Raw genomic sequence first — 144179 nt, 5'->3', positions numbered from 1 at the left:
AGTTTCTTAAGGGGAATAGAGTATAACACTTCGCGTTTTAGAGCTTATGTATACGTACTACTTGTGTTTGTCTTATGCTTGTGGATGTTTGGTTATCGTTACGGGGTGGCGAACTTTGGGACGAAGTTCTTTTTAAGGAGGGAAGAATGTAATACCTTTCAAATTTTCAAATTTGTTTTATTTTTCAAAATTCAAACTTCGGGGACGAAGTTTCTTTTAAGAGGGGAAGAATGTAATACTCCTAATATTTTGGTTATTTTCTTTAGGCTTATTTTATTATTTTATTCTATTTTATTTTATTTATATTATTTTACTATTTTATTTGGAAAAGAATTGAAGCCGGAGTAATATCGGATCAAATAAAGCTCGAGCCCAACTTATGTCTTTTATAAATAATCACTAGCTATCTAATATTTATATCAACCCTAATTCTAATACTAGAGAAACTCATATTATTCCATTCAAAGGTGCCGTCAAACACTCCCACCTTAATTTCTCTGAGCCTACTATATTATTGATGGTAATAGATGATCACCGTGAATGATTATCAAACGTAATGCCCAATTTCCATGATTTCATTATATATAAACCTTGCTATGTTGGTCTATCAAGTTACCCATCGTTGGCTTCGAGGCGCTTTCAATCACACGTGGAGCTTTAGCCTATTCTTTTCCTTTGATTTGTTTTTGCCTAAATTATTATCATCCCATCCTCGAGTCAGCCATGTGCCATGTGCATTATTTTGCGGGTTAAGGTAACATGATTCTACCGATCCTAATACTCTTACTATTATTCGGGGTTGTATGAAATATGTGCTAACTGCTTTTCATATTTGAAATTATATAGTGATTGTTCTTTTCATACTTGATGGTAGTTACTGTTATAATATATGAATTAATACTACAATAGTATAATAATTTCGCTTCGTCAAGTTAATGGTTGTGAGATGGGCTTCGTTTATTTGAGGGTTTGTACTTGTTTATGGCCACGGAAGTTAGAGCTTGTGGAAATTCGGATTTAGAGCAACGAGAGTGTCTATGCTTAAAACGTAAACAAGCTTGGAGGTGGCAATGTATACGTTGCCTATACGAGAGTAACAGGATGATTGATGACAATTAGCTGTATGATTAAAGGAGCTTTTAGTTGCAAGTTGTCCCATTATTTGGCCAAAGTGATAGGATACAGAAGTAATCAATGATTTATATATGGTATAAAGGATTATCTTGATATTATCTTGATATTCGGCATTGTACATTACCACCAGTATTTGTACCCCCTATTGTGTTTTTATTATCGTTTTCTTTGACCTTGACTCGTGGGTGAGTAGCTTAGAGCCTTGTACTCGAACGGTTGAACACGGTTCATTATTGGACCTTTGACAATATCGATATTGAAATTGAGATTGGTTACTGGTATTGAGTTATGAGTTATGGGGCCTTTGAGCCGAGTTATTTTTACGGTCCAGTGCGACCATGGTTATTGAGTTATATTGAGTTTGAAATCGATATTTAGAGATGGGTTTTGAGTCGGGTTTGTTAAAATGGAAAAGCTGCTATATCGGGAAAGTTTCCATTTAAGAAAACTTTCCATTTAAAGAAGTTTCTATTTTTAGTAACTTTCTATTTTGGGAACGGGAATAGTTTAAGTAATTGTTTATCATTTATTTATCTTTCAGAAGGCGAATTTGTTGTGGAATATTACTGAGCACCCGACTATTTGACTGCATAACGATGCGAGGTAGGGAATACACTGATTGAGTTCTTACGATTATAAAGAGTTGGCATGTTCGGTGATTATATGACATATCTTATTATCTTATTTATCTTGTTGAGCATTATTGTTTCATACGTTTCATACATTGCATTTGCATCGGAGATGGAGTTGGAGGAGATGAGATTATTGCGATTAAGGCCCGGGCGGGTTCTCGCAGACTTGCCCGGTGTCCTCGCCATTTAGCCGGTATATCGACGACGGTCGATTGATATAGTCTGCCCGGGGATCGGTATGGTGGGCGTTCGGGGATGTGTGTGATGGAGTTGAGATTGGAGGATCATATCATTGCATTCTTTATTATATCGTATTACCTACTCAACCTCGCGGTGGACCCTGTGTATTCGTGTACGCCTGTGATGATCCATTTACTGGGGAGCAGATTGACAGGTTGTTGAGACATATGGAGCTGGCAGGGAGAGAGCATGGATCACCTGACTTAGAGCTAGCCCACTTTTATTTCAGTTTAGCTATCAGACTTTATTTTCAGTTTTGGGACATGTTCCATTTGAGTTGTAAACATTTATAACTTTCAATTTAAATTTATTTTTCCTTTGTTATCTCTTTGCCTCGGGTTTCCGAGATGGTAACACCCTTCTTTATCTGAGGAGTCCTAGTCCAGGCCCTTAAATAAATGGTGGTGTTACAAAGTGGTATCAGAGCGAACGATCCTCAGGCCTAAAAATAAATGAACAAAAATAATGAACATAGGAAGAGTCAAATAAAGTGAACCCAGGCTAGTAACTGTTAGGAGCCCCCATGATTGGAATGAGTTAGGGGCCCCCTTAAACCAAGCCACTGGCCCTTTCGGTCTAACTGGTAACCCTTGAGTGATGCGAGAGAGTGGGTAGTAACAAAATAAAGGATCGACCTTGCCTATATTATACTAACGAGTTTTGCGGGGAGCGGAATGAGGTAAGTAATGATGTGATACATGGTTAAAGATGTGCAATGAAAGAATATGGTTGATATTGGCATGCTGACTTATTTGAATAATTGAGTGATATTTTAGTGTATGGATGACATGAGTTGTGAATTATGAATTATATGATGATATGCATGCGGCTTTTTCGATCCCGAACCCTTAGGTAGAGATATAATATAATGATATGTTTAATGAGTTGATCATAGAGGCACCATAAGCTATAGCTACCTAAGAGGTTAGATGTAGGAGGGATATGACCATGATTGACTGGAATGGTTAGTAGAGCCAACCAGGCTATGTTGTTACAGGATGAAGAATCAAGTTAAGTCCTAGGTGTAAAGCTAGTAGACCGAAACGGGTGTCGTGTCCGTTGATAATTGTTTTGCTGTTATTCTAAGTGTGTATATACTTCTTGTTGAATGTCTTATTCTTTGCAAGAGTTTACTGTTTTGCTTACTAGGCAAATGTGATCGAATTTTGAGATTTATGATTGTTATTATTTTACTAATTGCCTTAGCAATCCACGTCTAGTGGTATGTGGAATGTGTTGCCCTAAGCCATGAATGTTATATAGTTGTGTGTTGAAAATTTCATGCCAATTTTTATGTCTAATTATGTACATTTAATTTAGTTATAAGGTTAGTATTCAATAAGTGACACCTTAGTGATTTCTAGGGTATATTTTCGTATTTAAATAAGTTGTGATTGTTACGATGAGAAACTAATGCATTGTCTATACATACATGATTATTGAGTTATTTAGTTGATTTTATTTTCGGTTTCGCAATCTTTACCGTTTTCTAGATGGCAATTACATGTATATGGTGCAACGTGATTTCTATGCCTCAAATGATATGTAACATGTGTTGGAGGAAGAATGGTTGTGTGATAATGTGAAGTAATTTAAAGGAACCAAAAATTTTAATAAATTCCAGAACGTTACCTTGTTTGTACAGGCTGCCATTTAAAATGTGTTCTCTATATGATGGTGAAAATTTTATGTGTGATAAAATTCTGATTTAGCTTTTCAATGCTTTTAGTTTCATGCTAATATGAATTATATTTTGAGAGAAATAAATATTTTAGTTGACAAAGGGTCGATTGTTATTCTTGCACAGATTCTGTTTCGACCCATGGTTTTGAAAAAGAAACCATTTAAAACTTGTTTATTTTTTATGTATAATTCTAACTCCACTGTTTAGAATATTCATTCACGTTTTCAAAATGATAAGCCACGTAAAATCTTAACGAGTCGTTATTTAATAGTGATTTTTGCAAGTTGCCCAATTTTCTGTCTAATTGCTTTAAAGTTTTTGTTCCGACCAATTGAGTTGTAAAATTTGTTATAAATAAATTCCTTAAGCTTTGCAATTGATTCTCTTTCCTATGATTAGTTAATTCATTATATTTCCTAAAAACGATAATAGCTCGCAAAATAGCTAAGCGGTTATTTAATTATGAATTTTGAAAGTTGTTGCATGATGTTTGATTATTGAAATTGTAAGTTATGTGAGTTTCATATAAAAGTTTAATCAAATATGAATTATGTGATGTAACCATGTAATACTCTGATATGAATTCTGTAGCATGAATGGTAGGCATATGATATAAGTATGAACCTTGTTATATGATAATATAATCTTATTTGTTTCGATGAGTTTTATGTAAAGTAGTCTCAATTATACAAACGCTATTACATTGCTTGAATTTTGCCTAGTGTCTTTCTCTAAACCTGATTTGCAGAAATATGGATTTTACTTCTATGATATGATTTCTTGATATGAAATATTTTAATTCGTCAAGTATGAACTATGAGTTAGTTGATTGTCTACATTGATGTAAATGTGTTAATTTGGTGTCAAAGCATCCAAGTGTTTGTTACCTTGATTTTGTGTAATGCGTAGCATGAAATTGACAAGTGTGTTTTGTTGCTTGAAAAGTCGGATGCTAGTTGCCAGTATAGAGTAATTAGCTTATCAAATGATTTGTGTCTATTGTTTCAGTAATCTTCTTGAACATTGGATGTGGAATTTTATAATGGGGTTACGGGGACGTAACCATGTTTTAAGGAGGATAGGATTGTAAAATCTTGATGGTTTACGATCTGTCTAAGTGGTATGTTATGATTGGCTGACTGAGAATTGACCATGCATGGAGTCTGCTGTTTTAATTTGTTATTATTCGGTCAATGTTGTGGTTCTTTAAGTGCCACATACTTCTGTCGTATGTTCAACTTTGGGGACAAAGTTTCTTAAGGGGAATAGAGTATAACACTTCGCGTTTTAGAGCTTATGTATACGTACTACTTGTGTTTGTCTTATGCTTGTGGATGTTTGGTTATCGTTACGGGGTGGCGAACTTTGGGACGAAGTTCTTTTTAAGGAGGGAAGAATGTAATACCTTTCAAATTTTCAAATTTGTTTTATTTTTCAAAATTCAAACTTCGGGGACGAAGTTTCTTTTAAGAGGGGAAGAATGTAATACTCCTAATATTTTGGTTATTTTCTTTAGGCTTATTTTATTATTTTATTCTATTTTATTTTATTTATATTATTTTACTATTTTATTTGGAAAAGAATTGAAGCCGGAGTAATATCGGATCAAATAAAGCTCGAGCCCAACTTATGTCTTTTATAAATAATCACTAGCTATCTAATATTTATATCAACCCTAATTCTAATACTAGAGAAACTCATATTATTCCATTCAAAGGTGCCGTCAAACACTCCCACCTTAATTTCTCTGAGCCTACTATATTATTGATGGTAATAGATGATCACCGTGAATGATTATCAAACGTAATGCCCAATTTCCATGATTTCATTATATATAAACCTTGCTATGTTGGCCTATCAAGTTACCCATCGTTGGCTTCGAGGCGCTTTCAATCACACGTGGAGCTTTAGCCTATTCTTTTCCTTTGATTTGTTTTTGCCTAAATTATTATCATCCCATCCTCGAGTCAGCCATGTGCCATGTGCATTATTTTGCGGGTTAAGATAACATGATTCTACCGATCCTAATACTCTTACTATTATTCGGGGTTGTATGAAATATGTGCTAACTGCTTTTCATATTTGAAATTATATGGTGATTGTTCTTTTCATACTTGATGGTAGTTACTGTTATAATATATGAATTAATACTACAATAGTATAATAATTTCGCTTCGTCAAGTTAATGGTTGTGAGATGGGCTTCGTTTATTTGAGGATTTGTACTTGTTTATGGCCACGGAAGTTAGAGCTTGTGGAAATTCGGATTTAGAGCAACGAGAGTGTCTATGCTTAAAACGTAAACAAGCTTGGAGGTGGCAATGTATACGTTGCCTATACGAGAGTAACAGGATGATTGATGACAATTAGCTGTATGATTAAAGGAGCTTTTAGTTGCAAGTTGTCCCATTATTTGGCCAAAGTGATAGGATACAGAAGTAATCAATGATTTATATATGGTATAAAGGATTATCTTGATATTATCTTGATATTCGGCATTGTACATTACCACCAGTATTTGTACCCCCTATTGTGTTTTTATTATCGTTTTCTTTGACCTTGACTCGTGGGTGAGTAGCTTAGAGCCTTGTACTCGAAGTGTTGAACACGGTTCATTATTGGACCTTTGACAATATCGATATTGAAATTGAGATTGGTTACTGGTATTGAGTTATGAGTTATGGGGCCTTTGAGCCGAGTTATTTTTACGGTCCAGTGCGACCATGGTTATTGAGTTATATTGAGTTTGAAATCGATATTTAGAGATGGGTTTTGAGTCGGGTTTGTTAAAATGGAAAAACTGCTATATCGGGAAAGTTTCCATTTAAGAAAACTTTCCAATTAAAGAAGTTTCTATTTTTAGTAACTTTCTATTTTGGGAAAGGGAATAGTTTAAGTAATTGTTTATCATTTATTTATCTTTCAGAGGGCGAATTTGTTGTGGAATATTACTGAGCACCCGACTATTTGACTGTAGTACTGAGGTAGGGGAATACACTGATTGATTTATTACGATTATAAAGAGTTGGCATGTTCGGTGATTATATGACATATCTGATTATCTTATTTATCTTGTTGAGCATTATTGTTTCATACGTTTCATACATTGCATGGAGTTGGAGGAGATGAGATTATTGCGATTAAGGCCCAGGCGGGTTCTGCAGGACTTGCCCTGGTGTCCTCAGCTACGAGCTGGTATATCGACGACGGTCGATTGATATAGTCTGCCGGGGATCGATATGGCTGGGCGTTCCGGGGATGTATGTGATGGAGTTGAGATTGGAGGATCATATCATTGCATTCTTTATTATATCGTATTACCTACTCAACCTCGCGGTTGACCCTGTGTATTCGTGTACGCCTGTGATGATCCATTTACTGGGGAGCAGATTGACAGGTTGTTGAGACATATGGAGCTGGCAGGGAGAGAGCATGGATCACCTGACTTCGAGCTAGCCCACTTTTATTTCAGTTTAGCTATCAGACTTTATTTTCAGTTTTGGGACATGTTCCATTTGAGTTGTAAATATTTATAACTTTCAATTTAAAGTACTGTTTATTTTTCCTTTGTTATCTACTGCCTCGGGTTTCCGAGATGGTAACACCCTTCTTTATCTGAGGAGTCCTAGTCCAGGCCCTTAAATAAATGGGGGTGTTACACGCATAGTAATCTTGAATGCATAATCGAAGTCTCATGATGCTAGTAACGGAAGTATTGAGGATGGATGGGAACGGATGTGGTAACACATGTGTGATCATGTGGTGGATTTGACGCGGTATATGCGTGGCATGATGTTCGGAAATGGGAATGTTGATCATGGTTGAGTCACATAACGACTAATTTTGCATTATTGGATTAGTTTATGGAGCCCGCATATTCGTGATTGATGTGCATGCATGTAAGTGTGTGAGATTTAACGTGATATATATATGTAATAATAATCGAGTTATACCCTCTGATAGATATGTATTCATATAACCAGCATGAGTTGGGAGTTATTATAGGATTAGAGTTTTGAACCGTGGGCTGCACCTTGTGCTTTGACATTTGAGAGGCTCGTCGAGTAGGATTAGATTGATGGAATTATGATTATATGAGATTTGATTACGGATTTGCAATAAGTAAGAAAGAGTGATGAACCCGGAACATAGTCATTTGTGGAATTTGGTAACGAGCATATGAGAGCACATTATGAAGTTTCAAAGTTGAACTTCGGGACGAAGTTCTCTTTTAGGGGGAGTGAATGTAATAATTTGGAAATTAAGGAAAGAAATAGTATGACACGTAAAGAAGTAATGAGAATTGAGCAAAGAACTTTGGGATGAGTATGATAAACATGTGTGGTTAATAAGAGTGATGATGAAAATAAGAATCTTGACAAAACTTACGATAGAGTAAAGGACAGCGGTAATGGTGAGAGAGTACTTGAGAATCGATAATGAGACGTAAGGAAAGCTTGAGGAATAATTGTGAAAAGAGAGAGTGAGGCGAACTTCGGGGACGAAGTTCATTTTAAGGAGGGGGAGATTGTAATACCTGGATATTTTGGGACCTGGAAAAGAACCGTGGGATGCGTGATAAGACCTTGTGCTATACGAGAAGCCACTCGGGAGTGAATTATGACTATAAAGGGGACCAAGTATAACTTATACTAGACTTAGTGGAGTTGTTATAACGTCTGCCTATAGAAGAGTCATCTTAAAATTGTCATATCTTGAGATATAAACTTGGTATTAATGTGATTCTAATAGGAGGTAATAGCTTGTTCTCTTACGATTCCAACGGTAGGTCACACACCCAAAATGACCAAGGAACGAGTGAGATATGACTTTTTTACGAAAACTGGTCATTGCTGAGAACTGCGTTGCAATCGACCGAGTGAGGGTCACTCAATCGAGTGGACTCGGCACTCGACCGAGTGAGTGACACTCCACCGAGTGAGTGACACTCCACCGATTGGACTCGCCACTCGATAGAGTGGCGCTAAATCAAAACACAGGATAAGGAAATCTTATCCCCTTATCCTCATTCATTCTATCTTCTTCTTTCTCACTTCAAATGCTCTCCCTTCTCTCTAAAACCTCCATAAACACTCTTATATGGGATTCAAGCTTGCTTTCATGGATTTTTCATCCTTTTCCTTCCTTCCTCAACATTTGTAAGTTAAGATCCACCCTTCTTAATTAGTTTAAACCCTAATTTTTGGGTGGTTTTGTGCTGGGTAATTAATTAGTAATTAGTATATGTAATATGGGTAATTAGTGAGTGATATTAAGGGATTTTTTGGTGTATAATAGTGTAGGATGTAATTATGATAGTATTACATGATTTGTATAGGATTAAGACGGTCTTGCGAGATGGAAGCATATGGGATTCGAGTTGCTTGTGATAAATGCTAAAAGGTAGGTTTATCCTACTCGGTTTCAATATCTTGTGTGCATATTTATGTGTCTTGCATCATCATTTTTATGTATGAGTCGATTGGGATAACATGTTGGTATTTGAGAAAGTTTTATCCATGATATATTGGGATTGAGTTCATGATAAGTCATATAATTGGTGTTGTGTTGCATTTTCCATGGATAGTCATTGTTGTGTTGTGTTGGAGATCATTGTCGGTGTTACTTTGTTATTGAGGAGACATGACACGGTTGGGAGACCGTCTTACGCTTGAGTCGCCTCTTGGAGCTACGCACTCTAAGAGGGATGTGAACATTAATGGCTTAAGTTACGGAGGGACTCGTGTGGTTGAGACACAACGTCTGGCAGGAGATCCGGTTGGCTTCCGAACCTGGTACGTCTGGGCGTGTTCCGGTACCAGTGTGGTTGTTGGTATGTCTGGGCGTGTCCCGGTACCATGGTGGTTGTTGATAGTACCTCATTCATATTATAGGCATATTGCATATTTACCTATCATGTTGTGTTGCATGAGTAATTATTGAAACTGACGTGTTGTGTGTCTGTGTAATTGTCACCTATTTCCGGGGTGGCCTGTGTCGATCCATATGATATTTCCAATCATATGGGGAGCAGGTTAAGTACAGTTTGTTTTGGTGTCACGCGGGAGACGGGACGAGCTTCAGGCTTCGAGTCGAGCCGGCATGAGATAGTATTCTGAAGAAGAGTATATTAGTTATGAGTTGTGTCATTTATTTCATTTATTCATTTATGGTTATGTAATCCACTAAATAATTTATTTATATTAATTGTTTCTTATTTGCAACTCCGATTTTACCGCCTCGGAAAACCGAGATGGTAACATCTCCCAATTACCTTGGCCGGGTAAGAAGGGGTGTTACAAAATATAATAATAATATTAATAATAATTGTGATATAATAATAGTAATAATATTAATATTAATAACTATAACTATAACTATAACTATAACTATAACTATAATAATAATAATAATAATAATAATAATAATAATAATAATAATAATAATAATAATAATAATAATAATAATAATAATAATAATAATAATAATAATAATAATAATAATAATAATAATAATAATAATAATAATAATAATAATAATAATAATAATAATAATAATAATAATAATAATAATAATAATAATAATAATAATAATAATAATAATAATAATAATAATAATAATAATAATAATTGATGCGGTGTCTTTTATATGATGTTTTACATCCTATTTTACACGCATTTCAGAGCTCATTCATGTAGTTTATGCTACATTTCTCCCTATTTCCGTCTACTTTCGTGTTTTTGTACTTTATTGTAGAAATGTGAAGAATCCAGCGAAAATCAAGCTAAATCCATCCCCGAGTATGCTGCATTGCATTTTGACGTGAAGTATCCACTTAAGGAACGAGCTTGGTGCGCATTTCAAGGCCCAAAAGACAAATCCACGAGATTATAAAAGTCATAGCAGCTCAGCGATCGATCGACCGCTACCATCGATCGATCGACCAACATGCGGTTCGAAGCTATCAGACATCGAAGATCGTTGATCGACCACTACCATTAGTCGATCGACCAATCTGCTATCCCAGACGAGAATTAAAAGACCGAGGAAGCGCAAGCCCATTATGTTTAGGTTTTGATAATAAGTTATTACGTATGTTGGCTATATAACGTAACCTAGAACATCAGAATAAGTATTCAGTTTTGATTCCGGATCTTCCCTAAGTTTTTACACAGTAATATTTAGTTTTATAATTAGGGTTTGGAATATTGATTAGCATTGGAATTTTCATTCTTATTCTCAATCGTTCCTCTGCAATCTCGGTATTCTTCTGCCTTATTTCGATTTATCCTTATTTCATTGTTAGTATAGAATTGCTAGTTAGTATCCAAAGCCAATTATCGTTTATCGCTATTTGTTATTTGAATACTTCAAGCATGAATTCATTAGTTCATATTGTTATTGTTGTTTTAATCAGTACCATGAGTAGCTAGATTAATTGTGCTAGGATGTAGGCGAATTATAGCGTAGGCGGCGTAGTATTGTTTTGAACTGAATTCGCGTGTCGATCGATCGACCGCCATACCGGTCGATCGACTGACCACGTGAGGTTACCTTTCGTTTTAATTGATTTTAAAGTTGTATTTAACGAATCGAATGCATGCGACCAGTTAGATGCTTGTTTTATAACTGACCCATTAGATCGAAAGATAGGAACAGTTGTTAGACCACCGATTAAAATGACTAAACTGTGCTGAGATCGAAAGATAGGTATAGTTTAGACCGTTAGTCACTTTTCAGGACGAGAGTCAGTATTAGTGATATTAGGGACTTATAGCGAGATCGAAAGATGCTATCTATTAAGAGTGGACCGAGAGGACCTCTTGTTTTTCCGCCTCACATGTGTTTGATTCAGACCGACTTAGTATGCTGCCGCCGAAGCTATAATGAACCGACCATCCTAGTACCCCCCTCTTTATCTGTTTAATCCGTCTTTTTAGTTTATTGTCTTTATTTACTCTTAGCTATAGACCAATTCAATTCAACCCCTACACTCGTTACCTTAGACTAGAATTAGACAGCTAGAAATTACGTCTGCCTCCTTGTGGTTCGACCCAGTTACCACTAGCCTAGGTTAGTCTTAATAGGAAATTATAAATCTTATTTTTGGTACTCACAACGACGGGTATCAAATTTTGGCGCCGTTGCCGGGGAGGCAATTGTTCTAATTTTTAGCTGTTTTTATTCAGTCTTTCTTTAGTTTAAGGGACTTCCGTTCCTTAAACTTTTCTTATATTCTTTTTGTAGTTTCCTCTTATGCGCAGGTCACAGGGTTGTGAACTAGTACCATTAAATCTTGAGATCGAGAAATCCTTGCGCGAGTTGAGACGATCACAAAGGGTATTACCGACAGAGGAAGAGCTGAGTACTCTGTCAAGCTACTACGAGAACGCTCTGTTCGAAGGAGATCCACCTACATCTCCTGCCTCTACTTCTTCAGCTGAGACAGTTACTTCTCCAGAAATCCCAGTCATGGCTGAAGAAGCAACCATTGCTAGTCACTCAGAACCTACAGCTGCGAATCTCTACAAAGGATTCGAACTACCTGGGGAGGCGAGAAAATTTGAGCCAAAGCCTTCCTACATTAACCTGGTTGAGAGAAACCAGTTCGGGGGAGCTGCAAATGAAGATGCAGCCAAGCACATGGAGATTTTTATTGATTATTGTTGCTCTATACCCCCGCCGGGCGGTGTAACCCAAGATCAGATCAAGGAGACCATGTTCATTTTCTCTCTTCGTGACGCTGCAAGAGAGTGGTATAGAGATCTGGACCGAGACGCCCATGGGATCACCGACTGGAATTCCTTAGCCCTGGCATTCTACAAAAAGTACTTCTCTGCCTCGAAGACGAATGCCATTAGAGCTCAGATCACGAGCTTTAAACAAGGGCCAGACGAGAATTTTCATGAAGCATGGGTCCGTTTCAAGAAACAAAGTGCGAACCATAACGCACCATGGGTTCGAAAAATGGAGCTTGTGCAGTCAGTTCTATAATGGATCGTATGACGATCGAGGGCCATATTGGATCTTGCAGCCAATGGCCGATTTCTTGAGAACATGAGAGAGACCAAGGGGTGGAAGATCATCGATGATTTGGCCACTCATAAGGCCGAATATGGGAATTCGAGAGGAAACCGGAGGAGAGTCGAATCTTCCTCTGTTCTTTGCACTAGAAGCCCTCACTGCAAGGTTTGACAAATATGAATTAGGAGGAGCTTCTAAAGGTGGGATGTACCAAGTAAATGTTTGTTTGAGACGGTCCTTTCGCCTCGTAGAAGATGTGGATCCGAGGGGCATGTCTCGCAGAATTGTCCAGATCCTTTCGAGTCTTGTCCGCCTTTCAACACTATAGGCAGACAAACACGTACTATGAGCCGAATGTCCACCCCAAGTTGAGGTGGAGTAGCCAGAATGTCCTAAATCCGACTCAACCTCCACAACAGCAGCAGCAACAAGCTTATGTGCCCCCTCATCATAAGCAACAACAATACCAAAAGCCTCCTGTGTGCGCAGCAAAGCAACAACAATCCCATGGTTCGATTTTCTTTGAGTTTAAGAACTTATTTTTGAAGGAGTCCCAAGCTAGAGAGGCCTAGGGATGAAGCTACTAGAGAGCCAAATTGCTCAATTGGCTAGTAAGAGTACCACTCGAGCTCCCGGACACTTACCCACTCAAACTGACCAGAAAGAGACCCTGAATGACATTACTTTGAGGAGTGGTTCTACCCTGGAGGGGCCTGCTATGGTCGAGGATGCCCCTGAAAAGAATGAGGCAAAACCGAGTCAAAACAAAGTCAGAACGAATAATTCAAAGAAAAAGGCGTCTACGGTATATCGATCGATCGATCGATATACCCGTCGATCGACCGATATGCGAGTTACAGGAGCTTTGGAATCGTACATCTCGGTCGATCGGACGAGAAAGGCGGTCGATCGATCGAGACCCTGCGATATTGAGAAATTTCGTCCTTCAATGCCCGATAATTTGAGAGACCATTTGTTCCGGGGTTCGACAACTCCGAAAGTGTTGGGAAAGACCCGAGTCTTTGATGGGTCCGTCCCGATTCGAAGTTCGACCCAATGTCGGTCAATGGCTCACATTTAAGACGGTGCGAGGAGGGTTCAAGCTTCAATAAGGAGAAGGAGGTGGACTTTCAGCCTAAGTCCACGGATGTCGGCATGCGAGACTTAGAAGAGAGGGCTAAGGTACTTCTCTCAGCCCCATATCCAGAGCGACTAGTGCCGACAAAGGAACAGATATCTTTCAATAAATTTGAAAAGGTTATTCGTAGTTTGAATGTACAAGTTCCTTTCCTTGAGTTGGTCAATCAGGTGCCTGCCTACACTAAATTCATGAAACAACTCCTGTCTAAGAAAAAGTCACTTGAAAATGTGCATACTGTCGCGTTAACCAAAGAGTCATGCTCTTATTTGTCTCATACTGCACCCCATAAGCTAGAGGGCCCGGGTAGCTTTTCTGTTCCTTGCAATATAGGTACCTTCTCTATTGAGAAGGCATTATGTGACTTAGGAGCTAGTATAAGCGTCATGCCTTTGAGTCTAGCTAGGAAGCTCAAATTGACTAGGTTCGCAGTGATGATATGACAAGATGGATGGTGACCGATCTGCGGTCCGGCCAAGAGGAGTCTTGGAGGACATCCTGTCCAAATAGGGAAGTTTTTCTTCCCCGTCGACTTCGTGGTACTTGACATGCCTGAGGATGCCCATATTCCCATTATTTTGGGTAGGCCATTTCTGCACACTGCTGGTGCAGTCATAGATGTCGTTCTAGGAACATTGACTTTTAAAGTGGGCAAGCATTCTATTGTTTTTGCCCAACCATCTAAGAAAAAGGACCCCATGTGGCCTGTGACTTGTAATACGGTTTCTGACAAGAAATCGTACTTTGTGCTTCCTAATTTACCTATCTCTATTCCTGTTGTAACCCCTCCGCCCCAGATTGGGAGCAAATTGGAGGAAGATTTGTCTATTTCTGATATTGCAGGAGCTGGTTTGGGGAAGGAAGAACTGCAAGTCACTCCAGCCGCAAAGAAGCCAATTGTTTCACGAGGAGGTCTTGGTTGCCTTAGCTATGCCACTAATGAGGAAGTTGATGACGAGCCGGTCAAGGCAAGGGAGTCCGACTTGGACTGTGATGAGCAAGAAGAGGTCATTGACTGGGGAGATGATGAAAGTGTTGATCCGTTGAGCCATACGGACGTGGAGGCTAGGAAGGGTGCAGCTGATATGATAAGCACCGTTGAGGCTACCTCTAGTAGCCAGAAGCCGACGAAGTGGGCCATTTCGTGGCCGTTCTTGATCAACTACTAGTTGATCACATGTTTTCCAAACATTTTATTTGCTTTTGTTAGACACTTTTTATTGCTTTTGTGTGCGCGAAACTTCGCATTTTATTTTGCTTGCTTAGGATTCTAAACGTTTGAGACTTTGCTTTGGGTTTTTGCGCAATTTTGGGCGCGTATTATTGTGCATTTGCAGGTTTTTAGACCTCTTTAGCTCAAGTAATTGAGCAAATACGAAGAAATAAGGAGTACAAGCGATATTTTGATCGATCGACGGCTACATTGGTCGATCGGCGAGTTGCACTTTCCGGGAGCTCTGTTTCGACACATTGGTCGATCGACCAAGGACGCGTCAGACTGTTCACGACCTCTCCCCTGCTGTGTTTGGTCGATATGCGGACTTAAGGGAGTTTTCTACTCCACTTTACTTTCCGTCAAATTATTTATTTCTTCTAATTTTCTCATTTGTGCACATATTTACCGCTTCCAAATTGTCTTCTCGATTTTATGCGTGGGTTTTATTTGTCTTTCAGGTACTTATTGGTAACACTGCTGACTACTGAAACCTCCTAGCTCACGCTGGTTTGGGGAGGTTTCCTTTTTGCTGCGCTTAAAGTTTTGTAAGCTCCCGATTTTCACTTCATGTCTTATTTACTTCTTTTTCCCGCAAATTCCCATTTCTCTTTTATTTCATTACATGATTTTGCACAATGGGGACATTGTGTGATTTGGTTTGGGGAAGGGTTTTGCGTCGCATATCATTTGCTTGCATTCACGTTTACATTTTGTTTTGCATTGCTTTTTCATTTCATATATATATACGAAAAAATTCAAAAAAAAAATTGAATAATTTCAAAAAAATTCAATAAAATGCACGTTTATTTACGTTTATTTTAGCATATAGGTCGAGTCGGAACGGTAGTATTTCAAGGATGATATTGCATTTGCACCTGTTTTGCCTAAGCCTTGCTTGTTTAACATGTTATTAGTAGAATCGTAAATGCATACCCACGAGTTTTCGTTAATTATTTTTGTACTTGGAGACTTGACTTTGAAAATTGGCAAACTACATCATATTTCTGAGATTTAGAGCCTATAACTGGTGACATCTATGACCAGTTATTTAGGAATGTGAGTAGTACTCCTTATAAGACATGGCATATCAATGTGCATAAATATGAACTTAATCTGCTTAATACCTGTGTGCATTCGGTTTGTGGTTTGTTGACACATGTGGTAGAGGTTTCCCTTTTCTCGTTTCACCCATAAGCTCCACACCGCCAAAAATATCCTTTTTGTCCCATTTACTACATCCTACACTTAGCCTGCCTTGGTCAAGCTAGTAGTTTAGTTTTTGGGATTGTTACTTAGTTTTTGGTAGTAGATGCTCTTATTGAGATTTAGTTGGGAAAAGGAAGGAAAGAAAAAATAGAAAACAAAACAAAAGAAAAAGAAAAAAATGATTCAAAAAGAAAGAGAAAAAGAGGTTATGTACTGTTCGTGCAGTCGATCGACTGCCCCTTTTGGTCGATCGACTGAGGTTCGAGAAAAAGAGAAAGAATCAATTCGCATAATTCAAAATCCTTATCTTTTGGCGATTTTTGCTCCCATGTATTATTCATATTTTATGGGGAGTTAGTTGATTACTTTTATACCTCGAGATTATGAGATTTGTGCTTGCTATAGCACCGTTCCATTTGTTTTTGAGCAAGAAGTTGGATGTTGCCATATGGTTCCGTTTCGGTACTAGCTTGATCACCTGTACCTCCACTTTTCCATAAATGTTTTGCCTCTTCTTACCCATACCTCACATATCCACATATATACCTCGGCATGTGTCATGGTCTCTTGTTGGTTGGAATGCGTATGTACGGTTGTAGAGATTATTTTCATATTAGACTGCAGGCATGTTCTTATAGGTCGTAGTTAGGTGAGTGTCACTACAAATGAATTCTTTCTATCTTTACATTATTCACCTGTGCTTATTTGAGTGATTTGAGCGACCCATGAGAGTCCAATTTGATAAGTCTCTACAGTTGACGGTTCAGTAGTTTTAACGACTCCATAACTCACTTGCATGATTCATTTGCTAGTTGATTGTTGGTTGTGCATTAAATTGGTTTAGGCTTTACATGTTGCATTTCGCTCTGAGATTGAACTCGTTCCATTAGATCGAGTCTAGTTCTTGCTTGGGGACAAGCAAGGGTTTGGTTTGGGGAAGTTTAATGCGTGTTTTTTATAGATGTTTTACATCCCATTTTACACGCATTTCAGAGCTCATTCATGTAGTTTATGCTACATTTCTCCCTATTTCCGTCTACTTTCGTTTTTTTGTACTTTATTGCAGAAATGTGAAGAATCCGGGAAATCAAGCTAAATCCATCCCCGAGTATCTTTGCATTGCATTTTGACGTGAAGTATCCACTTAAGGAATGAGCTTGGCGCGCATTTCAAGGCCCAAAAGACAAATCCACGAGATTATAAAAGTCAAGTAGCAGCTCAAGCAGTCGATCGACCGCTACCATCAGTCGATCGACCAACATGCGGGTTCCAGAAGCTACTGTACACTGAAGATCAGTCGATCGACCACTACCATCAGTCGATCGACCAATCTTCTATCTCAGACGAGAATTAAAAGACCGAGGAAGCGCAAGCCCATTATGTTTAGGTTTTGATACTAAGTTGTTACGTATGTTGGCTATATAATGTAACCTAGAACATCAGAATAAGTATTCAGTTTTGATTCCGGATCTTCCCTAAGTTTTTACACAGTAATATTTAGTTTTATAATTAGGGTTTGGAATATTGATTAGCATTGGAATTTTCGTTCTTATTCTCAATCGTTCCTCTGCAATCTCGGTATTCTTCTTCCTTATTTCGATTTATCCTTATTTCATTGTTAGTATAGAATTGCTAGTTAGTATCCAAAGCAAATTATCATTTATCGCTATTTGTTAGTTGAATACTTCAAGCATGAATTCATTAGTTCATATTGTTATTGTTGTTTTAATCAGTACCATGAGTAGCTAGATTAATTGTGCTAGGATGTAGGCGAATTATAGCGTAGGCGGCGTAGTATTGTTTTGGACTGAATTCGCGTGTCAGTCGATCGACCGCCATACCTGGTCGGTCGACTGACCACGTGAGGTTACCTTTCGTTTTAATTGATTTTAATGTTGTATTTAACGAATCGAATGCATGCGACCAGTTAGATGCTTGTTTTATTATTGACCCATTAGATCGAAAGATAGGGACAGTTGTTAGACCACCAATTAAAATGACTAAACTGTGCTGAAATCGAAAGATAGGTATAGTTTAGACCGTTAGTCACTTTTCAAGACGAGAGTCAGTATTAGTGATATTAGGGACTTATAGCGAGATCGAAAGATGCTATCTGTTAAGAGTGGACCGAGAGGACCTCTTGTTTTTCCGCCTCACATGTGTTTGATTCAGACCGACTTAGTATCTTTGCCGAAGCTATAATGAACCGACCATCCTAGTACCCCCCTCTTTATCTGTTTAATCCGTCTTTTTAGTTTATTGTCTTTATTTACTCTTAGCTATAGACCAATTCAACTCAACCCCTAAACTCGTTACCTTAGACTAGAATTAGACAGCTAGAAATTACGTCTGCCTCCTTGTGGTTCGACCCTATTACCACTAGCCTAGGTTAGTCTTAATAGGAAATTATAAATCTTATTTTTGGTACTCACAACGACGGGTATCAATAATAATAATAATAATAACAACAACAACAACAACAACAACAACAACAACAACAACAACAACAACAACAACAACAACAACAACAACAACAACAACAACAACAACAACAACAACAACAACAACAACAACAACAACAACAACAACAACAACAACAACAACAACAACAACAACAACAACAACAACAACAACAACAACAACAACAACAACAACAACAACAACAACAACAACAACAACAACAACAACAACAACAACAACAACAACAACAACAACAACAACAAGAATAATAATGATAATGATAATGATAATGATAATAATAATAATAATAATAACGATAATAATTATAATAATAATAATAATAATAATAATAATAATAATAATAATAATAATAATAATAATAATAATAATAATAATAATAATAATAATAACGATAATAATGATAATAATAATAACGATAATAATGATAATAATAATAACGATAATAATAACGATAACAATAACAACAATAATAACAATAATAACAATAATAATAATAATAATAATAATAATAATAATAATAATAATAATAATAATAATAATAATAATAATAATAATAATAATAATAATAATAATAATAATAATAATAATAATAATAATAATAATAATAATAATAATAATAATAATAATAATAATAACAACGATTGGTTACGTGCGGTTCCTATCTCGGGGTTGGGTCAGACTATGAACGAGAGGACTTACCGTAGTGTGCTGGGGTATCGTCTGGGTGTTCGGTTATTCACGGTGATGCGTGTCTTTTATATGATGTTTTACACCTCATTTTACACGCATTTCAGAGCTCATTTATGTAGATTATGCTACTATTCTCCCTATTTCCGTCTACTTTCGTGTTTTTGTACATTATTGCGAAAATGTGAAGAATCCATGAAATCAAGCTAAACTGGCCCCGAGTACCTTGCATTGCATTTGACGTGAAGTATTTACTCAAGGAACGAGCTTGGTGCGCATTTCGAGGCCTGAAAGACAATTTTATGAAGAATTAGAAGCAACTACCAGCTAAAGTGGTCGATCGACTGACCTCTGTGGTCGATCGACCAGAGCACGATATACAGGAGCCACTGTTCAGTTCAGACCAGTCGATCGACCGGTCCCAGTGGTCGATCGACCAAACCGTGATGTTGGCGTGAATAAAAAGATCGAGAATTAAGAAGCCCATGGTGTATTAGGTTTAGGAATAAGTGTTACATTATATTCGCAGACCAGTCGATCGACCGGTCCCAGTGGTCGATCGACCAAACCGTGATGCTGGCGTGAATAAAAAGATCGAGAATTAAGAAGCCCATGGTGTATTAGGTTTAGGAATAAGTGTTACGTTATATTCCTATATAACGTAACCTGACACTTTTCAGTTTTTATCAAGTTTTTTATCATCAAATTTATTAGGTTCTATATTGGGTTTAGTTTTTAGGGCATAATTGTTCGAATACAATTTACGTTCGTTCTTGCTTTTCGGATTCTTCCTTTCTCTGCAATTCCATTCGGTATTTCTCTATTCCAATTTCAGTTTACTGCTTTATTTCGTTCGTAGTTTAGAATTGTTAGAGTAGTTTCCCAAAAGCCAATTTATCGTCTCATGTTAATTGCTTGTTTCGTTAGTTTAATCATGCATTCAGTATCTTTATTCATTAATTTCATTGTTGTTTTCATAATAGTTATGAGTAGCTAAATACCATGTGCTAGGATGTAGGAAATCTGTAGAAGTAGGCGGCATTAGAATAGTAGACCCGAATCGCGCCTTGGTCGATCGACCGGCTACGTGAGATCACCTTCATTTTAATTAATTAAATTGCTATGTTTGACGAATCGAGTGCACGCGACTAGTTGAATGCCTAGGATTTGACCGACCCAATAAAGATCGAAAGATGGGGAAGGGAGATAGCCTACCTAATTCAGACGACTAAATTAATAAGATCGAGAGATGCGTTAATTTAGCTTTTTTAGTCACTTTTCAGGACGAAAGTTAGTATTAGTGATATTAGGGACCTGTAGCGAGATCGAAAGATGCTACCTGTAAGAATGGACCGAGAGGACTTCTTATTTTCCCGTCTCACGTGTTTGTTTTAGACCTACCTAGTATACTGCCGCCGAAACTATAGTGAACCGACCATCTTAGCACCCTTTTTATTCTTGATTTCATCTGCTAGCTTAGTTTACTTTTCTTTTATTGCCATTAGTATAGACCAACTCAAATCAAAACCCCCACACTTGTTACTTTAAAGACTAAAATCAGACAACTATTGATTGCATCGCCTCCCTGTGGTTCGACCCTAACTGCCACTAGCTATAGTAGTATTTTGGACTATTAATATTATTTTTGGTGCATACAACGACAGGCATCAAATTTTGGCGCCGTTGCCGGGGAGGCAATTGTTTAAAATTTTTAGTTGTTTCTAATTTTAGTCTTTCTATTAGTTTAAGGGACATCTATTCCTTAAACTATTCTCATATTCTACTTGTAGTTTCTTCTTATGCGCAGGTCACAGGGTGGTGAATTACTACCGTTCAATCCTGAGATTGAGAAGACTTTGCGTGAATTGAGACGATCATCTAGAGTATTGCCGACAGAGGAAGAGCTGAGTACTCTGTCTAGTTACTACGAGAACGAGCTTTTTGAGGTGGATCCACCTTCGTCACCTATTTCTACTTCTTCAGCTGAGACCGTCACATCTCCAGACATGGCTGAAGAAGCAAGTATAGCTTGATCACTGAGCCGACATCCGAGAATCTCTATAAGGGATTCGCATTACCGAGGACGGACGAAAATTCGAGCGAAACGTCCTATATCAACTTGGTTGAGAGAAACCAATTTGGGGGAGCTGCAAATGAAGATGCAGCTAAGCATATGGAGATATTCATTGATTATTGCTGTTCCATACCCCCACCAACCGGTGTGACCCAGGGCCAGGTGAAGAAGACCATGTTCATATTCTCTCTTCGTGATGCTGCAAGGGAGTGGTACAGAGACCTGGATCGAGCTGCTAACGGGATCACTGATTGGAAGTCGCTGGCCCTGGCATTATACAAGAAATATTTCTCTGTCTCGAAGACCAATGCCGTTAGAGCTCAGATCACGAGCTTTAAACAGGGTCCGGATGAGAATTTTCATGAGGCATGGGTCCGTTTCAAGAAGCTGGTGCGAACTATTCCGCACCATGGGTTCGAGAAATGGAGCCTATGCAATCAATTTTATAATGAGCTTTATGACAATCAGAGGGCTATCCTGGATGCGGCAGCTAATGGTGGATTCCAGAAGAATGTTGGAGAGACTAAGGGGTGGAAAATTATTGATGATTTGGCCACCCATAAAGCTGAGTATGGAAATTCCAGGGGAAGTCAAAGGAGAAGTACCGAATCCCCTTCTGTAGCTGCATTAGAGGCTCTCACGGCGAGATTTGATAAGTACGAGTTGGGAGGAGCTTCAAAAGGAGGGATCTATCATGTGAATGCTGTTTCAGACGGTCCTTTCGTCTGCAAAAGATGTGGAGGAGAAGGACATGTTTCAGACAACTGCAGCATTCCCTATGAGTCTTGTGCTGCCTTTCAACATTATAGGCAGACAAACACCTATTTTGAGCCGAATGTCCATCCGAACTTGAGGTGGAGTAGCCAAAATGTCCTAAATCCGACTCCACCTCCACAGCAGTAGCAGCAGAATTATGTGCCCCCTCATAAGCAGCAGCAGCCATATCAAAAGCCTTTATATGTTCCACAGCAGCAGCAGCAGTCCCAAGGTTCCGAATTTGCCGAGTTGAAAAATTTGTTGCTGAAAGAGTCTTAAGCTAGAGAGGCTGGGATGAAGATGTTAGAGAGCCAAATTGCTCAATTGGCTAGCAAGAGTGCAACTCGGGCTCCGGGACATTTGTCGTCGCAGACGGATCAAAAGGAGACCCTTAATGCTATTACTTTGAGGAGTGGGTCTACCCTTGATGGGCCCGCTATGGTCGAGGAAGTTACTGAAAAAGATGAGGCGGAACCAAGTAAGAAGAAGGCAGTGACGAATAACGACAAAAAAAAAGACGATCAGCAGGTATGTCAGTCGATCGACTGACATACCCAGTCGATCGACCAGTCGGCGAAGTGAACGACTTATGTTCCTGTAGAAGTCAGTCGATCGACTATCATGCATGGTCGATCGACTGACAACGCTGTTGATAGTGAGTCTTTTCATCCTCCAATGCCAAATAACTTGAGGGACCACTTGTTTCGGAGTACGACTACTCCGAAAATATTGAGGCAAGACCCAAATGCTGATGGGTCAGTTCCGGTTCTAAAGTATGACCCGAGGACGATTAATGGTTCATTTTTGAGACGGTCTGAAGAGGGGTCAAGCTACAACAAGGAGAAAGTAGTGGATTTTCAGCCCAAATCCACTGACGCCGGCATGAGAGACCTAGAGGAGAGGGCTAAGTTACTTCTTTCAGCCCCTTATCCAGAGAGATTGGTGTCGACGAAGGAACATGTATCGTTTAACAAATTTGAAAATGTTATTCGTAGCTTAAATGTAGAAGTTCCTTTTCTTGAGTTAGTTAATCAAGTGCCTGCTTACATGAAATTTATTAAGCAACTCTTATCTAAAAAGAAGTCACTTGAAACTGTGTAATCTGTCGCACTAACTGAGGAGTCATGCTCTTATTTGACCCATACTGCACCTCATAAGCTAGAAGACCCAGGTAGCTTTTCAGTCTCATGTAGTATTGGCACCTTTTCTATTGAGAAGGCCTTGTGTGACCTAGGAGCCAGTATTAGTATAATGCCCTGGAGTCTTGCTAGGAAGTTGAAATTGACTAGGTTTGTAGTTACAAATATGACAGTACAGATGGCTGATCGATCTGCGGTCCAGCCTATAGGAGTCTTAGAGGACATTCCCGTGCAAATAGGAAAGTTCTTTTTCCCTGTTGACTTCGCTGTACTAGATATGCCCGAGGATGCCCACATTCCTATCATATTGGGTAGAACACTTCTGCACACTGCTGGTGTAGGTATAAATGTTGGTTCGGGAACATTGACTTTTAAAGTAGGGAAGCATTCCATTGTCTTTGCCCAGACAGCTAAGAAGAAAGACCCCATGTGGCCCGTCACTTGTAATACGGTTTCTGAAGAGAAATCCTATTTTATGCTATCTGACATGCTTGTCTCTATGCCTGTTTCTGCTATAACACCTCCGCCCCAGATTGGGAGCAAATTGGAGGAAGATTCTCCTGTTTTGGATGTTGCAGATTTGGTTTGGGGAAGGAAGAGCCGCATGTTGCTCGGTGTGAAGGAGCCAATCGTTCAAAGAGGCGGTTTAGGATGTCTTAGCTATGGCACGGGATGAGAGCCGATCGGGAGCTCGTCAAAGTGACGGAGTCCGATTTGGATTCGATGAGCGGACGACGTCATTGATTGGGAGATCTTTGAAGCCGTTGATCCGTTGAGTTCTGCGGATGTTGGAGTTGAGAAGAGTGCAGTTGAGAAGATGAGCACTGTAGAGGCTACTTCTTGTAGCCAGAAGCCGAGCAAGTGGGCCATTCAGTGGCCGTTCTTGATCAATTATTAGTTGATTAAGGCTTTTTCATACAACATTTTATTGCTTTTTAAGACTATTTATCGTTTTTCGTGTGCGCGAGACTTCGCATTTTTAATGAGTTTGCTTAGGATTTTATATACTTTAGACTGTTACTTTGGGTTTTGCGCAATTTTGGGCGCGTTATTGTGTGTATTTGCAGGTCTATAGACCTTAATAGCTCAATTTATTGAGCTAATTGAAGAAATCAGAAAGTTACAACAGGTTTTTCAGTCGATCGACTGGCCTGTGTGGTCGATCGACTGAGCTGCGACTTCCAGGAGCTTCTGTTCCTGTTCACCCTGGTCGATCGATTGGGTGCGGTGGTCGATCGACCATGATTCGCTGCTGTACCTATTTTCGATCATTCCCCTGCTGTGTTTGATCGATTTGCGGAGTTGAGGGAGTCTTTTCTCCACTTTATTCTCCGACTCATTTCTATTTTCTTCCGTTTCTTTATTTTACACATAATTTTGCGTTTCAATAATTATTTTCTCGGATTTACGCATGGTACTTTTGCTTCTTTTCAGGTACTTATTGGTAGCACTGCTGGCTACTGAAACCTCCTATCTCACGCTGGTTTGGGGACGTTTCCTTTTGCTGCGCTTAAAGTCTTGTGAGTTTTCCGAGTCCTTACTTCATGTCTTGTTTAGTTAATTTAACGCAAATTCCCGTTTTCCTTTTACTTCATTACATGATTTTGCACAATGGGGACATTGTGTGATTTGGTTTGGGGAAGGGTTTTGCGTTGCATTTCATTTGCTTGCATTCATGTTTACATTTTGTCTTGCATTGTTGTTTATTTTCTCTCATATATACAGAAAATTCTCATATATACTGAAAATTCAAAAAAAAAATTCAAAAATTTCAAAAAAATGCACGTTTATCTTAGTATATAGGTTGAGTCGGAACGGTAGTATTTCAATGATGACATTGCATTTTCAGCCATTTATGCCTAAGCCTTGCCAATTGACATGTTATTAGTAGAATCATATATGCATAGTCTACGAGTTTTCGTTAAATATCTTGCTGAACTTTTGACTTGACTTAGATTTTTGGCAAACTATATCATATTCCGAGGTTTAGACTTAGATTTTTGGCAAACTATATCATATTCTGAGGTTTAGAGCTTATAACTGGTGTCATTCATGACCAGTTTATTTAGGATTGTGAGTAGTTACTCCTTATAAGACATGTTACATCAATTTGCATAAATATGAACTTAATCTGCTTAAATACCTGTATGCATTCGGTTTGTGGTTAGCTGACACATGTGGAAGAGGTTTCCTTTATTCATTTTGCCCATAAGTTTCACAAAGCCAAAAATAGCCTTTTTGTCCCGTTAACTACATCCTACATTTAGCCTGCCCTTGTCAAGCTAGTAGTTTATGTTCTTAGGATTGTTACTTCATTTTTGGTTGCAAATGCTCTTTTTAGATGATGTTGGGAAGATGAAAAAGGAAGGAAGGAAAGAAGAAAAAAAATAGAATTGAAAAAGAAAAAAAAAAGGGAGAAACGCATGTGTGCTGTAGAGGACGGTCGATCGACTGGATTCATTGGTCGATCGACTGAAGCCCAAGAAAAGAAAATTGCATAATTCAAAGTCTTTATTAAATGGCGATTTTTGCTCCCATGTTGCATTCATTTCTTATGGGGAGTTGATTATATCGGAGATTGTGAGATTTGTGCTTGCTATTAGCACCGTTCGATTGAAATTTTGAGCAAGAAGTTGGATGTTGTCATAATTTGGTTCCCTTAGTTACTAGCTTGGCTTTTAACTCTGTTTTTATCCAAATTTATTTTAGCCTCTTCTAACCCGTACCTCACATATCCATATTTACCTCGGCATGTGTCATGGTCATTTGATTGGTTGGAATGCATATGTACGGTTGTAGAGATTATTTTCATATTAGACTGCAGGCATGTTCTTATAGGTCGTAGTTAGGTGAGCGTCATTACATTTACTTCTTTTTATCTTACATATATTCACCTGTATTTATTGAGTGATATGAGCGACCGGGAGAGTCCGAATTGATAAGTCTCTACAGTTGACGGTTCAGCAGGTTTTTTACGACTACATAACTCGTTCGCATGATTCACATTGCTAATTGATTGTTGGTTATTGATGCGTGCATATTATATAGACTTTTACGGTCTCTTTTGGCATGCATTTCTATGTATCTGAGTGATATTATGTCACTTTATACCCCGAATAGGCTACTTTGTGCGTCTGTTGCTATTTTGCAGATTTGTAGCGGAAACCAACCTTTAGTGGCCTCGAGATAGCATTTCTGGAAGATGGACGGAAGAGGAGACGAAGGACTCGTGCATGGGAAAGCGTGAAGACGAAAGTCAACCAAATTAAGCAAGTCAGAACTACTACGGAAGCTGAGAAGTGACTGAAGACCTCGATCGACCTTGTTTGGCTGTCGATCGAGAACATAGAGGAACACATGCCTTCGATCGAGCTGCCCTGTGCTCGATCGAATTGTCAAGCCCTCGATCGAGCTGCCCTGTGCTCGATCGAGCTGTCCTGTACTCGATCGAGAGCCTTAACCTCTCGATCGAGGGGTTCTCCTTTACGTGGGCTATTAAAGCCCGTAGGTTAATAAGTTAACTCGTGAGTTTTGTTATATAAACTATTAGACGAGTTGCTAGGTCATGAGCTTTACCTATCATTCAACTTTCCACATACATTTTTACTGCTTTTTACTATTCACTGCTTGGAATTTTACGATCGGAGATTCGGTTGTTCTTTACGCCGGATTTGCTATTATAGTATAATTCTTTCCTTTAATCTCTTCTCTTGTTTATGTTTTATATTTTCTCTCTTAATTTCATTGTTAATTCTTACCTTAATCTCGTCATTGCTTTATACTGTTGTTACATCATGTTTTCCGTTAGCATTTCATCATTAGTTATGTTAGTTAATATAATTAGCATGCGTAGCTAATTTCTTTATATGCTGGGATGAGGGAAACCGTGTTAGAAGCATGTTAGGATGACTACTAGGGTATTTATGCGGTAGGAATCAAGTTTAAGCAACTTATTTGTAGTTCGGTTGAATGAGTGCACGCAGGAGACCGTCTGTTTAGTTAACCCCCGACCTGGATCGAAAGATTGGAAGGGTAGACTTGCTTAGTTCTGATAATTGACTCCTATGAGGGCGAAAGTCAAATAGGATGACTTTAGGGCGACTTTAGACCAAAAGGTGTAGTCGGGTTTGAGACCGAAAGGAGATAACCTAGCCCTTCCTACTAATAAACTTACCAACCTAGTTATTCCGATAGTGTGTAGAACACGGCAGACCGAAATCCTGGCATATCTCTCTTTATCTGATAGTTTATTTGCGTCTCTCTCTATTTTTTCTCTTATACCCTTATTCTCTCTTTCCCATAAACTTTAGTAGTTAGAATATCAAAATCAAACCCCCCCCCCCCAGTTTGTGACCGACAGATTAGACTACAGTTAATAGAAAAGCCTCTCTGTGGATTCGACCCGACTTCCCTAGCTATTTATAGTATAGGCTTGTTGGCATTTATTTTTGGTGTTGAACGACACGCATCAAATTTTGGCGCCGTTCGGGAGGCAATTTTTATTATCTCGTATTGTTTATTTTCTGTCTTGTCTTAAGGAATTTTATTTCCTTAAGACTGTTCTTATTTACTTCCTTTTAGCTGTGTATGCGCAGGTCTCATAGGGGTGAATTAGTTGAGGCTGATCCTGAACCCGAAAGGTCCTTCTTACGCAGAAAGAGGGAGTTAGAAAGAGTTCGTCGGGAGGAAGTCTTGAGTACTTCTGACAGTCCGGTTATTGAGGAAACTTCTATTCGTGAGACTATTATTCCAGACAAAATGCCTAATATCGTAAGTCCTTCGGAGCCTACTGCTGATTATATTCCGAAGGGATTCAAGTTGTCAACTGATGAGGACGGCAATACCTTTGATATTCGGCCATCCTACATCAATTTGGTCGAACGGAATTTGTATCGGGGGGTCCCGGGTGAGGATCCTAGGAAACATATGGAAAGATTTGCTGATTATTGTTCGTCTATCCCTACGTCCAAGGGAGTGACCCAAGACAAGATAAAGGAAGTTCTCTTTCCTTTTTCTCTGACCGATAACGCGAGGGAATGGTTGACGGACTTGGATAGAGAAGCAGCAGGTATCACGGATTGGACTACTTTAGCTCTGGCCTTCTATAAGAAGTACTTTCCTCCGCAGAGGACCAATGCATTGAGGGCCCAGATTACTAATTTCAAGCAAACGGGTTCTGAAAATTTGTTTGAAGCATGGTGCCGCTTTAAGAAAGCTGTGAGATCGGTACCCCATCATGGATTCCAATAGTGATTTTTGTGCAACCAATTTTATAACAGGTTGTATGATGATCATAGAGCTATTTTAGATGCTGCTGCCAATGGGAGATTCCAGCGCAAGGTTGATGATGATAAGGGATGGAAGCTTATCGAGGAAATGGCTAATCATACCGCAGAATATGGGAATCCGCGGAATGGTACACGGACGATAGCTAATATCGAATGTGAAGATATGGATGCTAAGTTCGATAAGATTAATGCTAGGTTTGACCGATTGGAGATGCAGTCTCCAGAAAGTCAACAAACGGTTCACATGCTAAAGAAAGACGATACGAATCTTTGTAAGAGATGCGGCGAGCCGGGACACATTGCTATTGACTGTTTTGCTGATAGGGAGCAAGTCTTCTCTTTCCAACAGTACCATCAAGGGTATAATTCAGGTTATATCCATCCAAATTTGCGATGGTTGAGTCAAAATATCCTTAATCCTACTCCTCCACCGCAGCAACAGGCTTATGTGCCACCGCATAAACAAGGTTATCAAAAGCCTCCGCAATATCCAATTCTGCAGCAAGGAAGTTCTTCATCTGGAGGAATTTCAGAAGTAGGAGAGCTGAAATCCATGATTCAAGCTCTCGGTACACAAGTGAGTAGGTCGGACCAAGCAACCAATGCTACTATCAAATTTCTTGAATCCCAAATAGCTCAAGTCGCCGCAAATCAATCCACGAGGCAACCCGGACAGTTGCCTTCTCAATCTGAAAAGAGGAAAGAAACGCTGAATATGATAACATTGAGAAGCGGGTGACTTATTTCGATATTGATGTTCTTGTAATCGATGTCTCCGCACGAATTCCAAAGTTGTTGCTGCTGACAATCTAAGAGCTCTCGATCGAGAGGCTTGTGTTCCTCGATCGAGAGGAAATGAAGAGAAAGAGCTCGATCGAGAAGCTGCTATAGCTTGATCGAGCACTGTTGGTGGTGAAGTCTCTCGATCGAGTGAGATGTGGGCTCGATCGAGAGACTCTGATGATGAAAGTGGTCGATCGAGACCCTTGAGCAAGCGTATGATTAATAACGCTTTGATTTGTGACACGCATAACGGAGCTACTATTGAAGATGCTCTATATCCAGGGCGCCTGAAGAGGGTCAAGAAGACGGAGCCTGAGTTCGCTCGTTTCGGTGAACTTGTGCGAGGATTGAACGTGAGTGTCCCGTTTATCGAGCTGCTAAAAAAGGTACCTTCATATTTAAAATTTATGCGCGAAGTATTAACGCGTAAAAGGACCATAGATGATGTTGAGACAGTAGCTCTGACGGAGGGGTGTTCTGCACACCTCCAAAATAGGACCCCACCTAAGCTTGCCGACCCTGGTAGTTTTTCGATACCGTGTCACATTGGTGTTCAATTAATTGATAATGCGTTGTGTGACTTAGGAGCAAGTGTTAGCGTGTTACCCTTGTCTTTGGCCAAACGGTTAGGATTCACTAAGTTCCATTGCACCAACATGACGGTCCAGATTGCTGATCGGACCTTGTCACGACCTTTAGGAGTGCTACAAGATATTCCTGTGCAAATAGGAAGATTTCTAATTCCTGTTGATTTTGTCGTGTTAGACATACTCGAAGATAATCACACCCCAATTATTTTGGGAAGAACGTTCTTGCACACTGCGCAAGCGGTTATAGATGTCGGGATGCGCACTCTTACGTTTAATGTCGGTGGTGAGGAATTGGTTTTCGCTAAACCCGCTACTCATAGGGGTTCCATGCGTGTTTTGGAGTGTCATGTTATTCCTGCGGTTGGTATTGATACACCACCCATGATTGAGTCACCTTCCGTCCCCGTTGTTGATATTGAGTCCCCACGTGTTGCTACTCTACCTGTTACACTTACACCTCCGCCTCGGAATGAGAGCGATAAGGAGGACAGTGCTATTGTCGTTACTTGTACAGGACCTGGATGGGGAGCTTTGGCGCTTGACCAAGGCGAAGTGAGCCCCAATGTTGGAATGGGAAAGGGTGACGGTGGCAATATGACACGTATTCTAGCGGAAGAAATAAAGTTGGGGCATTCGTCGGAAAGTGGTACTTATGTCTGGAGAAGGAAGTTGGAAGTTACCGCTGCTGAGGGTAACTCCGTGAGCCAGAGGCCTAGCAGAGGCCTGAAGGACTTAATTGAGCTATAGCCGGGTTTGCAACCCCGTGCAAATTGTAATAGACAATAGATTTTTGAATTCCTTCTACTGTTTTTAAACTTCTTTATTTTACGTTAGACACTTAGACTATAGACATTTCTAGCGTAGAAGACAATTGTGGATCGAGACAATTTCTTTGGTGTTTTTGAGATATTTTTACTGTTAATTTTGCAGGTACAGAAAGCCGCACTCAAAAGATGATACATTGATATGCGTGCTAGCAGGGAAAGAGCTCGATCGAGGGAGTCATATCTCGATCGAGAAGATTTTTTGAAGCAAAAGAGCTCGATCGAGGGAATACCATCTCGATTGAGTAAGAAGAAGGTCAAGGGACATCCACCTCTCGATTGAGAGGTATGAATTAACTCGATCGAGAGGATCTGAGAGCTAAAGCTCTCGATCGAGAGACTTGTATCTCGATCGAGAAGCTCCACGGGTATATAAAGGGAGTTTCTTTCTCGATCGTCCTCTTTATTTTACTCGACCCTAAATTCTTCACCCCTGCGTTTTTTAATTGATCAATTACCTTGCAACATTGATTTTTCTTGCCCAAAATCCCTCTACAATAATTTACCCATATAATTACCAACTCAAATTAATCAAAAGCCCTCTCCCAAACTCCATCTTTTTCGATTAATTCGAGTTTTCGGGTTTTTAGGGTTTATCAATTCGAATTTTTCGAATTTGTGTTTATTGCTTTGATTAATTAAGCTTTTGTGGGTATTCCAGCATCAAGTAAGTTCGTCCTTACTCTTCTCTTTCAATTAATTGCAATCCCCCTTCCCTTTTCGTGATTTAGGGTTTATGTGATTGTTTAGGACGAATTTTCCGAATTGAAATCGTATTTTAATTATTATTCTTGATGCTATTGTAGTTATGGATTCTAGTAAAGAAATCCCCATCACTGAGACCGTACCTGAGACCGCTGCTAGTGCTCAGACGGCTGCTTCTTCTGTTGGTATCATTACTCCAGTTGTTACCACCACTGCAGCCTCATTTGCTTTGTTACCTCAGTGACGGAGGAACCCACAGCCGCCACCGAGGTCACGCAAGCCAAGGCTGTGGGAGGGCTGACACCTGCCGCCTCTACTCCTGCCAGGCCCTTTTCTATGCTGGGTCAAGGAGCCACGCCTCGATTCCCGCAACCTGGTATGATGCCTCCTAAGCCGAGTCAGCAGGCTAGTCAGCTAGCCATTACTTCCAGCACTTCAGGGGCCATTGTTACAGGAGAGGCCGCTCTTACTCCCTTACCGGAGTTGCCCACGGTACGTTTTGCTTCCGCGGATCACCGAACTCGGTTTTCCGCTTTACTTCGTTGCCCCATCTCCTACACCCGTTTCATTGCACGGACTGACCTAGAGACCCTAGGAATTTATGAGGAAGTCTGTAGTCTGTTGAATGGGACGGGTATGTCGGGTCTGATTACCTTGCAGGAAGCTGCTATTCGTATCCCTACTTACGAGTTTTTCAGCTCCTACTCCTTTGACACCGACTCTTACGCTTTTAACCATTCTAGTCCTTGCATTCACTTTCGACTCCGAAATGAGTCGCACCATTAGACTTTCGCCAGGTTTGGGGAGGTTCAAGGCCTCGTTAGTGACGGCCCTATCGAGCCACCTCGGGACATCCTTCAGCCACTTTGGGCTGCGCTTTCTCACACTCCCTACCCTGCTCGCAGAGGAGCCCACGTACACTTACCTGCTCCCCGTTACTTCTTGCGACTTATGGGAGAGACCATTTTTGGGCGACCTGAGCCCAATAACGTGACCAACACTGAGCTAGCAATTCTCGCGGGGTACCTCAACATTGACTACGGTACCCCGTTTGTTTTAAAAATTGCTTATTTGGTAGCTCAGCATTGGAACGGAATTGGGAAGAAGGTCAAGACCTCTGTTGTTTGTGGCGGGTTAGTGACTAGGATAGCCCGCCATCTTTACCCCACTGTGCCTGGACTTCTCGCGCCTCATAAGTGCTTACCGTGACTTGTCTGCCATGGTTGACTTTGCTTGGTGCCCTAAGAAGAAGGGCATGAGGACGTGGAAGATTTGTGGTTCCGCGTCTGTTACCTTGCCGTGCCCTACCCTTCCTCCACTTTTACCGCTCCCGACTGCTGCTGAGGGAGCGAGGCCACCTCCACCCACCTACCACCTTACCTTCACCCCTACTCCCTTCTCTTCTAAGAAGAGGAAGCGGGAGGCTGGAGAGTCTTCTGGCCCTCAGGCTCAGTCTCAGGCCACACCCACACCCACGCCCACGCCTTCACTTACCCCTCCTCCTTCTGGTTCGGCCTTGCCAGCCAATTTTGTTTGCCCTCCTGCTTTGGTGGCGCCCGAGGTCTTGGACCAAGGGCGTCGTGATGCCTTGCTTCTGGATATGTGCAGGTACCTTTCAGACATGAGACGGGATCAGGCTCTTACCTATTTCCCGATCTACGAGTTCCATATCCGAGCACGGCGACCGATTCCAGAAGGGTGGCCGCATCCTTCTTTCTACCGATACCCAGAGGGTGGGTACCCTCCACTACCTTCAGACTCAGAGGACGAGGTGGAGGAGACACCGGTAGCACGAGAGTTGCGGTTGCGGGCTGAGCAGGCGGCACGGCGAGCTGCCAGAGAGGAGGAGCAGGACCCCCCATTTACACCTAGTGCGGAGGATGTGGCTGGAGATGACGATTAGAGGCTCCCCTAGTTTGTTGCTGGTTAGGGGAAGCCGTCTTGTGAGTACCGTCTTCTTTTCTTTTTCCATCTTTGTATTTATTTATTGAATTTTAGGAGCATGTATTAGGTTTGCGTACCCCATCTCCCATTTTGCTGCTGTTAGCTAGTTGTGACGACAATGAGGACATTGTCTGTTTTGGTTTGGGGAGGGTATATGCATCCTTTTGCGTCTGCATTTGCATTTTGTTTTGCATTCACGTTTACTGCATTATGTTTTTGCTTTCCCTTTATAAAAAAAAAAAAAGGAAAAACACAAAAATATCAAAAATATCACGTTTACTTTTGCATATAGTTGAGTCGGATTGGAGTTTTTTAATGATGACATTGCGCTATTGGTCAAATATGCCATTCCTTGCCTTTTCACAGCTGCTTAGCAAGAAAAAAAGTGATTTCTCAAATTTTGTCGTGGAATTTACTACAGATTATTAGACTTGACTCGTAATTTTGGCAAACTACTTATATATTCTAAGATATAGAGCCATAACTGGTGACATTAATGACCAGTTTTCATTAGTAATTGAGAGTAGTTACTCCCCGCACTTCATTGTATTGCATGTATATGAGTTTTGATTTCCTTTTGCCTGCACGCATGGGTTTGTGGTCGGTATCACGTGTTTTGAGAACTATTGCATCTCCCCTTTCTCGTTTTGCCCCATTAACTCCACATTAAGCCATATCTGCCAGTTGCCTTATCTACATCCCATATTTAGCCTACCATTGTGCCGAGCTAGGTAGTAGTAGAGGAAATTGTTATATTTGTACAGTTTATGGCTCGTTTTGTTTTGTTGCAGTGAGTATTAATGAGAAATGTTGGAGTACGGTGAAGTTAGTGCTCGATCGAGAGCTTTCATGGTCGATCGAGCCATTGATGGTCCTAATAGTCCTCGATCGACATGCCATGTGGTCGATCGAGTAAATTGGAGTTGGAACCTCTCGATTGAGTGGCACCATTCCTCGATCGAGAGGGCTGTCCTGTGTCAGCCATCAAAAAGAAAAAAAAAAGAAGAAAAAGAAAAAAAAGGGAAGAGAAAAATGGCTGGGAAAAAAGAAAAAAAAAAGAAAAAAAAATGTATTCTTTACCTCTCATGCTTATTCATACTTTACGAGGTATTTTCATTATGGATTCTTGTGTTGTATACGCCAAATTATAAGGCATTGAGTCATTTACATGATTGGGAGAATGGGATGTATTTTATTATGGTCTTGGGTAGGTTCTAGCTCGGCTATTTTACCTTCACATCTCCATATTTGTTCTGCCCTTTCTTACCAATTGAGCCTCACATATCCATATATGCAATTGTTCGGCACGTGATAGTCCTTGAACGGTGGTTTTGCGTGTGTACGGTGATTGAATCATTACTCATGTTAGTTAGCATTACATGTTGTGTTGGTTGCAGCCTAGGTGAGAGTCTGTAATTTCTTCTTTCTCTGCACACATATTCCTACTTACCATTTGCTTTGCTGAGAGAAGAGTGAACCGGGAGAGTCCAAATTTATGAGCCTTGCAAGGTCGAACATCCAATGTAATTCCATGATATGTATAAATTTGTTCACTTACTTTGAGCTTGGCAGTAGTTGATTTTGTGCATTAAAGCGGTTTGGCATTGACTAGTAGTTAGCTCTGAAAAATTACTCCTTTCCATTAGGTCCTTAGTTGCATTTGGTTTGCTTGAGGACAAGCAAAGGTTTGGTTTGGGGAAGTTTGATGCGTGCATATTATATAGACTTTTACGGTCTCTTTTGGCATGCATTTCTATGTATCTGAGTGATAATATGTCACTTTATACCCCGAATAGGCTACTTTGTGCGTCTGTTGCTATTTTGCAGATTTGTAGCGGAAACCAACCTTTAGTGGCCTCGAGATAGCATATCTGGAAGATGGACGGAAGAGGAGACGAAGGACTCGTGCATGGGAAAGCGTGAAGACGAAAGTCAACCAAATTAAGCAAGTCAGAACTACTACGGAAGCTGAGAAGTGACTGAAGACCTCGATCGACCTTGTTTGGCTGTCGATCGAGAACATAGAGGAACACATGCCTTCGATCGAGCTGCCCTGTGCTCGATCGAATTGTCAAGCCCTCGATCGAGCTGCCCTGTGCTCGATCGAGCTGTCCTGTACTCGATCGAGAGCCTTAACCTCTCGATCGAGGGGTTCTCCTTTACGTGGGCTATTAAAGCCCGTAGGTTAATAAGTTAACTCGTGAGTTTTGTTATATAAACTATTAGACGAGTTGCTAGGTCATGAGCTTTACCTATCCTTCAACTTTCCACATATATTTTTACTGCTTTTTACTGTTCACTGCTTGGAATTTTACGATCGGAGATTCGGTTGTTCTTTACGCCGGATTTGCTATTATAGTATAATTCTTTCCCTTAATCTCTTCTCTTGTTTATGTTTTATATTTGCTCTCTTAATTTCATTGTTAATTCTTACCTTAATCTCGTCATTGCTTTATACTGTTGTTACATCATGTTTTCCGTTAGCATTTCATCATTAGTTATGTTAGTTAATATAATTAGCATGCGTAGCTAATGTCTTTATATGCCGGGATGAGGGAAACCGTGTTAGAAGCATGTTAGGACGGCTACTAGGGTAGTTATGCGGTAGGAATCAAGTTTAAGCAACTTATTTGTAGTTCAGTTGAATGAGTGCATGTAGGAGACCGTCTGTTTAGTTAACCCCCGACCTGGATCGAAAGATTGGAAGGGTAGACTTGCTTAGTTCTGATAATTGACTCCTATGAGGGCGAAAGTCAAATAGGATGACTTTAGGGCGACTTTAGACCGAAAGGTGTAGTCGGGTTTGAGACCGAAAGGAGATAACCTAGCCCTTCCTACTAATAAACTTACCAACCTAGTTATTCCGATAGTGTGTAGAACACGGCAGACCGAAATCCTGGCATATCTCTCTTTATCTGATAGTTTATTTGCGTCTCTCTCTATTTTTTCTCTTATACCCTTATTCTCTCTTTCCCTTAAACTTTAGTAGTTAGAATATCAAAATCAAAACCCCCCCAGTTTGTGACCGACAGATTAGACTACAGTTAATAGAAAAGCCTCTCCGTGGATTCGACCCGACTTCCCTAGCTATTTAAAGTATAGGCTTGTTGGCATTTATTTTTGGTGTTGAACGACACGCATCAGTTATTGCATAAAATTGGTTTAGGCTTTACATGTTGCATTTCGCTCTGAGATTGATCTCGTTCCATTAGGTTTTAAGATCGAGTCTAGTTCTTGCTTGGGGACAAGCAAGGGTTTGGTTTGGGGAAGTTTGATGCGTGTCTTTTATATGATGTTTTACAATTCATTTTACACGCATTTCAGAGCTCATTTATGTAGTTTATGCTACTATTCTCCCTATTTCCGTCTACTTTCGTGTTTTTGTACATTATTGCAGAAATGTGAAGAATCCAGCGGAAATCAAGCTAAATACGTCCCCGAGTACCTTGCATTGCATTTAACGTGAAGTATTAACTCAAGGAACGAGCTTGGTGCGCATTTCGAGGCCTGAAAGACAATTTTATGAAGAATTAAAAGCAACTACCAGCTAAAGTGGTCGATCGACTGACCTCTATGGTCGATCGACGAGCACGATTTATACTGAGGAGCCACATTCGATGCGGACTGGCCGATCGATCGGCCCGGTCCTAGTGGTCGGTCGACCAAACCGTGATGCTGGCGTGAATAAAAAGATCGAGAATTAAGAAGCCCATGGTGTATTAGGTTTAGGAATAAGTGTTACGTTATATTCCTGTATAACGTAACCTGACACTTTTCAGTTTTTATCAAGTTTTTTATCATCAAATTTATTAGGGTTCTATATTGAGTTTAGTTTTTAGGGCATAATTGTTCGAATACAATTTACCTTCGTTCTTGCTTTTCGGATTCTTCCTTTCTCTGCAATTCCATTCGGTATTTCTCTGTTCCAATTTCAGTTTACTGCTTTATTTCGTTCGTAGTTTAGAATTGTTAGAGTAGTTTCCCAAAAGCCAATTTATCGTCTCATGTTAATTGCTTGTTTCGTTAGTTTAATCATGCATTCAGTATCTTTATTCATTAATTTCATTGTTGTTTTCATAATAGTTATGAGTAGCTAAATACCCTGTGCTAGGATGTAGGGAATCTGTAGATGTAGGCCGCATTAGAATAGTAGACCCGAATCGCGCCTTGGTCGATCGACTGACCTACCTGGTCGATCGACCGGCTACGTGAGATCACCTTCGTTTTAATTAATTAAATTGTTATGTTTAACGAATCGAGTGCACGCGACTAGTTGAATGCCTAGGATTTGACCGACCCAATAAAGATCGAAAGATAGGGAAGGGAGATAGCCTACCTAATTCAGACGACTAAATTAATAAGATCGAGAGATGAGTTAATTTAGCTTTTTTATTCACTTTTCAGGACGGAAGTTAGTATTAGTGATATTAGGGACCTGTAGCGAGATCGAAAGATGCTACCTGTAAGAATGGACCGAGAGGACTTCTTATTTTCCCGTCTCACGTGTTTGTTTTAGACCTACCTAGTATACTGCCGCCGAAACTATAGTGAACCAACCATCTTAGCACCCTTTTTATTCTTGATTTCATCTGCTAGCTTAGTTTACTTTTCTTTTATTGCCATTAGTATAGACCAACTCAAATCAAAACCCCCACACTTGTTACTTTAAAGACCAAAATCGGACAACTATTGATTGCATCGCCTCCCTGTGGTTCGACCCTGACTGCCACTGGCTATAGTAGTAGTTTGGACTATAAATATTATTTTTGGTGCATACAACGACAGGCATCACACGGTATCTAGGCCCTGTCCTGCTTGCTCTCGGGTTTTTACTGAGCATGTTTTGAGGACCACGCTGTTCCTTGTACTGGTACTTGTTGGGAAATGTGTCCTCAACAATAGTGCGATCACATGATTTAAACATCATTATTAAAATCTCATTTTAAGAATACATGTGGGATGTAATATTTTACAGTCAACTGGTCCACACATATCGGTAATGATTGGCTGACTAGAGTTTGACATTACTGTCGTGCGACGGTGGTGATCAGTTGATCCCCTTAGGTCATACCTATAGGGAAATACTCTTAATTGATTATTTAATTAATCATATACCGATATGAGTTAATTAAATTGCTTAAAATTGACGGATGATTTTGTGAGTATAATTTACGTATCTTATTGTAAATATGATTAAATAAGACACGGTCTAAGTAATCGAATTATTTTATTACTTGGATGAAATTATTGTTTAAAGAAACAAATGAAACGGAATGAATAAATTATTATAAATGCAGAATGTTGTAGTTTATAATTTGGAAACCATTTTGGTACAAGTAATTACGAATTACTAGTCGATTTTGTATATGACATATTTTATGAGTATGTTGATTTTTAATATGTTAAAAATACATTACAATTTCATATGTCAAGTAACATGTCACATATGTTACAATTGACAAATGACAAAATAAAATGGACCATCCATTTTATTTTGTATGTACTTAAAAATAATGAAGGAGTTAGTGGAATAAAATTGTGTTAATTGTTTAGTGGTAGACACAATGATAAAAGCTAACTAGTAGGCATGCAAAACCTAAGCTTTTGAGAAGAGCAAAATGAAAAGGTATTGGGCATCCTACCCAAGCCTATTTTTTGCCACTCCAAATGAAAAGAGAGAAGAGCTTTTCTCTTTAATAATTATTCTTTCTTCCCATCAAAATTTTCTAGTGTAAGAAAATTCATCAATACTCTCTACAATTTATGATAATTCTAGAGAAATAAAACTCACAAATATTACCATCTCTTGACCGAAATTCTCAAGAGTAAAAATACAATTTATTTGTATCAATTTTATTGTAAAACCACTATTATTACTAGATCTAAATAGTATTGGTTTATTAAGATGTATTCCTTGGGTATATGCTTTTGGGAGGGATTCTACACTTGAATCCTTGTTCTTCCATTTGGAAAGCTCAAGAACAAGAGAGAAAGGTGATCTCTCTTGTGCCTATTAAATCGAAATCCAATGTAAGAATATGATTTCTCCTCTATTTTATCATATGTTTGCATGCATAAAATCCATATTTAATTTTATGACAAATTAATTTAACATATATGAGTATGTTAGTATGTATATGAATCTACATTTCCTTCAATCGGTATCATGAGCCACGGTTGTTTGCATGCAAATTGGTTAAAAGTTTTTCCGAGTTATAAGAATAACAAATAAAACTTGTAAAAATTTGTGTTATTATGATATATCACGAAATTAATCCTTGCATGTTAATATTTCTGGTCCTAAAATGTTTTAGGATATTTTGGTTAATTTTTCGGATTTTTATTGTTCATAATTTACAATAATGGCATTTAAATGTGATTTTATGAGTAAAAATGTCATTTTTGGTCTAAAATTAGCTATACTTCGAATTTTCAGTTGGTTTTTGGATATGTTGTTACATATATTATTTTGAGATAACCTGTAAATTTTCATAATTTTTGGACTTGTTATGCTCGAAAAATGAATTTTTCATTATTAAATTCGGATTTAGGTGAAAAATAGGTTAATATGAGTTAAATTTCGAATCTGGTCATAGAAAATTAATATGTTGTCACATGCAATTTTACAAGATGTGTGTAAAATAAATGGCTATAAAGAAGTCTTTTTGCATGATTTATGGATTTTTGAAGAAAAATAGCATAAATAGTGACATTGTCAGTGGAAAATTAATAAAACATAATCTATGACTTAGGAAAAACGTCTAATGTTGCATTTTATTATCTTTTTCAGATCTAAAATTTAAAAGTTAGTGAAAATAATTTTTCCATGTTTTTATGATTATTTTATTAAAAATCGATAAACCGCAACATTGTTTTTTCGGTAATTTTTCGAAATTTTTAACCTAAGTTTTTGAACATTATGAGTGTCATGGAAATTTTCCAGAATGTTCATGAGTTTAAATTTCAAATTTCAAATTTATTTGAAATTTTGTGATTTATTTGAAGTTTAATGGCTTATTTTTGTAATTTTGGTCCATTTATGAACAAATTTGTAAATAAAGGTTAATTATGGTCAAATTATTAGTGAAGACTATATTTTGAGTCCTAAAAGGTTAGGGTAATTAACTTATGCATAAATATGAGTTTATGTATTTTTGTGATTATAAAATGTTGAAATCACGCAAATCCGTAAAAACCGAGTAATATATGATATTAGCTAATTAAAGGCGATTTAGCATAAAATTGAACATGTTCATACATATTATAATGCTGCATTTTCTTTATGATTGTCATAATTTTAATTTATGTAATTTTTGAATTATGTAATTTTACTTAGTATGGCCTTAGATTTTAATTGGTATTTCCCGAAATGTATGGGAATATCGATTCGGTTGTAAATTTTTATTGTGATCTCGTATCACCGTTTTGTAATTTAATAGATTTATTTTATTTTAGTTACAAATGTATAATAGGAAATTATGTAATTTATTATGTAATTTTATTTATTCTCGGAGTTCCCAAAGACGGATTTCTTCAAGAATGGCGATGCATAAAGACGGTGTTACCTCGAGATGCGTGCCACAACCGAAGTTCAAGGGACCAATGGAGTTGGTTTCCGAATATGTAATAGATAAATAGTTTTCTATTTTAGGAAAGGCCATACTAGGATTTATTTACTTTTATGCTTGCATTTTATTTTATGTCACATGCATTGCTAAATCGCCATAACTAAACATGCATTGTCATTTTATCGAGTTTTTTCGACCGTGTCAATTAGAATTATCGTAGTTCACCGCTTTAGTTCACTTAAAACGTGATAGATAATAAATTGACATGACCTCTCGCTAAAACAATTAATTGAGACATAGCCTTACCAAATAGTAGAAACCATGAAAACCTATTTCGCGAGGGAGTGCACTCGGCTACCCCGGGGTACAAACCTTGTTACGTAGGGGAAGTGGGTGATAAATGTCTATCCACCGAATTCATGTTGATGAGGGTTTCATCGGCTACCCCGTGCCTAAGTTAATGTGGGTTTGGATAATGGACACATTTATTCGAAATTTGGATTGAACTCAACAAAAGTAATTGATAAGGGTTTCATCGGCTACCCGGTGCCCTTGTTGATGTGTTTTGGGCTATAGATAAATATTAGAGTAATTTTATCGACCGAGAGTTCTAAAAGTAGAATCGATTAAAGAGTTAATCCACCGAGTTATATTGATAAGGGTTTCATCGGCTACCCCGTGCCCAAGTTAATATGAATTTGGATCTTGGAATCATTTATCATAGTTGGGTAGAGGTCACTATGTAAATGCTATACTTGTTTACAAGTATTAATATAACGATGAATGTTTTGTTTTCCACTATTCCGTTATCATATTGTTCTATTTCTTTACCACAATTCATATACGATATCATTTCGATTTTGATTCAAATCTCCTTATAACATCGTAACTAAAGACAAATATGAATTTGCTTCTAAAACCTCAAATGAACCATTGCTAAGGATCTCTTGTAAAGAGTATAGATTAAAGTTATTCATTATCAAACAGGTTTTGATTCTTGACTAACACATCTACTTACAATGGATTGTTTTTCCATATACTTAAATGAATTAAGTACCTTGAAGCGATAAATTGTTTTGGTGATTAGATTTTGAGAATTCGTAATTGACCAAAATAATGCAACCACTTCAAAGAAAGTTTTAAGACTAAAACAATTAAATTGAAGAGTAATCTTCATAAGATTCAACTTTGCTTCTCTAAGTAAAGACTCATTGAAATGAGTGGGAGCATTCTCTTAAACCGTTAAGATGAGGACGAGGTTCAAGAAGTAAAGATTATAATGGAATTGATACAAGGTAATGTTAAAGGTAAAGTTGTTGAGAATGACGATACTAAACCTATCAATTCCGACCGATAAAGTTTCCATTGTCTTAAATGTTGGACACAAGAAAGGAAACTACCCCAAATTATTGAAGAATCAACAAATTAGTTTTGGGACATCTAATAGGATCTTCTTCTTTAAATGTTTATATGATTGACATAAATTTTGCTAGTACCACTTCGTCAATATTTGAAACCGATGGTGGTTTACATCGTTGTACTTGATACATAGAATGATTAGAATATGACGACTAGCAACAATGAAGTCGAGAGATAGAGTAATTGTGTACTCAATCTAGTTTTTGGATTTAAAGTTGTACTTAATTATGACTATTAAGTGCATAAACTCTAAATAAGAATATAAACTTGTTAAGATACAAAAGAGGTTTTCACTTTTGTGACCCTATAAACCACGATTTGATGTATGGCTAGCCCATTATCAAGGTGATTATATTCTAAACCAAACTAGAATGATATATCATGTAGATGATGTAAGATTCAAACTGGTAACCCAAGATTAAACCTTAAATTTTGGAATGATGAACGCAAAGAGTTATCGAGTACTCTTGAAACCATTAGATTGTTAATGGTGTATGCGTATCTTGTATTCAAAGCAAGATGTCTCGTGCCTTTTGGTTGAAAAGGAGATCGAGTTTGTAAATCATCGATCCAAAATAGGTTGATCATTTTCTTTTACCAACGATTTAAGTTGACGCTAATATGTTCACTTAATAAGGTAAATAGAGAAATCTTTGAAGAATTTCAAAGAGTTCAAGGAATCACGATTTAAGTCGTGATGGGATTATCAAAGTGAAGACTTTGATATAAGCCAAAGGAAATGTGATATAGTATCACAAGTTAATCTCTCTTAACACGCATTATGGAATAATGTGTGGTTGGATATGAATTCAAACGCTATTCGATATGGTTTGGACTTCAATCAAGTTACTTTGAGTTACTTGATCCTTTTGGGGAATTTATCATTTTTGTCTAAATTATTTTCCACTAAATCATATGAGATATGAAATGGTAATGTGCCATATTTGTAAGTTTTCACAAGAAACAAATGCTCATTTTTCCCTTTCAATTATCACGAGTACGACGGGTTTGCGGCTCATGAAGCTGTCTTTCTAAAATACAAGTTTATTTCTAGAAGACAGAGTGGGAGAAATTATTCAAAGAGCCACAAAGATGTTATGTCGCAAGAAACTGGTCTTTCTTGGCTACATGAGATGTTTTGTGTAAGACATTGTTTCTTTAAAACCTAGGAGGTTAAAGTTCATCACTTGTTGAAAATGATGAATTCATGCTACTTTTAAGAAAGCAAAGAGCTTATAACTTACAAGAGAAATCGTTTGATTCAAATTGATTACTTCTAGAAAGTAATGAATATATGACTTACATAAGAGTGTTTAAGTCACAACTCAATACAAGGCTTAGAGCCATGAAAATCCGAAATAAAAGGCTTGATTAGTGACAAAGGGTTTTTGCACTAATAAAGAGATATTTCAAAGCAAGATTGGTTGCAAAGGGTTTTGCACTAATTGAAATGCTTAAGTCTATTTGGATCTTCTTAGGGATTGTGTTTCATTATAAAGATATGCACACAGCAAGTGAATATAAAACCCACTTCTTCAAAAGAAGGAATGTATTCACTACATGTCAGGAGTTTTGTAGATTCTTGCAATCCTAAGATAATGTAAAACTTAAGTGAGGGTCTTAAGTAGGACATCAATGAGTTGGAATCAACATTTTGATCATGTGATAAAACATTTCTCGATAAGTCGAGAAGTTGTGTTTACACATGGAGTTTAGTGGGAGTTACGGAAATTTTAATTAGTCCGATATGTGGATGACATATTGATCATTGCGAATGATTTTAGACTTTTTGGAGTATCATAATACATCTTTAATATACGGATTTATGAAGATAAATCCACGTGATATTAGAGTCAATAAGAAGTCTTATGTTGATAAGATTCATGACCAGTTCAATTAAATTGAACATATTTGATTGGTTTCTTTTGCTTCCGCTGCCGGATCAATTAAATAATGATGTATAACACTTCATATACTTTGAGTATGATGAATTGTTTTCAAAATCGAATTTAAGTAATCTTTGCCAAGTACGCCATAAAGATTACCCTTAAGTGCATGCAGAAGCATTAAGGAAGTAAAGCAAAGTGTTTATGATGCAATTTTGTGTAAGGGTGTTACACAAGTGACAATTGACAATTGAGGTTGCGCATGGTTTCCGACAAAACCATAATCAAAACACATTAGGATGGTTAAGATACCATTGTGGCTATGATGATTAAGAAGTAGATTTTCTAGAATCGTTCTAGGCAATAAAGAACAATGAGAGATATTTATAACGGAAATTGAGTACACTTGCAATCATGAGATGTGCAAGAGGATGAGTCCCCACACCTTTGTGAAAACAGTGGGAGCTATTCTTAGGCTAAGAGGGCCTATGTCTTGATTGGATCTCGACACGTACTCAGAAAGTTTTGTGATGCAAATGTATACATTACAAAGGAAAACGAATATGTAGTAAGGTTGAGTAAGGTACAAGAAGTTGATAAAACCTACTAACCAAAGCCTTCTCATAGGCTAAACATGATGAATCATGTCATTTCAATTGAATTGAAATGAACAACTACATACAAGATCAAATTAGATTATAGAACATGAAATAGTAATCAAGCATTGACTATTCATATGTGATAATCGCATTTGTCGTTCGAGTTTTACTTTAAAACTCTTTTATTATACCTGGTTACATCCAAACGGGTTGTAGAGACAATTGAACCCCGTTAAAGTGAACACGGATTAGCATGGTATTCGCCCATAGTCACTTGTATGAGGTGACGTCTCGAAGTGACTAGAGTGTGATGCGATTGATGGCAAGTTCAAGTGCCATAGAGTCATGTGAGATGACTAGTCGATCACATAGGCGATCGTTAGGAACATTTTGTCGGGCCTTATGACCGCTTATAGAGTTCTGGCAAATTTATATAGCCTGGTCGTGGCGAGAGCTACTATAGTATTCAAATGAGTCGATTCTTTTGACTAAAGACTATTCACCTAAGATGGCTCAGTTTCAGATTAACTTTGATTTGTGTTACTACGACCTTCGTAAATGGGGTCAAATGGGCATATTTTGGGTTATGATGGCTGTGGCCAGTCGAAGGGAATGAGTGCGATAGGAATTGTCCATCCCCTTGTCAGGGTTAAAACAATATCTCAGGGCCACTCGAGGAGTAATGAACTGGAAATGCGTGGCCACGCTCGGAAGGTATCCAGAGTGGATAAATCCGGTCAAACAGTTATTCTCCAGATCGAGGAAACCACTCTCGATATGATCACTTGCAAGTACGACCTGAAAGACACCTTGCATTGAGTGGGAGATAGTAATAGGACAAGAGAGTTGGTGACGCACACTTGTCGAGGACAAGTGGGAGATTGTTGGGAAATGTGTCCTCAACAATAGTGCGATCACATGATTTAAACATCATTATTAAAATCTCATTTTAAGAATACATGTGGGATGTAATATTTACGATCAATGGTCCACACATATCGGTAATGATTGGTCGACTAGAGTTTGACATTACTGTCGTGCGACGGTGGTGATCGATCCCCTTAGGTCATACCTATAGGGAAATACTCTTAATTGATTATTTAATTAATCATATACCGATATGAGTTAATTAAATTGCTTAAAATTGACGGATGATTTTGTGAGTATAATTTACGTATCTTATTGTAAATATGATTAAATAAGACACGGTCTAAGTAATCGAATTATTTTATTACTTGGATGAAATTATTGTTTAAAGAAACAAATGAAACGGAATGAATAAATTATTATAAATGCAGAATGTTGTAGTTTATAATTTGGAAACCATTTTGGTACAAGTAATTACGAATTACTAGTCGATTTTGTATATGACATATTTTATGAGTATGTTGATTTTTAATATGTTAAAAATACATTACAATTTCATATGTCAAGTAACATGTCACATATGTTACAATTGACAAATGACAAAATAAAATGGACCATCCATTTTATTTTGTATGTACCGAAATAATGAAGGAGTTAGTGGAATAAAATTGTGTTAATTGTTTAGTGGTAGACACAATGATAAAAGTTAACTAGTAGGCATGCAAAACCTAAGCTTTTGAGAAGAGCAAAATGAAAAGGTATTGGGCATCCTACCCAAGCCTATTTTTTGCCACTCCAAATGAAAAGAGAGAAGAGCTTTTCTCTTTAATAATTATTCTTTCTTCCCATCAAAATTTTCTAGTGTAAGAAAATTCATCAATACTCTCTACAATTTATGATAATTCTAGAGAAATAAAACTCACAAATATTACCATCTCTTGACCGAAATTCTCAAGAGTAAAAATACAATTTATTTGTATCAATTTTATTGTAAAACCACTATTATTACTAGATCTAAATAGTATTGGTTTATTAAGATGTATTCCTTGGGTATATGCTTTTGGGAGGGATTCTACACTTGAATCCTTGTTCTTCCATTTGGAAAGCTCAAGAACAAGAGAGAAAGGTGATCTCTCTTGTGCCCATTAAATCGAAATCCAATGTAAGAATATGATTTCTCCTCTATTTTATCATATGTTTGCATGCATAAAATCCATATTTAATTTTATGACAAATTAATTTAACATATATGAGTATGTTAGTATGTATATGAATCTACATTTCCTTCAGTACTGTGGGCGTTAAACATCGGCATAATCTTGTCCGGGACACTCTTTTCGATATATGTTATAGATCTGGTATTACTGCGGGAAAGGAGGTTGATATTGGTTTGGTTGATGGACATGGTGGCTTTCTTCGTCCTGCGGATTTGTTGCTTTATTCTTGGGACAGGGGGCGTGATGTGTGCGTTCACTTGACAGGTTCTTCTCCTTTAACTCAGACTGGGATGGCGGATTTTGTGCCTGGCCGGGTTGTCGCTGATGCTTCTCAGCGAAAGTGTGCTAAGTATGGGGATTTGTGCGCGGTAGCGGGTTATGGTTTCCTTCTTTTCTCTTCCTCTTCACTTAGGGAGCTGGGTTCGGATGCTGTTGCCTTGCTCAGGCGGATCCAGAAATTCTCGGTATCTCAGGATGCGGGGGCTCGGGTGGCCGCTTACATTTTTACTAGACTTAGCGTTGTTATTGCTAAAGGTGTGGGAGCCCAGATTGTCTCTCGGCTCCCCACCAATTTCATGTAAACTTTTATTTTTCTTTTAATGAAAGCTGCGCGCATCCTTTTATTAAAATAAAATAAAATAAAAATAACGATAATAATAATAATAATAATAATAATAATAATAATAATAATAATAATAATAATAATAATAATAATAATAATAATAATAATAATAATAATAATAATAATAATAATAATAATAATAATAATAATAATAATAATAATAATAATAATAATAATAATAATAATAACAATAAACTATTAAGTTTAAGATGAGTGGAATTAAATTGGGCTGAATTTAGTGGAGTTGAACTAAATTGAGCTAAGCTGAACTGAATTGAGCTAAACTGAACTGAAGTGAACATAACTTAACTGAATGGAGCTGAACTGAACTCAGCTGAGCTGAATTGAATAGAGCTGAACTGAACTGAGCTAAAAATAAGCAAGAAAGAACAGGTTCCAAATATCCAAAAAAAAAAAGAGTCGTCGCCAAAAAAAGACAAGAAAACAAAGATACTTTCCCACGTTAATGCAAATCTTAACACACCAATTACCAAAACGACAAATACACCCCGGAATTACTTTTTCACATTCGAACTTTATTCTTTCACAAACACTTTTTCATTAAATTTTCGTCTCGTACCCTTTTCCTAAACTTAAATCAAATTCACAATTATACATACCTTTTCCCTAAAATCAAGTCTAATTAATCTATAAACTTGAATAATGAATTATAATTCTCAAATTAGTGACATAAATTTGTTGTTTAGCAATTATTAGTATGTTTCATTGGAATTATTGGGGTTTCAATTAGTGAAATTAATTAGTTCCTTATGATTTTGTTTATGCCAAATTGTAATGGGGAGAGTAGATGGCTGGAGGCCGGCGGTGGTGCATACGGCTGGTACGATTGAGGACGGCTGGGGTGGGTGGTGCGTTTAGTTGGTGCGATTGGGACGACCGGAGTGAGGACCATTGGGTTGTGCGTTTGAGAGTGGATGGTCAGGTGGTCGGCAGGAAGGAGTGGTGATGGTTAGGTGGTGGTCGGCGGGAAGGAGTGTGGGGGAGAGAATGCGGGAGAGGGGAAGGCGATGTTGGGGATGATTGTCGGAGGTGGTGAACGGTGGTGCGTCGTCGGCAAACGGATCGACCGTGACAAGGGTTGGAAAACGGAGGTGGTGTGAGTGGTGAAGAAAGGTGGTGTGGGTGATGAACGGAAATTAGGGAAGAAAGAAAAAAATCTATTGGGTGAGAAAATTAAAAAATTGACAAGTGTATAGTTGTAAAAGTCTTATGTGAAAGAGTAAAATCCGTATGTGAAAAAAAAGATCCATAATAAATTGGACAGTGATAGGGCGCAACCGGGTGACACCCAAATTGGGTGTCACCCTCTCACATGCATTCTTAATTGAAGGGATCCCCACTCACCCCTGCGAGAGAGTGGCGCCCAAATTGAGTGCCACCCGGTGGCGGCCTTTCATTTTCCTAATTAATTAAAACCAAAAATTGGCGCCATCCAACAACCTATTCATTTCATTCATTTACTATTTCCCTTCTCTGCTCTTCCCTCCCCATCACATAAATAAATAAATAAATTAATTAATTAACCCAACAAAATCACGATCATATCTCCGGCGAAATGAACAGCGGCGATGCGGAGGATCCTAGGGCCGACCTCAAGAAACCTTTCCTTCATACCGGAAGCTGGTACCGTATGAATCCTACCGCTTCCGGTACCGGTAAAGATCCCATGACTAGCGGGTCAACCATATTTCTTGGCTCTAGACAATCTAGCATTTTTGGCTCCGTTACTAATCTCCGTGATTCTGCTGTCTCTATCGTCTTTTGCGTTCTTGTTGTCGCCCTTGGCCCCATCCAATATGGTTTCACCGTAATTTTTTTTGTTCCTTATGTATTATACATAATACTCCCTCCGTCCTAATCATAATGATTGGGACGGAGGGAGTACATACTTTGTATCATTTATTCAATTCCCTCGTTTTATTCCATTTCCGTATGGAATGAGAGAAGGGGAATGTTAATAAGTCCGAAGATTATTGTGGCGCTTGTTTTTTTTCTTTTGAGTTTATATTTTATTTGGTTGTTTGAATTGTAGTGTGGGTATTCATCACCAACTCAATCCGCAATCATTAAGGATCTTGATCTTGAAGTTTCAGAGGTAATTTAAATACGTCAGCTACTTTAGCTGGTAAAGTTATACGGGTTTAGTAAATGGATTTTGTGGATGGTCTAATCTAGACATTGGTTAATCATTGTTTTTGGTTTATTGTGGGGGAAATAGTTCTCTATGTTCGGATCATTTGCGAATGTGGGAGCAATGGTTGGAGCAATTGCTAGTGGACAGATTTCTGAATACATTGGGCGTAAAAGGGTATGACATTTTGATCTGTTATCTTAGTTAACAAGTTAAAACTGTTACATACATTGGTAATTCTCTTAACTAGGACATAAAAGGGATAAATCTTCTGGAGTAAATGTTAATGATAATGTTGTCTTTGATTGAAATGCAGTCTCTGATGATTGCCGTGATACCAAACGTTATAGGATGGCTTGTGATATCCTTTTCCAAAGTAAGTGATCAACATATGAAGGAGTTATTATCATAGGAGTCTAATGTACATTTTACTGATTGAAGCTTTGTTGCAAACTTGTTTATCTTAATTGCTGGTGTACTTTGAAGAATGTCTCATTCTTGTACATGGGACGACTGCTCGATGGTTTTGGTGTTGGGACTATTTCATACACGGTAAATCTTATCCTTTCTTCATGATTTTATTGCTTAGCTTGATTACTTTATATAATGGTTCAGTAGAGCCTTGACAGTGTTTACTATAATTAGGTTCCTGTTTATATTGTTGAACTATCACCTCAACACATGAGAGGAATGCTTGGTTAAAGGTTCATGTTTACTGTAATTAGGTTCATGTTTCTATTGCCGAAATATCACCTCAACCAGGTGATTATCCTTAAGTCACCTTATGATGTAGTACAGCAAGTTTGTTAGGAAATTAGTTGTAATAGCATTCGAGTTGGTTAAAGTTAGTTTGTTAAGTCGGTTAAGAGTGCTCAGCTGTCATAACCTGGCAGTTAGTTAGAGTTGTTATAAATACTAGAGAAGTTGTAAGCAAACAATTCATTCAATCATTATATACATTTCATTTTTACAGTTTATATCCCTCTTCTATCTCTCTCTACTATTCGCTCTAATTCTTCAGTCATCAAGGTTGAGCTCGGCTCCTTTGTCCTGGCGCCAAAAACAAGAACCAAGAAGACAACCATGGACGATCAAATTAACGGTTTGCAAGCTCAATTGGAAACACAATCATAGCATAAACAGAAATTGGAGACTCAAATTTCTCAAATGATGACATTGATATAGGGTATTCTTTGGGTGAAAGGCCATCTCCTTCTACAGAGAGACACTTGTAACACCCCTCATTTATTCGGGAGCCTTTAGCTAGACATTCCCAAGTAAATGAGAGCTGTTACCATCTCGGTTTCCCGAGTTAGTGAATAACAAAGTAGAACAATACCAAAGTACTTTAAATTAAAACTTTAGTGAATACATGTTTATTACAATTTAATCCAACTTAAAATTTAATATAAAATAATTACAACTCGCAGCGGAAATAAATAAAGTGATATAATTATTCTATGTGATCTAGACTTCAACTATGGTCCAAGTCGAGCTCTCATCCCAATGCTCCCAAGTCAGCTAATCTTTAGTACCTGTCAAATCCGCTCCCCATAAAACGGTTCACCGCAGGTGTTCACGAATACACAGTCAACCGCGAGGTTGAGTAGGAATAAATACTAGCAACAAAAACATACGATAAATAATCCAATTTCCTTTTTCATTGCACAACCCCCAGACAACGTGCTCCTTTCTTTGACTTACTCATTACACTAATCATCCCGCCCCCGGCCGGCGACCTCAACCGAAGGTGAGTAAACACACACTACATTACCATAAGGTAATGTCTGCCTCAACATGTAGTTGATTAATATCCACCAGATGGCCTGCAGACCAATCTGGGGTATGCCTCGAGTAAATACGATAAAATATCGTCTGCCAGAATAAATCTGAAATACGTCACCCGAAGGCTCTTACCATGATGTCTGCCAATATAACCTCAATAATAATCTACATCACCACGAATGGATGTTTGCCAGTATTAAACTGAATAACCAATGCAATAACAGTAACTCCATCATAACTAATCCAACCAACATATACAATATAATTCTCCCTTCCAACAATTTCAATGATATCAACCAACACAATTCTCATATGATCAATTCACTTTAATATAAATCATCCAACAAACATTATTGAGTAAAAGTTGAGTAGGATTTATCCCTACCTGACAAGCAATTCCAATTACGCAGCTCAAGCAATCCAATAAATAAAGCAATCCTATTATAATTCTTCACAATCGTCACCTAACATAAAATAACATTTAATCACTATTATTCTATATTAATTATTTATTTATACTTTATTATTAATTATCATTATTAATTAACATATTTTATTCACAACCTATTATGATTAATTATTATGATATACAAAAACCCGCATCAAATCCAACTTAGAAACCCGACTCAACCATTATTAGTTAATTAATTAATTAATCCCGACGCAACTAAAGATATACCCATTTATTAAATTCAAAACCTGATTACCCACCAAAACCCGAGTCAACCCGTCTTGATTATTAAATAAAAGCCAACCATAGAACCCGTGTACGCACATCCACAAACACCACCCCATACAACACGTTAAAACCATGTTCAACACCCTTCCTTCACCCGTCCTTTCCCGACACTACCAACCACCAATGAAACCCCCACCACCTGCCATCTTAAGCCCGCACTACGATGCATACATACGACCATTAACCACCAGCCTAGCCATCCAGAACCCCACAACCTCACGCCCTAGCTACCACGACCATGAACACCAAATACCGAAAACCCGACACCCGACACCCTCATCTACACCAACCACACAACCTCTGGCCACCACCGTTGCCACCAATGACCCACGGTGGTTCCACGGGTGGTCCCTCCTTCCCCTCGGCCAAACACTGCCACCACAACAACCCCTAAAACCGCCAGCAACAACAACAATCAACTCTCCCTTGTTTCGAATTTCCGACCAACCCCACCACGAGCCACCACCTGAAACCTCCACGACACCTCCACCATAGCCGACTAACCACCCACAAGCCAACCAACCCAAACCCGAGTCCGGTCAAGTCACAGCAAGAGGTTAACTCATGTTTAAATCGAATTCAACAACCATATAACCACCCACGAAAATCCGGCCACCCACCGTGAAAACTACCACCTTTAAGCAACCTTGACACCCCCCCCACAGTGGTCGACTAAACCCTAGGTACCACCCTAACCCAAACCCAGGTCAGTCACGATTGGATAGGGGCTCAAAACTATATAAAACACGCCATACAACCACCCATAAAAACCCGCCTGAACACCCCTCTCCCGTCGGTCAATGGTGGTCCAATGAGGTCAACAGTGGTCCCTGGTGGTCCACGTTCACAACGATGGTCACGGCTTGTCCTATGGTGGTCTAGATAACAAGTTATAATATCGCAAAGTATATACATAAGACGGTCTTAAAGAATTACCTTGAGGCGATAATAAAATTAATTCATTTGTTTTTCTCTTCCTTAATTCTTCTCTTCTTTCTTTTAGATCTCTTCTTTCTTCTTTTATGAATTATTTTTAGATTTATTATGGTATTTATAGTGTAAGATTAAAGAGTATGTGAGGTCAATTAGGAAACTTATTATAATTACTTTATTCTAATTATTATAAGAATTACCATTATAAATTATATTATTATTATTATTATTATTATTATTATTTTTATTATTATTATTATTATTATTATTATTATTATTATTATTATTATTATTATTATTATTATTATTATTATTATTATTATTATTATTATTATTATTATTATCATCATCATCATATATTACTAGTCTTACCATAACTAGAATTTCCACCAATTATCTTATTATTGCCATAACATTATTATTATTATTATTATTATTATTATTATTATTATTATTATTATTATTATTATGATAATTATTGATATAATTATTATTTCAATATTATTTATTATTAATTCCCGATACAAAATCCGATTACTTAATTATTAAGCCTATAAAACCCGTCCCCCAATTATATCACACGGCCCAATACTGTACTATTAGCTAAGCCCAATTCCCGACTTGAACTATTAATTTATTAATTAATTATCGTCTTACTTGTAATTATTATTAGAAATGCCTTTAACTAATTATTAAATTACATAAATTATTCTTATAAATTATTATTAAAATACGGGCTATTACAGTCTTCCCCCCTTAAAATGAACTTCGTCCCGAAGTTCGCCCATAACTACTACAATAACACCTATAAGCATCCACACAACTAAGAACCATCCAACTTATGAAAACACAATCATCCATTTACAATTATCAACTATGTCAATCTTATCACAAGGTATCACAACAATAACTCAAAACATTCGTAGTATTACATTCCTTCCCCCTAAAAATAAACTTCGTCCTCGAAGTTCAGAACAACAAACGATAGGAACCACCAAATCATTATTGTAATGCCACAACATCATGAACACACACTGTAACACAAGTCAACTATTATTTCAAACACAACCCCAAGTAATGATTAAATGAATAACAAAATCTTTGATTTTCTTCCAAATAGCAAAACCACATCATATAGGATATTCGAACTAATCCTTACTTAAACTCCAACTTCTTACTTTAGCTATAGGCGAATACATTGCCAAGATCTCTAACAAAAGATACACAAACTGTTTAATTAATCTTTTCTTTAATGATGATATCTAACTTAAACACGGATGCAATTATTGTGAACATATATATGGCTTAGGGCAACACATTCCTCATATCACTAGACATGTCATCCTACTTAACATAATTCACAACATCAAAATATCAAGATATGAGAAAATAACTTTTAGAAACTTTAGCATAGAGCTTCCATTTTCAAAAATAACAAAACATATTACAAATTCCAAAAATCGTTAATAAATAATAACTTAATGACTCCTTGAGCACATATACTTTTTATAAAATACAGAGAGTTAGTAAACCATGAGAAAAAGAATCAAGTCAAAAACTCATAGGATCGATTTATAATGCATTTTATAATGCCTTTAACTAATTATTAAATTACATAAATTATTCTTATAAATTATTATTAAAATACGGACTATTACAGTCTTCCCCCCTTAAAATGAACTCCGTCCCAAAGTTCGCCCATAACTACTACAATAACACCTATAAGCATCCACACAACTAAGAACCATCCAACTTATGAAAACACAATCATCCATTTACAATTATCAACTATGTCAATCTTATCACAAGGTATCACAACAATAACTCAAAACATTCGTAGTATTACATTCCTTCCCATTAAAAATAAACTTCGTCCTCGAAGTTCGGAACAACAAACGATAGGAACCACCAAATCATTGTTGTAATGCCACAACATCATGAACACACACTGTAACACAAGTCAACTATTATTTCAAACACAACCCCAAGTATGATTAAATGAATAACAAAATCTTTGATTTTCTTCCAAATAGCAAAACCACATCATATAGGATATTCGAACTAATCCTTAATTAAACTCCAACTTCTTACTTTAGCTATAGGCGAATACATTGCCAAGATCTATAACAAAAGATACGCAAACTGTTTAATTAATCTTTTCTTTAATGATGATATCTAACTTAAACACGGATGCAATTATTGTGAACATATATATGGCTTAGGGCAACACATTCCTCATATCTCTAGACATATCATCCTACTTCACATAATTCACAACATGAAAATATCAAGATATGAGAAAATAACTTTTAGAAACTTTAGCATAGAGCTTCCATTTTCAAGAATAACAAAACATATTACAAATTCCAAAAATCGTTAATAAATAATAACTTAATGACTCCTTGAGTACATATACTTTTTATAAAATACAGAGAGTTAGTAAACCATGAGAAAAAGAATCAAGTCAAAAACTCATAGGATCGATTTATAATGCATTTTACAAACTACTTTGTCGAAACAGAAACTTTACAGCAACTTGTCAGGAACTTAGGTCAACTTGTAAAAATCACAGTAAATTGTCAAAATATTTTCCTACAACGTGGCTTACTAATTTAGAAACATACATGAGTCTTTTAAACAGTGAAGTTGGAATTATAACAAATCATTAAGTAGTTTTTAAATGGCAAATTTTACAAAAACATGGCGCGAAAACATCACTGTACAGGAATATTTCGACTACTGTCCACTAAAATATTTATTTCTCCTTAACTGTATATTATTTGAACACGAGACCAGTGTCATATGAAATTTAACTCAAAAGGGTATCACACATAAAAATCTCGTGTAATAATTTTAAACAGAGAGTAAATGGCAGCCAAATCAATAAAGGGTAAAAATCTTGTGAAATCAACCAAAATCGCATTCTTCACAATTCCACACAACAATTAATACTTCACATGCTTAATAATATTCACTCCTTCCACATACATGTCCACATACTTCCTCATATCAACATGCTTAAAATAATGCTTAAAAGAAATCATATCACATCCCTCCTCCGTAAAACAAGGTTACGCCCCCGTAACCGCAACCATTAATGACAACAATACGCAATCAAGACAAACAAAATTCCGAAGAGAAATATACTATATTTATTTTAAATTACCCCACACTCTCAAGTATTCTCTCAAGGTTCCCGGTTCAAAACTGGAAGGGCCATGGTACGAATTAAGGCTAGCTTCTTAACCGCACTAAGAAGGGCTCCTAACAGTTTCTACCCGGGGTTCATTTTATTAGACACGTCCTAACTTCATTATTATTCATTGGTTAGGCCTGAGGATCGTTTTGCTCTGATACCACTTGGTAACACCCCCCATTTATTCGGGAGCCTTTAGCTAGACATTCCCAAGTAAATGAGAACTGTTACCATCTCGGTTTCCCGAGGTAGTGAATAACAAAGTACAACAATGCCAAAGTACTTTAAATTAAAACTTTAGTGAATATATGTTTATTACAACTTAATCCAACTTAAAACTTAATATAAAATAATTAAAACTCGCAGCGGAAATAAATAAAGTGATATAATTATTCTATGTGATCTAGACTTCAACTATGGTCCAAGTCGAGCTCTCATCCCAATGCTCCCAAGTCAGCTAATCTTTAGTACTGTCAAATCTGCTCCCCATAAAACGGTTCACCGCAGGTGTTCACGAATACACAGTCAACCGAGAGGTTGAGTAGGAATAAATACTAACAACAAAAACATACGATAAATAATCCAATTTCCTTTTTCATTGCACAACCCCCTGACAACGTGCTCCTTTCTTTTACTTACTCATTACACTAATCATCCCGCCAATCCCTGGCCGGGGCAGCCTCAACCCGAAGGTGAGTAAACACACACTACATTACCATAAGGTAATGTCTACCTCAACATATAGTTGATTAATATCCACCAAATGGCCTGCAGATCAATCTGGGGCCTGCCTCGAGTAAATTCGATAAAATATCGTCTGCCAGAATAAATCTGAAATACGTCACCCGTAGGCTCTTACCATGACGTCTGCCAATATAACCTCAATAATAATCTACATCACCACGAAGGGATGTCTGCCAGTATTAAACTGAATAACCAATGCAATAACAGTAACTCCATCATAACTAATCCAACCAACATATACAAAATAATTCTCCCTTCCAACAATTTCAATGATATCAACTAACACAATTCTCATATGATCAATTCAGTTTAATATAAATCATCCAACAAACATTATCGAGTAAAAGTTGAGTAGGATTTATCCCTACCTGGCAAGCAATTCCAATTACGCAGCTCAAGCAATCCAATAAATAAAGCAATCCGATTATAATTCTTCACAATCGTCACCTAACATAAAATAACATTTAATCACTATTATTCTATATTAAATATTTATTTATACTTTATTATTAATTATCCATATTAATTATCATTATTAATTTTCATATTTTATTCACAACCTATTATGATTAATTATTATGATATACAAAAACCCGCATCAAACCCAACTTAGAAACCCGACTCAACGATTATTAATTAATTAATTAATTAATTAATCCCGACTCAACTAAAGATATACCCATTTATTAAATTCAAAACCCGATTACCCACCAAAACCCGAGTCAACCCGTCTTGATTATTAAATAAAAGCCAACCATAGAACCCGTGTACGCACATCCACAAACATCACCCCATACAACACGTTAAAACCATGTTCAACACCCTTCCTTCACCCGTCCTTTCCTGACACTACCAACCACCAATTACACCCCCACCACCTTCCATCTCAAGCCCGCACTACGATGCATACATACGACCATTAACCACCAGCCTAGCCATCACCAGAACCCCACAACCACACGCCCTAGCTACCACGACCATGAACACCAAATACCAAAAACCCGGCACCCGACACCCTCATCTACACCAACCACACCGCCTATGGCCACCACCGTTGCCACCAATGACCCACGGTGGTTCCAGGGGTGGTCCCTCCTTCCCCTCGACCAAACACCGCCACCACAACAACCCCTAAAACCGTCAGCAACAACAACAATCAACTCTTCCCTGTTTCGAATTTTCGGCCAACCCCACCACAAACCACCACCTGAAACCTCCACGACACCTCCACCATAGCCGACTAACCACCCACAAGCCAACCAACCCAGACCCGAGTGCGGTCAAGTCACAGAAAGAGGTTAACCCGTGTCTAAATCGAATTCAACAACCATATAACCACCCACGAAAATCCGGCCACCCAACGTGAAAACCGCCGCCTTTAAGCAACCTTAACCCCCCCCCCCCCCTCCACAGTGGTCGACTAAACCCTAGGTACCACCCTAACCCAAACCCAGGTCAGTCACGATTTTATAGGGGTTCAAAACCATATAAAACACGCCATACAACCACCCATAAAAACCCGCCTGAACACCCCTCTCCCGTCGGTCAATGGTGGTCCAATGAGGTCAACAGTGGTCCCTGGTGGTCCACGGTCACAACGATGGTCACGACTTGTCCTATGGTGGTCTAGATAACAAGTTATAATATCGCAAAGTATATACATAAAACGGTCTTAAAGAATTACCTTGAGGCGATAACAAAATTAATTCATTTGCTTTTCTCTTCCTTAATTCTTCTCTTCTTTCTTTTAGATCTCTTCTTTCTTCTTTTATGAATTATTTTTAGATTTATTATGGTATTTATAGTGTAAGATTAAAGAGTATGTGAGGTCAATTACGAAACTTATTATAATTACTTTATTCTAATTATTATAAGAATTACCATTATAAATTATATTATTATTATTATTATTATTATTATTATCATATATTACTAGTCTTACCATAACTAGAATTTCCACCAATTATCTTATTATTGCCATAACATTATTATTATTATTATTATTATTATTATTATTATTATTATTATTATTATTATTATTATTATTATTATTATTATTATTATTATTATTATTATTATTATTATTATTATTATTATTATGATAATTATTGATATAATTATTATTTCCATATTGTTTATTATTAATTCCCGATACAAAATTCGATTACTTAATTATTAAGCCTATAAGACCCGTCCCCTAATTATATCACACGGCCCAATACTGTACTATTAGCTAAGCCCAATTCCCGACTTGAATTATTAATTTATTAATTAATTATCGTCTTAGTTGTAATTATTATTAGAAATGCCTTTAACTAATTATTAAATTACATAAATTATTCTTATAAATTATTATTAAAATACGGGCTATTATAACACCCCAATTCAGACACGCATACTCCCAGACCTTTAGGGTATACTCCTAAGTTTGAATTTCCAGTTTTTATGGTTCTAATTCATTTATGTCGGTTAAGAAATGTGTTAGATATTTCTCTTTGTGTCGAATTCTTGATGAACAAAAGGTTGATTTTGCTTCTTTGAGTATGATTGGTAAAGCTGAGACATGGGTTACTAGTTATCTTACTGTTTATAAGGGGGCTTTATGGGATGAATTTGTTGTTGATTTGCTAGCAAGATTTAGAGATGAAACCTCTCATAATATAATTGAGAAATTTAACAAATTACATCAGTTGGGATCATTTAACACCTATATTGATGAATTTGAGGCATTAAAAGGTTTAATGATGCAAAGACATCCATGTTTAAGTGCTGAATATTTGTTGGACTGTTTTGTTGGAGGGCTTAAACCATCTTTAAAGCCTTTCCAAGTTTAATCCACGAACCTATATTCCTGCCTCAGATAGAGATGAAATTGGCTAAACGAGAATGCTATTATTGTAATAAACCCTATGATAAAAACCATAATTGTCAGTTTTAGAAAACTCAATTGTTCACTGTAGAGATTTTGGGAGAAGATGAGTTAGAGGAAGAGTTGCTAGAGTTAAAGGATGATGATGAAGATGAGGAAACAGTGCATGAGAAAATGTTGAGTGAACCATGTATTTCTATGAATGCACTTTCTGGTAGTCAAAGTTACTAGACTATGAGGGTGGTGGGTACATATGGAAGGAAACCCTTGCATATCCTGGTGGCAGTACACATAATTTTATGGACCTGAACTTCGCCAAGAAATTGGGTTGTCTGTTGGAAAAGATACCACCCCAGGCTGTGGCAGTAATGGCTGATGGAAACCGCTTGGCCTATTAGTACATGTGTAAGAACTTCACTTAAGATTTACATGGCAAAAAATTCACTACTGATGTTTTATTAATTCCATTGGGGAGTTGTGACATGGTCTTCGGAGTGCAATGGCTGAGTACTCTAGGCTCTATTCAATGGGATTTTAAAAGATTGGTTAAGGAGTTTCAATGGAAGGGTTCTTCAGTTAAATTGCAGGGGTACCAGCAACCCCGTTTAAAGTTCATAAGGGAGAAATTTCATAGAAACTGGTGTCCTAAGCTTCTCAGTTGTGTTTGCTATAGTTAGTATCCCCTAACAGCAACTTGGATATAGAGTTTAACCACTGTCCATGACCACAGACACTGAACCACACACCCATTTGAACTTCAAACTCTCTTAACCATGTATAAAAAAGTTTTTGAAGAACCCAAATGTCTTCCTCCATCTAGGGGAGTATTTGATCACAAAATACCATTGGAACCAGGGGCAAGTCCGGTGAGTATTAGGCCATACATATATCCACACTGAAGCAAAGAGATATTATTGAGAAATTGGTAGAAGAAATGCTGGAAAATGGGATTATTTAGAATAGCAATAGTCCATTTGCATCACCAATGGTATTGGTGGGAAAGAAGGATGGTACTTGGAGGCTTTGTATTGATTATAGACAACTCAACAAGAGAACTATCAAAGACAAATTTCCAATTCCAGTAATTAATGAGCTCATTGATAAGCTATTAGGGGCAAGCATATTCAGCAAGTTGGATTCGAGGGCTGGTTACCCCCAACTTAGAATGCATAAAGAAGATGTCTACAAAACAACTTTTAAGACTCATGAGGGTCATTATGAATTCTTGGTAATGCCTTTTGGCCTAACAAACGCACCATCTTCTTTTCAAGGGTGGATGAATTCTGTTTTTAAGAAACTGTTGAGGAAATGTGTACTGGTATTCTTTAATGATATACTAGTGTATAGCAATTCACAAGAAGAGCATATGAAACATTGGGAAGAAGTATTTCAATTAATGCAGAACCATAACATGTTAGCCAAAGCATCAAAATGTTCCTTTGCTATGAAGAAAGTTGAGTATTTGGGTCATTTTATATCTGGGAATGGAGTTGAGACTGACCCAAAGAAAATTGAGGCTCTTGCAAAATGGCCTGTCAAAGAATTGAGAAGCTTCATAAGTTTGGCTGGGTACTACAGAAAATTTGTTAAGTTTTATGTTGTAATAAGCAGGCCATTTACTAGTCTTTTGAATAAGGGACCATTTATTTGGAATCAAGAAGCTAATGAAGCTTTTGAGAAATTAAAAATAGCCCTGACTACTGCTCCAGTTCTAGCCTTACCTAATTTCTCAAAACAATTTATTGTGGAAACAGATGCTTAAAATGATGGAATAGGGGGGGTTCTTATTCAGGAGAACTATCCCTTAGCCTACATTAACAGAGCTTTGGGTCCTAAATGGTTATCTGTATATGAAAAAGAGTTACTAGCAATTGTATTTACAGTATCGAAATGGGAAGAAATGGGAACAGTATCTCTAAGGTAATCATTTTCTTATCAAGACTGATCAAAGAAGCCTGAAATGGTTATTACATCAGAAAATTTCTACTCCATTTCAGCAATTTTGGTTGTCTAAATTAATGGGATTTGACTATAAGATACAGTACAGGAGTGGGAAAGAGAATTTGGTTGTTGATGCTTTATCAAGGGTTCATGGGTCAGAAATTCTATTAATGGTTATCTCAGTGCTGTCATCTGACCTAAGGCAACTCATTATTAATAGCTACTCAACTGATGATCACCTCTCAACCATTATCCAGAAATTAAATCATTAACAAGTTGTGAACCACTACTCTTTTCAAGATGGTTTCCTTAGAAGAAAGGGAAAGATTGTGCTTGGGGATAAGGTGCAATTGAAAGAACAATTGCTACAGTGGCTGCAGGGCACTCTGGGAGAGATATTAATCTAAGAAGAGTAAAAGATTTGTTTCATTGGAAGGGCATGACAAAAGATGTGGCCAGGTTTGTAAAAAAGTGTACAACTTGCTAGGCTGCCAAAGCTGATTGTGCAGCTTATCCAGGCTTATTACAACCTCTCCCAATACCATAGGAGATGTGGGTAGACATATCCATGGATTTCATAACTGGGCTTCCTAAATCTAATGGGAAATATGTCATATTTGTGGTGGTGGACAGATTAAGCAAAAGTGTTCATTTTTGTGGCACTAGCTCACCCTTTTACATCAGTTCAAGTGGCTCAAGCATATCTTGACAACATATTCAAGTTACATGGATGGCCTAGAAGCATTGTGAGTGACAGGGATTCAGTGTTCCTTAGTCAATTTTGGCATGGATTATTTTCTTTACATGACACTGAATTCAAACTGTCTTCAGCTTATCACCCCCAAACTGATGGGCAAACAGAGGTGGTAAATAGGTGCTTGGAAGCATACTTAAGGTATATGTGTGGGAATAAACCTAAGGAATGGAGTCTGTGGTTGCCATTAGTTGAATGGTGGTTCAACACTCATTTTTGTACTGCTACTAGCCATACTCCATGAGAAGTGGTCTACAATCAGCCTCTACCATGTGAATCACAAATAGAGGCAATTGATAGATCATTACAGAAGAGGGACCAAATGATTTCTCTAATTAAGCAGCACTTGGTGAAAGCATGATGTGACCATAATTGGCGCATATTTAGCCCCCGAATTAGCCTTGTTCCCATGCTTTTTAGTGCTTATTTGGGTCATTTCTTATCTTTAGTTCTTTGTTTTGCATATTCTTTGAGATTTTGATCCCTTGGTAGGAAAGGAGTAAGAATCTTGCATTTTCATGGCAAAACGAGACTAAATTGATCGAATTCAATGACCAAGCATCAAGGAGAGACAAGATTAGAAGGCCTTTGTACATATTATAGTAGAAGAGCAATGTTGAGAAAAGATCCTTGAGTCCCCAAGGAATTTATGAAGAAAAGGGAAGAAAAGAAGAAGATTTGTTGCTGACTGACAATCCGAGCGGATTGTCACCAATCCGTCCGTCCTTGCAAAGAAGACAATCCGAGCGGCTTTGCCACAATCCGCTCGGATTCCACCTCCACAATCCGCCCGGATTTCCCTGAATCCGCTCGGATTCCAAGGCCAGAATCCGCCCGTCCCGACCCTATTCCGCCCGGATTCTAGCACAGCACGGATTGTCTTCTCCAAGCTACGAAAAAAGAAGCCCTTCTCTCAGAAAATACCGGCTCCTCCTTGCTCAACTTAAAAAGTGTAATTACTAGTTTAGCCCTTAGTTAACCTTAATGCATCCTCCCTAATTTCCACTATAAATACCCCATTAGTCTAATTAGAGGAGCATGTTCTTCTTATCAATAATTAGTGTAGTTAATATCAATCAAATCTCTCTTTAATATTGTAATCAAGTATTAATCCAAGTTTTAGTTCTTTAATCTCTCTTTTGTTCATCCTTTATTTTGGGTAATTGAAGATTATTTGGATTATTGTTGGGAGATTGACAACCTCTCAATCAAGCATTCAAGTACTTCTTTTATCTTTGCTTTATTATTGGAATCATTAGTAGGTATAATCTCTTAATCCCTTTTTAATTATTGTTAATTACTTTCATTTATTCATCATGTTTCATATTGTTGGTATGATTGACAACCTTGCTAGCATGATCAACATGATAATGAGTGAGTAGTCTCTTAGCTAGGGTTAATGGGTGATTAGGGGAAACCAACATGGGGAATGATTCATGCTTAAATTAATATGCTTTCATGTTTTATTTGCTTGCTTGTTTTGATCTCAACTCATGCACATGTTATATTTGATGAAATGCTAAGCCTATGAATCCTTGCATTTACTATCATCTTCTATCTTTTCAATGAGACTTGTAAGACATAACCCAACTCGAGTCTCATTAGACCATGCATGTTGTTGAGTAGGGAAGATTAAGTCGACTTGTAGGTGTTGTACAATCTAATCGATTCGGCTCCGGGACCCAAACTTTCCTAGGATTGTAAGATATAACCCAACTCAATCCATCACAGCAATAATTGCTTGCTTATAATTTGAGAACATGTTTGTATGATCATATCCCATGATTCCCCTATGATCCCATGACACCCTAGTGCCTTTAATCAATTGTTTACACCCCTTTAATTCATCTTGCTTGTTTATTTTCATTGCTATTTTAGTTTAGTAACCTTCTACATCAACCCAATTTGTGACACCCCTTAGACACCACTAGTTGCAATAGAAATCTCATTTCAACTCCCGTCCCTTGGGACCCGACCTTTACTTGCCTCTTTACTAATTGTAGAGTTGTTTGTGGAGCTATAAATTGTGTTTTGATTCGACCGTGACCAACGACCACATCTTAATTTGTGAACACTTAGCGGGATCGCATCAAAGCACAAGCTAGAATGAAACAGCTAGCAGATGGGCACAGGTCAGAAAGGAAATTTGGGGTGGGAGATTGGGTGTGGCTCAAACTTCAACCATATAGGCAGATGTCTGTACAACAAAGGGCTAATCAGAAGCTAGCTCATAAATATTCAAGTCCCTTTCAGGTAGAGGCAAGAATTGGCCAGGTTGCTTACAAGCTCAAGCTACCTGCTACTACACAAATACATGATGTCTTTCATGTATCACAGTTAAAGGAGTTCAGGGGAACATTGCCCATTGCTATCCACATCCCTAAATGGTTACAAGGACGTCCAGCTGATCAGATATTACAACCAGCTGCAATCTTGGACAGAAGGACTGTTAAATTCCAAAATGGAGCTCAAGTCCAGTACTTAATTCAGTGGGAAGGCTTTGCAGAATTTGAAGCTACATGGGAACCTGCCTTGGCATTTGAAGCAAAATATCCTGACTTTGTCATTCCTGGAGTTAATAATTGACTTGAGGACACGTCATTTTTGAAGGAAGGAAGTATGATGTAGTACAGCAAGTTTGTTAGAAAATTAGTTGTAATAGCATTCGAGTTGGTTAAAGTTAGTTTGTGAAATCAGTGTATTAAGTTGGTTAAAAGTGCTGAGTTGTCATAAGGTGGCAGTTAGTTAGAGTTGTTATAAATATAGAGAAGTTGTAAGCAAACAATTCATTCAATCACAATATACATTTCATTTTTACAGTTTATATCCCTCTTCTATCTCTCTTTCTATTATCCTCTCTAACTAGTTTTCTTGCCCGTGCGTTGCACGAAAATTAAAATAATGTGTGATAAATTTCACAATAAAATGGAATATAGACATATAGTACATCGTACATGTCTAAGATAATATTGACATAAGAATAAAAGAGTGTTTGATACATGGGACTGAGAGTTTTTAGATTTTGTTCATTAATACCTGTTTGTTTTTCAATTGGTCAAGAAAAAAAATAATATCTACTTTGCATAATCAACTCAATGATGCAACAAATCTCCTACTTTAGAATAACAACCATAATTTAATCATTGTTGGCTCAAATGGTAGTTATGTAAAAATATTTACAGGTAGTTAATGTTAGAAATCAATATCTCATTACTTAACATATTCATATATGTGATGATTTAATTTAGTCATAAAATTAAACATTGATCTTATGCATGCAAACAATAATAAAAATAAGGAAGAAATCATCAACCCTTACATTGATATTTCGGATTTTTGGGCACAAGTGAGTTCTCCTACTCACTTGTTCTTGAGCTCTCCAAATATTGGATGAACAAGGATTCAAGTGTAGAATCCCTCCCAAGGATTAATACCCAAGGTAATCTCTTAATAAAATTAATATTATTATTACTAGAACAATATTAATTTAAATAAAATTGACCAAAATATTATTTTTGTTCTCTTAATTTTCGGCTAAGAGAAGGGACAAAAAGGAAGAATTTTATCTCTCTAAAACTCTTATTTTTAGATGTGTGTAAGAATGAATGAATACCCTAATAATTTTGGTAGTGTATAAGGTAAAAATTAAAGAGAAAAACCTATAGTTTTCTCTTCATAAAACCGGGTAGGAGGGGAATCTTTTAGGGCCAATGCATGAGCAAGGTGCTCTTCACAAGAGGCACTAAGTTTGCATCGTTAGGTTTAGGCAAATATGATTATGTTTACCACTTAGTTAATAACATAATAATTTCCTAAAACACCCCACTAATTCGGTCCATTTAGAGATAAAATGGATTCCATTTTATCTTTGTCAATTTGTCACATGTCACATGTCATGTAAAATTGTTATGTATTTTTAACATATTAAAAATCAACACATTAATAAAAATACGTCATATACAAAATTGACTTAGTAATTCATTATTATTTGTACCAAAATATTTTACCAATTATAAATCACAACATCTTGTATTTATAATAAATTATTCATTCTAATGCAATTGTTTCCTTAAACAATAATTTCATCTAAGTAATAAAACAATAAGATCACTTAGACCGTATCTTATTTAATCAAATTATAATGAGATACGTAAATATTACTTCCAAAATCGTCCGTCAATTTTGAGTAATTTAATCAACCCGTATTGTCATACGATCAATTAAATAATCAATTAAGAGTGTTACCCTTTAGGTATGACCTAAGGGGATCAACTGATCACCACCGTCTCACGACAGTAATGTCAAACTCTAGTCAGCCAATCATTACCGATATGTGTGGACCAGTTGACAGTAAAATATTACTTCCCAATTGTATTCTTTAGAATGAGACTTAAACATGTGATCATCATGATCAACAGTTGTGATCGCATTATTGTCGGAGGACACATATTCCAACAATCTCCCACTTCTCCTCGACAAGTGTGCGTCACCAATTCTCTTGTCCTATTACTATCTCCCACTCAATGCAAGGTATCTTTCAGGTCGTACTTGCAAGTGATCATATCGAGAGTGGTTTCCTCGATCTGGAGAATAACTGATTGACCGGATTTATCTACCATAGATATCTTCCGAGCGTGGCCACGCATTTCCAGTTCATTACTCCTCGAGTGGCCCTGAGATATTGTTATAACCCTGACTAGGGGTGGACAGTTCCTATCGCACTCATTCCCTTCGACTAGCCACGGCCATCATAACCCAAAATATGCCCATTTGACCCCATTTCCGAAGGTCGTAGTAACACAAATCAAAGTTAATCTGAAACTGTGCCATCTTAGACGAATAGTCTTTAGTCAAAAGAATCGACTCATTAGAATACTATAGTAGCTCTCGCCACGACCAGGCTATATAAATTTACCAGAACTCTATAAGCGGTCATAAGGCCCGACAAAGTGTTCCTAACAGTCTTCCTATGTGATCGACTAGTCATTCTCATATGACTCCATGGCACTTGAACTTGCCATCAATCGCATCAGATTCTAGTCACTTCGAGACATCACCTCATGTAAGTAACTATGGGCGAATACAATGCTAATCCGTGTTCACTTTAGCGGGGTTCAATTGTCTCTACAACCCGTTTGGATGTAACAAAGTATAAGGTGAGTTAATAATAACTCAAACGACAAATGTCGACATCACATTCAGGTAGTCAATACCGTATTACAACCTTGTGATGCATATCGTAAGTGTATTAACACTAGTCGATTGCAATAGAAGTTTTAACATACCATTTTTCCATGTGTTCAAACTTCTTTTATCGCATTTTCCTTTACATTCATGTTATCTCTCATAGCATGAACCTTACCAAGTACACATACAGGTTCCCAACCTCGGTTTGGGTTCTTTATCTTGAAAGAACTTCCTGGTTGTTTATCACACAACCAATGAATTTTTGTGGTGGATGATTTGACTTGCACTGGTCAAGTACTACACCCACTCACAATGCACTAAGTATATGTTTTGTAGAGTCTTGCAACAATTGTCAAGATGATTAGCCTAGCACTTCTCACAAGTCCTAGCATATTAGGAGATATTAGTTTTGAGTAACTTCTTACTTCAACTAAGTATCTTTCCAAACTTCTTATTTCTCCTTTTAGCTTGAAAAGCTCAGGATTTTCATAAATCCTTACGCGTGTTCGAACTTTAATATGTGCAACCTCTTGACACATAACAGAGTGTTCTGTCCAACACTGAAATCGCTCATCGGATTCTCCTCGAGAATTCATGATGTTTCTTCTATGGCTTGCCAATGCATCATCATGCTCTTATGCATATGATTCATTATTGGACATGTGCATGATGTGATTGGATTCATCATAGTCCATTTTCATCCAGAATTGAAAACTCAAATACCTTTTTGTGAAAGAAAGTATTAGCTCGTCATTCTCAATGAGTAATGAGTTATAAACTTTTACAAGATGATAGCTCCCACTGAATTCCATGTCTTCACATGATAATTTCCAACTCCCACTTAATTCCACATGTTTCGCAATTGACTACTCAATCGAAACATTTCAAGAATTGAAATATATATTGTTTTGCTAAGTTATTAAGATAAAACCATATATGTTCCCATCATATCCTTTCAAAATACTTATTTTGAAAAGGTTTCAATCTTAACCTTATGGAAAGAGATTTTAATCTCTAACTTATTTATTTTATAATGATGCGTAGAAATGTCATTATCTAAATGTGAATTATATCTAATACACGTCCTTCTCAAAATACCCTTTTCGGAAGGAGGTTTAACCATTTCATTTTCATAATGAGGTTAAGTAATGACATTAGCATGGTTAATACTTAACTTAGCTCTTGTGGATATCGGCATATCCACATTTGCAACTTTTAGTCATAAATCACATTTATTTTCTAGGATGCAACTTTGATTCATTTAGGCTCTTATGTAAATATCAATATTGAAACTATTGGTCAAAAATTATCATAAATTAGTCAATTAAGACTTTTCTTTAGTCATTCTTATTCCAAAACTTTCTTTTGGTCTCCTCGTGTAGTTATCTTGAGAACATATTCTTTTTTTTTTTTGAGAAAAAATCATTATCATTAATAAAAAGTCATACGACATCTACAACATATGCCAAGCTTAATCGGATACAAATCGATTACAACCATAGGAAATAAATTCTTGTTCAAAGAATGAAACACTGCAACAGAGTCTCTATCATCGATTCGCCGCAAAAGGCTTTCATCCATAAGAGGGTCTCCGAATCTTCCTTGACGAGTATCCATTTCTTCTAACGTGATTGATTGTAGCCATAAATCGGACAAAATATGTAAAACCATATAACGATCTATAACAACGCTGATCTTCTGCTGACTTATTAGAAAACTGCAAGCAAACCAGAAAACGAAAGCTCTCAAACTGAGAGAAGGACACCACCGATAGACGGGGACAGAGCCCTCAGAAAGAGAGACGAAACAAAAACGAAAGCGGAAATTAAACAAAAACATAAAAGAAACAAAGCGGAACACAGGAGAAAAAAAACGGAAGCCACCGCCTCCCTACAAACCCACGACACCGCCAGATACAAGCACCACCCTGCCACACCACCTCAACAAACTCGTTCGATAAGACCCGAACAGCCCACATATACCACGCAGACCAAGAGGAACGGGCAGACCCGTACGATCCAGAACCGGGTGTGGGTAAGAAAGGGGAGGAGGGTTAATCGGAAGAGAGGAGACGGGTCGCCGGAGAAAGGTCTTGAGAGACCCCATCCCCGGCGACATGGTAGGGGGTTGATGGGTGGCGGTGGGAGGAAGGAGGAGAACGGCGGCAGCAAAGGGGGAGGATTTAGGGTTTTGTTTTTTAGAGAGAAGGGGGAGAGAAAACTAGAGAGAGGATTTAGTAAAATCCCGTGTTTTTGGTAATATTGAGAACATATTCTTTTGATTACTTCATTTGGTCTCTTTTGTCACGTAGATTTCATCTATTCGAGACCATAGATCTCATCTATTCGTGTATACTATTCGTATAGGTATACAAATCATTCTTTCTTGCGTAGATCACATTTACACAAGTACACAAATTTTGCTTGGTGTTCTTTGTGTCTTCATTTTTCTCTCACTCTATCATTAGAATGAATACAGTAGAGATTCAAAGATAGCTTATGAGACACAAATGATGATTTTTGAAGTATAAGGAGGACTATCTCATAGGTTGACTAATTGTTTTAGATTTGATAAGTGTACTTGGTGATAGACATTCCTTTAAGAGAGTTCATCAACTCAATATCACTTTATAATTGATCACACACAAGCCTTAAGCTTGTGGACATATAATGAATCCCATCATTATAGTTGTCCATTAGATCACTTTAAGTGAATGATCATATGTTTCTATGAGCAAGCATATAAAGACGATTTTTTGAAACAAGGATAAAATACGATAAAACGGGTGACTTGGGTTGCAAACCAAGCCACCATTATCCAAAATACAACCATTATCCAAAAACATTTCCATGTCGAACACGGAAATCAAAAGGTTCTAAAATCCGAAACATAAGTTAAAATAAGACAATAAAAAGACAAGCTTCATGGAAGCTACTCCTAGCTTCTTGATGGTTTCTCAAGCTTGCTTTTCTTTTCCCTTGTCCTTGCTTGGTAGAGGCCCTATTTACAATAAAAAGGGGATACATTATCACAACTTTGTATCACAATACCATAGTTTAATTAGAAACATAAAAGAAAGGATAGTCATATACCTACTGGAGTGATCTTTCCAGCTTTAATGTCACCAAGATATTTGGAACAATTTCTTTTCCAATGTCCAACACCATTACAATAATGGCATTTATCAAGAGGACCCTTCTTGATTTTGGAAGTGCTAGCTTCATAAGTCTTAGCTTTGGTGAAAGTGGGAGCTGTTAGAAATCTAGATCTCTATACTCAACATATTCATATATGTTATAATTTTAATTTAGTCATAAAATTAAAAGGTTTATGCATGCAAACTACAAAATAAATAAAGAAGAAATCATCATCTCTCTTGTTCTTGAGCTTTCCTTAGTGGATGAACAAGGATTCAAGAAGATAATCCCTCCCAAAAGTATTATACCCAAGATAACAACTTAATAAAATTAATATTATTATTAGTAGAATAATACTAATTTTATATTAAAATTGACCCAAAAATATTATTGGACTCTCTATTATTTCGGTTTAGAGAGAAGGAAGAGAAGGAAGAATTTTATCTTTCTAAAACTCTAATTTTAGATGAATAATGAATGAATAATCTAAAATGTTTTAGGTAGTGAATATTAGGTAAAATGAGGAGAAAAACCCATGGTTTTCTCCTCTCAAAAATGGGGTGGAATGGGGAAGGGAAGAGGGCCAATGCATGAACAAAGTGTTCTTCACAATGACCACTAGGTTTGCATGGCTAGTTTTTAGGTAAATCATTATGCTTACCACTAACATAATTAACCTAATATTTTCCTAATCCTCCCATTATTTCGGTTTACATGGATAAAATGGACTCCTTTTATCTTTGTCAAATTGTCAATTTGTCATATGTCACATGTAATATGTCACATAAAATTGTTATGTATTTTTAACATATTAAAAATCAACGCATTAATAAAAATACGTCATATACAAAAATCGACTTAGTAATTCACAATTACTTGTACCAAAATATTTTACCAATTATAAATCACAACATCTTGTATTTACAATAAATTATTCATTCAAATGCAATTGTTTCTTTAAACAATAATTTCATCCAAGTAATAAAACAATTCGATTACTTAGACCGTATCTTATTTAATCAAATTACAATGAGATACGTAAATATTACTTCCAAAATCGTCCGTCAATTTTAAGTAATTTAATTGACCCGTATCGTCATACGATCAATTAAATGATCAATTAAGAGTGTTACCCTTTAGGTATGACCTAAGGGGATCAACTGGTCACCACCGTCTCACGACAGTAATGTCAAACTCTAGTCAGCCAATCATTACCGATATGTGTGGACCAGTTGACAGTAAAATATTACTTCCCAATTGTATTCTTTAAAATGAGACTTAAGCATGTGATCATTATGATCAACAGTTGTGATCGCATTATTGTCGGAGGACACATATTCCAACAATCTCCCACTTGTCCTCGACAAGTGTGCGTCACCAATTCTCTTGTCCTATTACTATCTCCCACTCAATGCAAGGTGTCTTTCAGGTCGTACTTTCAAGTGATCATATCGATAGTGGTTTCCTCGATCTGGAGAACAACTGATTGACCGGAGTTATCCACCATGGATACATTCCGAGCGTGGCCACGCATTTCCAGTTCATTACTCCTCGAGTGGCCCTGAGATGTTGTTATAACCCTGACTAGGGGTGGACAATTTCTATCGCACTCATTCCCTTCGACTAGCCACAGCCATCATAACCCAAAATATGCCCATTTGACCCCATTTACGAAGGTCGTAGTAACACAAATCAAAGTTAATCAAATCGTGCCATCTTAGGCGAATAGTCTTTAGTCAAAAGAATCGAGTCATTCGAATACTATAGTATCTCTCGCCACGACCAGGCTATATAAATTTGCGTAACTTTATAAGCGGTCATAAGGCCCGACAAAATGTTCCTAACATCGCTTATGTGATCGACTAGTCATTCTCATATGACTCTATGGCACTTGAACTTGCCATCAATCGCATCACACTCTAGTCACTTCGAGACGTCACCTCATATAAGTAACTATGGGCAAATACAATGCTAATCCGTGTTCACTTTAACGGGTTCAATTGTCTCTACAACCCGTTTGGATGTAACAAAGTATAAGGTGAGTTAATAATAACTCAAACGACAAATGTCGACATCACATTCGGTTAGTCAATACCGTATTACAACCTTGTGATGCATATCGTAAGTGTGTAAACACTTGTTTGATTGCAATAGAAGTTTAACATACCACGTGTCCATGAGTTCAAACTTCTTATAATCGCATTTTCCTTTACGTTCATGTTATCTTCTCATAACATGAACCTTACCAAGTACACATCTTGGTTCCCAACCTCGGTTTTGGTTCTTTATCTTGAGAGAACTTCCTTGTCGATTATCACATAACAAACGAATTTGTGGTGAATGATATAACTTGTATTGATCAAGTACTCTACCCACACACAATGCACTAGGTATATGTTTTGTAGAATCTTGCAACAATTGTCAAGATGATTAGCCTAGCACTTCTCACAAGTCCTAGCATTATAGGAAAAACTAGTTTTGAGTAACTTCTTATTCAACTAAGTATTTTTCCAAACTTCCTATTTCTCCTTTTAGTTTAAGAGCTTAGGATTTTCATAAATCCTTACATGTGTTCGAACTGCAATATGTGCAATCTCTTGACACACAACAGAGTCTTCTTGTCAAACACTGAAATCGCTCATCAAATTCTCCTCGAGAATTCATGACGTTTCATGTATGGCTTGCCAACGATCCATCATGCTCTTATGCATATGATATATTTTGGACATGTGCATGATTATTCTAATGGCGGAAACATTAGTAACCTTTAATCATGTCATCAACTATTCTTAGGTTCAAGGAACGACCATGACTGCTAATGGCCTTTCCATTTTCATTTACATGAGTAACCTACGTTACTTGTTGATTCGATGTGTATGTCTCTATACTTATCCAACATCTCATGATGTGATTGGATTCATCATAGTCCATTTTCATCCATAATTGAAAACTCAAATACTCCTTTGTGAAGGAAGGTATTACCTCGTCATTCTTCAATGAGTGATGAGTTATAAATTTTACAAGATGATTGCTCCCACTAAATTCCATGTCTACACATGATAACTTCCAACTCCCACTTAATTCCACATAATTCGCAATTGACTCCTCAATTGAGTCATTTCAAGAATTGAAATATATATTGCTTTGTTTAAGTTATTTGAGATAAAACCATATATGTTCCCATCATATCCTTTCAAAATACTTATTTTGAAGTGGTCTCATCTTAACCTTATGGAAAGAGATTTTAATCTCTAACTCATTCATATCATAATGATGCGTAACAATGTCATTGTTTAAATATAAATAATATCTAATACATATCCTTCAAAATACCCTTTTCGGAAGGAGGTTTAACCATTTTATATTCATAATGAGGTTAAGTAATGATATTTGCGTGGTTAATACTTAACTTAGCTATTAAGGATATCGGTATATCAATCCTTGCAACCTCTAGTCATAAATCTCATTTATTTTCTAGGATGTAACTTTGATTCATTTAGGCTCTTAAGTAAATATCAATGTTGAAACTATTGGTCAAAATTTATCATAAACTAGTCAAAACTCTTGTTAAGACTTTACATTAGTCATTTTCTTCCAAAACTTTGTTTTGGTCTCCTCGTGTAGTTATCTTGAGAAAACATTCTCTTGATTACTTCACTTGGTCTCTTTTGTCATGTAGATCTATTCGAGACCATAGATCTCATCTATTGGGCATACTATAGAAATAGATATACCTTTATTCAAATCATTCTCCCTTGCGTAGATCTCATTTACACAAGTACATAGATTTATCTTGGTGTTGTGTCCTCATTTTTCTCCCACTCTATCTTTAGAATAAATACACTAGAGATTCAAAGATAGTATATGAGACACAAATAATGATTTTTGAAGTATAAGGAGGACTATCTCATAGGTTGACTAATTGTTTTAGATTTTGTAAGTGTACTTGGTGATTAACTTTCCTTTAAGAGAGTTCATTAACTCAATATCACTTTGTAAATGATCATACACAAGTCTTTAGCTTGTGGTTATATAATGAATCCCATCATTATGGTTGTTAATTAGATCACTTTAAGTGAATAATCATATGTTTCTATGAGCAAGCATGTATAGACCAATTTTAGAACAAGGATAAAAATGATAAAACGGGTGACTTGGGTTGCAAACCAAGCCACCATTATCCAAAATACAACCAATTATCCAAAATACATTTCCATGTCAAACACGGAAATCAAAAGGTTCTAAAATCCAAAACATAATTAAAATAAGACAATAAAAAGCGAAGCTTCATGGAAGCTATTCCTAGCTTCTCGATGGTTTCTCAAGCTTGCTTTTCTTTTCCCTTGTCCTTGCTTGGTGGAGGCCCTATTTACAATAAAAAGGGGATACATTATCACAACTTTGTATCACAATGTCATAGTTGAATTAGAAACATAAAAGAAAGGATAGTCATTTACATACTGGAGTGATCTTTCCAGCCTTAATATCACCAAGGTATTTGGAACAATTTCTTTTCCAATGTCCAACACCATTACAATAATGGCATTTATCAAGAGGACCCTTCTTGATCTTGGAGGTGCTAGCTTCATAAGTCTTAACTTTGGTGAAAGTGGGAGCTTGCTTCTTACCCTTCTTCCCATTCTTTTGAACTTCCCCTTGCTTTTGGTGCTTATGTTAAGCACATCTTTTGGTGGGTTCACATTTAACCCCATGTCCCTTTCGGCTTGCACAAGTAACTTGTGCAACTCTTCAAGAGACACGTCCTTGTCTTGCATGTTAAAATTCACCCGGAATTGAACATATGCCTTGACTTTGGATAAGGAGTGTAGAATCCTATCTACAATGAGTTCTTTGGGGATTTCAACCTTTTGAATTTTCAAGATCTCGAGTAGCTCCATTAATTTGAGCACATGAGGGCTAACCTTTTGGCTCTCTTTGAAGTCGAGATCAAAGAATGCCGCGGCCGCCTAATATTGGACGATCCGCGGAGTTTGTGAAAACATTGTCACAAGCTTGGAGTAAATCTCATTAGCGGTGTCCATCTTAAAGGCTCTCCTTTGGAGATCCGCCTCCATCGCAAAGATCAGCACGTTTTTCATTGCGGCGGACTCCTTATGGTAAGCCTCATATGCTTCCCTTGTGGCGGCGATCGACCTAGTATTAGGTTCGGGTGGAGAGGCCTCGGTAAGGTAACGAAGCTTGTCGTCACCTTAGGCGGATAGTTTGAGTTGGGCATCCCAATCGGAGAAATTTGACCCATTCTTTTCAAGTTTACATCGATCCATAAAGGATCGGAGCCATGAAGTATTAGTGAGAGGCGTGGCGTTGGTGTTTGGATTTGCCATTTGTTATGAGAAATAAGAGCGGTCTACAAAACAAAATAGAAGGAATAAAACATATGTCGTTTTAATAATAATAATACTCGTAAAAAAGTTTAAACAAGTTTTATTGCATTTATCTAGTGACCTCTACCCAACTTAGATAAATGATTCAAGACCCAAATTCATATCGACTTAGGCACGGTAGGGCCGATTCATCCCTTATCAATATAACTCAGTGGATTAACGCTTAATCGATTCTACTTTTAGAACTCTTGGTCGATAAAATTACTCTAATGTTTATCTATAGCCCGGAACACATGCGACTACGGTCACGAATACTTCCGTTGAGCTCAATCCAAATTTCGAATAAATGTGTCCATGATCCAAATCCACATCAACTTGGGCACGGTAGGATCGATTCATCCCTTATCAACATGAATTCGGTGGATAGACATTTATCACCCACTTCCCCTACGTAACAAGTTTTGTACCCCGGTAGGGCCGAGTGCACGCCCTCGCGAAATAGGTTTTCATGGTTTCTACTATTTGGTAAGGCTATGTCTCAATTGATTGTTTTAGCGAGAGGTCATGTCAATTTATTATCTATCACGTTTTAAGTGAACTAAAGCGGTGAACTACGATAATTCTAATTGACGCGGTCGATAAACTCGATTAAAAGATGATGCATGTTTTAGTTATGGCGATTTAGCGATGCATGCGACATATAAATAAAATGCAAAGCATAAAAAAAATCCTAGTATGGCCTTCCTAAAAATAGAAAATCTAATTAACTATTACAAATTCGGAAACCAACTCCATTGGTCCCTTGAACTTCGGTTATGGCACGCATCTCGAGGGAACACCGTCTTTATGTATCGCCTTCTTGAATGACACCGTCTTGAAGGAAATCCAGAATAAATAAATTACATAACAAATTACATAATTTCCTATTATACATTTGTAATTAAAATAAAATAAATCTATTAAATTACAAAATGGTGATACGAGATCACAATAAATTACAACCGAATCGATATTCCCATACATTTCGGGTAATATCAATTAAAAACTAAGGCCATACTAAGTAAAATTACATAATTCAAAATTTACATAAAATAAAAATATGACAATCATAAATAAAATGCAGCATTATAATATGTATGAACATGCCCAATTTTATGCTAAATCGCCTTTAAGTAGCCAATATCGTATATTTAACGGTTTTTACGGATTTGCGTGATTCAACCTTTTAAAATCACAATAAAATACATAAATTCTATTTTATGCATAAGTTAATTACCCTAACCTCTTAGGACTCAAAATTAGTCTCCACTAACTATTTGACCATAATTAACTCATATTTCTAAAATTATTCATTAATGGACCTAAAATTATAATAAAAATGCTATAAACTTCAAATAAATCACAAAAAAAAACCTAATAAACTCAAAATTTGAAATTTAAACTTATGAACATTTTGGAAAAATACCATGACACTCATAATATTCAAAAACTTAGGTTAAAATTTCGTAAAATTATCGGAAAAACTATGTTGCGGTTTATTGGATTTATCAATAAAAATCATAAAAACATGAGAAAAATTATATTCATCAACTTTTCAATTTTAGATTTGAAAAAGATAATAAAATGCAACATGTGACGTTTTTCCTTAGTCATAGAGTATGTTTTAGCAATTATTCACTAATTAAGTCACTATTAATGCTATTTTTCATCAAAAATTCATAAATCATGCATGAAGACTTAAATATAGCCTATTATTTTTCACAGATCTTGTAAAATTGTATGTGACAACATACTAAATTTCTATGACCATATTCGAAATTTATCTCATATTAAACTATTTTTCTTCTAAATCCGATTTTAAATATGAAAAATCCATATTTCGAGCATAAGAACTCCAAAAATTATGAAACTTTATAGGTCATCTCAAAATAATATATGTGATAACATATCCAAAAATCATTAGAAAATTCGAAGTTTAGCTAATTTTAGTCGGAAAATGACATTTTAATCATAAAATCACATTTTTAATGCCATTATTTTATAAGATGAACATTAATAATCCATAAATTAACCAAAATATCCTAAAAACATTTTAGGACCAGAAACTTTAACATGCATAATTTATTTCGTGATATATCATAATAACACAAATTTACAAGTTTTATATGTTAATCGTATAACTCGGAAAAACTATAACCGATTTGCATGCAAACAACCAAGGCTCTGATATCACTTGTTAGAAATCTAGATCTCTATACTCAACATATTCATATATGTTATAATTTTATTTTAGTCATAAAATTAAAAGGTGATCTTATGCATGCAAACTACAAAATAAATAAAGAAGAAATCATCATCTCTCTTGTTCTTGAGCTTTCCTTAGTGGATGAACAAGGATTCAAGAAGATAATCCCTCCCAAAAGTATTATACCCAAGATAACAACTTAATAAAATTAATATTATTATTAGTAGAATAATACTAATTTTATATTAAAATTGACCCAAAAATATTATTGGACTCTCTATTATTTCGGTTTAGAGAGAAGGAAGAATTTTATCTTTCTAAAACTCTAATTTTAGATGAATAATGAATGAATAATCTAAAATGTTTTAGGTAGTGAATATTAGGTAAAATGAGGAGAAAAACCCATGGTTTTCTCCTCTCAAAAATGGGGTGGAATGGGGAAGGGAAGAGGGCCAATGCATGAACAAAGTGTTCTTCACAATGACCACTAGGTTTGCATGGCTAGTTTTTAGGTAAATCATTATGCTTACCACTAACATAATTAACCTAATATTTTCCTAATCCTCCCATTATTTCGGTTTACATGGATAAAATGGACTCCCTTTTATCTTTGTCAAATTGTCAATTTGTCATATGTCACATGTAATATGTCACATAAAATTGTTATGTATTTTTAACATATTAAAAATCAACGCATTAATAAAAATACGTCATATACAAAAATCGACTTAGTAATTCACAATTACTTGTACCAAAATATTTTACCAATTATAAATCACAACATCTTGTATTTACAATAAATTATTCATTCAAATGCAATTGTTTCTTTAAACAATAATTTCATCCAAGTAATAAAACAATTCGATTACTTAGACCGTATCTTATTTAATCAAATTACAATGAGACACGTAAATATTACTTCCAAAATCGTCCGTCAATTTTAAGTAATTTAATTGACCAGATCTCATACGATCAATTAAATGATCAATTAAGAGTGTTACCCTTTAGGTATGACCTAAGGGGATCAACTGGTCACCACCGTCTCACGACAGTAATGTCAAACTCTAGTCAGCCAATCATTACCGATATGTGTGGACCAGTTGACAGTAAAATATTACTTCCCAATTGTATTCTTTAAAATGAGACTTAAGCATGTGATCATTATGATCAACAGTTGTGATCGCATTATTGTCGGAGGACACATATTCCAACAATCTCCCACTTGTCCTCGACAAGTGTGCGTCACCAATTCTCTTGTCCTATTACTATCTCCCACTCAATGCAAGGTGTCTTTCAGGTCGTACTTTCAAGTGATCATATCGATAGTGGTTTCCTCGATCTGGAGAACAACTGATTGACCGGAGTTATCCACCATGGATACATTCCGAGCGTGGCCACGCATTTCCAGTTCATTACTCCTCGAGTGGCCCTGAGATGTTGTTATAACCCTGACTAGGGGTGGACAATTTCTATCGCACTCATTCCCATCGACTAGCCACAGCCATCATAACCCAAAATATGCCCATTTGACCCCATTTACGAAGGTCGTAGTAACACAAATCAAAGTTAATCTGAAACTGTGCCATCTTAGGCGAATAGTCTTTAGTCAAAAGAATCGAGTCATTCGAATACTATAGTATCTCTCGCCACGACCAGGCTATATAAATTTGCCAGAACTTTATAAGCGGTCATAAGGCCCGACAAAATGTTCCTAACAGTCTGCTTATGTGATCGACTAGTCATTCTCATATGACTCTATGGCACTTGAACTTGCCATCAATCGCATCACACTCTAGTCACTTCGAGACGTCACCTCATATAAGTAACTATGGGCAAATACAATGCTAATCCGTGTTCACTTTAACGGGGTTCAATTGTCTCTACAACCCGTTTGGATGTAACAAAGTATAAGGTGAGTTAATAATAACTCAAACGACAAATGTCGACATCACATTCCGGTAGTCAATACCATATTACAACCTTGTGATGCATATCGTAAGTGTGTAAACACTTGTTTGATTGCAATAGAAGTTTAACATACCACGTGTCCATGAGTTCAAACTTCTTATAATCGCATTTTCCTTTACGTTCATGTTATCTTCTCATAACATGAACCTTACCAAGTACACATCTTGGTTCCCAACCTCGGTTTTGGTTCTTTATCTTGAGAGAACTTCCTTGTCGATTATCACATAACAAACGAATTTGTGGTGAATGATATAACTTGTACTGATCAAGTACTCTACCCACACACAATGCACTAGGTATATGTTTTGTAGAATCTTGCAACAATTGTCAAGATGATTAGCCTAGCACTTCTCACAAGTCCTAGCATTATAGGAAAAACTAGTTTTGAGTAACTTCTTATTCAACTAAGTATTTTTCCAAACTTCCTATTTCTCCTTTTAGTTTAAGAGCTTAGGATTTTCATAAATCCTTACATGTGTTCGAACTGCAATATGTGCAATCTCTTGACACACAACAGAGTCTTCTTGTCAAACACTGAAATCGCTCATCAAATTCTCCTCGAGAATTCATGACGTTTCATGTATGGCTTGCCAACGATCCATCATGCTCTTATGCATATGATATATTTTGGACATGTGCATGATTATTCTAATGGCGGAAACATTAGTAACCTTTAATCATGTCATCAACTATTCTTAGGTTCAAGGAACGACCATGACTGCTAATGGCCTTTCCATTTTCATTTACATGAGTAACCTACGTTACTTGTTGATTCGATGTGTATGTCTCTATACTTATCCAACATCTCATGATGTGATTGGATTCATCATAGTCCATTTTCATCCAGAATTGAAAACTCAAATACTCCTTTGTGAAGGAAGGTATTACCTCGTCATTCTTCAATGAGTGATGAGTTATAAATTTTACAAGATGATTGCTCCCACTAAATTCCATGTCTACACATGATAACTTCCAACTCCCACTTAATTCCACATAATTCGCAATTGACTCCTCAATTGAGTCATTTCAAGAATTGAAATATATATTGCTTTGTTTAAGTTATTTGAGATAAAACCATATATGTTCCCATCATATCCTTTCAAAATACTTATTTTGAAGTGGTCTCATCTTAACCTTATGGAAAGAGATTTTAATCTCTAACTCATTCATATCATAATGATGCGTAACAATGTCATTGTTTAAATATAAATAATATCTAATACATATCCTTCAAAATACCCTTTTCGGAAGGAGGTTTAACCATTTTATATTCATAATGAGGTTAAGTAATGATATTTGCGTGGTTAATACTTAACTTAGCTATTAAGGATATCGGTATATCAATCCTTGCAACCTCTAGTCATAAATCTCATTTATTTTCTAGGATGTAACTTTGATTCATTTAGGCTCTTAAGTAAATATCAATGTTGAAACTATTGGTCAAAATTTATCATAAACTAGTCAAAACTCTTGTTAAGACTTTACATTAGTCATTTTCTTCCAAAACTTTGTTTTGGTCTCCTCGTGTAGTTATCTTGAGAAAACATTCTCTTGATTACTTCACTTGGTCTCTTTTGTCATGTAGATCTATTCGAGACCATAGATCTCATCTATTGGGCATACTATAGAAATAGATATACCTTTATTCAAATCATTCTCCCTTGCGTAGATCTCATTTACACAAGTACATAGATTTATCTTGGTGTTGTGTCCTCATTTTTCTCCCACTCTATCTTTAGAATAAATACACTAGAGATTCAAAGATAGTATATGAGACACAAATAATGATTTTTGAAGTATAAGGAGGACTATCTCATAGGTTGACTAATTGTTTTAGATTTTGTAAGTGTACTTGGTGATTAACTTTCCTTTAAGAGAGTTCATTAACTCAATATCACTTTGAAAATGATCATACACAAGTCTTTAGCTTGTGGTTATATAATGAATCCCATCATTATGGTTGTTAATTAGATCACTTTAAGTGAATAATCATATGTTTCTATGAGCAAGCATGTATAGACCAATTTTAGAACAAGGATAAAAATGATAAAACGGGTGACTTGGGTTGCAAACCAAGCCACCATTATCCAAAATACAACCAATTATCCAAAATACATTTCCATGTCAAACACGGAAATCAAAAGGTTCTAAAATCCAAAACATAATTAAAATAAGACAATAAAAAGCGAAGCTTCATGGAAGCTATTCCTAGCTTCTCGATGGTTTCTCAAGCTTGCTTTTCTTTTCCCTTGTCCTTGCTTGGTGGAGGCCCTATTTACAATAAAAAGGGGATACATTATCACAACTTTGTATCACAATGTCATAGTTGAATTAGAAACATAAAAGAAAGGATAGTCATTTACATACTGGAGTGATCTTTCCAGCCTTAATATCACCAAGGTATTTGGAACAATTTCTTTTCCAATGTCCAACACCATTACAATAATGACATTTATCAAGAGGACCCTTCTTGATCTTGGAGGTGCTAGCTTCATAAGTCTTAGCTTTGGTGAAAGTGGGAGCTTGCTTCTTACCCTTCTTCCCATTCTTTTGAACTTCCCCTTGCTTTTGGTGCTTATGTTAAGCACATCTTTTGGTGGGTTCACATTTAACCCCATGTCCCTTTCGGCTTGCACAAGTAACTTGTGCAACTCTTCAGGTATGACCTAAGGGGATCAACTGGTCACCACCGTCTCACGCCAGTAATGTCAAACTCTAGTCAGACAATCATTACCGATATGTGTGGACCAGTTGACAGTAAAATATTACTTCCCAATTGTATTCTTTAGAATGAGACTTAAACATGTGATCATTATGATCAACAGTTGTGATCGCATTATTGTCGGAGGACACATATTCCAATAGGAGCTTGTGAAAACATTGTCACAAGCTTGGAATAGATTTCATTAGCGGTGCCCATCTTAAAGGCTCTCCTTTGGAGATCTGCCTCCATCGCAAAGATCAACACATTTTTCATTGCGGCAGACTCCTTGTGGTAAGCCTCATATGATTCCCTAGTAGCGGCACTCGACCTAGCATTAGGTTCGGGTGGAGAGGCCTCGGTGAGGTAACGAAGCTTGTCATCACCTTGGGCGGCTAGTTTGAGTTGGGCATCCAATCGGAGAAATTTGACCCATTCTTTTCAAGTTTACATCGATCCATAAAGGATCGGAACCATGAAGTATTAGTGAGAGGCGTGGCGTTGGTGTTTGGAGTGGCCATTTGTTATGAGAAATAAAAGTGGTCTACAAAACAAAATAGAAGGAATAAAACATATGTCGTTTTCATAATAATAATACTCGTTAAAATTTAATTTAAACAAGTTTTATTGCATTTATCTAGTGACCTCTACCCAACTTGATAAATGATTCCAAGACCCAAATTCATATTAATTTAGGCATCGGTAAAACCAAAAAACAATCCTTATCAATATAACTCGGTGGATTAACATTTTAATCGATTCTACTTTTAGAACTCTTGGTCGATAAATTTACATTAAAATTTATCTTTAGCCCGAAACACATCCGGCAACCGTCGAGAATACTTTCGTTGAGTTCAACCCAAATTTCGAATAAATGTGTCCATGATCCAAATTTACATCAACTTGGGTATCGGTAAAGCCGAAAACAACCCTCATCTTTATAAACTTGGTGGGTAGACATTTATCATCCACTTCCCCTACGTAACAAGGTTTGTACCCTGGTAAAGCCAAGTGCACTCCCTCACGAAATAGGTTTTCATGGTTTCTACTTTTTGGTAAGGCTATGTCTCAATTGATTATTTTAGCGAGAGGTAATGTCAATTTATTATCTATCACGTTTTAAGTGAACTAAAGCGGTGAACTACGATAATTATAATTGACACGGTCGATAAACTCGATTAAAAAAGATGATGCTTGTTTTAGTTATGGCGATTTAGCGATGCATGCAACATATAAATAAAATGCAAAGCATAAAATAAATCCTAGTATGGGCTTCCTAAAATAGAAAATCTAATTAACTATTACATATTCGGAAACCAACTTCATTGGTCCCTTGAACTTCGGTTTGGCACGCATCTCGAGGTAACACCGTCTTTATGTATCGCCTTCTTGAGTGACACCGTCTTCAAGGAACTCCGGAATAAATAAATTACATAACAAATTACATAATTTCTTATCATACATTTGTAATTACAATAAAATAAATATATTAAATTACAAAACGGTGATACGAGATCACAAAAATTACAACCGAATCGATATTCTCATACATTTCGGGTAATACCAATTAAAAACTAAGGCCATACTAAGTAAAAATTACATCATTCAAAAACTACATAAAATAAAATTATGACAATCATAAATAAAATGCAGCATTATAATATGTAAGAACATGCCCAATTTTATGCTAAATCGCCTATAAGGAGCCAATATCGTATATTAAACGGTTTTTACGGATTTAAGTGATTCAACCTTTTAAAATCACAATAAATTACATAAAATCATATTTATGCACAAGTTAATTACCCTAACCAACTTAGGACTCAAAATTAGTCTCCACTAACCATTTGACTATAATTAACTTATATTTCTTAAAATTGTTCATTAGTGTACTCAAAATTACAATAAAATGCTATAAACTTCAAATAAATCACAAAAATTTCAAATAAATTCAAATTTTGAAATTTGAGATTTAAACTCATGAACATTCTGGAAAAATACCATGACACTCATAATGTTCAAAAACTTAGGTTCAAAATTTCGAAAATTTAACGGAAAAACAATGTTGCGGTTTATCGGATTTATCAATAATAATCATAAAAACATGAGAAAAAATTATATTTATGAACTTTTCAATTTTAGATCTGAAATAGGTAATAAAATGCAACATCTGATGTTTTTCCTTAGTCATGAAGTATGTTTTAGCAATTATTCACTAATTAAGTCACTATTTATGTTATTTTTCATCAAAAAATTCATAAATCATGCATAAAGACTTCATTATAGCCTATTATTTTGCACACATCTTGTAAAATTGCATGTGACTACATACTAAATTTTTATGACCAGATTCGAAATATATCTCATATTAACCTATTTTTCATTTAAATTTGATTTTTATCATGAAAAATCCACATTTGGAGCATAAGAACTCCAAAAATTATGAAAATTTACAGGTCATCTAAAAATAATATATGTGAAAACATATCCAAAAACCACTGGAAAATTCGAAGTTTAGCTAATTTTAGTCCGAAAATGACATTTTTATCATAAAATCACATTTTTAATGCCATTATTATATAAAATGAACAATAAAAATTCCATAAATTAACCAAAAATCATAAATACATTTTAGGACCAGAAACTTTAACATGCATAATTTATTTCGTGATATATCATAATAACACAAATTTATAAGTTTTATATGTTAATCGTATAACTCGGAAAAACTATAATCGATTTGCATGCAAACAACCTAAGGCTCTGATACCACTTGTTAGAAATCAATATCTCATTACTTAACATATTCATATATGTGATGATTTAATTTAGTCATAAAATTAAACATTGATCTTATGCATGCAAACAATAATAAAAATAAGGAAGAAATCATCAACCCTTACATTGATATTTCGGATTTTTGGGCACAAGTGAGTTCTCCTACTCACTTGTTCTTGAGTTCTCCAAATATTGGATGAACAAGGATTCAAGTGTAGAATCCCTCCCAAGGATTAATACCCAAGGTAATCTCTTAATAAAATTAATATTATTATTACTAGAACAATATTAATTTAAATAAAATTGACCAAAATATTATTTTTGTTCTCTTAATTTCGGCTAAGAGAAGGGAGAAAAAGGAAGAATTTTATCTCTCTAAAACTCTTATTTTTAGATGTGTGTAAGAATGAATGAATACCCTAATAATTTTGGTAGTGTATAAGGTAAAAATTAAAGAGAAAAACCTATAGTTTTCTCTTCATAAAACCGGGTAGGAGGGGGAGCTTTTAGGGCCAATGCATGAGCAAGGTGTTCTTCACAAGATGCACTAGGTTTGCATGGCTAGGTTTAGGCAAATATGATTATCTTTACCACTTAGTTAATAACATAATAATTTCCTAAAACACCCCACTAATTCGGTCCATTTAGAGATAAAATGGATTCCATTTTATCTTTGTCAATTTGTCAATTTGTCACATGTCCCATGTCATGTAAAATTGTTATGTATTTTTAACATATTAAAAATCAACGCATTAATAAAAATACGTCATATACAAAATTGACTTAGTAATTCATAATTACTTGTACCAAAATATTTTACCAATTATAAATCACAACATCTTGTATTTATAATAAATTATTCATTCTAATGCAATTGTTTCCTTAAACAATAATTTCATCTAAGTAATAAAACAATTCGATCACTTAGACCGTTTCTTATTTAATCAAATTATAATGAGATACGTAAATATTACTTCCAAAATCGTCCGTCAATTTTGAATAATTTAATCAACCTGTATCGTCATACGATCAATTAAATAATCAATTAAGAGTGTTACCCTTTAGGTATGACCTAACGGGATCAACTGATCACCACCGTCTCACGACAGTAATGTCAAACTCTAGTCAGCCAATCATTACCGATATGTGTGGACCAGTTGACAGTAAAATATTACTTCCCAATTGTATTCTTTAGAATGAGACTTAAACATGTGATCATCATGATCAATAGTTGTGATCGCATTATTGTCGGAGGACACATATTCCAACAGTTAAATGTTATATCTCCCGGTCAAACTATAGACGTACCTTTGAATTTGAACCAAATTCTAAAGCAATACTACATGGCTGGGGCTGCTTATGACACCCCCCTATAACAATAGTCTTGCCCCCTATCTTCTCATTTGAAACAAAATCCTTCACGCAAACCCCTATTTTTCTTCCCTATTCACACACATGATCTAAAACAATCGCATCCCTTGAAAGATCGGTCCTTGTCTTCGAAACTTCTCTCAAATTTATCCAACCAAGTGAAAAACTAAATCCCTACTTCTAGAAAAATCCACAATTCAATGGAAACTAACCCTTGCCCTCGACAATGTTGTTAGAATTAAGATTTTACTTTAATATGGATTGATGGGGTCAAGATTAAGTTTATTAGTATGATCTTTTGAGGTTTCTTGTTATTATTCATGTTACCTATATGTTTTAATGCAAGCGATAATTTGCTGATAAATAACCTTATTTATTATCACTATCCTCGTTAAACTCATCACCCTCCACAAATGCACCCTCCCTCCACCCCACTAATTTACCCGCAAAATAAAATATCAGTCACTGTGATTAGTTCTTACAACTTGAAACAACCTCAAATCCACTAATATCTTTCTGCCACGTTTTACATCTAAGTAGTCATAAATCACATTCACCTCTATGAAACACCAATCTTTACTCCAGATGATATGGATCATCGTCTCCCTTATCGAAGATAATTTATTTCTCCTTCAACAAAGAAACGTTTAAGAAGCAATCTTCCCTCTTATCTATCTCCCTTACCCTTCCTAATCTTTTTCTCGTCCCCTCCCTTACCTCCATTCCGGATACTCAAACAAAGTGTTTGGGTACTATGTTTGTAAACTGAATAAGTTTGAATATTATATATATACACGAACTTTGCTATTTATTTCATTTTGCATAAATAAATCTTACTGCCTCCATCTCATTTTTATTGTCCTTTTTTCTTCAAATCTTATTATCTCATAATTATTATCCCCTTTCTAGATCTAGTAAAGAAAAATTTTAGTCAACCAACTCGTCGCAATCAACCTCATTCCCACTCGACACAACCTTTAGCCCAGTACTTAATCCCTTCGGTTCACACATAAAATGGTCTAAAATGCAAAACTTTCATCTCTCTCTTGAAAAGTCCATCTAACTAACAGAAAACTAACCGCTACTTTCTGAACTTCATCATTTTTACATCCCGTAAAGAATAAGTTGAACATGACAAAAAAAAATGCAGAAACTTAGGTTTTGTTTGATAACGACAGATTGAACAATTTTTTTTAGCATTTTGAGAGTTTTTACACTATTCAAATAACAAATGTGCTATTTTGAGTGTTGATCATCGACAAATTGAAATAGTAGATTGTGGTGTAATTGCTTGTTTTACATTATGACCTTTAATTAATATATTATAAGAAAAAAAATTGAGTTTTTTTTATCTCTGAAGAAATTAAAGATCAAATTTTATCTTTATCATATTTATAATTAATATTCTTCACTTAAAATATATAAATTTAAGTAAGTTCAAATAAGTTAGCTAAAAGTTATAAATCACAAATTGTACGAACCAGTATAATCATTTTTTTTATTAATATGAAATAAATGTCATAAATTTCATGAGATTATTAATGCGGTAGAGAACTATAGAAGAGTTGGCATGTACGTGACCCCCTTTTAGGTTTAAATTTTTTCATTTATTTTTATATTTTTGCCTAAAGGTGGTTAACGCATCGTATTATGCATGACGAATATCTCTCACCCATCCCCAATTCGTATCTCTCCCTAAATTATAGTGATGATGTGCTCAATTTACACAATATATATATATATATATATATATATATATATATATATATATATATATATATATATATATATATATATATATATATATATATACGGTTTTTTCTATCATATGCCCACTAGGCATAGGATAAGAAACCTAAAAAGGAAAGAATTAATGATATTTTTCTTTTAAAGTGATAGGACATTGCAATTTCCCATAAAAATCCACTAATTCTTTCTCCTTTTAGGTTTCTTATCCTATGCCTAGTGGGCATAGGATAGAAAAACTCGTATATATATATATATATATATATATATATATATATATATATATAGGAATGAGATCATGTGAGTATTAGTTATATATTTGAGGATTGAGGATTAATACTATGATAGGTATTTAGGGTGGAAACAAGGAAGGGCAAATTTGTAATTTAACAGTTGCCTATATAAACTACGTTTTACAACAATACCGTTATTTCCTCCTTTTTCTTCTTCTCCTTCAACTTTCTCTCTCTCGTAGCTTCTTCCTCCATTGTTGTTTGGAAAACCCTAGAATTTAGGCGTCATCTCCGTTTTTCGTCGTCATTCTTCACAATTATCATATTATTCCAATTAGTTCGTTTGTTCGTGCACGTAATTGGCGTTTTTAGATCCCTAAATTTCGAATTCGTCCTAACATTACTCTGTTTGTTCTTCTTTCGTTTCTATAATTTGAATTTCATCTTGCTTTTGTTTGTTATTTTCAATTTAATTTTGTGTTTCCTAAAATTCGAGACGTTTTTGTTTTATTTCCAGTGTTTTTTGCTCATTCTTCACAATTATCATATTATTCCAATTATTTCCTTTGTTCGGTGTACGTAATTGCCGTTTTTCGTCCTTATGTTTCGCCTTCGTTCTTATCTTACTCTGTTTGTTCTTATTTATTTGTTATTTTCTATTTAATTTTGTGCTTCCTTAAAATTCGCATGACGTTTTTGTTTGATTTCCAGGTTTTCCGCTCAAATCTTTGCGTCTTCAATCTTCATTGCGATGTCCGGTATGTTATTCTTCTTAGTTTTGTACTTTCGGCGTATTCTCGAAATCTCTGCGTATTCTCTCTTTATTTTGTACTTTCAGACTTTCAATCACATGTTCTTCATACTTTTGGTACATATTTTTTGTTCATTGACGTTCTTATTTTTCTCAATATGTGATATTGTTTTCTACACTGGTTATATTGTTTATGTTGATATGTACCATTGTATATTCACGTTTGTGATATTGTTTTTCAACTTCATGTGTGATATTTGTTCCAGAGTACGTGATATTGTTTTCCTGGATATGTGATATTGTTCGTGCACTGTGTGATATTGTTCTGCAACATTCTTTGTGATATCATTTTCCATCTTCATGTGTGATATTTTTCCCAAACAACGTGATATTGTTTTCCTGGATATGTGATATTGTTCAGCCACTTGTGTGATTTTGTTTTCGTCCATATCTTTTAGACTTTTTCTTGTTATTTTACATTTTACTTTTCTTGCCAGATCCTACAAGTAATGTAACTTCTTCTTCCTGTAATGATCTTCATGTCTCTGCCATTACCTCTAAAGATAGTAATGATATTGTTGAGTCTTCACTTACTTCTACCGTTCGATTGAACCCCGATGCATCTAGTTCTACTCCACATGTTGAACAACATTCTATTCCTTCTCGTGTGCATCAACTACTTTTGGACTCCACCTGGTGGTAGTGAATTGTGGACAAGGAATGTTGCACCTGAGTTTAAACCTTATATTGGTCAGTTGTTTGGGACGTTGGCAGAAGCTATTAGTTTTTATGATGTGTATCTTTGAAGCATGTGGTTTTGAACCTAGGAAGTCTTCTCAAAAAAGGTCATTTCGGTGATGTGAAGTATAAATTTGTTGTTTGCAACCGTGAAGGTTTTAGAGATCGTAAGAGGAAGGCTATTGTTTTAGATAGTGGAAAGGAGCAGGCAACTCCCAGGCCTTTTGATATCAGGAACACTAAATTAACTAGGATTGGTTGTACTGCTATGATTGAGTTTCGCTATAATGGGGATGGTTATGTTGTTTTTCAGTTTCATGAGTGGCATAATCACCGTCTTTGTTCACTTAGAAATCAACAGTTTCAAAAAAAACACAGGCACCTCCATCTTTACCATAAAAAGACAATTATTGATCATTCAAGGGTTAATCAAGGGCCAACAAGGGAATTTAGAAATGTCAAGGAATATGTAGATGGCTATGAGAATGTTGGAGCTCAACTGGTTGATTTTAAGAATTTTGGAAGGGATATCAAATGTTTCATAGGAGACCGGGATGCTCAACTGTTTGTTAACTATTTTGAGGATAAACGTGATACCACTGAAGGTTTTTACTTTGCTTATGAGGTGGATTCTGGTAAATGCTTGGTTCGTGCGTTTTGGTGTGATGCAGAGTCTCGTAGAAACTATGCTTTGTTTGGTGATTACATCACTTACGATCCAACTTACAATACGAATAAGTATTGTATGCTTTTCACTCCTTTTACTGGCGTAGACCACCACAAAAGGTCAGTTACTTTTGCTTCTGCGTTGCTATTTCATGAGGATGAAGATTCGTTCACATGGGTCTTTCAAAAGTTCCTTGATGCTATGGGACAACGAGAGCCACATCGTATAATAACCGATCGGTGTCTTTGGAATAAAGCGGGTTTGCGTCTTTGTCTTCAAACATGCTAAGCGCAGATATTGCATGTGGCATATCATGCAAAAGCTTACTGATAAGGTTGGGCCTTCAATTTCGAGAGAGACTGATTTTGTCAGCCGTTTAAATGTTATTGTTTGGGATGCTGAGTTAGAACCTCTTGAATTTGAAGAAAAGTGGTGTCAGTTGGTCAATGAGCATAATCTTGACGGTAATTCCTGGTTGTCAACCATGTTTAGAAAAAGGAGGAAATGGATCCCAGCTTATTTTCGTGATGTTCCTATGGGTTGTCTATTACGAACAACTCAACGTTCTGAGAGTCAGAATAATTTTTTCAAACGTTTTGAAAATGCACATGGTACACTTGTTGAATTCTTGATGCGGTTTTAAAGTGCCATTGATGTACATCGCCATACTCAAAAACAACTTGATAGAGACGATGATTGTACTCTTCCACAATTAGCGACTTCTCTTAAGTTGGAAGCTCATGCTTCCAAGGTTTATACAAATGCTGCTTTCTCAGATTTTCAAGTAAAAGCTTCTGCTTCTATTTGTTCCCTTAGTGTTGGTGGCTTCACACCACCTGCAAACGGTGTAGAATTAATTGGTATTCCTGATGCCAGAACGCAGAAGACCTACCAAGTCGTCTACAATTCTCTAACGAATGACGCTGAATGTTCTTGCAAGTTGTTCAACAGGAAGGGTATTATTTGTAGACACATTATCTGGGTTTACTCGGAAAACAAGTCCACACTTTGCCCGATAAATACATTCTTATGCGGTGGACCAAGAATGCACATAAGATCCCTCTTTATGGTCCACATGGTGAGTTAATTGAGGATTTTGATGCCACTGATTTACGAAAGATGGAAATGTGCAAGTTATGGTCAGACTTCTACGCGACCATCAGTGTGCTCAAGAATGTGTCTACGAAGGACATCACTGATCTTGTTGACACCCTTAAACAATTCAGGGTGAAACTCAATCCGCAATCAGAGTCAATGACCAAAGAGCAGGAGTTGGAGATGCTTCTTGGGTGCAGTTCCTCAACTGAGGTGAGGATTTTACCACCTCGTCAGGCAAAGAACAATGGTAGCGGGAAGAGAATAATCTCCAAAAAGCAACAATGCATAGCTAAAGCGGAGAAGCCTAAAAGGCTTTGTCGTAATTGCAAACAAATGGCTCACCATGATAAACGAATCGTCCTAATGCTTTTGTACCGATGCCGACAATAAGGTATGTTCACCATGAACAGTCTATGTATGAAACTTTTTATCTATGTTGTATGGTCACGAGTCAAAAACAATACCACATGTTATTTAAAATAATATCACATCTTATACTAAAAAGATCACTATTTGACGATACAGAATTTGATATTATTTGAGGATAAAAGAATGTGTCAACACATCTGTCTCAACTTTCTTTTATATTTTCCTGGTAATTTTAGAAACAATACCACATCTTGTTAGAAATAATATCACACTTTTGTAGTACAGTATCACCGCTTGAGGATAACGAGAATGTGATATTGTTTGTAATTGTTCGAGATAGAAACAATATCACATTTCATTTGAAATAATATCACTCCTTATATAAAATAATATCACTGTTTCACCTTTTTGTATTTTCGGGGTAGTTCGGATGAGGATGATTGATGATGGTTGATCGGTCGAAGGAGTTTTTGTTGATGGCGCTCATTAATTATAGCAAGCAAACAAATAGACGACATTCTTTATGACTAGTATATTAATATAGACCACAAAATTCATTAAAGTATAAATTATACTTTATTTTATATAGAAAGTACTCGTACTCGGAGAATATTTGATTATTTTATTTGTCTCAGTTGTCTTGTTTTTGTATTTTTTGATACTGAGAAACAATATCACACCTTACATTTATATATTTCACATCTTACTCTAAAAAAAGATCACTACATCAGGACTACTATATATGCCTTTTGCTTTAAGATTTTCACATCTTGTGTTTTGTGTGTTGTCAAAATATGGCAGTTCATAATATGCTTCTGCAGTTTTCTAACACAATATCAACTTGTGTACACAACAATATCACAACATAGTGAAAACAATATCAACGTAAGACTTAAACTAACATATTCATATTGTGATATTGTTTAGACATCCGTGTGATATTGTTTAACATACTTGTGCGATCTCGAGAAGCAATATCAACTCGTGTACACAACAATATCACAACATTCTAAAAACAATATCAACGTGAGATTTAACATTCCATATCCATAGTGATATTTAAAAGTAAACAGTGTGGTATTGTTTTAGCCTCGTGTGATATTGAGAAGCAATATCACAAAGAACTATTACACAATATCACACCAAACGTGAAATAATATCACACTTTAGCAACAGTTAGATGACATCCAAAATAGCCATCACTACTTTACCATTATAAAAAGTTACCATTAAATTCGTTTTTGTACTACCATTACATACCCTTTAGTTTAATTACAACTTCGTTCTAACAAATATAGTAGTCCTAATTCCTTCCTCTTCCTCTACCGCGGTTCTTCGGATTTGCAACGGTCTTAATCCTACCACGTTTGTATGTTACTGCGGGCTCGTTCCTACGATCTTCACCATCTTTTCCGAATCGGCTCCTCTCGTAAAGCATATCCATACCAACAGTCATTTATTATTTCGGACACCTTTGTCCTAATTACTATCTATATTTTTGTATATACAATTGTAAATTGTTTTTACCTTTTCCTAGGAGATTGCCGAAGAATTGGCAATTCTGTGTTAATAATCGGTTTCTTAGTACAATCCTCCTTTCTTTGTTTCCTAACATCTTCTTTATTTGTCACCTCCACAATAACATCGCATTCTCTTTTGTTTGAACTTCGCCATTGGTACTTCCTCTTTTCGCTTCCCTTTCGCCTTTTCGTTGTTCTTCCTATGTTGCTTCAATGTCTTCCATATTTCATCCTTCCCATCTGAAAATTCTTTTACTTTTTCGATCAAAGGTGTTCTGTTCTCATTTATGTCGCCTAAAAGCAATCTTCGCTGCCATTCTAGCCGATAGTATCGCCTATACACTTTTTGGTTCAGGTCGGCTTCAAACATTACACCCTCATATCGAATCATGTGCATCATTAAGAAGTTCCCAGACTCAGTATTGTTCATCTATGTCTTTTGCCAAGGGAAGTTGATGTTGACAACATCAAACGTTATTATATCATCTGCTCTTTCCACGTTCTTCTTTGCTAAGTAGTCACTCATGTGCTCCGCCTACAATATTACGGTTCACCATTAGTAATAATTTCACAAAACAGTAAATCCATTATTTCAATGTTACTATACAAGCAATACTTTAAAGAACTATCAATTAATCATACCACCAAATCTGCAACTTTGTGTATTTGTGTTTGCTCCCAGTCGGGGTACTCTGTGTTGTCCAAAGACTTCCTTGTCTCGGTTTTGAAATTTATACAAACACAGTAAATAATGCTCTTTCCATACCATTGAAATAAAAACCAGATCGCTTGCACAGTTACAGTGGAACCGTGTTTCTTCTAATGAATTCGTCCCATTCTTCGAACATCTTTTCTTTAATCAATTCCCTGTCTCTAGCTCCTTCGGTTTTAATTTCCTGTTTTGAATATATATGTTACAAGTCCTATTTTAGTTTTAAAGAGTGATTATATTTAATCAAACTAAATGGACAGCTTACCATGTGTCGAATCCCAAAAAACATCACACTTGTTTCACATTTTTCTGTGTGCTCAATATGGTTCAGAATGAGGGACCAACATTCAATCACATTGCTACTGACATGCTCATTAGGAAGCAATGACAATATATCGTTTCTGACAAGATATTGATCATTACTGAATTTGGCAACCACCTCACTGCTCCAAACATTAACACAAACCAAATTAAAATAGTGCACACAATATCACACTTCTCTAAAAACAATATCACATCCCTTAAGAAACAGTATCACAAAAAATAGCAGTTATGATAAAATAAAAGTACCATCAAATTTAAATAGTGCAAACAATATCACACTACTCTGAAAACAATATCACACTCTTTAAGAAACAGTATCACAGAAACATACTCTAATGGGAAACTGTGGTCGTCCAATAGGCAGTAGTCAAGCACTTGTTTCTCATGGTCAACATCTTTGCACACAGTGATTTGTTAGCCTTCATAAACCTTGAGACGACCTCCACGTTAGAATCTGTCACACCACAGTTGTATGTGCTCCCAAGGCCATCCGATTTCCCCCTCCCTCGCTTCCCACCCACTTTGGCAGAACCATCTTCTACCACACCTACAAAAATATTTATTTTTGTTATTTGAATATATAATGCTTATATATAATGAAAATAAGTCAGTGTTGAAGAAAATAACCTGTTTTTTTTACAGGAGTTTGAACATTCTTTTTCCCACCTTTCCCTCTCTTTCTTTTGCTTGCTGCTTTCCTCTTTGCTACTAATTTAGGCAACAGTGTCCCTTTGATTGCATTAAGGTTTGTAACCTTCCTCAGGACCTGACTCCTACATTTATTTAAATCGCTCAACACAAACGTTCGCAATCTCTCCCCCGTACAATCGCCTCTTCTTTTCATCGTTCAGTTCACATTTAAAATCTTCACCCACAAAAAACATCATGTGGAACATCATGAATAATCCACAATCCATGTTCAACTCTTTTGTTTGCCAATCAAAGGCGACATTTGTCAGCACATAGTCCTGTACTTTCGCCCCACTTGCATAACCTTTACTGTTGAGGTAGTGCCCGTAAACAGCTCCCTGTTTATGTTTATAAAAAATAACTATCAAATTTCAATCTTTAGCTAACAAAAGCATTATATCCTTAGTTATTATTTTTAAATATAGTACTTACAGTTAAATGAGCAAGGTGTACATGCTCCTCGTCCTCAAAATGATCATAATCTTGGTTGTCCAAGTAGAACATTTTTTCCCTCTTGGTGTCAATACAGACGCAAATGTAGTGGTCTTCATATAGCAAAGGTATGAACACCTATAGAAATATTTTATAGAAAATAACATTGTCATTCACAGACCATAGCATACAATATCACAAGTAATGAGTAACAATATCACAGAATATATAATACAATATCACAACTAAAATAGCTACCTGATTTAAAAAACAATATCAATACTTACTTCGACAATATCGATAATTAACTTAAAAGATCGGATAATTAACTTAACAAAGATTTAACTAAAAGTACTTTTAAATTCTTACCATATCTCGAATTTAAATTCAAGTGGTCATTTATATTGATTTGACCACATATCCCATGTCCTCCATACGTCTTCCTTGATCTTGTCGGTTCATCAACATTTTCTTCATCTACAAGTAAGATTTTCTTCATACCACCCTGTTTGTTTATAACATAATTGATTAGTCGTGTTGATGATTTTTCCACGTAATTTAAAACACAAGGAACACATGAGGTTTATGTTTCCCATACCGAGTGGGCAAGGCCATAGAAAATCCTTGCCGGTCCGTTTCTTTGTCTTTTGGCGCCATTTCAAACGATTGAGCAATATTGCCCATGCCTCAATAACCACTTTCGCTTCTATTTTAGTGTCGAGCAACAAAGACTCAATATCGCTCTTTGGTATGTTATGGTAAATACCAAAGTCACGGATAATCTCTCGTACCATTTTCCAAAAAAATTAGCATATTAGTTTTTAAATTATTTTTATGTAGTAGATTAATTAATGTCTTACATTCAAAAAATAAACTTGCGTCTTCTTAATCGCATGATCTGTAAGGAAGCAATAATCCATGACTTCCTTCCGACGCTTCAAGACAGTCTCAAATAAATGGTCCTGTCGACCATGAAATCGAGACAAGTGCAAGAACCCCTGTCTTGCAAACCACAGTCCATAGTACACCCCAAATTATGAGGTACCATATCTCGCCGATTCGGTATTTTGTTCATCTTTGTCTGCGTGCAACAAATAGTCATTGATGCTCCACGTTCTCTCTGTTTCCAATCGAACATTTGGAAGAACCTCCTTCATATGAGACCCCACACTTTTATCATCATTTTTCTCCCGACCTCTTTTCCGGACTCCACGTTCTTAGTATTCGGTCCTCAACAGTTGGTACATTGTTAACATTTTCCTCAACATCTTTTCCAATTCCCTCTTTAACATTTGTTACGCCCTCAACATTTGCTGTATTCCCATCCCTTTTTGCAGCCTCCTCATTCATTTCCTGAACCTCTTTTTCAATGCCCTCATTTGGTTTATCTGTGTTAACCTTCTGAACAGTCTTGGTCCCTCCTAAACCAACATTGATTACACTTTCATCAAGCTGTGTCAACACATCTGTCTCCTCATTTATTTTTCCACACTCTTTTTCACCGTCTTCTTGATTTAGTGTATCACGATTCAACTCTTCAACGAGACTTCCTACTCCTACACCAATACTGGATATAACATCATTCAATTTTGAATTCATGTCATTATCCAGTCCATCATCTTGGTCTTCATCATCACCACTGTCCAAGTTAGTAACATCATTAATATCATCATCCTGTTGTTTGTCATCACATGCCAAGTCATCATCACGTTCGTAGATCTTTATCCGTACATCCACCGTATTTTTGTTCAATTCCTTGTCGCACTTTCAACATTTCAGTCCAAACATCAAATGATGGCATCCCTTCTTTTGCTTTCTTCATTTCATATGACCTCGCTATCAACATGTCCATCAAGTTATGATACCCAACATCTTTCATGAAAGGCAGCATTTGAGTCTCTCGTTGTATCTTGTTTCGGGATTTTCAACTTCTTCTTCAAAAAAAGATGTTCTTTAGGATCAACATCTTCCGCACCATTTACCTTCGCACCAGATTGTGTAGATGTAGTTGCTTTACCCATTGAACTTTTTGCTTTCATAGTGATCAGTTTTCTCATGTTACGTACATACCTACCTATGAACAATTCATTGTCCCTTTTCATACGTAGATAAATTTCATGAGCACGCTGCCAAATTACAAAATAAATATATTAAACACTAAAATAGAGTCTTAGATAATAAGAAGATATGACACAATAATAAGGTTTTTAATATCAACTTTCATAACAATATCACAGCGTACTACAAATAATATCACACTAGTGCAAAAACAATATCATAACATTTTTTAAATCAATATCACAACAATCTGTTATTCAATATCATTTGCTTTTCTAAACTATATCACAATTATCAATTAACAATATCACAATATCATACAATATATCAAACAATATCATATCTAAAATAATTATCAGATAGCAAATGCTTTTATTCAATATCAATATCATAATAATATCACAGCAGACTCAAAACAATATCACACTAGTTCAAAAACAATATCACAATAATATTTTAATATCATAGCTAAAATAATTATCAGTTAGAAATTTATTTCATTAGTGCTTACATCCATTGCCCTTGCTCTGATTTGTTCATCAGTTTCAACACCACTAGGCAACTTCACCATCATATACCCCTCTTTTGTTTCCACTTGACTTCATGATCGACGTCCGAGTCAGAATATCTCTGAAGGCTATTTGAAGAATATGGTGTTTTTTAGGGACTTCTTGTTTTCGATGATGGGGATAAGTCTTGAATCTTTGATATTGGAGCATTCCCCAAAGATCCTGTTTTTTTTTCTCATCATCCACTCTCTTTGACAATTTTTTATCGTCCCAATGTTGGATGAGTGGTAAAGTGTGTTCCAAAACATCACCCTTGAAATCGAACCTATGCATATATGCTAGCATAATAACTATTACGCATCCACTGACAGTTGACTTTCCCCCTTCTTTGAACACCCTAACACTTCTAACCATTTCCTCAAATACGTATTCACACCAATCAAATTGGCTTATCCTTGTCACATGCTCAACGACCTTTACCAGTTTCAAGTCCGGAGATTTATTTGAAGACGGTGCTAGGAAAATAGACATGCTGTAAATTACAAACATTCTTTTAACTTCATCTCCAAAGATCATTACATTCCATCAGTCTTTCATGTACATCTTTGACCATAATTGGAGTCAAGTACTCTCCAATCCAAACTTTGCCCTCCATGCATTTTTCACCTTTGTGTCTGTCACAAGAAAGTGGTGTTTCCCATGTGAGCGACGTCCACTTTCCGACCTTGTCGAGGAAGTTGAAATATGTCATGCACATCGTCTTTCGTCAACAGAAATCAAATTTTTTGTTTTGAACATGTTGCTTGTGTGATCAAATGCCTTCAAAGAAGCAATTTGAGAATTCCATGTGGAATTTTTGTTAGTTTCAACTCTAACAATCCACCAAAGCCAACATCGAAACTTGACCTTCCTTTGTTCTTCATTTAAGTTGGCAATCAACTCAACCAATTTCAGTGGCCTACATTTAGTTTGAAACGGTTGCACCTTCTTCTTTTTTGATCTCAGTCGCTCTACCTCTCGCATCCTGTACCACCAATTCGGCATCTTTGTTTCTATCAGTCTTTGATTTCTTTTTTGATGGTTGGCCCATTTTTTTGTTGACGGCAGGATGCTCTTCAACTTCATCCTGTAACACCATTTCGTCAGCTTTACTTTTATTTTCATTACCATTTTTTGACCTCTTGCTTGGTTGTTCAACCTCGTCATTTTTTGATCTCCTCTTTCTCGTGTATGTTTTTTCAGATTGTTTTGAAGCTGTCAAGTCCATTCTGCTGAATCAATATCACACTTCATTAGACATAATTTCACACCTTATTCAAAATAACATCACTATTGTATGCCACTGGTAATAAGTATTTTTAAAGGAGTATACAGTTTCGTATTTCTGTAAACACTATCAATAATAGAACTACACAAAATTCATGAAGATTCAGTACCACTAATATTCAGATTCAATATCAGACCATACAAGTAACAGTATTACAAGTTTGTCTTCCTCATTGCTAACACATATATCAACGTTATTCATTGTACTGAACAGAAACTCTCAATTCATGAACCTCATTGTCAAACAAATTCAATTCAGTGTTATGAAATTGTACTCGTTCACATTTAACCAAACGTTTAACCCTAATTTTCGCGATTCAAACAATTTGCAACCGTTATTTTGACAAATACACAATTTTGAACTTTCAATTTCAAAATCGAACAGTGTTCAAACGAATAATTAAACGGTTTATTATATTAAACAGTTTTTTAACCAGTTTTAACCCTAATTTTTCACAATTAAACAATGTCGAACTTTGAATATCACAAATAAACAATGGAACAGTGTTTAAACATAAATTTCTTCATTGAATATGTTAAAACCTATTCTTAATTGATAAAAACAATACGAAATACTTATTTTGCACTTCGAACAATGTCGAACCCTAATTTTTCGGAGTCGCACAATATTCAACGCTAATTTAGCAGATTTAAAGAGGCAAATATGCAATTTCAACTGTAACAGAAAAACATTCAATTAACAACTACGAAGTTGTACAATTATATGAAAATTATTGGAAATTAACGAAGTTTATCAATAATTTTGATACTTAAACTAACAAATACTCGATTTTAACAATGATTTCACTAAAATTGAAGTCCTCGAGAGAATTAAGACAAAATTGTACCGATTTTCGGTCAAAATGCAATTGAATTGAACAATGATTAGTATTTTTTCGTAAATTGTTGTTGATTCGCGTTAATAATCGGGAATTTTAGTGGTTTTTTGAGTTTTTAGAGAGAGAAAGTGAGAAGTCGAAAAAAACTGCTTGCGGTTATGAATTTCAAAAGGCGTGCGTGTTCTGCATTTTTTGTTACCTTTTTCTTAAGTGATATTGTTTAGTTTATTGCGCGATATTGTATCCGTTACTCAATCCTCAAATATTTAGGGGTTCTCACCGGATCCCGACTCTCTCTCTCTCTCTCTCTCTCTCTCTCTCTCTCTCTCTCTCTCTCTCTCTCTCTCTCTCTCTCTATATATATATATATATATATATATATATATATATATATATAGAGATATATATATATATATATATATATATATATATATATATCTCTATATATATATATATATATATATATATATATATAGAGAGAGAGAGAGAGAGAGAGAGAGTTAGGTTCTTGTGAGTTTTGTTTCTTATGGTGGCATGACGAATATCTCTCACCCTTCCCCAATTCGTATCTCTCCCTAAATTATAGTGATGATGTCCTCAATTTGCACAATATATATATATATATATATATATATATATATATATATATATATAGAGGAAGGATCAACTAAGGTCCATTATATATTTGAGTCCATAAGTCCTTCTAAGGGCCATTGGATCAAGGCAATGGAAGGCTAAGATTTGATGTCAATATGTGGCTACAAATTAATCCCTCCACCTTTTCTCTAATTAACTCATCAATTCAATAAAACAACCTCACTAATCATTCATCATCTCATTATCACAATTCCTCCTCCTCTCTCTACATCTCACTTTTCTCTCTTCTCTAAAAAAAACCCCAAAATCCCAAAAAACCAAAACCCAAATAAATCACCCACTCCTCTCATCTTCATTCACCACCACCCACCACCACCCCATCCGACACCAACTAACCACCCACCACCGCCGCCACCACACCGCCGCCACCGCACCGCCGCCAATTTTTTTTTTTTTTTTTTTTTTTTTTCGTTTTGTGTTAATTTGTATGTTTTGAGTTGTTTTTTCCATTCATTATTTTTTTTGTCTTTTATTTTATTTTAGTTGTCTTTTATTTTGTTAGTTCTCATTTATTATTCATTTTCTTAAATCTCTTTTTAGTATACGTTTTTTTTAAGATTTCGTGTTTTAAATCTCGTTTTTTTTTTTTGTGAGATACTTTTTTTCATCTAAGACAATAATGGACTAAAGTTATACAAAAATGAACCAAAGTTATACAAAAATAGACCAAAGTTATACAAAAAAAGACTAAAGTTGTACAAAAATTGGACTAAAGTTATACAAAAAATTGGACTAAAGTTATACAAAAAATGAACCAAAGTTATACAAAAATGAACCAAAGTTATACAAAAATGCACCAGAGTTATACAAAAATGCACCAGAGTTATACAAAAATGCACCAAAGTTATACAAAAATGGACCAAAGTTATACAAAAATGAACCTAAGTTATACAAAAAATGAACCAAAGTTATACAAAAATCGACCAGAGTTATACAAAAATGCACCAAAGTTATACAAAAAATGGACTAAAGTTATACAAAAATGAACCAGAGTTATACAAAAATGAACCAAAGTTATACAAAAATGGACCAAAGTTATACAAAAATGGACTAAAGTTATACAAAAATGGACTAACTTTTGTATAACTCTGGTGCATTTTTGTATAACTCTGGTCCATTTTTGTATAACTTTGGTTCATTTTTGTATAACTTTGGTTCATTTTTTTGTATAACTTTAGTCCAATTTTTTGTATAACTCTGGTGCATTTTTGTATAACTCTGGTCCATTTTTGTATAACTGTGGTTCATTTTTGTATAACTTTGGTTCATTTTTGTATAACTTTAGTCCAATTTTTTGTATAACTTTAGTCCATTGTTGTATGACTTTAGTCCAATTTTTGTATAACTTTGGTGCATTTTTGTATAACTCTGGTCGATTTTTGAATAACTTTGGTTCATTTTTGTATAACTTTGGTTCATTTTTGTATAACTTTGGTTCATTTTTTGTATAACTTTAGTCCAATTTTTTGTATAACTCTGGTGCATTTTTGTATAACTCTGGTCCATTTTTGTATAACTTTGGTTCATTTTTGTATAACTTTGGTTCATTTTTGTATAATTTTAGTCCAATTTTTTGTATAACTTTAATCCAATTTTTGTATAACTTTAGTCTTTTTTTGTATAACTTTGGTCATAAAATGTATAACTTTGGTCATAAAATGTATAACTTTAGTCATAAAATGTATAACTTTAGTCGTAAATAGTAAAAAAATCAAACAATAAATATGAAAAAATCAAAAAAAATGTATAACTCTAATGCACGCAAGATGTATAACTTTAATAGACAAGATGTATAACTTTAGTCCAAAAAATCAAATAACAATAACAACCAAATAAAAAAATAAAAAATAAAAACAAAAACAAAAACAAAACAAAAAACAAAGAACAAAAACAAAAATAAAACAAAAAACAAAGAACAAAAAAAAACAAAAACGCAATAAATCTAAAAAACAAGGAAAATGAGAAAGGAAAAATAAGGAATAAAAAAACAAAAGTGAAAGTCCTAAGTCCACCACGACACCACCAAAGGAAGCAAAGGAATAAAAAAACCAAAGGAAAAATAAGGAATAAAAATAAGGAATAAAAAATCTAAAAAACAAAAAAAAGACAAAAAAAATGAGAAAACAAAGAAGCAACAACGACACCACCACACCACCTTCTTCATTTTTCCTTTCTCGCACAACCACCGCCACCCCCACCATAACCACCATGACTGACCCACTCACCTCACCTTTCTCCCCAAACCGCAACAACCACCACCACCACGAGCAACAACAACGGCCGACGAGCAATGGAGGAAAGGCGGGATTTTCAAATTTTGAATTTTGAAACTACGCGGGCTCTTTTTTGTTTAGATCTGAAGAAAAAAAAGGACGAAGTTGGCAGAGGGTTGTTGCGGTGTTGTTGTTGGCAGGTGTGGGCGGGTGTGGTGGTGGTAAGGACGGTTGTTGGTGTTGTTGTTGTTGTCGTGGAGTTGTTGCGGTGGTAGAGGGAGGAGGGAGTCGTGGAGTTGTTGTTGTTGTCGTGGTGGGTTGTGGTTCTTTGCGGTCGTGGCGGTTCGAATGGAGGGATACGAAGGAGGGGGTGTCTTTGGTGGGGTTCGAATGGAGGGAGGTGGCAGTGGAAGTGGGGTTCGAATGGAGGGATACGAAGGAAGTGGTGGGAGACTGGGTGTCGGGTGGTCGGCAACGGTCTTGGCGGCAGTGGGGAGGTCGGTGATGGTGAATTATTGGGCAGGCCGAAGTCGGAGTTGCCGCTAGGTGGTGGTTCAGAAAGAGGAGAGGAGGAGGGTGAGAAAGGTGGTGGGATTTTTGGGTTTTTATTTTGTTGGGAATTTGAGATAAAAGAGAGATATAGAGAGAGAGGAGGGTGGTGGGATAATGAGAGGAGATTAGGAGAGGCTGAATGTTTAAGAAGTTAGAAGGATTAAGGGAGGTAATTAGATGGGATTAATTTGTGGCCACTCATTGAGAGACAATCCCATCCCTCCATCCCTTCCATCCAAGGGCTCTTATAAGGACTTAGGACCTTATATGGTATAAGGACCTTATAAGAACCCTTCTATATATATATATATATATATATATATATATATATATATATATATATATATATATATATATATATATATATATATATATATATATACATACATACATACATACATGTCATATAAAATCACTGTCATTTACTCCCTCCTATTCATTTTAACTCTCCCCCTTTCCTTTTTCATCTATTCATATAACTCTCCCTCGTTCCTTATTTAGTAAAGTTTTATACTTATTTTAATCAACATACCCCACAACAATACCCCCACAATACTCATACCTTATCTTATTTTAATCACCTTACTCCACAACAATACTTATTTTAATCATCTTACCCACAATAATACATTCCCTCTCTCCAATTACTTTACACCACCACAATACTTTACAATAAATAATCCTCCCCTTAATTTGCGTGCCCTTTTGAAAGGGGAGAGTTAAAATGAATAGAAGGGAGTACTTATTTTCTCTTTTTTCTAGTGCTACTCTTTTTTTTACTTTATTATTTTTTATCTCTTTTTTTTTTACCTCGTGTTATTATGTTTTTTTTTTACAACTTTGATTTTATTTCCTCTTATGTTTTTCTCTAATTTTCTCATTATGTTACCTTTTTTTCTTTTTCTTTTTGTACCAGATTTTATTTTTACTTGAAAATTTTTTTACTCTTATTTTTTTTTACCTCGTGTTATTATGCTGTTATTGTGCTTTTTTTTATTTAGATTTTTTTTACGACTTTGATTTTTTTTTTCTCTTTTTTTACCACATGTTATTGTGCTGTTATTGTTATTCCGCTGTTATTGTGATGTTATTCTGTTGTCATTGTAACACCCGCGAATTACTCATTTTGACATTTAAAATTAAATTAACCGTTTATTACTTTATTTTATATTGTTAAATTATTTAATTTAATTAATCTCCTTTTTAACATAAATTTTATAAAAGTTACATTTTCACAAGATTGTTTATATAAAACAAATATTTTTGTCGGATAATATAAATAGCGACAGTAGTAATAATAATAAAGCTCCGTCTTAAATTATAGTAGCTTTAAGACGTATTTCTGTCCAGCAAAAGACCGTCACATTTTCACATGTGAGACTAATTTATTTCCGACCTATCTCGTATCGACAACACATCGCTCACTTTTATACCTAAATAAAATAATCATTCTATTTGTTGTCTCTCACTCTCACAACTTTGGACCTATCCCCAACCCACTTACCCTTTTCCTTTTTTCGAAACCCCTGTCAAACAACAAACACACAGCATTAGCAACAACAAAACCAGCGAGCAAGCAAAACCCCATTTTTGACAACCTAAAAACCCATATTTCACGCTCATTCCTTCACCAATCCTCTTAATTTTTGTACCATTCTTCTCCTTATTTCCTCCTTCATCTTTCAAAGTTTCGAAGACCCGTGGGAAGACTCAAGCTTTGGGGGCCGTTTATTCGAAGGATAAGGAGCGTTTAAGGTAACGGTGATAGGTTACTCGACAAAAATGTTGAAATTTTGTCTTATGCGTCGTTTTATATGCTCTTACCCGATAAAGTTTGATCCGTTATGCGTTTCTCATTTGTATGATAATTTCCGTCTCAAGCTTGCCTATGATTCTCCCATACTAGTTATCTATATTCTATTTATTTACTTTAATGTTTACTTTCACATACATATTATATTTGTTTTGGTAAGATGGGTTTGAGATATGAAATTGTATGGGAAATAGATATGGCAGACTCGGGAGATCATTGGATCACTGCAAGAGGCCATTAACCATGGATTATTTAGTTTGGGACTTTGGAATTTAGCTCTAGGTTTGTACGAGTAATGGACCAATTAGCTATAAACTTACATGGGGCTATGATTTGATTAAAGGTTGCACAATTTTCGCTTTGAGTTTTGAGCCAATTAGTTAATTTCCGTCTCATATGTATATCAAAGTATGTAATGGGTTGGTTGTACTTGTATGTGAGAAATTTCACCCTTTTATGTTTAAAATTTCGTCTTAAGACGGTCACAAATGAACTTTATAAATCGAGAAAATGGACATTGTCGAGCAGTTTTCGCGGGTTGTTTTGACGGGTTTGTTTATGCTAAATGGAACCAATTTTCTTGCTACTATCTCGAGTACATGTACATGTTTGGATCGGGTCTTTTGTACGGGTGAAATCCGTCTTGGTTTGGCCTAGAAAACCATCCCAAGACGGCTGGACAAAAGGGGAATTCTTGGGTTTTTGCAGGTCCGTATGCAGGCTGTTGTACTACTTGTTGCTGCATATTGCCAGGCTACGTCTTCTGTGTAGCATCTGCCAGCTCTGTTACGGGCAATGGTCAGGCCTGGGCAGTGGGCAGGGGTGACCAGATCACGGCTGGGCAGCACGGCCTTAATCCTCTTGCTAGTTGATATGCCCTAGTTGACGATCTTGTGTTAATTAATATTATTCCACTTGTAAGTAACACCATAGAATCTTTTAGTTAAATGATATGTTTGATAAATCAAGTCGTCCAGTAGACATATAAATAGACAACACAGGCGCAAAACAAACCTATGCTATGTATGCTCCTATATATACTGTAGCTAGCATTTTTTCATAATATTATACTATTATACTCGTATCTAAAGTCAGCCATATCCATGATAAGGAGACAAATTAGATATGAAGCTGAGATGCTTATTAGCTGCCTCGCCCCTTCAGGAATCAGGTGTATCTTATTACACATCTGTCTATCAGTCATTCCATCATGTGCTACAATTTGAGTTTGGCACATCCACATTCATGTCATATTATCGTGCAGCCGGCGACCATCTTTCCTCCTTTGTTCTATGCCTTCCTATGTCCTATATTAAGCTTTGAACATACCTTGTAGTTGTTGGGTTACTCTTATATTATGGCACATGCTTATGAATGATTCACATGTGGTTATTTACGTTTTATCTCATGTCTTACATAGTTCAATTGTTCGTTCCCGCTGGTTTATATTTTGTTCAAGTGGCTTAGTCATATGAACTAAAATGATGGCCTCTTTATAGAAGTATGAAATGACGTATAATACTTCATTTACGAGTTATTACTTCTCTTTCTTATTCATTTATCGTATTTCAAATACGAGTGATTTATTCCACGTGATTAATTGAAATGAGTCGTGTTCTTGTGATAAAGCCTTTATGCTATACCTTTTTGCTTGACTTATCTTTACACCTCTCTCGTTGGCCGTTTTGCCGAGAGTTGGATATCTTATTTTATTTACGCCTCTCTCGTTCGCCGCTCTGCCGAGAGTTGGTTACCATACTCTTTCGACACCTCTCTCGTTGGCCGTTGTGCTGAGAGTTGGATATCTTATTTTATTTACGTCTCTCTCGTTGGCCGCTCTGCCGAGAGTTGGTTACCATACTCTTTCGACACCTCTCTTGTTGGCCATTCTGCCGAGAGTTGGATATCTTATTTTATTTTCGCCGCTCTCGTTGGCCGTCCTGCCAAGAGTTAGTGAGTCTAAGGGTAGCTAGTAAAGGTCTTGCATAGTCGGATAGTTGCATATGACATACTTCCATAATCAGTTGCATTTCATTTCCTTACCTTCTTATTTAATTGAGTATGACCATAAATTGCCTAGTTATTATCCTATAATATCTTCTCTTATTAATCCGTTATATATATATATAATCTAGTGTTCTCTCATGTTTCCCGTATCTTACATGGCTTACTTGTTTTAATTCTTTGTTATGTCCATTTTGACAATTTGTGGTTGGGAGAACCTTGAGTTACTCCCCACTGTCTGTAGCGTTCATGTTTACATGAATGACAGGTATGAGTTGGTGCATCTATGGGTGAAGACATGTGTGAGCTAGCGAGCACTCTGGCCTAGTAGTCGGTTTATTAGGATTGTTTAGACTCACCTTTTATTGTATTGTCATTCGAGAGATATATTTTTCCTCACCTTTAACTACCACGTTTGTATAATTTAATCTTTATTTTCGCAATCTTTATTTGTGTTTTAGATTTTACTGTACCTGCGCTTTAAATTTTAAAAGTGTTAAAATTTCCAAATTTCCGCTTGAATTTTATAAGTTATATTTTCCGCATTATTGCGGGGGTTCACAGTTGGTATCAGAGCCTGTGTTGCTCCCGACGCACACACGTGTACCCCAAACTTAAAGTTGAACTTGACCTTGAATAACGAATGAGAGATGGGTAGACTTAAGGACCTAAGGTGGTAGTCTGTAGTGTGATTGCTCTTTGTTAAGTTCTAACATGTTTGTTGATTGTCAATTATTGTTGTGCCCTTGGATCAATGACCGTGGGCTTACCTACGTGAAGATCAAGATTTGGTGCCTATTGCCAGGAAATGAAGATTTGTTCAACCTTTGAAGACTGCTTCTACTTCCTCGAAGATATTTATCATTCTTTGTGTACCTTGCCTTATTCTTTACTTCTTGATGTTTATTTCTTCCTCTAGACTTTCTTTTCTTTTTCCTTGGGAGTTACTCTTGTACCCCCAACTTGTTCTTTGTTCCTTGCTTATCCTCCCTTAACGCCTTACGATAGTTCTCTCTCTCTTGTGAAATGTTAACCTTGGTTGGAAAATTTGAATTTTGTGGAGTTTGTTTGTGTTTGACCCTTAACCCTGGTTTTGAGAGGTTGTGATGTTAGAAAGACTTAGGTAGTGTGATGAGACATACTTGGTGATTCCTATACCTAGTTCCTTGATAAAGTGAGTATAATTGATTGGTGGATTCTGTGTGCTAAGTGCGAGTTGCCTACGGTACTAAGGTTATAGAACTTGGCTTTGTTGTTTATATTTGGGATTTGAAAGCTTAGTAGGTTGAGCGGTGTTGCCTTAGGAGTAAACATGGAGTATGGTTTATGATTTGAGTTTGGAAAGGGGTACCTTTGGGATGTTGATAGCTATACATAGCTTGGTGTTACCTTTTGACGTTTGTTGGGTAGGAGTATAGCCTTGTTAGTAGTTTTGATCTTGTTTTGTGGAAGTCGTTGTGAATGTTTAGTGATTGGGAATTATTGAATCACACTTATAGTGAAGTACCTTGTTTCATGGGGATAGCTTAGGATGAAGTAACATAAGTGTTTTGAGGAAATCCTTGGAAGTAGTGTGGTTGTGAGATCGATTTTCATTAGGAAGTTTTTGAAACCGTTTGGGATGATGTAGTGGTTGAGATTTGAGTACCAGGCGTTTCCTCGTTATCTAATTTCCCTTCTTCTTTGACCATAAGTGTTACTGCTCATACCTCTCTTCCTCGCTTCATCATGCTCCTCCTTTAAATTTGATGCTGGTAACCTATAAAACTCTATCTTTGACATCCTTGTTGATTTGACTTCAACTCTTACCTCTAGGGAGTTCATTATAGCTCTTTTGTTGGTTAAGCACTACTACATAAATAGGCTTAGAGAACTGTTGGAATTAACATTAGAGAACGTTTTAGAGGCGTTCTCTAACTCAGTGTTCTCTAAAGCTTAGAGAACTGTTAGAAGAGGCGTTTTGTATTCATATTCATAGAGAACGGCTAAAATGAGCTTTAGAGAACACCTGATAAGCGTTCTCTTTTCCTAGTAAAAGAGAACGGTTGTGTAAGCTAACAGTTCTCTATCCCTCTTGGCTTTTTTAAAAAAAAATATTGATGATATTTGAATAAAATTAATATATTTATTCTCATTAAAATCAAATACCAATACACTTGTTTCACATAGCACTAAAAAAAAATACACTTGTTTCACAACCAGAGCCAAAATAGCGAGCAAACTAACTAAGTCCGATTTCTGCGGTCATCAAGAGATCATCTCTACCAATTTGTACTTTGTCTCCGATTTCTGCGATCATCTTAGCATAGTGCTCCTAGTCATCTTGGTCAAAAGGATATTCAATTGACTTAATTTGAAAGGCAATGGATATAGATTTTTCTGTCGCGATCAAACAAAATCGATCTTAACCAATTTGAAATGCAATGGATATAGATTATTCTGGACATCTGCGTGAATGCAATTGAACTCGAATTCATCAAATGTGTTGAAACTTCAAAAAATAAATAAAAAAACTGAAGTAGAGAAACTTCCACAAGTAGGTGTTTCGTTACCAGTTGCAACAGGCCCTGGAGAGAACAGAGGAAGTGTCCACGGTAGTGATAAGTCACCTCTAGCCGGGAATTTAGGAATTTATATCGAAACCTGCAATCCTGTGTTTCAGAGAGTAACTTTCACTGACAAGATTTTCGAAGGAAGAAAAAATAACCTTACATAGGCAAGGAAAAAGATGAACAGCTAAAAGTATTTCAAAGCAATTGGTTGCACAAGTAATTTTTCATATACAAATTGTGATACACTCTAACAAAGTGGAAGTTATAAACGCATCCTGAATCTCAAAGCAAAAACAATACTGTGGCATTACATCTCCGTTACTGAGTTATCAAAATGAACCATACCAAACCGCACTTTGAGGCAGTATTGGCTGCAGTTATGCCGCAACCACCGATTGGAGACCAATTATCAAGTCAAGGTGTAAAACCATGGCCAGTACAAAAGTTTAAAACTACAACTGGAACTACTCACCAACAACTAAACCAAGTCATTCCCTCATTCATCTTCACCATTCGCCACTGGTAACATAATCTTTCGTGTTTAAATTGGCCGGAGTCCAATCTGACTACTTAGATCACATCTACTTCGATTTTTATTTTATTTTTTTGAATTACAAGTTAATGATTGCATATACACATGTTATATCTAACATGGGAACTAAAATAAACCGAAACAATGCATCGAAAGTTAATCATAAAGCAATTCACAGAAAGACAAGCCACCGCAACATAATGTTAACACACATTAAAGACACCAAATATACTAATTATCTTTATGATGCACGCCAATAGTATAACAATACAGTTCAAAAACCAACTGCAATCAGTGGCGGAACCGAAGGGTGGCTAGCAGGGGCGCTCGCCTCCTAACAACGAAAAAACTCGAGATTTTTAGTTAAAACTTGCGAATTTTTTCTCTAAACTACTCAATAATTGGATTACTAGTTAAAAAGAATTATAGCTGTGAAATGAAGAAATGGTAATCAATGGAAAAATAGAGGAAACTCAACTGGAATTAGGGTTAGAGTGGTAATTTGCATAGTATGTGCCAGAACCAACTGCAGCAACTGCTAATGCACACAGTAGTGATGAATTGTTATTAAGAATTGGGAATTTTTTCTGCAAAAATAAAGAAACAAAGATCATCAAAATTAATTAAAATAAAAATGATGTTTTGATAAGTAAAATGGGTAAAATATACGGAGTATTACAATTAAGTGTCTCATGGAAGCCATTGTGGCAAGAATGTGTGGAACCTAAAAGCTAAGGGTACACAACACAGCCGCACATAGCTGATTATATAATCTTGACTTATACATCTTTGATTCTTTGAAATTATAGAAAGTCACACATTTAGAAGGAAAGCAAAAGGCATAAGAAAACATATATAGAGGATCGAATGAAAAACCATTACAACCATCGGCGGAAAATAAATGTGTTCATCAATTACAATTAAAAAAAGTCATATTGAGGTAATATCAAACAAAATCAAATGAGACACATCATATGGGTATATTATCCAATAAGTAGAATACTCAAAATTACACAAAAAACCCGAAAAAAAAAACAATAATATTCATCGTATATACGGAATACTGAAAAGAGTAAATGAAATACCAGTAGAATGGATGCAAGAGGTGTAAAAGAATAAGACAATCCCCACACATGTGATCATCACTAGTCATGGAACGAAGGAAAGTGGTTTTATCCCCACCCAAAAGAAGTCTAAACCGGGTAAGACGCTGCTGAGACAGAGATAATTTATGCAGGACATTGTCGACAAATGACTCAAAAAGAGAGGAGCGGTCAACCAGATGGGGATATTCAACACAATGTGATATAACAGAATCATCCAAGTCTACACACATTATACAACTGAAAGGTCGTGGCGTACTCTTACTTGGGACGCAACAGCATCCTTGGTTGGGAGCATCGACAAAATAAGTCTCAATAAATCATCAGGTAAACTGGTTAATCTATCCAAACTCGCCATCATCGATCCTACTTTTTAAAGAAAAAAATCAAGAAGAAAATAAACATCGAATCGAAATTCGTTGATTCATACTGGGAAATGCAATCTGCAATTGAATTCAGCTGGACAAACTACAATAATCCTTGGCTTGAAAGACGACGAAGAAAACAGCTGTAAATTAAAATAATCTCCCAATAAACAACAATCAACAAAAGAACGAATTGCTAAGCAAATGATTGAGACGGAGGGAACAAGAATCAATTGCTAAAAACAAATCAAATTAAGAAGAAAAATTGATGATAAACAAGCAACAACGGCAAATTTAATTGAGTACAAATCAAGCAAAGAAAATCAATAACAAATGCAAATAGAAATGAACTTAATAAAGCCCTATTTCTAGGGTTTATTGAAGTGTAAAATCCTCAAATCAACAATCAAGTATGACTTACAAATTGATGATAAACAAGCAACAATCGACTTTCCTTGTTCATTGTAAAATCCCCAAATTTCTAGGGTTTATTAAAGTGTAAAAACATCAAATAGGAAGCAAACCTGAAATTTTCAAAGAAGCATGTAAGTTTCTTGATTTATAACCACAATTCGAATCCGAACATAATAAAGCCCTATTTTTGGATTAAGGTGAACAAACCCTAGAATAATTTTCGAACCTGATAAGAATGCCGAAGGTGGTGATGCGGGCCATGCGGCCGACGACGTTAGTTAGGCGGCCGGCGGCGGCTGTTCTTAACGAATAGCAGATCTGGTTGAGGGAGATGAGCGTAAAGACAGAACGAAGGGTTATTGTTCATCACTTTTGTTTTGTTAACTTATACTGGGTATGAAGAGGCGATTGGGGACACAGGATTGGGTTTTACTTTATCTTTTTTGAACTTTATTATTTTATTATTGTAATAATAAATTTAGATAACTGTGAATATAAGAAGTGGTCTCTATTTATTTTTTACATAACGCTCACTTCAGGAAAGCGTTCTCGTTATTGTCAGAAAACGGTTCTTCAACTTAACCGTTCTCTATTATGTTTTACTTATTCTTGTTTTTGTAGTAGTGAAGTTTGGATTCTCTTAGCTTACTTTGTATTTATGATGTCTAAGTTACTTTTCTTTTTGTACAACTTCTAAACTTTCAAGCTACCATTTTTGGTTCGTTGTTAAATATTTATACTACTCTTACAAGACTTTACCTATTTTAAAGGTTTGAAAATGAAAATTTGATTTAGTTCCCTTTTTGTTCGCTGAGTATAAACTTTTTATCATGATCTTAAATTGCTAAACCCGAGATTTCTTTAAATTTTATCCAATATCTATTAACTTTGATCTATTTATGATTTCTTTGTCAAAGTTTAATGTTATATTTTCAAGAATTTGACTCCTTTTTGAGTTTAACAGTGAATCTTTTAATTTTCATTTGGCTTTTGCAAAAGAAAATTTTAGTGGATTACCTTTTCCTCTTGGTTTAACGTTGATGGGATGTTAGGACTCATTATTAAAGGCATCTAATAACTTGTTCTACGCTTATTGGCGAATGATTTTTGTTTTAAACTTGTCTTTGACTTGGAAAGTTAGCGTTCTTGTGTGCACGACAAGAGCAATTTCGTTCCATGAAAGAGACTTATACTTTTGAAAACCCTTCATTAATGTTTTTGGAAGTATTTTTAATTTCGGATCTCTGCAAATAATTTGGTTTTTGACCTTATCTTTGATTTGGAATGTGATGTTCTTGAATGCGCAACGAGATCACTTCCGTTCCTATGAAGAGAATTTGGTTCTGTCGGGAAAATTTTATTTGAAACTTTTGAAAGGATTTTAATTCTCTCAAAGAGTAACCTATTAATGATTTGGTTGTTGATTTCAAAAAGTTCAGTTTTATTTTTATGACTTTTCATTTCTACTTTCAAGTTTCGAGGACGAACCTTTTTAAAAGGTGGGGTGATTGTAACACCCGCGAATTTCTCATTTTGATATTTAAAATTTATTTAACCGTTTAATTACTTTATTTTATATTGTTAAATTATTTAATTTAATTAATCTCCTTTTTAACATAAATTTTATAAAAGTTACATTTTCACAAGCTTGTTTATATAAAATAAATATTTTTATCGGATAATATAAATAGCGACAGTAGTAATAATAATAAAGCTCCGTCTTAAATTATAGTAGGTTTAAGACGTATTTCCGTCCAGCAAAAGACCGTCACATTTTCACATGTGAGACTAATTTATTTCCGACCTATCTCTTATCGACAACACATCGCTCACTTTTATACCTAAATAAAATAATCATTCTATTTGTTGTCTCTCACTCTCACAACTTTGGACCTATCCCCAACCCACTTACCCTTTTCCTTTTTTCGAAACCCCTGTCAAACAACAAACACACAGCATTAGCAACAACAAAACCAGCGAGCAAGCAAAACCCCATATTCGACAACCTAAAAACCCAAATTTCACGCTCAGTACTTCACCAATCCTCTTAATTTTTGTACCATTTTTCTCCTTATTTCCCCCTTTATCTTTCAAGGTTTCGAAGACCCGGTGGAAGACTCAAGCTTTGGGGACCGTTTATTCGAAGAATAAGGAGCGTTTAAGGTAACGGTGATAGGTTACTCGACAAAAATGTTAAAATTTCGTCTTATGCGTCGTTTTATATGCTCTTACCTAATAAAGTTTGATCCTTTATGCGTTTCTCATTTGTATGATAATTTCCGTCTCAAGCTTGCCTATGATTCTCCCTTAGTAGTTATCTATATTCTATTTATTTACTTTAGTGTTTACTTTTATATACATATTAGATTTGTTTTGGTAAGATGGGTTTGAGATATGAAATTATATGGGAAATAGATATGGCAGACTCGGGAGATCATTGGATCAGTGCAAGAGGCCATTAACCATGGATTATTAAGTTTGGGACTTTGGAATTTAGCTCTAGGTTTGTACGAGTAATGGACCAATTAGCTATAAACTTACATGGGGCTATGATTTGATTAAAGGTTGCACTATTTTCGCTTTGAGTTTTGAGCCAATTAGTTAATTTACGTCTCATATGTATATCAAAGTATGTAATGGGTTGGTTGTACTTGTATGTGAGAAATTTCACCCTTTTATGTTTAAAATTTCTTCCTAAGACGGTCACAAATGAACTTTATAAATCAAGAAAATGGACCTTGTCGAGCAGTTTTCGTGGGTTGTTTTGACGGGTTTCTTTATGCTAAATGGAACCAATTTTCTTGCTACTATCTCGAGTACATATACATATTTGGATCAGGTCTTTTGTACAGGTGAAATCCGTCTTGGTTTGGCCTAGAAAACCGTCCCAACACGGCTGGACAAAAGTGAAATTTCTGGGTTTTTGCAGGTCCGTATGCAGGCTGTTGTACTGCTTGTTGCTGCATATTGCTAGGCTACATCTTCTGTGTAGCATCTGCCAGCTCTGTTATGGGCAATGGTCAGGCCTGGGCAGTGGGCAAGGGTGAGCAGATCACGGCTGGGCAACACGGCCTTAATCCTCTTGCTAGTTGATTTGCCCTGGTTGACGATCTTGTGTTAATTAATATTATTCCACTTGTAAGTAACACCATAGAATCTTTTAGTTAAATGAAATGTTTGATAAATCAAGTCGTCCAGTAGACATATAAATAGACAACACAGGCGCTAAACAAACCTATGTTATGTATGCTCCTATATATACTGTAACTAGCATTTTTTCATAATAATATACTATTATACTCGTATCTAAAGTCAGCCATATCCATGATAAGGAGACAAATTAGATATGAAGCTGAGATGCTTATTAACAGCCTTGCCTCTTCAGGAATCAGGTGTATCTTGTTACACATCTGTCTATCAGTCATTGCATCATGTGCTACAATTTGAGTTTGGCACATCCACATTCATGTCTTATTATCGTGCAACCTGCGACAGTCTTTCCTCCTTTGTTCTATGCTTTCCTATGTCCTATATTAAGCTTTGAATATGCCTTGTAGTTGTTGGGTCACTCTTATGTTATGGCACATGCTTATGAATGATTCACATGTGGTTATTTACATTTTATCTCATGTCTTACATAGTTCAATTGTTCGTTCCCGCTTGTTTATATTTTGTTCAAGTGGCTTAGTCATATGAAATAAAATGATAGTCCTCCTTATAGAAGTATGAAATGACATATAATACTTCATTTACGAGTTATTACTTCTCTTTCTCATTCATTTATCGTATTTCAAATACGAGTGATTTATTCCACATGATTAATTGAAGTGAGCCGTGTTCTTGTTATAAAGCCTTTATGCTATATCTTTTTGCTTGACTTATCTTTACACCTCTCTCGATGGCCGTTCCGCCGAGAGTTGGATATCTTATTTTATTTACGCCTCTCTCGTTCGCCGCTCTGCCGAGAGTTGGTTACCATACTCGTTCGACACCTCTCTCGTTTGCCGTTCTGCCGAGAGTTGGATATCTTATTTTATTTACGCCTCTCTCGTTGGTCGCTCTGCCGAGAGTTGGTTACCATACTCTTTCGACACCTCTCTTGTTGGCCGTTCTGCCGAGAGTTGTATATCTTATTTTATTTCCGCCGCTCTCGTTTGCCGTCCTGCCGAGAGTTAGTGAGTCTAAGGATAGCTAGTAAAGGTCTTGCATTGTCGGATAGTTGCATATGACATACTTCCGTAATCAATTGCATTTCATTTCCTTACCTTCTTATTTAATTGAGTATGACCGTAAATTGCCTAGTTATTATCGTATTGTGTCTTCTCTTATTAATCCGTTATATATATATAATCTCATGTTCTCTCCAGTTTCCAGTATCTTACATGGCTTACCTGTTTTAGTTCTTTGTTATGTCCATTTTGACAATTTGTGGCTGGGAGAACCTTGAGTTACTCCCCACTGACTATGGCGTTCATGTTTACATGAATGACAGGTATGAGTTAGTACATCTATGGGGTGAAGACTTGTGTGAGCTAGCGAGCACTCTGGCCTAGTAGTCGGTTTATTAGGATTGCTTAGACTCACATTTTATTGTATTGTCATTCGAGGTATACATTTTCCCTAACCTTTAACTATCACGTTTGTATAATTTAATCTTTATTTTCGCAATCTTTATTTGTGTTTTTGATTTTAATGAACCTGCGCTTCAAATTTTAAAAGTGTTAAAATTTCCAAATTTCCGCTTGAATTTTATAAGTTATATTTTCCGCGTTATTGCGGGGGTTCACAGTCACTTTGATTTTTTTTACGACTTTGATTTTTTTTTTCTTTTTTTTACCACGTGTTATTGTGTTGTTATTCCACTGTTATTCTGCTGTTATTGTGATGTTATTCCGGTGTCACTTTGATTTTTTTACTACTTTGATTTTTTTTTACTACTTTGATTTTTTCTCTTTTTTTTACCACGTGTTATTGTTATTCCGCTGTTACTGTGAGTTATTCTGCTGTAACTTTGATTTTTTTTACGACTTTGATTTTTTTCCCTTTTTTTTACCACGTGTTATTGTGCTGTTATTCTACTGTTATTCTGCTGTTATTCTGATGTCACTTTGATTTTTTTTTATTACTTTGATTTTATTACTTTTTTTTTACCGCATGTTATTGTGCTGTTATTCTGGTGTTATTGTGATGTTATTCCGGTGCCACTTTGATTTTTTTTACGACTTTGATTTTTTTTTTTTACCACGTGTTATTGTGCTGTTATTCTGCTATTATTCTGCTGTTTTTTTATGTTATTCCGGTGTCACTATGATTTTTTTTTACTACTTTAATTTTTTTTTCTCTTTTTTCCCCGTGTTATTGTGTTGTTATTGTAATGTTATTGTGGTGTTATTGTAGTGTTATTCGTGTGTTATTGGAGTATTATTCTGATCTTATTGTAGTGTTATTGTTATCTTGTGCAACTTTAATTTTTAATAAATGCAGGATAGACTCGGGCATTCACCAATCAGTATCATAATCTCCTCCATCTTTAATCCTATAAAAAAATTGACCATTGCTCTAAATCTTTAATCCTATAAAAAAATTGACCATTGCTCTTGGTTAGCTGGCCTGATAACGACCCTTGTCTCATTATAAATACACAAACACGATACCGCAAAAAGATGGTAATAATTATGATGATGACGATGAAGCTATAAACATATTCAAGACCAAGGGATATACCTTTGTCATGTTTCGGTTCCTACCCAAGCCATTGAGTTCTTCCAAACTATTCAAGGGCGTTTTCTTTTCAGCCAAGGGTTCAAGACATACGAATACAAATGAACAAACTCCTATAAACTGGCAATTTCGAATGAGAGAATCCTGATCTAACTAGCGTAAAATGCCATGTAGATTTGACAACTACATACTGCAAAAAAAATCACCAACATTCCGATGACTCATAATGATAATCATATACAGAATTATATTGCATCAGACGACTACTCTTCAAAATACGAGAAGTATAGACACCATAATAGCGCATTTAAAGACTGAAATATGATCGGAAGTGGTAAGTGAAGATTAGAGCTGGCAAAAGCTGACCCAACCCGAGGAACCCGACCCGAACCGCCCGAAACCCGACCTGATAGAACCCGAAAGTTGGGTGAAGCGAAACCGACTCGACCCGACCCGAGGTTAAACTGAAACCCGATACAACCCGAAATTGTATGAATCGAACCGAACTGTGACCCGACCCGACCCGACCTGACCTGTAACCCGATTCATCCCATAACCCAACTCGAACCGACCCGACCCACAACCCGATTTGTCCCATAACCCGACATGACCCGGCCCGACCCGACCCATAACCCGATTTACAACTAGATCCGACTTGACCCATTCTAAACCTAGCCCAATTTGATAAAAAAATGTAATTAAATTTGATTTAAAAAAATTCTAAATTTACAAACTCCAAAATGACTAATCAAATAAATGAATTATTATGTTTTCTCTTAATTAAACAACTTTATGCTATATGCTTATATGTTATAAGGGTACCCATGTTATAATTAACAAGGTCTGGGTGAGTCAAAGAGAAAAAAAATTTGGCATTGTCAATTTGTCATAACTTTACGTTGTATGTTATACTCGTAAAGTCGCAACTAATAACTAATAGAGCCTGTTGTACACGAGTCATAGTAAAATCCAACTGCCGCCGACATCACCATAGCTACCCTCCTACACCTCACCTTCTTCCACAATGCACTACAACCATCTATGCCAACCCGAAACCACCGCTGAACCAAAAACCTGACAGCAGAGCGGATCTCACCTCTACTTTCGTCCAACTATCACCACTATCCTGGACTCCGTCAACACCAACTTCGGCCACAAAGCAAGCAACACCGACTCCTCCTCTTTGGGGTAGCTCGCTACCCTCATGTTCACCATCTGCATCCACCAATTTCGTCACCAAAGTCGACCACCTGCTCCTAGCTTCACGCACCATTCTCTAACATCGACATCATAACTCACAATCGACAACCATTCATGTAAAACATTAAAAAAACGCAAATCAGACGATCTTCTTGCTGCTTCTTTCTTGTCCCACAAATCCGTCCGAGTGAAGGAGCAAAATGATTTTCAATTAATTTGTGTTTCAATTAAAAAACACAAATCAGACGATCTTACTGCTGACCCGAACCGAACCAAGCTTACTGCTGACCCGACCCGATAACGACCCGACCCGAACCGAACTGAAGAACAAATTGACCTGACACAACCCGAACCCGATATGACCCGACCCGCTTTGACCCGACCCGTAACCGACCCGATTGCCACCTCTAGTGAAGATGCATACAGGCTAAGAAAGCAGTGGCCAGCAGCGATCTCCAAATGGTGGAAAAAATGGCTTCTGGTAAAGAAAACACATCTGTTTTCTTCTTACGAATCGACTCTTACAACAAAGATGAAGCATTTTCTGCAGTCTCTGCTTCCGGAACAGGTGGGATATCTGATAACTCAAGCAAATGCATTCTACCAACTCTAAAAAGCTGATTAAGCCAAGAAAACGTAACTTTGCTCCAAATACCCGAGTTAGTAAACGAAGATTCCACCGTCATAATACTCTTAACTTCTGGAGGGAGCAATGATTTCTCAAGTTCATGCTCATACCTCCTCTTAATTCGCTGATTTGAAGACTATGAATTTCATTGATTTGAAGACTATGAATTTCATTTGAGAAAAACATGAAGCCCTTAATTCAAGTCGATATCCGACACAATTTCAGGCACTGAATTGGTAAAATTGATCAAAAATAACATTTTTAATAGATCTGATGCAGAATTGTTGAAATTAATCGAAAAATTGGTTAAATTGAGAAGACAACATTGTTTTTGCGTGAATTCCCAGAGATTTTGGGGAGGTTTTTCTGGGTTTGTAAAGAGGAGCATAGGTGTGTTAGTTTTGACATTCAAGCTGCCAGCTTTCGTGTTTTTATTAATATTAGATTCAATCTCATCCCTTGGTTTCTTTTGATTTAGTGGCTGAGATTTTCCAAACTCACAACTCACCGTAAGACCAAACTCACGAGATCCCGCCTCTATATATATATATATAGTCAAGATCAGGTGCAAACGACCATTCAGTGCAAAAAGTGAGAACAAACTGATTTAACCCATTCTATATAATTTCCTGCTATTTCTTTATCTCCTGTGACATTCAACTTTCTCAAACCCCCCAAACATCCCATCTTATTTTTCCCATCAATTATCAACGTCATTACTGATCACCGATCACCATCAACACCGACAAAGCACTGACGAATATCCTAATGCCGGTGAAACCATTGAACACCACGAGCAACATTTCAGATTCGGAAAACCCATATCCCAATTATCCTACTTCCTCAACTACCCTATCTCCACCATCCACATCACCAATTAACTCTAACCCAATGCTAAACTACTTAGCTCCGCTGCATCCTGCCGATTTGACAGCCGTACTCCACAATCGGAGTTTCGACAAGCCACCACCGCACGTACAACATACAACAATCCTTCTCTTTCTTTTTCCCTTTCCCCTAACCTCGATCTGATGCGCCTTATTCACCACTTTCGACCCTCGTCGGAGATATAATCTGAGTCACCGGCGTAATGCTTCCACCGTTGACGAACCTGATTATGGTTCAAATAAAAAACAATTCACCCATCTCCATTTTCTTTATTGTTTACCTCCTTCACTCCACCTTTTCACCAGTAAAGGCCACCATCATAATGGTGAATAACCGACTTCACACTACAAGTCGCCAGCGACAATACTTCACCAGTCACCACCTCCCCTTCGTTTTTCTCATCTAATTCTCTAATTCGTTGTATCTACATTAAACTTTGATGTATCTAACTACTATTTTAATGTATCTCGACATAGAAACACAAATTTAGTTAGTAGATACAACAAAATCGATCTGAGATACATCGATATATAAACTAGATACACTAATTTCGTTTAGCTCCAACAATCATGAATCGATTGATGTAAGGATACTGTCGGAGCTCTGAGATAATTGCTTGCTAGGTACATTATAATTGCTTTGAGATACATCAATATCGAAACCAGAAACATCAATTTCATGTAGCACAAATTGATTTTGTAGCGCAAATTTACTGCTTGAACTGGTACTGGCCGAGAAAAATTAGATGATTGAAGTTGATTGGAACTCGGTGTTGCGATATGGTTGAAAGAGAAACCGTTGATGTTGCATGATGGTCTTCCCATTTTTAATTCCTTTCTGATTGTTTTATACAAGAGTACCTGCAAGGTCACCGGCGACGGGAGGTTCCTCGGAATCGTTTTTCATCGACGATAGCAACATGTAAGGAGAGTACGGGATGAGGTTTGATGAAATGGGTTTGAGATACAGGGGTTTTAATTGGAATTCAATACACGCCGGCGCCGATGAGTTGATATCGGACCTCCGATAATGGCAACCCGACATGTCGGGCTTGATGGCTATTACAGTGGATGTTTCTTTGTGTATGATGATATGATTGGGAGTTATGTAGTTGGATTTGCGGGGGTTATTGACTTATTGTGGTAAAAAAAAGGTGGGTAACCTGGGTCGTTGGTGATGTCGATAGTGGTGGTGGCTGTCGGTGATGCTGGTGATGGTGGCGGCTGCCAGTGATGCCGACGGTGGTGATGGCTACTGGCGATGGTTGGTTGTGATCTTGGTAATAGGCGTTATTGATGATAGATGTGGGGGTGAGCTGTGTGTTAAATAAAGAGTAAAGACCTTAAATTAGTTCGTTCTCACCGAATGATCTTTCTCACTGGATCCTAAATCTATACATATATATATATATATATATATATATATATATATATATATATATATATATATATATATATATATATATATATATATATATATATATATAGAGTTAGGATCATGAGAGTCTAGCTTCTTAGGGTGAGTCCGTCCTACCAATCTGGACCGTTAGATGAATGAGATCATACGGTATGGATATAGTGCGTGTTAATAAGGGGTAATTATGTAATTTCAACACCGTGTATATAATTTAATTATCCCAAGTTTGTTCCTGTTATTTTTACGATCTCTCAACTCACTCCCTCTCTCTCTCTCTCTCTCTCTTCCTGTCTCTCTCTTCAATTTTTCCTTATCCTAATCTCCACTACTTCGTGCGTTCTATGGCCATCAACAATAAATGTTCGCTACTTCTAATTGATCGTCATCGGTATTTCCGCAATGTTTGTGGTGCTATTATCAATGTTCAGAGTCAAGATTTTAGGTGTGTCATTTTTTTAATTTCTATTTTGCCAAATTTGTTTTGTTTATTTGATGAGGATTTCGAGTACCGCTATCCTTGATTTGATGATTTTTTAATTATTGTGGCAAGATGAGTGGTATATCGCTACAATTAGGCTAAGATCTACCTTAATGGCATTGATTTGTAATAGATAATGATGTATACTTTTAATTAATTTCAATCGGACAAAGTGATCCGAGTGATGGCGTAGTTGAGTAAGAAGAAAGCGAGAATAGTGTGCGTACGGTACCGACTTTAGACAGGTACTACAATATTTTTGTATTTCAATTTGTGTTAAGTCTATCCGCCTAAATATTAAACCCGAAATTCAGCGTTTCAGAGTTCGTTATCTTTGTGAGAAAGTTTTTAAATCGAATCTGTTTTTCGAAGGCAATTTTACCTCATTTCGAAGTATTTGATATTATTCTTCGTTCTAGTTGATTATTAATTGACGTGTGTTTAATCTGCTTATATTCCTTAAACTCGCATATTCTAAAATCAAGAATCGTCTCTTTATTTTCACTGAATGAAGGACATAATTATTGCTTGTTCAGTAGAACAAAAATTTACAACTCGTTTCATCTTGTTGAATGTAGATTATTTTCTTTAATTTTGTTCATCGTTTCAGTACAACGATCGAGCAATAATTTAAGGATATGTACTGGTTTTAGTACAACGATCGAACAAGGACTATACAAGAGTATAATAGCTACACGAGTTTGCTTGACTACTTGTTCCATTATCGAAATCGATGCATTATTGGGTGCATTTGCACGAGTGCTTTTTAACTTTGTTATTTTAATGGTATAATTGTGTTACACTAATAGTGTAACCGTGTTACAATGATTGTAGAGTGGTGTTACTTTAATCTTCTTAACATTGTTTACTAGTTTGTGAAGATTTGCTGGTAGTTTAAGTTAGGTGATTCTGGTAATTCAAATATTGAGAATACGCCATGAATTTCAGAATAACTGTTATTGACCATATATGAGCTTTTATTGTAACATAGAATAACTGTTATTGTAACATAGAATAATTGTTATTGCAACATATATGAGCTGTTATTGTAACACAGAATAATAATTATTCTTGAAATATAGAATAATTGTTATTGGAACATATATGAGATGTTATTGTAACATAGAATTTGCATTGTTTTGCACAAGTTCATAATGTTGTTGCTTTACTTGTACAACATTAGGAGTTCCTCTGTTTTTTTTTTTGTGCAAAAATAAGGTCGTCAAATTCAGTGTTGCACTGGGTAATTACTAAAGTGACACTAGTTGTGTACTAGTCAATTGCGGCAAATCAACGTCTATTAGCTCAAAAGGTAGAGCATTGTGCCATTGCACAAGATGTGGGTTCAAGTCCTACATAGACGAGTAAATGTGATTATGTTAATGTGCGTTCAAAAGGTAGAGAACTGACAATGAATCAAGTGGCATTTAGGTGAATTAGATTGACCGAGTTGTGCCATTTTAGATTCAAGTGTGTGATTATCAAGTCATTATTATTTGCAGGTTGATGGGTTAAGAAGAGGAGCATCATTCTTAGTGATCAAGAAAGACAATATCAGCATTCTAAACTAGTTAGCCAAGTAACACTAGCTAGTCTCTAATGTAACACTAATATGTCCTTAAAGTAACATAAGTTGGTCTTTATTGTAACACTAATTTGTCCTTAGAGTAACATAAGTTAGTCTTTATTGTAACATTAGTAAATCCCAGTTATTTCTAACAAAGTAATTTTGATCCCAAACTTGGCCTCAAAGTCCTTCAAGAAGTCTAACAAAGGTTCAAATTTTACAATCAATTAAGTCACACAAATTGATGAAAACGTGAATTTCATAAAGCCAAGCTCTAGTTAAGATAAGAAACTGATGCACATGAATTCCATAAAGCCAAGGCAAGTAACTCTAGTTAGTTTTTAATGTAACAGTATAATGTCCTTAGAGTAACACAAGTTAGTGTTTAATGTAACACTAGTTTGTTCTTAACGTAACACAAGTTAGTCTTTAATGTATCACTTCTATTCAATGGCCAACATGGGAGTCGAACCCACATCTTGTGCATTGCACAATGCTCTACCATTTGAGCTACTTGGCTTTCAAAACCGATTAAAACTAACCACTCGTAATTTACATCCTACCATAAGAAAGAAATGTTCAACCAACTCTTTGCAATCTGTATAGAACTTATCCCGCACATAATAGCTTTCATCAAATATATTCCATCTAAAAGAGACTGTACAATCAAGGTAAGCATTCATCAAATATATTCCATCTAAACACAAGAACTAGACATAAATTTCAGATCAAAGGAACACGAATAGGCAATTCTTACTTTCTTAGTATAACCAAGTCTTACACACTTATCTTACGATGGTTCTGTTATAGGGTATATTTTTTTTTTGGTGCAAACTGTTATAGAGTATATCATGATGGCATAAGCATTCCTTATCTATTCCACATCTATAATTGTCCATTTCCTGCGTATTTCTGAACCAACATAAGCATCGCCCATAGTTCAACACCAACAAAATTATTACAGACAACAATTGTAACGAGTGTGACTCTAAAAAAATAACCACGGATATTTGTTATTGTAACTTGTAGAAAATGTTAGTATCTCTGCTAATAAAAAATAACCATAACACCATGTATGTGTTACGATAACTTTATATGCTATTTAATAACAAGTACTCCAGGTATATTGAAGTAATAACCCTATACATGTTATAATAACACCAAGTATATGTTACATTAGCAACCAGTGTATATTACGGAATATAGTTTCAACATCAAAATATATAAGCATCATTCATCAAATGATTCAATCGGAGTGTGATTAAAATCAAAAGATGAAATTCTCAAGTCTTAGTATCTCTGCTAATAAAAAAATCACGAAATTAGTTAATCAAGTCTCTGATACATATACAAAAATTATACGATAAAAATTAAATCTAACGGATTTCTAGGGTTTGAAGATTAGTTATTGATTTTGAAGCGAAAAACCATGAAATTAGGCACTGCGATAACGGAGAGAATGAACAGCTAAACAAAATGCACTTCTATGAACATACCTAAATCATTTCTGAAAGATATCCTGATCAATTAAAAATTCGAAAAAGAAAGATACAATACCTAACACATATTTCCATGGAATTAGATGATGAAATGCGCCGACGTTATCTGGATATAGACTAGATTATATTATCCTTGATCTAAGTCATATTTGTTTTGATTTTTGTAGGTTGTTAAGTTAAAAGAGTGGAAAGACTGGAAGGATCAAGAGGTGAGAGAGAGAGTGGAAGAGTGTTTTTTTCTTTTCCGATGAAATATGAAAGGCTGGTTATCAACCCAGCGTAGCTCACGTGTCCTTTTTTTCATTAAATCATAGCCGCTGATTATCTTAGATCCTATGGTCCAGAAAAGTAGGACGGACTCATTTAAAACCCTGGACTCACCGGATCTCTGCTGTATATATATATATATATATATATATATATATATATTTATATATATATATATATAGCATCAACAATAATTAATTTGCTTCATATAATTGAATAGTACCGTTTTTTTATGCATATAAATTTGTCAGAAGAAAAGCATGAGAGAGACGGTCTTCACTATGTCAGGGAAAGACTATTCTTACCCTTTTATGTGTTTTTCATGACTTTTTTTTAATGTTGATCGTTACTTAAATTGAATCTTAACCTTATACTCCCTCTATACCAGACCAATGGTAACATGGTAAAAAAATGGGATTTTTAAGAAAAAAGGGTAAAAGTAGGGGCAAATATGGAAAGTAAGTTTAATATAATAAGGATTAATGTTAGTTGGTGAGAGGCCCACTACTTTGCATTTGTGTAAATATAAGAAGGATATAAGGGTATTATTGGAAAAAATAACCCATTTATAGTATGCTACCATTGGTGTGGTACGGTCGTATTAGGTAAGTGTTACCATTGGTCTGGTATAGAGGGAGTACATATTTCTATAATAAGTGTATCTAATTTACCTTCAAGCCTCATTCAAATTTATTTTATTACTCGTGGTACCATTTTTACTTTAAATTGTAAAACAATCGCACAATAAAGTTTTTCAAAACATTTACTCATTTGTCATAATATGATATTTCGATTCGCAAATTAGTAGAAACTTTCTTTATCTTTTAATACTCCTTGAAAAATAGATATCAAACTTTGTACTTATCAATAATTTGTGAATATCTTATTTAAATTTTGATTAATATACTTTTATATAAGGCAAATGAATGTAAATAATATAATAATAAATTAATCAATAAAAGTTGAAGTGTATTGTGAGCGAAATAACTTTAAAATTAGTAGGAGAAATACATATGACAAAACTTCGTATTATGTATAATTAAATATGACAATAGCAATAACAAAAGACGTAGGGGCATAGTTCAGCGTTCATTTTACTCTTTACATGAGTAAATTCCATGTAGTACGTATTATGCTTGCACATTTGTCACACCCCAGTTCGGCCTAGGGCCTTTTAGCCTCATAATACCTCATTTTTTTAATCGGAAGTTGTTATAAAATTGGATATTATAAATATATCAAAGCCTTTTTTTCTTCTAATTTAATAAAAACTGAACAAATACTAATGAATAATTTGTAAATATTAATAAATTGTAGATAATTAATTTATTTCATGTTTCTAATAATAAAATTGTAAAATAATTAATTAATTCTCATTTCTAATAGAAAAATCATATTCCTAATTATAATAGAAAACTTTTAAATAATTATTATCTCCTAGTTCTAATAGTATAATTAGGAAAAAAAGCCTTAATAAATTGTTAATTTATTTCCTATTTCTAATAGAAAAATTGTAAAATAATTAATTAATTCTCATTTCTAATAGGAAAATTATATTACTAATTATAATAGAAAAATTATAAATAATTAATTATCTCCTAATTCTAATGCTAATAGTATAATTAGAAAAAAAAACCTCATTTAATTATATACTAGATTTAATGCCCGTGCGATGCACGGGCCACTTGTAATATTATGTTCTGACTTCTGATGAAAATCACATATTGAAATGTACGACAAATTTTAAATCTTACTCATGAAAAGACACATAATACTTTTTTTGGTAAAAGATGAACAATGAAAGTAAATATTTTTCAGAATAATTTCGTACTTACCTAGAATATTACTGACTCTCGTATATAGGGGTGTAACCGAGCTCGAGCTTACCTATGATCGAGCTCGGCTAATATTGTAAAAATCGAGATCGAGCCCGAATCCGAGCTCTTGAAATCAAGGCTTTGGAACGGCTCATATAATATTTTACGAGCTCGAACCCGAGCCTGAGCTTTGTTTACGTAATTTTTGATTTAAAAATTGAAATTCAAACGAGAATATTATCTTTTTGTTAGCTTATAATAACAATTATTATGTAATTTTATCTTATAAACTAATATTTTAATTTATTTATTTTATAATTGATACAATTTAAGTAAACATGTTGAAAAACATTAAGTAATTTTAAAAATAACGAGCTCAAACGAGCTCCCGAGCTGAGCCTTAGTGTGCTCGAGCTCGGCTCGCTTTGGGCTCAGCTTAGTTTGAGCCCGAGCTCGAGCTCAGTTTGACCGATCTCGAGTCGAGCTTTGACCGAGCCGATACCGAGGGCTTGTCGAGCAGGCTTTCATTTACAACCCTACTCGTATAACTCTATGTTATGGAAGCTGGTTAAATGTTTGATTAATTAGTCTTACATGTAAGATGGTTTTGTTTAATTTTTTTAAAAAAAATTATATGTGAACTTTTATTTTTCGTATTTTTCACTTTACAATACTCATTCTTGTGATACCCTCTTCTCAAACCCCGTTATTATGAATCTTAATTGTCCTATTAATGATAAAAAGTCATATTTAATGTTTTCAATGCATATATTAATTTAGTCAACAGTATTTAAAACAAGTGTAATTCTTAACAACAATAACGACCTCCATAAAGATTCAAAAATGATTTTATCAATTCTTATCTTCATGGATGAAATCCCACCCTTTTCACCCGATCCACATCATCCGTCAAACGACGGTCCAGATTATTATTGAGTAATTGATAATGTAATTAAAATAATTATTAATTTTTGGAATAAAGTAAGAATATTGGAAAGTGTAATTAAAGAGAGGGGGAGGAAAAAGATAAAAAATTACAAGAGATGAAAATATGGACTTCATAGTGAGCGGCGGAGGAAGAAGTAAATAGGGTTTTAATGAGGAGTGATAGTGCATTTAATCTTTTTTTCTTCTTATTAGAGGGTCTAACAAAAATAATGGTAGGTGTCAAGGTATAGCTCAGGTGCAATTTCAATTTATTAGTTTATGAAGATTAGACTCAGCAATTGTTGCATATAAATGATTTTATGTATATAATTTTTTTATACATTACTTTATTGATAGTACATTATACGGAGTACTTTCTCTGTTCCGGTCAATTGTTATCCTTTGATTTTGGCATAAAGATCAAGGAAAAAGGAAGGGGCCAATTACCAATTGACAAGTAGAAGAAATTGAGGGTGAATGATCAAATTGTTCATCAAATTCATTCTTAAAATAGAAAGGACAACAACTCAATGAGACACCCCAATATGGAAAAGGACAACAAATGACCGGGACAGAGGAAGTATATTATTTTAACAAAAAATATGAAGTATGAGTCACATACTTATATGCGACGGGTTTGATAATAATTTTATAGATAACACGTCTTATATATCATTTACTTTTTAATTATTATATATTAATATGATAATATCACGGGTCTGAATATTTGACAGTTTGGCTAGATTGGTTTAAACGTGTACGGGTCACAATTATCATGTTTGTCGTGCATCAATAATTAACAATATTCGCTTTTATTCATCAAAATTTTTACATTTGCTCTTGGTTTGGGTATTTATGACTTCACTTGCATGTAGACCTGTCAAACGGGTCGGGCAGAATACGGGTCGGGTCAAATACGGTTCGGGTCATATATAGGTCGGGTCATATGGGTCACGGGTCGGGTTAGGGTCAGAATATGAGTCAAGAAATAATTTTTAACGTCTTTTTTAAACGATTTTTTTAATTTAATTTTTTTTTAAAAAAAGTAAAATATATTTAAAATTATTATTTTAATCAATTCATCATATAAAATAATTATATTGCTATAATTATTAAAATAAAGTTTTTTTTAATAATTATTTTATTATAAAATATTATAAAAGTTATATAAAATTGACTTTTTGGTTGAATTTATAATTTTAAGTAATAAAAAATAATTTTTTAACTATATTTTCAAATATAATATATAAATATTAATATTTTTAATAAAATTCATGATTTTCCCTTGACCCAACGGGTCGGGTCTCGACCCTAAAATAAGGGGTTATTTTGGGTTCGGGTCAAACGGGCCGCGGGTAGAAAACACCGGGTTTGTAACCCTAAAAAAACGGGTCGGACGGGTCGGATCGAATTTTGACAGGTCTACTTACATGTGAATGTAAAGAGTATTTATAATGTGTAACCAACATATAAACCCCTGGAAGGAAACATAAAGAATCGGTTTAATAAACCAAAAAAGGAATATGTAATAATTTGATAAAATAGAAGTATGTACGAAATAAAAATCGGTTTAAAATTGTTATTTTAAACGTGCACGAATATTATACGTCCTAAATGAGAATTTGTGTTAAATTAAATGCAATGTATAAAATGTTACACAAATTTTAGAATAAAACAGTCTCACACTGCTAAACAGTCATAATTTAGAAAAAAAAATCATTCATTTATTATTACTAAAAAAGTTTTTTTAGTAAAAATGGATTATTCATATACTGTGAGACCGTCTTACACAGAAATTACTAAAAACGTAAAAACTTTGTACTTTAACCAAATATATATGTAGTGAATTAAATAGTTACCCTTATAAAAGCTATATTTTACAAACTTTTTATAATTTTTTTTATTTAATGAGATTTCTTAAGTATGTGATTGAATATTTAACAATTTGATTATATGGATTGAAACGTGCACGGGTCAAAAGGACATAGCATACTATATACTAACAAAAAAGTCATATATCTACTACATGAGGACATATCGCACAATTGGTACTCAGTTGATTGACCCTAACATATCATTTATGTTAATTACAAATAAATTTTTTAATTCAAATCTAAAGTCTTAATTATAACTTTATAACTCAATTTTTACAATTGCAATTAAATTTGTTAAACAAAAAAGGTGGGTGATTTAACTGCTTTACTTTTAAGTTTTATGTTTGCACCCAAAAAAAAAAAAAACCTTTAACATTTTATGTATAAAGATAATAAAATTTAGAAGTAGATAATTAATTAGTGAGTATACAATTAATCTAAAATACTTACATATTATAGCAACAAATTTTTAAAAAACAAACGCGTGCAATTTGCACGATTTTAAACCTATGTTAAACATGTTCCCTATTAATTGTATATTCACTAATTAGTTATTCGTTTAAAACGTACATGGCTATTGTGTCGATATAACAAAATATTTTATCAAAAGTAGTGTGTTTTGCAATGACAATAAATAAGAGTCAGGGACAGTCCCTAGCATATGTTGGGCTTTATCTTCAAAGGTAGGTGTTTACGCACGGTCAACTCTATGTCGCTATTTCAAGAGTCACAAACAAAAAGGGATTGAAGATTCTGATTTGCGATAATGATAAACGCGTGTCCAATAGAACAAATAGCGTAGTGTATAAAGAAGTTTTTGAGAACCTATAGTTCAATTAACTTATAATTGTACCCTATAATAGTTGTTTGTTGTATTTCTTTCTTTCCAATTTGTCAACTCTTCAAATTTTCGAGAATTTATTTTTGTACTTTCAGAATTCCGAAATTAATATTACCGTTAAAGAGCATATCCTATTAACAACCCCACTACTTCAACCAATAATAACGACAACCCCGTGCAATTTGCACGGGTATAAAACTAGTTAATGATAAAAACACCCCTAACTGAATGATTTAACCCTCGTTGAGTAGGAAGTTGAAGAGTTTTTTAAAATCAATTCTGCAAGGCAAATTCAAGAACAAATATTTAGGATTGATGAGCATGTGAATTGACTCCTTATTTTTTGCTTCATTAATTCGTAATAGCCATGTCACAATTTTCTCTCAGTAATATTTTCCACCAAAAGCAAAGCTATTATTAGAGATAGTTATCTGTCATTAAAAACTATGATAGTTCCGTAAAAGTTTACTACGCTTGACCGTTCAAAACACATATGGGTAAAATCGTTCGGATTCATATGAGTATACTTTTCTCATATTTTTACAATCTTTACAAAAGTGGACATTCGATGAGAATATTTGGCTACTTTGAGCCTTGCTAGTGGTAAAATATGAAAAACACCATTCTCAATACACAAACTTAAAGCTCATAATGATTTTTAGGTTAACCTACTGTGTCTTTGGTTTTTTCATGGGATCTAGCTTCTTTTTACAACATATAGTCAAATTGATGTATTTTATATTCTTTATTTTGTTATAAGGTGGTTCGTAAAAGATGGAGTTTCTAATATTGCTCGAAAGTGTCACCAAATTAGTTTTAATAATCTCCTTTTGTAGTATTCTTTTTTATTAGCTTAAGTGATTGGATGAGACTCCTTTTAGGATCTAAGGAGTATATAATATCGGTAAATAATGAAAAATGTTTGCAAGTGAAGTATTAGATACATAAAATAATTATTTTCTTCTTAAAATCCAGTTTATGAAAATTGGGCTACCAATACTAAAATTTCCACTTTTGTTAGTAAATAATATAAAACGTTTTAAGGGGTCTTAGATACATAATTTTTTTTGGTAAGAGTTAATCTATCAAGAGTGATTTGAGGTATTTGTTTGTAAGTTATAGTAAAATTTTCACTTTATAATTGCTCGGTTTGAAACTAAGATCATGTGAATAATTGTTTCTAAGCTTAATTCAAGTTTTAAATCTATTGAACTATGTCTTCTAACACAATTTCTCATTTAAGAGGCAATATCCATCTTAATAATTTTTAAAAGACGGGTTTATTCGTATAATATCAGGTAGGACTAAACAAAGAGGTATAGTAATTTGTATAAGTTAAGCTCTTCTACTTCGTTTGAAATTCTAACTTTAAAGTTCCACCAAAAAGAAATTGAATTTTTCACATATAACAGTATAACACTTAGTAGTCATCACTTATATTTATTTGCCTATGTTTTGTAAGTTGTAACCAAGGTAAATAAATGATTTGGACTGAAGAAGTATATGTGAAAAAAATATTACACTTGGGAGAACAACAATATATAATCAAATGTGTCTATGTGACAAACACATTCAATTAACAAACTCACACCATGGGCTCTTTACATTAGATTAGTATTGACTACAAATATAACGCCTAAATTGAGCACCGTCATATCATATTCTTGATGTATATTCCCCAAAAAAAATAATTTTTTTATTTTTATTTTTTTATACTCTGTATACAATTAACCAAATCGAGAATGAAAGCAAAATTCTATTAGGTAATCTGATCTTAATACTTCTAGCGGTTGAAACTCCAAAAACTCAACAACGTATATTATAAAATATCCATTGTTTGATAATTGATATACCTTTGCGATGAAGACATATGCATTATTTCCAATTTGTCGTGACGATAACGACTTTTCAACAAACTGCATAGACAAACAAAAAAAACTCAGTATTTTCTTTTACCCAAATAGCCATTTAACTCAAACTATTTTCCAAAATGACTATTTCATAAATCTAATTACCAAAGTGACCATTTTATAAATCTAATTACCAAAATGACCATGTAAGTTAATAAAGTTTCCATAAAAAAGCTAAACTAAGTTTTTTAAATTTATTATACTAGTCTTAAACCCATGCAAATTGCATGGGTACGCTATTTCATGTTATCATAAGTTTAATTGTAATATTTTAGATAACTTTTTACATTAATTAATTATCTTTTTAAAGGGTTATCTTTATAAATAATTTTTTTTAATATAAAGTAATAAAATATTTCTACTTTCTACTTTTTGTTGAAACAATTATAGATTACAAATTGAGTTCTATATAAGTTTCTAGATATTTGATTATAAATTTCATCTGCAGTTAGCGTAAATCGCAAATTATGGTCAATTGGTCGAGTTGTTGTTTTTATACATCATGTCGGATGGCTAGCTAAACTCATATTTCTATTTTGACTTGTTATTGGGTGATTCCATGCAACTGATATGAAACCAAAATATTCGAATAAAAAATAACACAAATTTAGTAAAATTGCACATGGATAATTAGTTTCATACTCGTGCAAATATTTAAACTTGTTTTTCATTTACTCAAACTCATGAACGTTTATAGAACCATGCCCCGATAAACTGAAAATTTTAACCCGTGAACGTTTAAAATGAAAATTAGAACTGCATTCATTTCGTACAAATTGTTACTTAGTGAAATTGAACACAATGAAAATTGTGACCTGTACACGTTTAAAAAGATTTAGTTGAATTGTTAAATAATAAAATTCGTGAAATTATCATATACTCCGTAAATATATTAATATAAATATATATAATAATTAAAAGTAAACGATCATGTTATATACTTCAATTTTTTTTTATAAAAATATAACACGCATTATCTATACCGTTATGTGTAAAAATTTAATTGTATAAGTAATCGTCATATTCACCCTATCTAAAAAAACGATTAAAATTATTATCTCCAACCCAAAATTTTATAGAGTAATAGCCTATAAAAAAAATAATACATTGGGTAGAAATTACTTTGAGAAACGGTTTCAAACAACTCCATAAACATTTGGGCATAAATTAGTAAACAAATTCTCTAATATGAGGTTTGACACAGTAAAACGATTCTTTTCAGTTATAAATTATTCATTTATTGCTATTAATATATAAAAGAAATTTTTATATATATGTAACATTGTCTAACTCAACAAATACTGAAATACTAAAAAAAATTGCACTTGGCTAAAAATACCGACCATAAGCAGCAAGTTTTCCTTGTGACGGGTATATCCGTCGCAAGCTTGCAACGGGTCAAATATTACCCATGTGGGTAGATACGACAAAACAAATTGTTACTCCTAGACACTCTGCTTTTGTCTTATCTACCCTACATGAATAGATTTTGACCCGTCGCAAGCTTACGACGGATATGTCCGTCACAAATGAGAATTTGTGGACTCAAAAATGAGGATTTGTATTAGATAAATATAAATTTTGTGATAAATATGTAATCAAACCCTATAAAATAATAAACCCTCATATCCCCTAAGTCCTCACCTTCCGCCGCTCAATATCATCTACAGCTCCATGCATAGTTTGTACACCAATGTTTCCATGTTTTTATCCGTTTCTCTTTTCCAACTTTCTTCACTTTATTCCAAAAGCTAATAATTATTCCTATTAAATTATTTTACCCAGTAATCCACAAATATATATTTATTTAAGGAGATTATTAATAATCAAGGTAATTAGTGATTTCTTTTTTTGTTTATTGTTTTTAAAAGTTTTAGTTGACTAATTTGATAGTGAAGATACTCCTAAATATATTTGTTGTATTGATCATCATTTACTGCCTCCTTGAACCGGATTTTTTTTCCAAAACCTTTTTTCTTGAAAAGATGAGTCCTTTTTATCGCCATTTTTAAAATTTCAATAATTCTCGCTTTTTTATTTTTTCGTTTTCTGCAATAGTTGGTCAAATTAAATAGTATCTACCTAGTATAAAAGCTAGGTTTTTTTAAGCCTTTTCATTGGCTCCCCTTTTTTAGGAGATTATAAAAAGCAAACTTTTTTTCCCAAAAGTAGGGTCCTCCATGTTCACTTCTTATTTAATTACTCTCTTTCCTAATTACATTTTACAATATGAAAACTTACAGTAATCAATCAATGCAAAATAATTCAAAACATTAAAAAATAATAAATTACAAAAAAATAAGAAAAAAACTTCAAATATTGAAACTATTGGAAAAAAATGGGAAAATTGCAGATACTAAAATCGCAACAAATATATTCAAAAAAAAAATAGAAGAAGACATCAAATAAGACCCAAAATAATTATAGACGAGTAAATTTTCCGGAAATTAATTCTGACAAATAACTAAAATAATTGTATAAAACATTTTAAAAAAAATTAATAATGAAAAAAGAATGAAAAATCATTTAAACAAACTCATTGCGATTAACAAGAATATTTGAGGGAAAAAAAATTAGGGATGCCTTGAATGCTAATAAAAGAAAACGACCTACAAAATTAAAGAGGAGAAAGACAAAATTAAAATAATTTTGTAAGCAAATAAGGAGATGGATATATGATAAAATAATAAAAAATAATAATTACTCATATTATCACTTTTCAATGGTGGTGACTTTTAATTTTTATACTAAAATATCAGGACTTTAGGAGGGAGTGATATGAGTAGGGATGGCAATGGGTGGGATATGGATGGGGTGGAGCCATATCCATATCAATATCCATTTAATTTATGGTCATCCATATCCCACCCTCATCCATTTAATATTTTTTCATCCATCCATATCCTTATCCACCGGGTGAAACGGGTGGAGTGGGTACCCGTTGGATATTTTCACAGTTTATAAAATTTAAAGACAATATATCGTAAAAAAATTGTGGCGATAAAATTAAAAGGCATACATAATTCAAGTACAAATATGTGTTAGCAAATAGCAACCCAGTATATATCCAACAATAAAGTGTCTTTGCAAAGCAAGTGACCATATAAATACGCAATGCAACTACAAAGAAACCACCAACGCATTATATTATTAATTAAACTAACAAAAGTCAGTTACTTTGATGAGTGAAAATAACAATATCCACATAAACCCAAGTTTTACTTTTCCTAAATAACAGTATGATCTTAAAATTAAGTAAAATTTCTGATAAAAAAATATACTTTTGAAGGGAAATTATTAATGACCTATATAATTATTAATTTAATAAAAAATTAATTATAAAAATTAATTTCGGATATCCACAGGGTGGTTAAGCGGGTGAGAGACGATAATCCATATCCCGCCCTAAATTCATCCATATCCATATCCTACCCTAAATTCGAAAAAAATTCGTCATCCATATCCCACCCATTTAATTTCGGGTGGATGGATATCCACAGGGTAAGGGTGGGACTGCCATCCCTAGATATGAGGGAGATGACTAGATGGAGAGGTATTAATGTTTGGGAGAGAGGGGCTATATGGTAGGAGGCGGAAGTATAGGGTTCGTATTACGGAGTAGGAGAATAGAATAGCTTGGAGTTTGTTGAGTTGTTTAGATTTAGGCTCATATTTTGTTATTGAATCATAAGACGGGTTTATCAAAAAACAAATTATAGAATAAGAAGGGGTTGTAAGACGGTTATTATTAAAATAATATTTGTAGCTATTTATCAATGGGGCTGTCTTACCGTGTGTGACCGTCTCATGCCAATAACTGCTGAAAAGTTATTATTATCCTATGTCACTAACAATATTATCCGATACGCTTTTACCTAACTATTGAAATTTCAAATTATCTAATATGGAACACATATGTGTATTAACCGTATTATATTTAATTATATTTGTATTAATTAATATAACATATTTTGTATATTATAATCTTAAAACCGTGCATTTTCTGCACGGGCATAAAACTAGTTCAACCTTATTTCAAACACTATACTTCATTTATGTTCTTAAGGTCTTTGCGTTTGTACATCAAGTGATTGATTCATTGATAATTTCATCCTTAAAATTTTTTTGAAGCAATTTTTTTTTTTCAGTTTTATTTCGTTTTTCTCTTTTCTTTATTTTTCAAAATCATTTGTCTCTTTTTATTTTTCCATATTAATAAGAGTTGTACTCTTAATAATATTCTACTGTTAATATTTTTTTTAGAGTTGTAACTATTAATGACTATTTACATTGAGCAATTAACAAATTAGATAGTCTAATTAATTCTTGTATGGACGTGGTTCCTAAAACATAGGAATGAAAAATGTCCTTTGAAAATTTGACTTTCAACCACAGGGCGACACCTCAGCTCTGTGGTTGTTCTTTTAATAAAGAGGATTCCCTCAAAATAGTGAAAATATAAAAAAATTATGAAAAAAATTCAACAAAACTGAAAAATAATAATATTTCAATAATATTTTCATAAAATTAAGAAAATTATTTAATCTATTGGCCTATGGATCTATTTTAACTTTTGAGTGGAGACCTGTGATTTTTTTTTTTTTTTAAGTTTCAAATGAACATCTAGATTTATAAATACTTTCATAAAATATTGTGTGAAAAAAAAAGAACATGCGGTTTTTAAAAAAATAAAATAACATGCAATTTTCTTTATTATTGCCAAAGCCCTATCAACAATGAAAGTGCAATTTTAATTTTATAGCTTTTAATGAAGAATTTATGGATATTTTGAAATTGTAAAAAGATTATAAAAGTTTCCTCCTTTTTTCTAACTTAAATTTTCATATATAATGATAGTGAATAATTATTCCTATATCATGATAAATTTAAATAATTTTTTAAAATTAAGTTTAGATATTCATTTACAATGTTGTATGGCTATTTTGGAAAATATAATGGACATATGGTCATTATGGTAAATAGTTTCGGCCAAATGGCTATTTGGACAAAAGACCCTGATATATGTATGTAACTATGTATCCACAAAGTCACCCTAAAAAATTAAGGGTGTGTTTGGATTGAAAGATTTGAAGGGAAAAGAAAGGGACGGAGAGTAGGTGATTCTAAATCCCTTGTTTGGATAGCAAAAGGGAGTGGAGGGAAATGGAAGGGGAGAGATTTGGAGGGATCCAATTTCCTTACTCCAAGCCTAATCAAAATTTCCACAATAGGCAAGATTTGGAGGAAAATTGTATCCAAACAACCACACCCCATTCCCCCTCCCCTTCCCTTCTCTCCCTTTCCTTTCCCTCCTTCCCCCTCCCCTCCCTTTCCCTCCAATTTTCTTATCCAAACACACCCTAAATAAAACACTTAATTATTCAATAATATTATAAAAGAACAAAACTAATATTATGAAAGTAATAGAAGAAAAAAAAGCAAAACTTGTTCTATTAGAAAAAAAATGGCATACAAATGCACAATATATGAGAAACAGAGAAGCCTTCTCAAATAATCTCAACATGTAAATAAACAATCACAAGCAACAAATTAAGTTCACAAAGATGAAATTTTTTGAAGAACAAAACACTATCTTAATTGAGAGTTTGGTGTAAGGTTAAGGAGCCCGATTCTTTTGGCTTATATAGTTGTATGGAAGAATAGTTTGAAGCATTATTATAATTTATATATATCAAGGAAATAGTGGTAGGTATTATGGTGGTTGACACTCCGTCGATCGCCAATGACAAATGATAAACTTGGATAATGATAGAATCACGAATCGTTTTCCTTAAAGAGTATTTCGACCCTTACATTTGCCTTGGGTTGCACGAAATCTCTTGTAGGATAATACTATCGATTCCCTCTCGTTCTAGGCAAATAGAATCGAGAGAATACAAATGAAGTTTTGTATGTTTATTGTACCAAAATCTGAAAATAATATGTAATTATTATTTTTTCTAACTTCTCATGCACATATATGTGCGTATATATATAGTATGCCATGCACTTACATAAGGAATGGACAGTTTTTCTAAATAGGAATCTTAAAAGATAAGATTTCACAATCCCCAAGTAATATTCCTGCGTTTTAACAAACAATTGACAACCCCGTACACATGACCCCGATCGGGGTCGTAATGTATTTCGCAAGATATGTTAAAATCCATTAAATACGAACATATCAAAGACCCTTATAGCGGTCATGATAAATCCGTCTTAATAATTCACACTTAGCACTATTTCATTACTAGATAGTATCCCACGCTTTGCGCGGCCTGTTTTAATATTTTATGATTATAATTGAAGAAGAATTATATAATTCGTATATGACCTTCAATATTTTCACTTATAAATAAGTTTTTCTCAAATTTAATATTTGTAGGTTTAACTTCAATGTTTTAAAATAAAATACATAAGAGTTTTAATTAAAACTAATAGGTGATAATTAATTATGCATGATCAACGTTTTATAAATAAATTTGTGACTGGTGAAATATCATATTAATCAAAATAAAATTTATTCGAATAATACAACAATCAACAATAAGTTTTCAAATTATATCATTTCACGATACTTTATGTCTCAAATCAATTAAATATTGGGATATTCTACATGGTACCCCTCAACTTTTCGACTTTCTACGCGGTACCCCTGCACTTTTTAAAACATACATGGTACCCCTAATTGTTGTCATTATCACTAAGTGCACCCCTGAACTTTATTCTCCGTCAATTAAACTCAGTTTTAGGCATTAAGTGATGACTTGGACACGTAACCAAGCTTGTCATTTATTATCCCATGACGTAAGGACTCTATTAGGCTCAATATCCATCTCGATCCTAATATTTATTGATATATATGGGCTAAAGAATTATTGACGGAAAATTTATTGATCCCATGCCAAATTATCACTTCCAAAGATGGATATTGAGCCTAATAGAGTTCTTATGTCATGGTATGATAAATGACAAGCTTGGTTACGCGTCCAAGTAATCACTTAACGCCTAAAACTGAGTTTAATTAACGAAAAATAAAGCTTAGGGGTACATTTAGCCATAATGAAAACAATTAGGGGTATCATGTATGTTTTAAAAAGTGTAGGGGTACCATATAGAAAGTAAAAAAGTTGAGGGGTACCATGTAGATTATCCCATTAATATTTATTCAAAATGAGGTGAATATAATTTTATGTAATTTTTAATTTTTTATGTATAACATGTGACATTTATCTATCAAACATATAGAGTTCAAACTCAACTTATTTAAATATTTTGATTGTGTCTTGCATGTGATATGTATCTAATATATCTATGAGAAATTTACACCTTTTGTTTTTTTAAACAATTTTATATAATGATGTTTAAGAGTTTATTACCTGTAAATATAATAGGTTGAACTTTCTCAAATATTATTTTTTGATGTTTAACTTCAAAGTATTTAAAAGATAACATATAAAATATTTAACTAAAAGTAATACGGAGTATTTGATTAGTCATAATCAATATTTTATACTTGACTTATTCATATTTAATTAAAGATATTAAAGAAAAACGTAATGTGTTTTCTACATTTTCATGTCGTTTATAATACTATACTCGTATTACTTAATAATAGATCTGTCGAACGGGTCGGGCGGGTCGGGTCCCGGGTCGGGTCATACGGGTCGGGTCAGAATACAGGTCGGGTTATACGGGTTACGGGTCGGGTTAGGGTCAGAATACGGGTTACGGGTCGGGTTAGGGTCAGAATACGGGTCAGAATACGGGTCGGGTTATACGGGTTACATTTTTCAAGTACGTTTTTTTATATTTATTCGTCCTTTTTATTAATTGTTACATTTTTTTAACGTTTGTACATTTTTGGTAACTTTTATGTTTAAAATTGTTAGTTTGTTACCGCCATGTGAATCGAAAATAGGAGGAATAAAAGTTTACCCGCATCAAAGTTCGATCGAATAAGTACATTTTTTGGTTTAGATGGATGTTTTGACGTTAATTTCGCGTTTATGGTGACATTGAATTGAATAAGTCCATAAATTAATAGGCAACACTCTCAAAGTACTTGATCATTGACAAAAAAAGAGTGTGCGTACACAGTAGATATAGTCTTAACTTAAATTTACAAATTAAAACCCATAAGATTACAATTTACAACAAATGTTCATTGTAACTTTGTGAGTCCTCTCACAACCAAGTCATTAATCAAGTTCATCACTGCCCTCATCTTCTTCATCTCCTTCATCTTCTTCATCTTCGGGGTTGATAGTCAAATGCGATAAGTCCGACAAATCAAACTCAAAACCGTTGACATCTTGTAGTTCTTCCTCGCCTGTCACCATTATAATACCACCATATAAGTTTTCAAGGTTTCATCATAAATTAGATTACAATTTACAAAAAAAAAAAAAAAAAGGAAATTTAGTTGTCTTACTTTATTGCACATCAAAGCCAAACAACCATTAACGAGTAGTTAACAAGGCATCAGCCATGCTCGGCAAGAGTGATGTCCTCCATTTTGTCAAGACTCTACTTCCCATGCTAAATGCGGACTCAGATGCAACCGTGGTGATTGGGATAGCTAATATGTCTCTAGCCATATCGGCCACTACGAGGTATTTTGACTCATTTTCCTTCCACAACTTGAGAACATCAATATTCAAGGTATGATCCAACCTCGCATCATCCAAATATGTATCCAAATATGATAAACCTCCAATTACAGCACCTCCGTCGAAATTTGCAAATCCCTTCAAAGTTTAAACACAATTAAACTCTCATATCAGAGTATAAGACTATTGTCAAGATAAACTGAAATTCAGTCTCGACCAGCAAACATCATTAAAGAATATAAAAATAGCAGGTTATGAAAAGAATATACTTACTGGTAATTCGTCTTGTATCATCTGAACACTTGTTTCCTTCAGTACGTGAGGACTATATTTGACATACTCCTCGTACAACTTGTAAAACTTATCCTTAACAACCTTAGTCTTCAATTCTGCACTTTCGGGGTCCAACTCATGGAAACAATATTTTATGAAAGGTAGCTTGTATCGAGGGTCTAATATGGCAGCAAATGAAAGGATCATGCTATAGTTTTCCCAATATTTATCAAACTTGATCCTTATTAGGTTAGCCATTAGTATCATTGAACTTTGCATGCCTCGTCAACAAATACTGGATTTTCTATACACTTTTGAAGTACAAGTTAGCAGTAGGATATTTCCTCCCAGAAATAAGAGTTGTAATGTGATCAAAAGGTTTTAGAAGTTCAACAATTTTCACTATTCTGATCCACTCTGCCTCCGAGGGGGGCTCGGGAAAGTGGGGATCAAACTTTTTCATCTCAGGTCCTCGCA

At 35.4% G+C, this 144179-nt stretch overlaps 1 protein-coding gene and 1 long non-coding RNA gene across 5 annotated transcripts; one reads left to right on the top strand and one right to left on the bottom strand.

Annotated features, from left to right (window-relative positions):
• Positions 1-49217: 49217 nt before the first annotated feature.
• Positions 49218-93886, top strand: LOC141634278 (sugar transporter ERD6-like 6). Of its 4 annotated transcripts, XM_074446505.1 has the most exons (8): positions 49218-49550; positions 49776-49838; positions 49962-50051; positions 50191-50250; positions 50361-50426; positions 90064-90119; positions 90258-90308; positions 93595-93886. In XM_074446505.1, the coding sequence occupies exons 1-8, from the start codon at positions 49299-49301 to the stop codon at positions 93611-93613; spliced, it is 657 nt and encodes a 218-aa protein (XP_074302606.1). In that variant the 5' UTR covers positions 49218-49298; the 3' UTR covers positions 93614-93886. The 4 variants fall into 4 exon arrangements, with proteins under 4 accessions (XP_074302606.1, XP_074302603.1, XP_074302604.1 ...); XM_074446502.1 differs by lacking the exons at positions 90064-90119; positions 90258-90308; positions 93595-93886 and adding exons at positions 64915-65088; positions 65173-65656; XM_074446503.1 differs by lacking the exons at positions 90064-90119; positions 90258-90308; positions 93595-93886 and adding an exon at positions 65089-65656.
• Positions 93887-110969: 17083 nt separating this feature from the next.
• Positions 110970-112716, bottom strand: LOC141634171 (uncharacterized). Its single transcript, XR_012538927.1, has 4 exons — positions 112582-112716; positions 112381-112489; positions 111371-111469; positions 110970-111265 (listed from the first exon to the last, which is right to left on the bottom strand). It is a non-coding gene; the product is annotated as an uncharacterized LOC141634171 (long non-coding RNA).
• Between the last annotated feature and the right edge of the window lie 31463 nt (positions 112717-144179).

The sequence above is a fragment of the Silene latifolia genome, chromosome Y (genome assembly GCF_048544455.1).
Source record: "Silene latifolia isolate original U9 population chromosome Y, ASM4854445v1, whole genome shotgun sequence".
In the NCBI taxonomy this organism is placed as follows: Eukaryota; Viridiplantae; Streptophyta; class Magnoliopsida; order Caryophyllales; family Caryophyllaceae; genus Silene; species Silene latifolia.
The sequence above is the reverse complement of the archived record's forward strand: the minus strand, read 5'-3'. Positions and strand labels throughout refer to the sequence as shown.

Bases quoted from the DNA above. Each gene is read 5' to 3' on its own strand.
- LOC141634278 (XM_074446501.1), top strand. From the start codon at position 49,299: ATGAACAGCGGCGATGCGGAGGATCCTAGGGCCGACCTCAAGAAACCT. The intron at 50,052-50,190 runs GTATGACATTTT...ATTGAAATGCAG, and splicing joins AATACATTGGGCGTAAAAGG to TCTCTGATGATTGCCGTGAT. The intron at 50,427-64,914 runs GTAAATCTTATC...GTGAACACTTAG, and splicing joins TTGGGACTATTTCATACACG to CGGGATCGCATCAAAGCACA.